This window comes from Patella vulgata, chromosome 5, assembly GCF_932274485.2.
Source record: "Patella vulgata chromosome 5, xgPatVulg1.2, whole genome shotgun sequence".
Taxonomy (NCBI): Eukaryota; Metazoa; Mollusca; class Gastropoda; family Patellidae; genus Patella; species Patella vulgata.
The window spans coordinates 64,273,141-64,395,036 of NC_065883.2; the positions used below are offsets into that span (position 1 = coordinate 64,273,141).

The following is a 121,896-nucleotide window of genomic DNA, read 5'->3' on the forward strand; positions in this document are numbered from 1 at the left end:
ACTGTTTGATAGACACCTAAAGTTAAAAGATCATCTATCAAAGTATAATTCTCAATAATCTACAAATTTATGCCACACGAACAGCTGTAAGTCCATTACATACCTCCAGACTAGATAGTTGTATTGCAAGTCTGATCACCTACGCAAAATATACTCTCCAAAAAATGTAGGGGATATTCAGAAACAATACAAAACGGCTTATCTGACGGCCCCATTTCACTCGCAAAGAGATACACCGTCAAAAGTGGAAATGGACGTTTTTGATTTTTGTCTTAATAATGAGTAATTGGTCTACCAATCCTCAGACATACAGCATTTCATCGTGGCATGCTACTAATCAACCGTCCAATCACGATTTGGGGCAATCTGGCCCACTCCTCTTGCAGTGCCACGGCCAATTCTGGCAGTGTTGTCGGTTGACGTTGACGTCGACGAACACGTCTCCCGATCAAATTAAACGTAACACACTAAAGCAAAGATACGCTAAACAGTAAATCTTATGCAAGAACCGATAGGAAAGCAAACATGGATAGATAAACCAGCACGCGGCAGTTTTCATAAAACTTTCCTTGAAGTGTCAAATTTGGCAATGAACCTCTCCCACGTATGGCGCTATTGCGTGTCGCATGTGCACCTCAGTGGTTCTGTTGGAGGCGATAAGTTCTATATCTGTGAACATATTCTCAAAGCATGTCAAGTGTCCATGATTATTTATCATATGAGTATATAACGCGCATATTACCCCAGTTTTTCTCAAGTTGCACTGGTTGTCAGTTCATATTATCTTGTAATTACAAGATAACCTAAGATAGCGATAGGCTATCTTGTAATTACAGGATACAGAGAAGCCCATGAGTAACTTATTTTAAGGTCGCCATACACCCATTTATCGCGAACAGCTAGGCAAACTTCGTACTTTATTTTGTAATACTATTTGGTAATTTATACGAAATTACATTAGGCGAATATAAGTGCACCAGAGGACATGATATATAAATTGATTCTTTACAAATTATTGATTCTAAGTTCATAACCAAAAATAGAGAAAGTATGCTGGTTATTTTGATAAGTTAACTGAGCTATAGTTTATTAAACATGATGGTTATTTGCATTTTTCAAGGATAAATTGTTATTCTTTGAAATAGACGTGATAGGAAAGTTACCATTTCATATTTGGCAAGAGTGACCAATCACATGATTAATTACATAATAATTAGCCAATAGAATAATTGATGGGTGTAAATCTGAGAATATATAATTACTAGAATGTGCGCTCTAGGGTGGACAGCCATGTAGTTCTCGTAGGGAGAAGATGTAGGAATTTCCATCAGCAGACTCGCCGAGTCTGCATGAGAGCGAGTTAGAGAGAATGACTTTATTATGTTTGTAACTTTGTAACCTTTGTTGCAGTGCTTAATATAATATATAAAAACGAAATGTAGTATTGCTGTTACTGTGTGTAACCATAAACTAAATGGCAGAATAAATACACAATATTTAAAGTGGAGTCCTACAAGAAGAAACTAAGGAACAAACGCGGCCATAGACAATACTAGACGATCATGGGCTGTTCCAGAATATGTAGTAAGAAACGGTGCATGGATCAAACGCCGAAGGTGGCGACCGGTTTGGGATCGCCCGCTCTCCACGTCTGACAGACGACCCATGGTTCTACACAACACCGTACTTTATTTTATGTTACAGAATCAGCACATTCATGTCATGCTACCATAAATACCATTCGTTATTTTCATGCCTCCATTAAAATCATTAAGTTCATACTGTCATTAACTTCATACTCCCGCCAACTTCATATTAATATCAAGATTCATCAGTTTTAATGCTCTCCTTGAAGCAACAGAACGCTATTTATATTTTTCGGAAAACTTCTTTAAAGATACATTATATAAGATTTAGATAAAGAGCTAACAATTTTTGCTATAATAGTTCTAATATAGATAATGTAACATGACTAATTTGAAAATTTCATTCAAATTACTCTATTGCGAGCAAAGATATTAGCTTTTGAAGGCTTGAAAAGACGTGTGCAATAATTTCAACTACCGTACTGGTTGTTCGGGGCTGAGTCTCGCTTTTCCATTTTTAGCTTAAATCAACATATGGCTGAACTGTTCTAATCTATTTAATATCGGAGACATGTGATGCCATCGAGAGTTAATGGCCTGGATAAGTTAATTAATCTCTAATAAATAATTTAGAAAACATTTCTGGCCTAAAGGAAGACCTGCAATAGGCAAATTTAGCTCTTGCACAATGTATGTATAAATTTTGATTTTTGGCTGTTTTGTTTTCCTTTATTTTGACTTTACAAAGTTGTTATTGTCTGCAGAAGTTATCGAGTTTAGAGATTTTTCCGTTTCAACAGAAAATTAAAAACTGTGCGAAGTCAAATCAAACCATTTGTATGGTTAATCATCAACGACCGTTGTAACATTTTGGTCCTTTGGACAATTTTGGTTCTTTGCAAAATGGTTGCTTAACTCTGTCTATAGAGTCAAATCACACGTATTTAATTCACGTGAATATATAGTTTTACATAAAAAAAAACAGTGATATTTTGGTTAAATCATAATCATTGTAAAATATATATTAAATTCTGGCTGTTTATTGACCTATGGTTGGTAGATTAAGGTAATGTCTCCTATATTAGTCGTGTAAAATAAAGAGGTTTATTCCATATATGGGATGGAAATTAACGTCAAGGTTATCGAAGACCTGCAGAAATTAGGGGGTAGAGCGAGTTGGATCAGAGCTCACTCAGAAATTCCTAGCAGCCATTATTATTGAGAACGAGGAACCTGCAAAGCCATTACAGCTTAGCAATAAAGTTGTAAAACTATTTTATTATTATTATTATTATTATTATTATTATTATTACAGCATATTTATAGTGCACCCTTTCATATAACATGTTCAGGGGCACTTTACAAAGTGACAATGTAAATCACACATAAACAAGATTATGGGCATGTTAACGATTGTATACAGAGTCAGTTAAAAGCCTGATTAAATAAATGTGTTTTAAGTTGTTTTTTGAAAGAATATAGAGATATACAACATCTTAAACTAAATGGTAGATTATTCCATAAAACAGGTGCTTGATAACTAAAAGAGCGCTGACCATAAGAGACTAGTTGAACAGTTTTGGGCTTTAAAAGTAGTTTATCTGATGTACGTAATGTTCGGCCAGGTGTATAAAGTTCTAAAAGATCTGAGAGGTAAACCGGAGCTAAATTATTTAAATATTTAAAAGTAAGTAATAAAATCTTAAAATAAATTCGATATTTAACAGGTACCAGTGTAAATTATATAAAACAGGAGTTATGTGGTCACATTTCTTAGTTAAAGTAACAAGTCTAGCCGCAGTATTCTGTACTTTTTGTAATTTATCTATAAGTTTTAAAGGTAAACCAACTAAAAGTGAATTAAAGTTATCTAATCGAGAAGTGGCCAGAGAATTAACAAGCGACTTAGTGGCCTCTACAGTTACACATTTACGTATTTTACCTATATTTCTAATATTAAAATAGCACAATTTACAAATATTATTTACTTGAGCTCCCATAAGCATAAAACTATCAAAGATAGCGCCAATATTACGAGCAGAATAAGATGAAAATATATCACAATTACCAATTACAACAGGGGGGTTATCTTGTGCAGATTTACTTAATTGATGCCTTGAGCCTAATAACAAATATTCGGTTTTATCATCATTCAATTTTAGAAAGTTCTTTGACATCCATTTTCTAATTTCACTAATACAGTTCTCAAGTTGTATTTTTGATAAATTGAAAGAAGATGGACAATTGGGTGTAAATGAAATATATAATTGAGTTTCATCGGCATACAAATGAAAGCTGAGACCATATTTTCTGACAATATCTCCTAATGGTGACGTATAGAGGGTAAATAAAATCGGACCAAGAACAGAACCTTGGGGAACCCCAGATGACAAAACAGATTCAGACGACGATTTGCAATTAACTAAAATACACTGTTTTCTACCCACAAGATAGCTCTCTAAAAGATTTAATGCAGAGCCACAAATACCGAATTTAAATTGAAGTCTACGTAGAAGAATGGAATGGTCCACCGTGTCGAAAGCAGCAGATAAATCTAATAAAATTAAAAATGTACATTTTCTATTATCAATTTCCATTAAAATATCATTTGAAACCCGGGTTAAAGCTGTTTCGGTACTGTGAAATTGTTTATAAGCACTTTGAAATGGTTCATACAAACATTTATCATCTAGATGGGCCTTCATCTGAGAAGCAATACATTTCTTCAATATTTTAGAAATAAAACTAAAGTTAGAGACTGGCCCGTAATTTTTAAAAACATTAGGATCCAGTGTAGACTTTTTAATTAAAGGGGTAACATAAGCTCGTTTGAAAACGTTGGGAATAGTAGCGGATGATATACAAGAATTAATAATATTGGTAAAAACTGGAATAACTTCGTCTAGACAGTCCTTAAGAACAGAAGTCGGAACGGGATCTAATGAACAAGATTTAGGAGCAGACGATTTAATTAGCTTTAAAACAAAAGATTCACTAACCAAGTTAAAATTTTCTAAATAAACAGAATTTTCTAACTTATCAAAATCATGAGCGTTAAAGTCAATAGTTTTATTTAAATCATCAATTTCAGTTCGTATTTTCTGTATTTTTATTTAAAAGAAATCAGAGAATAAATTTGCAAGTTCAGTGTCATTATCATTGTCCGGGAGGATAGTACGCTCAGCATTTTGGTCCAAAAGGGAATTCACAACTTTATACAGGTCTTTTTGTCTGTTTTCGCCATTTTCTATTTTATCAGAGTAAAATTTAATTTTAGCATCTTCAATTAATTTATTCACATTGTTTTTTAAAGATTTATAAATCTGTTTATGGACATGTAGATTTGGTTTTTCGCTGTTGTTTTGTTACGATCACGAAGAAACAAACACAACAAAAAAAAGTCCTATAGTACTACACCGTTGAACAGCAGATGTGATTCAAATCTTGTCTAATTAACAGTTTATATAACATTTAAGGCCTAAAGAAAGATCTGCAATATGCAGCTTTAGCTCTTGCAAAATATATGTTTAAAGGAGCTTAGTCTCTAACTCAATATTTTCCATAATATTTGAAACTAAAAAGACAAATTAGAATTCAGTATTCTAATTGAATATTGTTGTTATCTTGTCGTGAAACTAGAGGATCCTAATATCCAATATTTAAGACACAATTAACATTTTACAACCATAACACGATTAGTGTACCCTATGGTTCCGGGTGCCATTTTGTAATGAACATATAAAAACATATCCTACAACACAATGTGGAAGTAATTAGTAAAGGGTGATTCACAAACCGTTCGCGTAATTCACTGAACATAATTGATTAGAAATTACAGTATATTTTTTCTTTTTCAAAAATTAAATATAAATCACTTTACATATGTTCATATTACATCAATAGGTGCTTTTAGAACCATTTTTGTATATTTCAAGGTTCCAAAAAATAGAGCCATACGTCCTTTAATAAGAACCCACTGACGTATATTTAGGTAAAATTTTATCACATTTTTCACAGTATTATAAGTTTTGGTCGTTTTGGATTAGCGCCGTTTCGTCTATATCCCTGAACTTTTTTCATACGCCTCTGTTTAATTCGCTTGAATCCAAGCCTGCAAATTATCTATCGTTGCGATCTTGATTTTGATTTCTATAATAATTAATTGGAGCACATCCAGGCTTGGATTTTCAAACTTTTCTGAAAAATATAAACGGCATTCCGTTACTTTAAAGATACATTGTGTCGAAAGTATTTATCGGGTGGTATTTGGAATAAAAGTATGGAAAATTTGTATATATGGAAAGTATATACATACACCCAATCTTACTGAAAAACAATACTGGATTACCCGAATAACACCAATGGGATAAGCAATGGGCCAAAATGTCAGGGGATCACTAACTGGCAACCCAACTGTTGTCTGCCAGCTTATTGTGTGCTAGCTTGACTGGGGGAGCGGTTGTTATTTCGTGATCAAATGAATAGGCGGTTTTGGGAACCTGGAGGGGGGTGAACGGAAAAAGGAGTTGACAGAAAATAATTAAGAATTCACTTAGGTCTCAATATGGACGATAAATGGACAGCAAGTAACGAAAAATACATTCTAAAAAATGTACCCTCCCTCAATGAAATGAGCTGACTGACATGGCGTCTAACAACAGTTTATTTATAGCTTGCGGTATCTCCCGACGAATACAAAGTTTTGATAGGGATTTGAAGCAAATGTTTGATAGATCAATTAGTTTGAATACGTTTTAGCCCAAATATATCATCAAATCACACAGTTTATACGCGGGGAAAGTATCTTTAAGGAGAGCATGAAATCAATGTATCACGAATAAATGGTATCAATGAGGTTATGGAGTTGGTGGGACTATTAAGTTAAAGAGAGTAATGAATGGCTTTTAATTGGGGGCACGAAATAACTAATGATATTAATCGGAGCATGACCTGAATGTGCCGATCCCGTAACATAAACAAAGTACTTCGTTGGGCTAGCTATCAGACAAATCAGTCTAGGGCGACCTTGAAATAAACTAGTTAGAACACCTTTTTCACGTGATTGACCCTAACAGGCTTCCCCGTATCTTGTAATTACAAGATAGTTACAAGAAAACTTGTAATTACAAGATAAGCTATATTAGGTTATATAAAACGGTTATCTTGTAATTACAAGATAGCTATCTTGTAATAATAATTTGATTGAACCTAATAATTTGATTGACCCTAATGGTCTTCCGTATATATGATATTTATCACGAATGTTTTAGGATAAACATAGCAACAATATAAATATAAATACATAGCAACAAGTCATATAATTTTCATATCAGCTTGTCTTGTATTCATCTATATATGAAATCGGCATCATCTTGCATTTCCCAAAAAATGAACACAATTTCTTTTGCAGCTGTAAAATTCTTTCTTTCAAACAAAATATATAAATTATTAATTTTTACGACTGAGCGGTTTGAAAGGAGCATACGTGAAGTTGAATGAAATTTTTAAGTTACAATCAAATGGCTGCCAAATTATCATCCATGCGTAACACTACAGATAACAGAAGATCAGCATACTTAATAAGACCTTATATATTAGCAACATGAAATGGACATAATTCGGTAGGAGCTCTATTCCAAGTCTCACTTACTGTCAGTAAACGCCTGCTTATATAGTGTTCAACAATTAGGGAAAATGGACAAGAGTGGTCACCATATATGGTATTGTTTATTTATCAAATTATGATGTCTGTAATTACACTGCATATTTCCTCGGATGTCATTGTCATTTCCTAGTATGGTACACTGGCCACTACTACATTCTCTTTGAAGTTCTGTCTAGTGTTATATCCATATCATGTGTAGCTTGTAAAGGACATATTAAATTAATTGGATGTTTAATAAGATCGTAGGGAGTCCGTGCCTTAACCAAGTTTATACAGAGGTGAAACGTCAATATCATATATTATCAAATCTAGCAGAGTTCATGAAGTTATATGCACCTAAATGATCGTTCAATTTGATGAAAATTATAAAGATCACTTTGTTACACATGTCGTTTATTGCTAAAATTAAATCATGCCGAACGTAAGTGAAACGTATTGAGATTTTATCGCTAATGTTTAATCATGCTGAATGTTGTGAAACTTATTGAGATTTTATGATAACTGAGTATAAAGGATGTTATACTGGTTAAAGATACATTATTTAAAGGCTAAATTTGCGAACTGTTTTGTTGTTCGATATTCACCAGATATGGAATTAGTTCTATACTAAATGAGCTGTTGTAGGCAATACGCCGGGAGTGGGTTTTTATGAGCCTAATTGGATTAGCGAATAGAGAACAACGAGCCAGTTTGTATTCGCTAATAACGAACAACGAGCTGGTTTGTTGTTCGGTATTCGCGAATAGCAAACAACGAGCTGGTTTGTTGTTCGTTATTCACCAGATATGGAATAAGTAATATAATAAAGGAACTTTTGTAAAGAATACGCCGGGTGGGTTTTATGGGCCTCGTGGGATTATAAAACTTCAATGTATTAGGAAATAGATTCGTTGTTTGTTATTCGCGAATACCGAACAACAAACCAGCTCGTTGTTCGGTAATCGCGAATATGGAACAGCTCGTTGTTCGGATATAAAGAGATGTTGTTAGAATAAAGAACAACGAGTTCTTGCATAATGTATGTTTAACTTTATTTTCTTTGAGTATGGTGTAGGCCGTGGTGTTGTCGGTTGCGCTGGTGGTAGTGGTTGTAGTTGTAGTTGTAGTGCAAGAGAAGGGTATGGCGGGCAATAATTTCCATTCCTTACGTTTATTACATTAAAACATATATTTCTTTGAGTTAAATGTAAATGAAATGGGGTTGAACGTCCGACTGGGCTAATGAAGACAGGCATTCGCCATATTGTGTCCTATAGATGAGGGTAATTCTGCCCGGGACCAGCGCTAATCCAATTGCCAAGGATTCTTTTACGTCTCATCCGAATGAATATACGTTGTCCAAGGCCCTCTGTCCTGCACCAGTGGCAGGGCGGGGGAGGGGGAGTGGAATTCGGTGGATTTTTTTAATATGATGTACAGGGAAAGGTCATCTACAAGTTGGTACCAAAAAAACCTTCTAAAGGAATTTGTGGTGGATCTGTCAGTTTTTTGACTAGACTAATACTCAAATTATAGACTATCGCGAGACTAGATTCTCGCATATTACTGTTACAGAAATCTTCCATGTGAGCAATTGCGGGACATTTTGTCGGGTTTTTGGGATGCGGGACTTGAAAGCATTTTGACGGGTGGTCACCTTGCTGATGTCAAACTTGGTGTCAGATGTTAGTTTCCTATCTTATCTGCAGTAGACGCTTTAAAGCATCGCATCATATTCACACACGCAGGAGCCGTGATCCGTAAACAGTCGGATAACTGGTATGCACGGTAGGACTATTGCATGTGTTAATAATTAAAGTATATAAGTCTATAATTCAATATCTTACACGTTGAAAATACGAATTATTTGTCAATTTAAATCAACATTGATGTTGTGATCTTACCAGGAAAGGGTAGGCTTCTGATATCCAATATTTAAGACAAAATAAACATTTTACCAATGGTAGACGAATCGTGTACCATAGTATACGTTTCAGCGTCATTTGTAACAAGTGACCAGAAAGAACGAGGTTAGACATATTCCACAACTCTGACAAACGTTGACGCCATATCTTATCTGGAGGGCGTGCGCAATAGACTGGAATAACCAGACGATAGAAATTGCTATTCAGTTGAGATTCATGCCGTATTTCGGTGTCCAAACGGAAACAATTGAATGAAAATCAGTTTATATACAATCAGATTACATTAATGTATGCGTTGCGACCCATTTGGGTCAAGTTCGAGGTCCCAAATATTAAAAATTTAGCTCCTTTAATAGTTCTAATGTATACGATTAAAAGAAATCGCTAGATATCATTTTGGCCATAATCTTCTTGGATAGAAATGAATGACCAATTAGACTCTAAAGATGGGACAGTGATTAGTATTTAAATCGGTTAATGCGTATAATGATTGATTAATCGCCAATCACCTCTTAATACTCAAACCGGGTATTATAAATCTATATTTGACCATTCGTCTAATTTGTATCCCCTTAAATATATAATCTTAGAAGGGACTGGACAATATGAAATTTTGTCATAGAAAAATATGGCTTTTTATGAATAAGCACCAGGAGGCCTTACTACAATTAAATGTATCGTTAAGCTGGAGTAAGGCGGAAGACATCAATTGTGGAACCATTTCTACAGGAGGCCTACATATATTTATGTATATTTCATCCCAGGGATTGGCTGGGTAGAAGCCAGTGGGTATAGTAGGATCGGGGACTAATAAATTAAAGAGGTTAATGTTCTCACTTAGTGGGGGGGGGGGGGGCCCTTTTTAAACGCACACATTTTCATGTGGACGTATATTATCGTCGCTCCTGTCCACCCGTCCACAATTTGTTTGTGGACACTCTACACGGTTGCAATATTTTATCCGATTGAAATGTAGGTTTGACCCCAAAAGGTCACGGTTTCTTTCGATATTAGCATGTAACGGGCCGTAACTTTATGGATTATGGCCCCTGATGGGTCGACAAATCACGGTTTAGCTTGTTGACACTCCAATCTGAACAATGGACCCACTCTACATGCAGAGAAATGAACGCTATATAGCTACCATTTAATTTTCGTGCGTTAGTTTCATACGATGGACACTCTAGATCTCACAATTTTGATCCGATTTTGATGAAACTTAAAATATATGTTTATATCGCAGAGACCTCGGTTCCTTTCGATATTCGCGCATATCTGACTGTAATTTCTTGGATTATGGTCACAATTTTTATCCGATTTTAAACATCGTTTAAATTTATCCTCATTAGGTTGAGTTCGCATTTCGTAAAAATCGGACTGAAACTTCCAGACAAAATGGCCCTTCCTTGAACACAAATAGTGTAAAAGTATGTAATACCAAGGTTGTGGACCCTCTATCGGACTGTAACTTTCTGGCCCCTTATTCACAAAACAATCGCCCTTTTTTAGCTTGTTCTCTGTCCAGGAATTTTTGCAGGAGGGGGTTTGCCAGGTTCCTGAGACAATGTATCCCCCCCCCCCCCCCCGCATGGTCTCTATCGTCATTTTGCCGTATATACATACACATTGAGCTTTTTAAACAGAGAAATTTTCAACACCTCGTTTGACGTCAATTTTTATTATGAATTAATACAATGACATTGTGATTCAATTTCATGGATGCAAAGCATTAATTGTGATATCACATAAAGGATAAAACACACGGCCGAGAAACTTTTCTCATAAAAAGTGTTGATTTCCAAAAAAAAAATATGTAGCTGAGCAGGGGGGGTGGGGGGTGATCGCTTGATAGTCTTACATGTACATCACTTTTGGTAGATAATTGCAGTCTCAGAAGGATTTTATTCAGGCTACACTCTCGAAAGGACCATTTAGAGTCAGTTTTCTCGCGCCTGTTTCGAGGGAACTCCCCCTGACCTCTCTAGAATGGGGGCTCCCACGGGACAAGGCTCAGGGCGCTACCTCCGACCGCCAGTACGCCCCTACATCGTTCTTTAGACTCTATGTAGTTTAAATTGCCACGAAACCAACTATACATTAAATTCATTGAATATTTTGATACAATTTGTTGCATTCATATATAAAGACGTTTTTGGCGACGATAAAATGACTGTTATAAAACTATTGTTTATTATGCCTTAACACCCCCACCCCCTCTAAAAAAAAAGGGAGAGAGAAATGGAGTTAACGTGCACTCGACATAAACTAGATAGAAGAAAAAAAAAATAATAATGATAATGAATTAAAATAAATGGGGTTAAAGTTCCACCTGGACCCACGGTGGCTAATTGGGTAAGACGCTCGCTCGCTATCCTGGAGGTCGCGTGTTCGATCCCTGCATTGGCCAAGAAATGTCATCGGGATTTTCCGACATGGTCTCCCCATAGTCTGGAGGCTCAGTGCGGTGGGGTGTTCATCAAATGGGCACAAAACCAGACCAACTTTTCTAGAGTAAAATTTTGCGTAGAATACGATTCCGGGTGGTAATCAGTGCTAAAACAGAAAATGTGACGTTTTGACCTCTAAGGTCACAAATTACAAAGGTGAATTTAGCTAGTTTACATTTTTATTGAAAGTGTGATTACTTTTCAGCTTCTTTTCATTATACAAGGATGAACACATTTGACCTTTGACCCCGAATATCTCCAAAACGCCCCAACGGCTGACTGATTGCCACTCGGCATCGTATTCTATGCAAAATTTTACTCTAGTAAAGTTGGTCTATTTTTGTGCCCATTTGATGCCCCCCAGCGGAGCCTCCGGCGTACCATTCCAGTGGTGCTGGACGGAGGACCTGACAAGGACAGCCTCTAGTCGTTCGGATGGGCCGAAAAAACGAGCTCCGTGTACATTGGCGTGCACGTAAAAGATCCCTTGGCAGTTGGAATCCTATATAAGAGTAGGTCATAGTGCCCCTGCCCGGGCAAAATTTCCCTCATAGCACACGGTGTGGCGCATGCCCGTCTTCACTGGACCAGTCGAAGCAGGGATCGAACACGGGACCATAGGCGTACGAGCTGGGGGGCTGGGGGGCCCCCCATTTTGGGCACCAAATGCTGGGAAAATTTGGGCACACAATTGTACTTTGTAAAAGTTGTATAAAATAATATTGCGTTCTTGAATGTGTCCAATTTAACAGCTAATTTATTACTATTATGTAACATACTAAGAACCTAGCTACAATTTTTGGGCACCAACCACCACCGCCCCCCGAGTCAAAAATTTCCCCGTACGCCTATGCACGGGACCTCTGGGTTAGCGAACTAACGTCCTATATAATAAAGGAGCCAGGATAATGAAGATGGACCCAGAAACAAGACGATTGTTCTTTTATTAACATTCAGACATGCAGAGAGTAATGGAACACTGATTCAGTGTATATTAAAAACAGATAGACCGAAGAATTATTATTTTTTGGAATATTAATATTATAAATAAAAACCTCTCACTCGATACGGAAAGTAAAAAAACCAAAATCGACAATTGCTTGTTTTGTACATGCTCTAATGTATATTTGTCTTTGTGGGCTTAATAAATCTGGAATAACATTCTATTAAAACAAATGCTCGATATTAGCGGATATGACAAATGTGTGGGGGGTTTTAATGGACACTTGAATTATGCGCTTGTCTATAATTTTGCACCTGGTTAACATTCATACGTACTGTACGTAGACAATCCCGGTACTTGAATCCCACCCACGACGCCAAGAAGGTAAAATATCAGCATTATTTTATTAACAATTTACGTCAGCAAGTCCTGTGTCAAATTTTATTCAGCCTAGAAAAATAATGAATTTATTACAAGCCCCAGCCATTGGATCGGGTGATAAGTTACGAAATGCTATAAATAGATGTCACGTGAACACAACAATTCAGTTATAAACCCGCAATCATGGCTGTTACAGACGAACCGTTAAACATGATTTTGTCACTACTGAAAGACGAAAAAAGACTATTTTATGTGATTTCTTTAATATATATTGTATGGGGGATTATAATTTTTCTGTCTCTACAATTTGTCACAGCACCTTATGGACGATATACGAGTGGAAGTTGGGGTTTTGGTGTCAATCCGAAGTTTGCCTGGGTTGTTCAAGAAATGCCATCTTTTCTAATACCAATTTATGTTCTGTTCTATACTGACTGCCCACAGATACGTTCTACACCAAATCTTATATTGGTTAGTTTATATCTACTTCACTATTTTCAAAGGTGAGTTTTATTTTATGGCTATCACATATATAATGCATGAAACATGCATCAAAACCACGTGTTTGTGGTACCCCTGTACAAAGTGTACTTTTCTGGCATCCTCTTTAAATGAAATGAAATGAAATGGGGTTTAACGTCCTACTGTTCTGCTCCTAAACTGGGCTAATGAAGACGGGCATAAGCTATACAGTGTGCTATGAATGAAATTTTGCTTGGGCAGCGTCGCTACGGGCTACTCTTACATCAAATTCCAACTGCCAAAGGATCTTTTTTGTGCATGCCAATGTGTACACGGGACCTCGTTTTTTTGTCCCATCCGAATGACTAGACAGCTGTCCTTGTCAGGCCCTCCGTCCTGCATCACTAACAAGGGGAAACCACGCCGAACAATCTGGATGAACTTTCTTGGCCAATGCACCCTCTTTTTTAAGTAGCCTATTGGTAAGAGAGAAATGGGGTTTAACTTCCACTCGACACAAACTAGGTCATTTCGGGACTAACATATGGTTTAATTTTATTTCAATAATTCGCTTGGGCATATGGGTCTTTAAGCAGTGGGAGGAAACCGGAGGACCCGGAGAAAACCCACGAGGTTGGACAGGCGACCCTACTCCTTGTCACGTACAACCAGGGATTCGAAACCACGCCAGTTGACTCAATGACAAGCTTTATGATCAAGCGTGCACGTGTTAACCATTGGGCCATCCACCCCCCCTAGCCGCTTGGTGCAGAAACGTGGAATGTTAAAGCTCATTTTGTTTTGTATTTGTGGCATGTGTTATTTTAAATTGTTTAAAGAAAAACTGCTGGTGGGAGTAGTGTTTAGTATTATTGAGAGAGAGAGAGAGAGAGAAAGAGAGAGAGAGAGAGAGATGTTTAGGGTCCATTTTAGGACTAAAACATGGTACAGTTTTATTTCAATAATTTTCTTGCTCATAGCTAAGGTCTGGAGAAAATACATGAGGTTGTCATGTACAAGCTTCGGGATCTAAACCACACCACTTGACTCGTTTACAAGCCTTATGATCTAAAATGCACATGTTACAGATCACTCGATCACCACTGGGCCCCCATCCTCCTCTCAATGCAACAGTTTTTGTTAAATTAACCCATTGGTATTGAATTAGACTTGACTCTACTTTTTGACTGAATCAGAGTGTTTAATTTAAAAACTTTTTTTTATAAAAATGATTTTATTGCCATAAAATTTTTTATTATAAACAAACACTGAATCATATTATAGTATTTCTATGACTGAAAAACAACACAACATTGTTTATTTTTTGGAGGTCAAAATAGCAAGATAGCAAAAAAAGCATAGTATTAGTAATAGAGGTGCACATCAAAGAATTTAGGTCAAAAATTTCATAGCCTATTAATTTAACAATGTATAGATGACATAGTTTTTATGGTAAAAATAGGTTCTTTTCTTTGGGCTTAATAGAACGCAAAGGTGTTTATACAGGCTACAGACAGGTATGAAATAGATACATGTATATCCACCCCATGTAAGTGGTATCAAATTAACCAGCATAACTCACTGAATGTCTTAGGCCATCGAATTTGGGCCCTGGGCGAATTTGAAAATCTGGTCAAATTCTGGCACTTGGCGAATTGGGCCCCATGGCAAATTTGTGCTGGCATCCTGCTATTTCCTGAATAAAACCTAACTTGTCAAGACATAAACACACTCTGCACTTGTTTTAACACTATTTATAACGGATTTGAACAAGTAGACCCATACATATGTGTCCACTTGTCAATATAGGCCTATTTTTGTGGCGGTATATCATAATTGTTTACCAAGGATTTAAACAGATATTTTCTTATTACTTATATTCTTTTATATAAATGAACATTGAAAAAATAAAATTTAGATGGGAAATTGAAATGGAGTCCTGCTTTTCTAATTTCTGCATAAACTGGGCTAATGAAGATAGTCATTTGCAGTGTTGTGTGATATGACGGAAATTTTGCCAAGGCAGTGGTGTTTTTGCCACCTCTTGATCAAATTCAAACTTTCAAGCTTTCTACGAGGTGCACTAACATACACAAGACCTGAACTTTTGTCCCATCTAAATGACTAAATGCTGTCACTTGCCAAACTCTCCATCCAAAACAAATCAAGAACCTCCTAGTTATATTGCATAAATAATGTTATATTGTTTGAATACTATTATATCTTAGGTTTAATAATTAATATGTTATACATGGTATGATTAATACCGTATGTTATATTGTATGATTAATATGTTATATTGTATGATCAATATGTTATACTGTATAATTAATACAGTACAGTTGTATCGTATGATTAATATGTTATATTGTATGATTAATATGTTATATTGTATGATTAATACCATACCATATGTTATATTGTATAATTAATGTATTAAATATTGTCTTACAGGAGTTTTATATTTCCATTCTTGATTCAAGGAGGAAAAAAAACGCCAGTTATAACCTTTGTAATGGCTGTTATGTTTTGTGGGGTAAATGGTTATCTTCAGGTTGGAGATCTGGCAAAATATGAAGAATATGGGCTAAATTGGCTGTCACCCCGATTCTGTTGTGGTATGCTAGCTATTTATGTTTTTATTTCATCATTTTTTAAAAGTTATAAATGAAATAAAATGTGTTTTAACGTCCTACTGTTCTGCTCCTAAACTGGGCTAATGAAGACGGGCATACGCCATACAGTGTGCTGTGTGGGAAATTTTGCCCAGGCAGCGGCACTATGGCCTACTCTTATATCAAATTCCAACTGCCAAGGGTTTTAAAAGTTTTAAAATAAACTCTTTAAACACTAGACAGTCTGATTTCAGTGATTTTAAAATTGGTTACTGTTACAAACAAAAGTAACTGACTGTGTGGAATTTAATTTCTTTCTCTTCTAATAATTGATAAATAGTGTTTTAAAATCTTATTTTTTTTCAGGTTTAGGGGGGTTGGATGGCCGAATGGTTAGCATGTGCGCGCTGTATCATAATTCTGTCATTGAGTCAACTGGCGTGGTTTCGTTTCCCCAGTTGTATGTGACAAGGAGTAGGCTGGCCTGTCCAACCTCGTGGGTTTCCTCCCACTGTTAAAAAAAAAACCCTCCGCCCATGCGAATTATCGAAATAAAATTGAACCATGTGTTAGTCTCAAAATGACCTAATTTGTGTCGAGTTAAACCTCATTTCTCTCTCTCTATCTTTTTTCAGGTTTGATTCTGTTTTTTATTGGTATGTTTATTAATATTCAGTCTGATGGTATATTAAGAAATCTGAGAAAACCTGGGGAAACTGGATACAAGATACCTAGAGGTTGGAGAATTTTGTAAAAAATCGAATTATTAGTGAATGCTTATATAATTTAATGATAATGCAGTGATTTTCATAACAGACTCATATGATATGGCAACTTAATATTAAATGCAGGAGGACCGCACTACATGCAATACAAAATCTTCAAGATAACCTGCGGACATATAGACATTGCAAGAAATAAACAAATATCAGATCAAGTGAATGAATCCGGGGGCCAGACGTAAGCGTACAGTGTACAGTTCCAGGCTTATAATGGTACAGACTTCACTCAAAATGGAAAAAAAAGAAGTGTTGATTTGTTTTAATTGGTTTGAGAAGTCTCCATTTAAAATTTTATGTGGGGGGGTTGGATGACTGAATGGTTAGCGTGCGCACGCTGTACCATAAAGTCTGTCATTGAGTCGACTGGCGTGGTTTCGAATCCCCGGTTGTACATGACAAGGAGTAGGGTTGCCTGTCCAACCTCGTGGGTTTTCCCCGGGTCCTCCGGTTTCCTCCCACTGCTAAAGACCCCTACGCGCAAGCGAATTATTGAAATAAAATTAAACCATATGTTAGTCCCAAAATGACCTAGTTTGTGTCGAGTGGACGTTAAACCCCATTTCTCTCTCTCTCTCTTAAAATTTTATGTACACAGATAGAGCCAATAACATGTAACTAATTTTTATGTATTATTTGGTACAACAATATTAACTGTGCAGTTTCTTTGGTGTGTAAGAAAATTGTTGAAAAAAAAAATAACATGCCCATCCCTTTAGTACTACCCAGCATTAGTCCACTCTCATATTGTTCTAAATTCTACGTTCATTGGAAATATTTTTGTTGTAGGTGGCATGTTTGACTACGTATCAGGTGCTAATTTTCTAGGAGAAATTATTGAATGGTCTGGTTTTGCCCTAGCTGCATGGTCTCTTCCTTCTTTTGTTTTTGCATTTTTTACAAGTTGTAACATTGGACCAAGAGCTATTCATCACCACAGGTAAAGACTAGAAACTATAGTTTGCTCCTTTCTAGGCATTTCCGATGTGGTTTCCCTTGTCGGTGATGCAGAATGGAGGGGCTGACAAGGACAGCTGTCTAGTCCTTCGGATGAGATGAAAAACTTAGGTCCCGTGTATACATTGGAATGCACGTAAAAGATCCCTTGGATGTTGGAATTTGATATAAGAGTAGGCGATAGTGCCGCTGCCCGGGCAACATTTCCCTCATAGCACACTGTATGGCGTATGCCTGTCTTCATTAGCCCAGTAGGAGCAGAACAGTAGGACGTTAAACCCCATTTCATTTCATTTCATTTCCTTTCTAGGCATATCCCTAGAGCAATGGCAAGAGAAATCCCAAACATGTCGTCCAAAACATGTACATTAACATATTTCAAATTCCTGCTTATCCCAGTTACTAGTAGTTGTAATGCTGTAATGGATAGGTTGTTAATCTGACTGTTAACCAATCATTAACTGGGACAGGAATCATCAGTCAATCCAGCAGTGCTTGAGTGGGATCAGGTCTAATCAAACAAAATACTGAGAGGAGTATGCTTTCTCGGTAGGATCAGATTAACTTTGTGATCTGGCCCTGGGACTTTGGACCTATGGGGGCCCGCATGACATTCCTCCGCTTACTGATGACTGAACAAAATCACAGAGGGGATTATAAGAAATGCTTATAAACGGAAAAACAGTTTAACTGACTAAGGTATATTTTCCCCTGTGTTGTGCTGTGATTTAGCCCTAATGGATGGAACCCCCCCCCCCCCTGCCAATACGCGATCATCCAGTACAATGATTAGACTCCTCAAATCAAGTCTACATTCACTGCATTTTGCATGAATGATATATGTTGTGAAGGGCCTTGAGGCCTTTGCCCCACCCCATGAGGCCCCATTTTCCATCCGGTACTGTTTCTCGGACATACAAGTTAAGTGGTAAAGGCAATAAGGATTTTTGCCGATAAAGGTTTGCTTTTCAAACAATTTTTCTAAATCTGTGACCCGTGTAAAAATGCAGAGCCAAAAAATCAAATATCTCAAGGTCACACAATTTGGCAGTGCCCCTTTTATCAGATGTCTGAAGCATGTCCAATAAAATTAAAACCATAAGTTAGTCCCAAAATGACCTAGTTTGTGTCGAGTGGACGTTAAACCCCATTTCTCTCTCTCTCTCTCTTTTTTTAAAGGAATTAAATTTAATGAATATTTTACTTTTTCCACTCATTTTCAGATGGTATAAAAAGAAGTTTGAGGATTATCCAAGAGATAGAAAAGCTTTAATACCATTCATTTTGTAATATTGTTCATTTTTCTATTTTGAGTATTTATACCATTGCTGCCATTTTATGCAGAGTATTTCAAATGTGATTATGTTTTAGCTTATTTTTTAGAGGAACTTTTTTTTAAAATCAGATTATGCTTTATACATAGTGTATTTTTTTATTATTGTTTTCTACTTAAACGACAGCAATCAGGGGTGTGTTCAGTAAGTAGAGCAGCTGGGGTGTGTTCAGTAAGTAGAGCAGCAGGGGTGTGATCAGAAATTAGAGCAGAAGGGGTGTGTTCAGTAAGTAGAGCAGCAGGGGTGTGTTCAGAAATCAGAGCAGCAGGGGTGTGTTCAGTGAGTAAAGCAATAGGGATAGGTTCAGGATGCATAGGATTAGAGTTGAGTGAGGTCAAAGCAGCAGAAATGCTCTGCATATGTTTGTTTGGGGCATTTTTTCTGGTTATTTGGATCAATTAAGTAGGAGAAAAAAATGCCCCAATCTAATTAAAACACAGATCCAATTTCGTTTCGTTTTTTATAGTTCAAAATTTTGTTTTTACTTGTCTTTACTACATTTGGATCTGAAAGACTTGTTATTTAACTCGTGTTCTGCTTTAAATGAGGGGTCAGCCAATCAAATGGTCTGTCAAATCGAGCGTTTGACCTTTTTTGCGCGGAACTGTGGGTAGACATTACCAGCGATAGAAATCAAAACAAAGCAAAAGTAGATTTTAAAAAGCATGGCGGTCGCTAATTGGTTAATCGAATTACTGACGTTATTGCGTCAAATGTCGCTTGCTTGGTACCTGACGTCATAGAACGTGAACTCCCACTATAACTTGTTAGATCTACATGTAGTGTAGGCCATCGAAAGTATAAAAAACGAAACGAAATATAGATCTATATTTTAATTAGATTGAAAATGCCCTGTACTAAATTTAGTTAATATTATAACACATACTATTTTACTTACTTGACTGTTATTACAATCTTATTAAAGTTACTTATCATTTACCACATAATATCTATTTTTTCATGGACTAATCCAGGTGAAAATGTACTCAAATGAATTATGTAACATTTAAAGATACATTATGGGAGATTCGATAACGAGTTGGCAGTTCTCGGTATAATAGTTAAAAACTAGAAAATGTAAAGGGAATTTGCTGAAAATTTCGATCATCATTACTAAAGTCGGTACGATAAACTGCATAGTCTCGATTATCCATTTAATCGTTAAATCGTGATGGAAAGTTATGCAGTAAAGTACAAGACTTGCAATAGACAGATTTAGCTCTTGCATAATGTATGTTTAATTGAGAAAAGAAACAAAAATCAACTAAAGATATTCTTCTGTCTTGGATTTAATTCGACTGTAGAGAGGCCCATGGACAGATTCCTGCAAAACTTATGTATAGGTGGTGTTGGCTTGTTTATATGGGTTACAGACAAAACAGCCTGTAGTAATTATGTCGGTACAAATATCTATTTTTAGAACAAACAAAACCAACCTGTTGCATTGAGATACTTCAATTTTTATATAGGTCGGTAAATCTTTCCAGCATTTACATGAAAACCAAGCAGCTGCTGAGATACGTGAAAAACTGTAAGTAGAAAATGGCTGTAGGCAGCAGAATGCCCTCCAGACCCCGGGACAAGCACCCCCACCCCCACCCTCACCCTCGAAAATGTTTGAAAGATACATGCTCTCTACTGCGGGTCACTTTAAAATTAGAGAAAATGCGATTTAAAACAAGAACATGTATGCCCACTATGCGTTAGTTTTACTGATGTAATAGTAATCAGGTGTATACGATTTCGACAGTAGCTTTTAAAGGGGCATTATGGCAGAATAGATAAAGAGCTGACAGTTCTCACTATACTAGTTAAAAACTGGATAATGTAAAGGGAATATGCTGAAAATTCCAGTCAAATTGTTCCACTCTGAACCGAGATATTAGTGTTTGAATTTTAGGTCTAGCCTCGATCATCATTACTAAAGTCGGTACGATAAAAACATAGTCTTGATTATCAATTTTTGGATTAAATCACCAATGACCGTTGAGCAGCAAATCGGATTCGAATCCGACACATAAGATGACATCGAGAGTTCATTAAGAGGTCTTTTTGTATTAATAAATGTCAAATTAATAGTGTATATAACATTACAGGTCCAATGAAAGACCGCCAACCGGCAGATTTAGCTCTTGCATAATGTATGTTTAATCACGCAAACAAATAGAAAAACAAAAACTGTGACTATCAGACGCCAAAATCATCACATTCAAAATCATGTTGAACTTGAACTTGGATGTCCGGGCATACGGCTTACAGTTTTTAATTCACCAATTTTTCAAATAAACGTGGACTGACAGAATCCGATTCTAATCGTACCCACGACAATAGGTATCCACATTCAGTAAAGTCACCGGGTTTCGTATACTTTACGATCAAGTATAACAGTGTATTTTCTTTTTATTAATTTAATACCAACATTTTTTTTAAAAAAAAACATTACTCGGCTTACTTCCGGGCTCCACTAGTCCCCGGGTCCCTGGCGTGGACAAGTGCCCCAGAGGGCGGTCCGTTGCTTATAAATGGCGGGAAATGTAATAATGTTGATATAATTGATGATCATCTTACATTAGCAAACGTTAATTTATAGCAAAGTACATCTCTAAAGAGGTGTATATAATGTCCTTGAGCATTTGTTTACTTTCGGGGGTGGGGGTGGGGCAATGCCTAAAATTGGCGGTAAAGTTAATGATGTTGATATCAAAGATATCGTTTTGAAATTAAGGTGCATTGCCGAAAATTGGCGTGAAATTTTATAGGGGTGGGCATGGAATGCCACAATAATTTTATATAGGGTGTGGGTGGGGGGGATCAAAATAAGTTTTTGCGACCACAACCACGTGGTTCGAAATTGGGTACCCTTTAGATTAGTAAAATGTTATTTTCTAGCACTGTGAATCTCTAACATAGGGTATAGGATGCCCTTTGACAAGTGGTTTGCTTTTTTGGGGTGGTGCGGGGGAGAGGTGCCTCAAATTGGCAGAAAATGTGATGATGTTGGTATACATGATGATCATCTTATAGATTCGTAAAGCGTACACTTTATAGCACTGTACTACTCTAAATAAGTGTATGATGTAAACTTGGACAACTACATGTATTTTAGGGACAAAAACAATTTTCACCAATCACAACCTTTCCTTAAACAGGAGTGTATTGAATCCTTTCTGATCAAGGGATTCATTTAAATTATCGAATTCCATCACTGCGTTTGAATTCAAATAAGCGGCTAAAAGTTTCTTAATAAACTAATTATCCTCTTAAATTAAGGCAAAATTGAAGTTTCTTTTGTATTATTACATTCGATAACACATGGTATGACATGTACGTCGTTAAACTGTGAATCTTTACCAAAATAACTCTCACTGTCATGTCTTCCATGTACGATAATCACAAAAACAAAAAATAAATAAATTACATCTTGCCTTATTGTAAGGTGATTTTGCAGGATTATTTTGTGACACGCCCTAGTCACGAACCTCCAGAAAAGGGCCAGTGACACAATGGTTACACTTCTCTAATTAGACTTTCACGTTGTGTATAAAACTTCTACGATCAAATAATTATAAGCTAAATATAAGTTGTGGCACTATCGGCAGGACTTTCACTCCAATGATAAGTTAAGAACGCTTTGTTTTTATAACTATGTTTATATATGAAATACAGGAAACTATAACATCTATAATAGTACATTATGAGTTATTATAATATCTACAATGTGAGTTGAACAAACCTAGAACTCAGACCTAACGACTGAAACACTACATATTGTCTTTATCCCGGCCTTGAACCAGAGGCTGAGAGAACGTTCTCCCAAGAAGGCCCGCATGATGTTTGAATCCCGGCCTCTAAGCCGGTGGCGGCTAATCATCCCTCTAGGGCCGCTCTGTGATGTCTGATTCCTCGGAACACCGAATGATGTCTTATTCCTAGCCTCTAAGCCAAGGAGGCTGCGGGAGCGTCCCCCATGACGCCGGAATGCTGTCTGAATCCCGACCTTAAGCCGATGCGGCTAAACTTTCATCTACGACCGCCCTATGATGTCTCTCTATGAACTTCACATGATGCCTAAAGAAACTTAAATCCCGCTCTTTCTTCTTAGGAGGATAAGTGCATTCAGTCATAGACTGGGCCCCAGGAAAGCGATTAAGTACTTTCTTTATCTGATTGGTTAGCTGCCCTGAAGCTACCCTGCGTAAGAAGAAGGAGCGGATGACGAGTGTCCACTTTTCTAAAGCATGGGATTACCATATTTGGATTACTTATTAGCCCCGTTCTCGCTGTCACCGGTACAAGCTAACAACTTCAATACTTTAAACAGGGCATAATTTAGAGAACTTGACTAACCTCTACAGTATATATAGTTTTATAAAGTTTCCTATAAGAAACACGATCGGGAGGGGGACTGTGGCTATCTGCCCGTAAAATTTTCTTTGTCATACGAATTTTCAGAATGAATCAATCATTGACTAAAACGATTTTTCCACACAGGTGTGGTGGTTGTTTAATTTTAATTAACTATACACAAATACACAACAATATCAATTTACAATATGTTAAACATGCATTATGCAAGAGCTAAATCTGCCTATTGCAGGTCTTTCTTTAGGCCTGAAATGTTTTCTAAATTATTAATTAGACAATAATTAAGTGATCCAGGCCTTAATCAGCTCTCGATGGCATCAGATTTCTCCGATATTAAATAGATTAGAATGGTTTAGCGATACTTTGATTTAATCAAATATGTAGGACCGAGATTTAGCTTCGATCAACCAGTACGATGGTTGAAATTATTGCACACGTCTGTCAAACCTTCAAATATCTTCGCTTGCAATAGAGTAATTTGAATGAAATTTCGAACTATTGTAGCAAGAATGGCTAGTTCTCTATCTAAATCTTACATAATGTATCTTTAAGCAAAAAACAACTTAATGTTCCCCATTCTCTGATGTTTGTGCCCGAAAAATGGAAATACACTGCCCGAAAACTAGACGGTTCACCGAATCAGGGGGGGGGGGGGGGGCGGGGGCGTAGCCTCCCAGTCCCTCCGGTTCCTACGCCTGCCCAAGTAAGTATGGAAAACTTAACAGCCGCAAACGTGTTTTCCTGCTATTCCATCTTGGGTGTGGTTTAATTATAGCCTAACGTAGCTGACCAGAATTACAAACAACCAATCAATTGTTTAGTTCACGGAGCCGCGGTCGGCGAATGGGGAACTTGCCCTCCCCGAGAAAATTTTGAAAACTTTACCGCCGCAGATGCGCTTTTCTGCTATTCTAACCCGTTAGTAAGTTGTCCACTGATTTTGCAACTGAAATCTCACTCTGTGCCGACCTTAATTCCAATCAGACTAATGCAACAACATTCACGATTAATGCCCTAACAATGTAATCCATAATCATTCAGTACAAATTCGCGGTATTCAATTAAAAGAAAGGTAAAACTGGTGCTTTATTAGTTTTCGGGCACTTTATTTTGTCAACTAGATTAAATTTTGCCATGCAAAATGAACGGTGGACGATTGAAGTACAATGTATGTGATATAGCTATGCAGTATATAAAATAAGGTAATAGAACATGTTCTAGGACTCCGACCCCAAGTTCACAAAGCATTCTCAGACTCAGGTTAAGAATTTACTCAACTTTCAATCACTGTTTATGAGAAATAATTTGATTGAAAAACACAAATTGAAGTGCCTTAGGCAGGGTTTTATGACTGATTAATTTTCTGAAATTTCCTTCTTCGACTCCTCCCGCTTGAGGATAGAACTTTTGATTTACGCGGAGAACACGTACGTGTTCAGTGGCAGTAGACCAACACCCCTCACCGTTATGTACAACGCATGTATGGTATCAAGACAAGAGGATCAGGAGGCATTTTTACCATGGATACACCTCTATGATTTTTACTCTGTGGTTTAAACGTTCGGGTTTATACAAAGGGACATAACTGTGTTTTTATTAGAAAAGACAACTCTTATTTCAAAAGTATGGCAATATCAGAGAAGAGTGTAGCGGTTCTGATGGGATTAGCTTTTGCAACTGGGATATTTGTTGGATATAAACTAAAAACAGCACGTGTAAGATATTTGCAGAACAAAAGAAATAGACTGTTAACTAGATTAGATGAAACCCACAAACAAATACGTGCGGCAACAAACATGTAGTCTGTGTAACAAACTTGTGTCGCGGATAACCAGACGGATGAATCGCCGGCCTTCGTCTATTTTTCTCAATCCTACAACTAAACACAAGAACAATTTAAACTTCTCATCATTAATGTATAAGCTTACACATCTCATTCTCTAAAGACTGCGACGAATCAATTCCTTACTGAAAATACAGTGAATCGATGGAAGAATATCCCCAGTGGCAGTAGCCTACAGGACAAGGGTGCCGACAACACTATCTGGATCTCCATGATATAATTCACTAATTAAAGGAAGAGAAAATAATTCTCCAAACTAATCTATATATGGGTGGTAAACCCCAAGCAACAAACCACGGGTTTCGGGTGGGATTAGGCCTACCACCTAAAGATTGTAGGCTATTAATATTATGAAAATATCTCCGTTGTAAATAGCAATGGAGACAAGAAGAAATAATTTACTAGGATCAGATGGATATTGGAATGGAATAACTTTTCAGGACAAGACGGATAGTAGATAAACATTTTGGAACTTAAGACGGACAGTTGGAATAGTATTTGATAATCAGATATTGTAGGGCAACTTTAATTTTAGTTTTGTGCGGGGTTAATGTAGAATTGGAAGTCTGAGATACTGTTAGAGTTATTAATTTATTATTCTACATTAATTTATTTTAGATTAACTATTAACCATATTCAAAATATATTTTAATGGTAAAACGGTTGTTAAATAAATGTATTTTCATTATTTCAATGATTTCATATTCCTAGTAAGGAGCATTTTCAGTTCATTATTCACAGCTACTCTTGCTATGGTAATATTGTGTTTCTGATATAATTATCTTCCCCTTGGTCCTAATGTACTTTGTAGTTTGGAGTGGATTCTTTCCTGTTGCCACGCTTGCCCTCTAACCAGGAGATCTCGGGTTTGTTACCGAGAAAGTCTTTCGGGATTTTTCGGGTGCGGTTTCCTATTTTTAGTGGTACAGAATGGAGGGCCTGAAAAGGACAGTGTCTAGTCGCTTTCATGGGACAAAAAGAAACAAACCCCGTGTACACATTCGCGTGCACGCAAATAAACTCTTGACAGTTGGAATTCGAAATAAGAGTCATTGCAAAATTTCCCTCACAGCACAATAGGGTAAATCCGTCTTCATTAGTCCAGTCGGTGTAGAAAAGTAGGAATTTAAACCCTAGTTGGGCCCGATGACTTTGGTTATAACTAAGAGCTATAGATTCATTATATCATTACCTTGATGAGAATTTTCTGCTTAGGCTAAGGAGCGGTAAGCAACTTGGTTGGTCAAGACTTTGGAACATAACAACTCTGCATTTAATTGAGTTGAGAATGTTTAAACTTGATGTTGATTTTCATTAGGTGAATGTCTTGACTGAGTTCATTGATTAACATTTCCCTGTCAAAGCTAAGCAGAGCTAATCAATGTATTTCGAGATTTCGGCAGGGTGGTGGGGAGAGAGGGGGGGGGGAGAAATGGGGTTTAACGTCGATTCGACACAAACTAGGTCATTCCGGGACTAACAAATAGTTTAATTTTATTTCAATAATTTGCTTACGCGTAAGTGTGTTTAGCAGTAGGAGGAAACCCTTATTATTACAAGGTTATCTTGTTATTACAAGATAGTTATATAAAATGGTTATCTTGTAATTACAAGATAGGCTATCTTGTAATAACGAGATGGCTATCTTGTAATTACAAGATACTCAGAATATTTTTTTTTTATTTGATTGACCCTAATGGTCTTCCGGGAAGAACTGACAACAAGTGCAATTGGAGCAAAACTGAGGTAATATGCGCGTTAAATTTTGCGTATGTGGTCAGACTTGCAATACAACTGTCTAGTCGAGATCTAATATGATATGGATGGAGATCTTATTTGAAATGTGTTGAGATCTAATTATATTCGGAAATAATTTTAGCTTTTACATGTATATCAGATTTAATTGAATCAGGGCTTTAGATTTCAAGATGAGTTTTTGAGATGGTGGAAAGGAATTATAAAAAATATATAATGAAAACTAAACAAATAACTGTTTCCACACAGAGAGAGAGAGAGGGGGGGGGGGGTAACTAGGTCATTTCGTGACTAACATATGATTCGATTTTATTTCATAAATTCGCTTGCGCGTAGGTGTCTTTAGCGACGGGAGGAATCCGGAGAGCTCGGAGAAAATCAACGAAGTTGGACAGGCGACCCTATACTCGTTGTCTTGTACAGCCGGGAGATCGAAAGCAGACCAGTTGACTCAATGACAGTCCTTATGATGCAACGCGCATACGCTAACCATTCTGTCATCTCCATACCCACCCCCCTTCCCCAACTGTTTCCGGACATAATTATTATTTCTATTGGATCAAAGGTCGGATGTCAGTTTACGAATGCTCTTGTTAGTGGATACAGGGTTGTGAAAAGCCCTTCAGGGGTGGGTTAAAAATAAGCACCCCACTCTGCAAAATATCTGGGGTTTTGTTTATTTATCGTGGGCAATAATTCAGAATGTAATTTTCATAATTAGTGTCAATAATATAAGAGTAACAACAAAATATCGTGGGCGATAGTCGAGATGTAATATGTGACCATTTAGTGAAGATGTTTTTGCAGATTGGGATGACAGCTCATAACCTTCAAAACAAATTAAACCTGTTTAACCATTCTGGTACGTTTAATTATTTTGTGTTAATTATAATAAAGAATTGTGGATAACCTACAGGAGCAACTGCAATGTGGGTGTCTGAAATTTGTCTAATACATGTCTTGATTCTTGTTACATGATTAGTTCAATAATAGTTTGTACCCCACCACTAGAAATGTCTGTCAGAGTGTTTTTGTAATACCTGAAGATGTAGGGTACATTGCTGTGCGATTTTCATGTGGTACACTTTTGAGCTGATCTAGACTAGTTGGGGGGCATGGCATTTTGGGCGTGGAATACCACACCCATCACCAGAAACCCGACAGACTTGCATTCTGATGATACCAGCCAGATATACATACATTGATACCATATAGGAGAAAATTGGTACACTTTTCAGCTAGGTTAACCCCCTGGGCTCCCGCTTTATTTACCATAATAAAAGGATTTTAATTGACAAAAGATAAAAGTTTACATAACAGTGGTAACAGTTATTTTTAGTGACCTTCGGACAAATCAGGATAAAGCACAATCAAATAGTACACATTTATAAACGCTTAGAAGGGCAAAATTACCGAACGAATATATCTTACAACTGTTCGTATGGCATACGTTTGTAGATTAATGAGAATTATACATTGATAGATGATCCTTTAACTTTAGGTGTCTATCAAACAGTACACAAATGTTTCTGGTAGCATTTACTGGTTCTACATCAATGTCGCGATAAACAAATGTTTCTAGTAGCATTTACTGGTACAGAATGTCGCCAATAAACAAATCTCTCTGGTGGCATTTACTGGTGGTATACCGAAATGTCGCCGATAAACGATTATTGTTCCTGGCAGCATTTACTGGTACAAAGAAATTTCGCCGATAGAAATATCGATACTATCTCGTATCTTGGACTTTTGGTGAGCTAAATAAATTATATTCTGTTTTATCATAGTTGAGCTTTAAAAAATAAAATTATTTAACAGTCATGGTCGTATTACATCGATACAAGATTCCAAACAATACTTCGTTTAAACAAAGCCGTCATCAATATGTCGTTTGAAAGAATTCTATAGGTTGTATATCGATTATTATTAATCATTTATTTTACCTAAAGGCGAGGTAAGTCAACTGAACAGAATCGGATCCAAAACAAAGCCCTGTGGGATCATTAATTAAGTTTCACAGAGCATGAGAATAACACCATCTTAATGACAATCATTACATTAATATTTTAATACATCTTTCTATTTGATGCCAGTCTAATTAAATACATTTATGTTTACTAGGGTGATATCACAACAACATCGATTGCATTTCATGAAAGGTGATATTTAATTAAGATACAAGTATTCAGTGATTACTAAAAATATTATTAAGCAAAATATAATTTGGTTAGGTGACACCATGTCAGAATATGCCGGACTAGTTGTATTGGGTTTATTTTTTCAAACTTATTGTTTTATGACGGTTGTGGGCGGTGAATCTAGGGAAACGAAATATGTCTTGGAAGAGTATAATGTTTTAGCAAGCAATCCGTCAAATACAACATCTGTAGAAAGTCGATCTGTGTGTGCTTTGGAATGTGAAATTGAACAATTCTGTGTTGCATTTGCCTTTAACGAAGATGGGGGAGCATGTTATCTGTATGATAGAGATATCAATGGTGTGAAGTTTATGATGAAAGTTTGAACACAAATATTTACATAAATAATCAAAGTAAGTATCGCTTAATTCTTGAACACAGAGTCCTGTCAGAAGTAGAAGAACCACCTTGTCGGACTCATTCATGGCTTAAAGCGGCATTAAAGATGATTACATAACTTCTCTCTCGAGCCGAAAAATCCTCATTTCAAAAACATTGTAGCCTTGATTGTCATTGTTACTTTTGTTACAATAATAAACAAAGTCTCCATTTTTATGGTTAATCATCAACACCCGCAGATAGGATACAAATCTGTTGAAAATCGGACCCATCAGATGGCATTGGGGGTTGATTATGGTCTTGTCATGTTAATAAATGTCTAATTAATAGTTTATATAACATTTACGGCCTAAAGAAAGACTTGTAATAGGCAGATTTAGCTCTTGCACAATGCCTGTTTAATTCGCGTTATAATATACTCAAAATGGACATTCAATTATAAGTAATCGAAATGTTAACAGTATAATTCCACGGATTCAATCGGATTAAAATGCCAGGGGTTCTTACCCCCCCCCCCCCCCAACCCTACAATAATTTGGCCGCAAGTACTCCTTTCTCCAGTTTATTACACGCAAGTAACTATTCTATTAAAAACGAAGAGGCCTGATTTTATACTCTTTTCTTGTTTCCCTCATCTATCAAATAATTCACTGCTATCAGTTATGACCAGTTGAAACTAGCGGTTACATGCAAGATACGCGCACATTTTGCAAGAAATGGATATGGAAAAGGTAAAATCAACAGGGCCCATCCTCTCATTCCTTAAAATATTTGTTAAGTATCATCAGAATGGGACAACAATGGTAGCCCTTCTGGAGAGCCTATAAAATTCATACATATTTCAAATTTTGCGTGAAAAGCAGGGGCAATAGCTTTAGAATGTAGTCGAACTTATTCAAGAACTGTTGATCCTTGACACATATCATTTAAGTTTCATCGTAAAAGGTCCACAAACTTCATTTATATTTCACATTTTGTGTATTAGGCAGGGGCAGATACGCACGAAAATTTAACTCACCCAAGAACTAGTGATACTCATTTTAAGTTTCATCTAAATCGGATAAAATTGTGACCTCCAGATGGTCCACAACCTGGGTATTACATGCTTTTATTATAGTTTTCATGAAGGGGAGTGGCTATTTGATCGGACGTTTCGGTCCGATTTTCAGGAAATAAATAATGGGTAACGGTTATATTTGAACAGTTTTGAAAATAAGATTTCGTCAAGGTCACGAGATCAGGGCCTATTTTAATGTGCCTACAGACACGGACGTGTCTCGAAATGAAAAATCCGTGCTTCGAGAATCTAAAATTCATGGTTTGAAAAGATGATATCATGGTATGTTATGTATCCTTGTGAATCTGAAAAGATTGCATGAGGAAATTTAGCAAGTGTGTCATTAACAATCATTGTGATCATCAATCACTGCGTTTGGTTTCGACTCAATTTCGTGGATTGTATGTAAATGTCAGCTGCATGTTACAGTAAAGGTTCGTCTGCTTTTGGGCGTTTCTTTGGACTGCCAATGATACCGATACGCAGCTATAAATACAAATGTCAATCTTTAAGCCTCAATCTTTGCCCGTTTTAGATGTTGAGGATCAAAAGATCTTGGTTGAATTCGATTTTGGTGCATCTGCTTGGATTATGGCCTTGCATACACAAAGCGTAACAAAGTTTGTGAGCTTTATATTGTGAATGAATTGAAAATACGGGAACAAGAATCATATTGATAATCAGCATTCCGCGACCGTCTGTTCCGGAGTTAGGCCCCCTCGAAAACCTTGCGGAAGCGACAGGGGCTTGCCAAAATCCTTGTGAACGCGATAAAGGCTACAGTTTCATATTCGATGTGAGGCATTGGGACAATGAGAGGTTGAGCCCTATCGATTTTCCATGTTCCCTATCCATATCTTACAGAATCTCGGCGTATCGTGTATGCCAACCGCTTGTTTTGTTATAAAAGTGTAAGCGTGGCGATAATTCAGGAAGTTTTTATTTCACTTCTGGTGAGTCTTTGTTTTGGTCACGACTAATTGGTCACGATTTCAGAAGGTTTATTCCAACACATTAGAACTAATAACGGTGATGGAAGAAGCTAAATTGAGCTACCAAGTTCTGTGTGGAAAATCGTGAGTCACGTTTTGGAAATTTTATCGGAAGCCAAAGGGGGGGGGGGACCCAATCAAAAAACTTCCATCTCCGGAAACCGTGCTTCGTCAATAAAACCTTAAAATAGGCCCTGCACGAGATGTAAATAGGATTACGTCATTGCTGAGTATTTTATTAGCCAGAAATCGCTAACCCCCCCCCCCCATCAAGAATTGGTCCCGTCGGCCCTGATCGTGCTGCCAGTCGTATATCTTATATCGAAGAAAATAGTTTAATGAACCATTTCACTACACTGCCTTGACACATGTTTTATTGAGCTTTGGGTATAATCCTGCATCAAGGGGGGTAACGCATAATACGACTTACTATTTCACGTAGCTATACGAAATAAAAACAGTGATTAGTATCTATTCAAATTAATGATTAAAATGGACATTTAACGATTTAATAATAACAGGATGTGGGTCAATACCAACCAGAGCTTATGGATCACCAGAATCAGACCACGCTACATATCATGCTGGTGCTAGAGTTAACTACATATGTATAGCAGGTGCTTATTCCGATGGTTCATCTCAGGCTCATTGCCTTCCATCTGGTGAATGGAAAATTCCAACATTACCATGTAAACTGGGTAAGTTAGAAGAAAATAAAACAAAATAAATAATTGTTATTTTCCATCTCTCTTTCGTGGCTGAAGAGGTTGTTTTTAAATTAATGTCGATTTATTTGCATTGATGGCATTTCGGAATCAAAACCAGATATATTTCAGTGAGTAAAACTTGTTAATTTGGGATGAAAGACCATTAAAAACCTTGTCCTGCAGAACTATTTGAATCTTTGTTGTACTTATTCGAAGTTGTTATTGCTGTTATTGTAGCCAAATCATGCCAGGAAGCTTATGATCTAGGGGTGATAGTTACACCAACAGTTATTATCAGACCTGATCCAAATCAACCAGCTGTGACGGTGTCTTGTGAGATTACAAACAATGGAGTTTATACCATTATAGGTAAATATTATTATTAATTATTACGATTTAATTTACCCCCAAAGCACAGAACTGGGAAGCAACTTAAAAATCGCAGCACTATTTCTTTATAGAAACTGTTTCGTAATGTTCTTACAAACAAAACCATATTATATTTACATGAAATAGTATGTAATGGGTTACATCATTATTTTACTTAATTACTTACCGAGTGTAAACCGGGGGATCACGTGGCTAAGTGGGTAAGACGCTGGTTCGCTAGCCTGGATGGCGGGTGTTCGATCCCTGCATTGGCCGAGAAAGTTCATCCAGATTTTCCGGCGTGATTCCCCCTTGCCCGTGATGCAGGACGGAGGGCCTGACAAGGACAGCTGTCTAAACGGTTCGGATGGGACGAAAAACGGAGGTCCCGTGTGCACATTGGCGTGCACGTAAAAGATCCCTTGACAGTTGGAATTCGATATAAGAGTACGTCGTAGTGCCGCTGTCCGGGCAAAATTTCCCTCATAGCACACTGTATGGCTTATGTCCGTCTTCATTATCCCAGTTCGGAACAGAAAAGTAGGACGTTAAACCCCATTTCATTTCATTTCACCGAGTGTAAATCACTATCCTAACTAAAATTAAGATATCTGCCATAAAAGGTTAATTCGCCCAACTTCGGCTATTACGGTGGCCAGATGTATTGGCACTCGGGATTTTTGGGACTAGATTTTTAATATTTGGTTTAAGGCAACTATTTTAGTGTTATGTTGTGCACAGACGACCTTGACATCAACAGAAAGCAAGAATACGTCTCGCCGAAAGTCCTTGACATTGATAACGTTCGTGATGTCACAGTACCCCCCAAAATGAAATTCACAGACTTGGAGAACAATCGGAATAAAGTGTTTAGTAACGGTTGTGGCCCCCTCTAGCGTCTCGTACTGCCACACAGCGTCTTCTCATGGATCTCAGAACATTAGTAAACACTACCCGAGGAAGACGTCGCCACTGCTCAGCAAGAGCATGTTGAAGGTCCTGCAACGTCAGTGGTGGATTAACTTGCTGACGAACACGTCGACCAAGTTCGTCCCAGATGTGTTCAATAGGATTAAGGTCGGGGCTAAGTGACGGCCAATCCAGGACTTGGACACCGGCATTTCTTAAAAAATTCTGGGTAGCAATTGCTGTATGGGGTCGAGCATTGTCTTGTTGAAACGTTAGTCCAGGCCCATGTCTCTGCATAAACGGAAGAAGAACAGGTTGCAAAATCTGATCTCTGTACTGGACAGCATTTAAGTTCCCTTGGACAACAACAAGAGGAGAACGTCCATGTGCACAAAAAGAACCCCAAACCATGACGCTGCCGCCACGAAATCGGTCAACTTCTCTGACGCATACTTGAGCGTAACGTTCACCTCGTCTGCGGTACACTCGGACCCTGCCATCGGCAAATCTCAAAGTGAATCGAGATTCGTCACTAAAGACAACAGAATTCCACTGTCTTTGAGTAAATCTTATGTGTCTTGTGGCCCACACAAGTCGGTTAAGGCGATGAAGAGGTGTCAATATTGGTCCATTATAGGGCCTCCGAGCTCGAAAACCAGCAGCCTGCAAGCGATTTTGAACAGTTTGTGCAGTTACCCTTCCACCAAACATCTCTCTACTTGTGGAGGTTGCAGTGACAAATCTGTTTCTAAGATGACGTAATCGTATTTCTTGATCTTCCTGGAGTGACGTCACACGTGGCGCTCCCGCACTTGGGCGGTCGGCAATAGTTCCAGTTTGAAGCACTCTCATTCTAAGATTAATTATTGTCTGGCGTGAACAATTAAAGGTTCTTGCAACAGTGACCACAGACTGACCAGCATCGAGCCTACCTATAGCACGTAGACGTTCTACATTTGAAAGGCGCGGCATTTTCTAACAAAGATGAAAATAACAATTTTAATTTGTTTTTCCAGTTCAAGTTACGTGTGCGTGTTCAGTTTATGCAAACTTGCATCGATTGACCTCACGAGTTTGTGTTTGCACGTGTTTTTCAGGTTTTTCATCTTTATATGCTCAAAAATCACGTGATCCACGTGACTTTACAATTTTATGAAATTAAAGGCTTCTTACTACTTACTATCGTTAGAAACACTTAAAAATTTATTTGACTTACCAGAAAAAAAAATTTGTTGAAATTCATCAGTGTCAAGTTTTTAATTTGGCTGAGTATATAAGCGTTGGTAAGGGAACATATCCATGTATTATAGAGAATAACATATTGTAATATACTATTCAAAAAAAGTAGGGGATATTGGATTTTTAAGTGTTATTAAAGTCACCTAATGAAACTGACGAAGAAACAAATGACAAAATGAAATGAAGTTCACATTCATCGATTTATTCCAAATGATCGTTAGACTAAGTAAGGCACAGACTGACCATTATAAGGGTAAAATGATACCCGGGGTCAAACAGCAAAGTTACCACAGCATCACAACCAAGTCAGTAACGGGTAAATCCTCCTCTGTTTGCCAAACAAGCATTGATCCGACGTGGCATACTCCTAATGAGACGTTTAAAATCATTTTGGTCCAGATTGTCCCATTCCTGTTGCAACGCAGCAGCAAGTTCTTGGACATTGGCAGGACGTTGTTGACGTTGACGTAACCTCTGTCCAAGCATGTCCCAGACATGCTCGATGGGGGAGAGGTCGGGACTCAGCGCTGGCCAAGGTAATGTGGTGATGTTCTGTTGTTGGAGGTAACCTGTAACGATCCTGGCCCTGTGACATCTTGCGTTGTCATCCTGGAAGATGAAACGGCGGCCATGACGTCGTGCGAACGGCACAACATGGACTGCCAAGATGTTGTCCCGGTAGTACTGGCCTGTAACACGCCCTGCAACAACATGTAAAGCCGTTCTTCCAGCAACAGTGATGCCTCCCCACACCATAACAGAACCACCCCCAAATCGATCATGTCTGATGACGTTAACGTCTTGGAAGCGCTCGTTTCGACGACGCCACACCCTCCTACGTCTGTCCAAAAAATCAACAGTGAACCTTGACTCATCTGAAAACATCACATTGCTCCAGCGTCGATTATCCCAGTGTTGACGATCCCTACACCAACGACGTCTTGCCTGAATGTGATGATCTCTCAAACAAGGGATCACGCGAGGACGTCGGGCGCGAAGGTGACCCCTATGCAGTCGATTCCGAATCGTCTGGCCACTCACTCTCACACCAGTGTCTGTTTGAAGACGAGCGCTGATCTGATTTGCTGTGATGACACGATTTCTCAAGGCCAAGGTACGGATAAATCGATCCTGGGCTTGAGTTGTCGCCCTTGGTCGACCTGAGCGTGGTCTGTCCTGTACAGATTGTGTATCACGGTATCTGGACCATAGCCTGCTTATGACAGACTGAGAAACATTCATCGTCCGCGCCACAACCGCCTGTGTTGTGCCGATCTGTAGCATGCCAAGGGCACGTAACCTTTCATTTTGGGTAAGCCGACGCATATCAAAATTTGTTTTCTGGTCACTAAAACAATTAAACTGATGTTTCCACCCTGGAATTCAATGCCACAATGACTGTAACATTCAAAGTCAGAGTCGTGCAAATCTTGGGTTGGACCCCCATGATGATCCCAAGCATCACCTGCATTCCATGCGGTAGCTATTGGTGCGTTTGGGCGTCACATGTAACTGGAAATGTTTCTTCTGTTAGGTTCTATAGTGACTTTTTTCGTAGTCATTTGCATATTTTAGTATTATGCCCCCAAAATCAAATATCCCCTACTTTTTTTGAATAGTATATAATTTCTTATATTATAGGTCATGGTGTAGCTAACAGAACTTCTGTAAAGGGTTACGAAGCACCAAGAAGTTATGTTGGAAATATAAGCTACGATATTGGTCTGCAAACAGTCATAAACATAGTTGATGCTTCGGTAGAATGTGAACAATATATTAAATATGAATGTTATAATGCCCATACATCGCATATTGGGTTAAATACACGCAATGGTATCTTAGCAAATTACTTAATTGGGGGCGTCAAAGGTCAGATGGATTGCTCGTGTCATCTTGATAATACATGTGTTGATGGTTTACGATGTAATTGTGAAAGGAATGACTATGTATTAAGATTTGACGAGGGATATATTCGGTATAAAGAAGACCTACCAATTACCGCCATTTTGATTGGTGATACGGGTATGTATGATTGGTTACTGTTAAACTCATGTATATATACAGGGGTAGATCACTAGACCTTGGTTCCCCGTCCCATCGGAAATCTGGGATTTAATCTCTGGGCTACTGGGACTGCTGTCCATGATCGGTTAATGTCATTCTACCAAGGTTTTTTTATACATCTACGTCAATGTATATTCGGGTGGACTTCGGGTTTTCGTACCGACGTGAAGCTGATATTTTTCTATCTCGTGATATCCTAGTGGAAAGTCCGTTGCTCAAACCACCCCACGAACTTTTGTTTATGATTCAGAGAAACTAATGGAGTATTATAATGATAATGGGCCAAATCTATATCAATATTTCAGACAAGGGTCTAAAACATTTGAGACTGTATAAAAAAAGGTCGAAAAATATACCCAGAGAGGATCACTGTACTGGTTTCTTGATGCCAGTCAGATGCGCGTAGATTTTTCATCCAAAGATATGTTACTGGAGCTCGATTGCTTTCTCTTTTAGCTGGGGGGGGGGGGGGGCGGGGTGTGGTGGTGAAATGAAATGAAATGGGGTTTAACGTCCTACTGTTTTGCTCCGAACTGGGCTAATGAAGACGGGCATACGCCATACAGTGTGCTATGAGGGTAATTTTGCCCGGACAGCGGCACTAAGGCCTACTCTTATATCGAATTCCAACTGTCAAGGGATTTTTTACGTGCACGCCAATGTGTACACGGGACCTCGGTTTTTCGTCTCATCCAAATGACTAGACAGCTGTCCTTGTCAGGCCCTCCGTCCTGCATCACTGACAAGGGGGAACCACGCCGGAAAATCTGGATGAACTTTCTCGGCCAATGCACGGATCGAACACCCGACCTCCAGGCTAGCGAGTCAGCGCCTTACCCACTTAGCCACCGTGATCCCCGTGTGGGGGTGAGGTGTGATATTTCAACCTTTGAGAAGCATAGTGACTAATGCGTTAAGCAGCAGACACATTAGCCGAATAATTCGGCCGAATCAATCGGCGCCGAATTTTATTCGGCCAAATGGTTACACAGACTAGCCGAATGCTTCGCCCGATTTACCAGTCGATTGCATCACCTTTCATGTCACATGATTATTTTCATGGCGGCGTCTATGTCTTCAAACTATCACGTGACTTCTCTATATGATTGGTGATTGGCTAATGAATTATAGGTTTGTTCTCACTTTCCCAGCAGATTAACCCTACTAATTAAGCGGATTAGGGATTAGCTATAGATTTGTGAGTTATACTCTGTTTTAATTATTGCATGAACAGTTCAATTTAACCTATGACATGTGTGAACTATAAATCACTGTCTGATTTTTCGTTCATATGTCAGTTTAATTTTAAACTTAATTACGATGAACACTGTGATAAAAGTTTATTAAATAGTCGAAAGTTCAAAGTGTATGTCATTCCAAAATGGCTAATGCACACGTAAACGTTGGGTTCATTATAAACTCGAGAGGTACTCGAAGCCTAGTTTATGATAATTATAAGTTTAGTGTTAAGACAAGAAGAGGAGCCCCCATTAACTGGAGGTGTACTGTTCGTGAATGCCCTGCTACTTGCAATGCCAGGAATGACCTGGTTACTACCTACAGAAACATCCATAACCATCAAGCTGATCCAACAAATTAAAAGTTGACATGTTTTTATCAGCAATGAAAGAATCGGTTAACGCAGATTCTAAGCCAATTCCAGCAGTTTACCAAGAAGACTTTATATGAATATGGAAATTCGATATCACATTTAGTCGGATTTTAAATATACATGTACAATACTAAATTTGTTAACAAAATAACTTGTATATAAAGTAGTTAATATTGATATGAAAAATATATATGTACATGCTAAATTTGTTAATAAAATAACTTTTATGTAAAGTGGTTAATATTGATATGAAAAAGACTATAGTTTTAACACCATTGTTAGTACTGGTCCAATGATTTTACCTGGAAAACAATAGCTGCTAGGAAAGTGAGAACACCCCGAATTATACATTCGGCCGAATGCTTCGGCGAAGCGGACACACCAGGCGAATATAATTCGGCCGAATATATCAAACCTGTTTGATTTGGGCGAATCATTCGGCCGAATGACCGTGGACACACTAGGCGAATTTCGACGCCGATTGATTCGGCCGAATCATTCGGCTAGTGTGTCCACCGCTTTACTGACATTGCCTGCTCAAAAGATTTTCTATTAAATAAAGCATACAATGATGGCTGTGATGACGTTTTCGTTTCCTGGTTAATAGCCTTCGCTCTGCGATATCACAATTAGTGAAAGCGGACAATAAGTCCTACACTGGGAAAAAAGGGAATATATAAACCAGTACTGAACATAGAACAGGTAACTTGATCGCGCTACAATTTGAATATTAAAATACATGTGTAGTAGGCATACGTATCTCTTTACGTAAAGCGGATATTTTTATGTTTTGATAGGAAATGGTGGTGAGTACGCCTATTATACAGTCGGTAATCTCAAGTGTAAAGGGTAAGTAGGCGTAATATAACAAACATAGAAAAAAATAATCTACTTTTTATTCTGCAATGTGTTAGTTTTATTACCAAAGAGACAATTTCGATAAGTTATGTCCTTTTCATTCTCATCTCTGAGCCTAGATATTTTGTCACTGATAGCAGCTTGAAAAAAAGCACACGATCGATATCAAAATTTGCATGCTTTTTCCTTGGACAATTGTGCATGGATTGACAGACTTCGAGTGTTGATATGACGTCAAAATTCCAGATGGATGATGCGATGACAAAATACACAGTTATTGGTCCATAGTAGGTCGCACTTGCTATACTTAAGTAGTGCCAAACTTTTGATGTGAAAATAAAATGATATAAAATAAAAAATCAAATAATGAAAAGTCGGGCTTCCACTTGTTTGTTGCCGGTTGTATGATCATTGTATCAGTTAAAGATGCGTTCCCACATACAAACTGTGTGATCTGATGTTATATTTGGACTGCAAAGCATTCAGACTAATTTTATCTTATGAACAGTTGGCTTTAACAACCCCCCCCCCCCCTCCCCAAAAAAAAAACACAAAAAAAACCAAACAAACAAAAGCAAAAAAAAAATCAAACAAAACAAAAGCAAAACAACTGAAACTATCCAACATTTTGCCCCTGGTCGTCTTTGTCAGGTGACTTTTGATTGGCAAAGAATCAAACTCCGCTCGTATTTGTCGTTACTTGCTGTCTATTTTCGATAAAAATAGCGAAGCCTAAGTAAATTCTTGGATTATCCTCGTTCAACTTCCTTTTCCGCCTTTTAATCACAGAGTCTATCCTGTCTCTCGATGTTTTCAGAACAGGTAGCCATTCTATCAACACATACGAAGCCCTCCTTACGTCAATGGGGCTGACAACATGTCGACAGCTTGATAGTTAATGATACCCCTCCATTTTTGTCCCGTGGGTGAATCCCGTATTTGTTTTAGTAAGATATAGTGTATCTACTTTCCAAACTGTGCGATACTTTTATTGGAAATAACTAGTCTGTAAATACTTTCGTGAGAATGCGTCTTTAATTGTGTTCATTTTGTTTTCTTGCAGGTAGCTATGGAAGATATTTTATTCCGTTCTTTTGAATAACAGGAGATGTTGGATTAAAGGAACAGCACCCCACATTGTTCACAAACATATATATGTAATATATTTGAATAATATTGGACCAACTGATTTATATTAAATTTACCTTTGACTGTGTATGGTCTTATATCATGCTATGCTTTATTTCAGCATTTTGGGATTTGACAACTGTGTTCGTTGACCAAACAATCTGAATTATCGTGTTCTAAAGCATCGAAAAATCAGATTGCTAATTTTGGCTTAGCTTAGCATTGTAGGGGATTGGTAGATTTTTTAATATTAATAATATCTATGGCTAATTATTAGATTCACGCATTGTGTAGAAGTCATATTGTCTCATGCGCACTTAAAGGGACAATCCCGAATATATCTTGGAGAATAAAACTGCTTAATTTTGAGTTAAAGGAACATATGTGATAGAGCTGGTTAAACACATTCCAAAAAATTTTAACACAGAGATCATTGCTACGATAGCTGAGTAATACAGGTTTCCTAAATCGGAAGTGACGAACGCCAAAAGAAAACACGAGTCATCCCTCTATATAACTGACTGATGTGACGAGTGATAACAGATACACGGCCGAATTTCTGCTCACTTATAATTCCTTCGAAGACCAAAAGTTGTTATATGTTTAAATGTTCGTCCACTTTCATGTTAGTCTCTATCATCCAGAAAAATATTCTACGAATATTAGTCTGGACAGGTTGTCAACATTTGAGAAAAATTGGCTAGATAATCCGGTCTTTCACATTATCATAAACAATGTCTAAGGAAGGTAACTCCTCTTAAAACAAGATGTTTACGCCCATGAAATTAATTTAAGAATGTCATTTCAAAAAATCCATTTGATTTGCATGCGAGTTCAATATCTATACAAACACTCTTAATTTTTTATTGTAAAATTTATCTCTTCATGGGCCATATCTTTGCTTTTAAAATTAATCCTAATTCGTCGTCACGATTCATGTTTGTTTATATTAATGCAAGAATTGTTGGATTTATTGTGGGAAGGGGCGCAACTCTTACTTGACTTGGCTAAAGAGACTGGATAATCAACCTCATTAAAAACCAAACTCCCGGTTACGCATGGGCAATGGACTTTACGTCAAATATTGACAACCTTCCCAGACGGACACAGATCACCAAATATTCCTACGCCGTCACCCACGAATCGAAGAAAAGGGTTTGAAAATACATTTTCTGTCAGGTTTTGGTGAATATTCATAATTTTGATGCGGAAGGATACAAGAGTTGAGAGGTTGGTTAGGTTGAAATGTAGGGCCTGAAATTGCATGTTTACTTGTCTCTACTTCCAGCTTGTGTATCTCAAGTTTTTCATGAAGAACCTCATACGTGCTTTTGGGCAAGTGGTTGCCACATGTTGCCCCATCTGTGGTAGAAAGCGTTCTACCCAACGAAAATTTGGGAAAAAGTTAGAGCCGGTCTATGATACGAGAATTAACATTGGAGTCAATGGGGAAATCTTTAGTGATCTTTGGCCTGTCTGTGTGTGATAAGGCTGTCACTGATATGCCTTAGTTTTGAAAATATGAAGATTAAATTCTCAGAAAATATGAATAAAATAGTTTGGCTACAGAAAAAGTAAAAAAAGTTAATTAAAAAAAAAAAAATCAAAGTTTTGAAGAAAAATTGTGATTTTACTGCAAACTGCAAATTTCTCAATTTTCAATTTTTATTGAATTTTTAACAGTAAGTAAAATATTCTAATGCCCAATGTTGGCTTATTCAGTCTCAGAAAGCTCAATTTTGCCACTATTTTACCCAGAATAAGCATTTTTTTTTCTTCTTTGAAACATTAAATTCTTGCATTTCCTTCATGTAGGAAGCAATATCCCAGCCTTTCTAGACATTTTTTACTTCATCATTCTGTTTAGAGAGGCTATAAATGCCCCACCCCACCCTTTTTTATTAATGTGTTTTGAGAGATTTAAATGCATCTGTGTTGACATTTAAATGATCATAATTGGAATTTGTGGTTGAATTACAGCTAAGAATGTTATTTTTCACCCAAAAATATTTTTTGGGTGCATTTCAAGGATTTCTAACCCTTTTTGTTCAGAGTCAAACGTAGAACCCTGAGGCATTTCAGGCCAATGAGACCACACCCAGATATAAAACTGGTGTAGATGTGTAAATGTCAGTTTAATGTTCAATATTTTCTTATCAAAATCCAGCATTTGTGGTGTTTGTTGCTTTTATGTTGCCTATAGAACAATAAAATGTTAATTTTTCTCCTTTTCAGGCCTCTTTTTATGTTGTCAACTCTGTCATGACTACTTTTTTGACTTCATTTTTTCAGGAAATTAATGTAAAGTTCCAGACATCTTGCTTCAGCACAAGGATTGCAATACAAATTTGTAACATGCTTCTGAGGTTTGAGATGTTGGAAACATTGAAATATTCCCAAATTTGTGAAAATTGTGTAATCTGTGACCCTTCTGTTACAGATGGGTGATCATAGACCAAATATGGCATTTTTTTCATTCATCAAGGCCTATTTTTAACCATAATTCATATTTATTGCACCTATTTTAGTTTATATGTGCATATGTTAGCCAGGGATGGTAAAACATAGCTGTTAGACAGATTCCTTTGGTAATGTTAGTTCTGCAACCATAGATTAGATTAATTCAATCAGTGGCATGTTCAGGGGGTAGGCATACATGTTTCAGTATAGATCTCTAATATTACAATCATTGCAACTGGTTTGCATTTTTTCTGTTTGCATATTGTCCACAGATTCTAAAAATATATTTCTTGTCCGTCCGAATGTTTAAAAAAGTGGAAAATTATTGGTATTTTGAGAGATGCTACATGTAAATTTTGTACATTTTTCATCACATGGCAGTAAAAAATTATATTTTTGAAAAAAATTCCAAATTATGAGTGTTTTCTATGTAGTTTCTTTGTAACTTGTCTAATTTTTTCACAGAACTCAGATACTGCCTTTAATAAGAAAGATTTTTAAATTTTAGCACAAAAGGCCTATGGACCTGAGATGCACCAGTGTACATAAAGCAGCATGTGTACTTAAAGGGCCATCATTTTTACAGTTATTCTTTGATTTTGATTTTCTTTCACCGGCATGTTGCCAGAACACATGGGAAGGAAATAAAAAAGGCCTTTTGGTGATACCTGAAGTTTCACCCCTATATATTCCTACGCCGTTACCCACGAAACATTAGGACCAAAGCTATTTTTAGTCTTCCTCTCCCTTTTCCTTTTTCCCCCTTTTGCATGGCGATTTTTGTTGACTTTTTGGTGTAGAATCGAAGAAAAGGGTTTGAAAATACATTTTCTGCCAGGTTTTGGTGAATATTCATAATTTTGATGCGGAAGGATACAAGAGTTGAGAGGTTGGTTAGGTTGAAATGTAGGGCATGAAATTGCATGTTTACTTGTCTCTACTTCCAGCTTGTGTATCTCAAGTTTTTCATAAAGAACCTCATACGTGCTTTTGGGCAAGTGGTTGCCACATGTTGCTCCATCTGTAGTAGAAAGCGTTCTACCCAACGAAAATTTGGGAAAAAGTTAGAGCCGGTCTATGATACGAGAATTAACATTGGAGTCAATGGGGAAATCTTTAGTGATCTGTGGCCAGACCCTCCGTATGTTGAAGACTAGGAGGTTCTGGGTGACCGAGACTACTTTTATGTCTGTTTTGTCAAAATGTCCGTATATAAATGTCTATGTGTGTCTGTCTAAATGTTCGTCCATATTCATGTCTGTTTGTCAATGTCTGTGATTGTCCCTACTAGCACCTCATTACTTTGCACTTGTTATACCATGTCTCGTCCTATAATCTATTGTCTTCTGTACATATATATACAAACCTAACTATCCTTTAATTTTTTCCACTAATCACATTGTAAATATTTTCACTATGTATATATAACATGTTATTGTCTGCGATATCACTTCGGTGGAAGCGGACGTTTAAAGCTATTTCACACACACGCCTTTAAGCTTAGATATACTTGGGTTCTGGAGAGATTACCATCTGATGGAGTGGTTCAGAGATCTATCTGATTGCATCTTCGAGAAATTTTCTGAAGTGAGCAAAGTTTAGTCCCGTGCAACAAATATACGTCACACGAGGTATTTTACAAACATGTATTGGTATATAAAGCCGAGTAAAAAATACACTCATTACGCACTTCGACTTTCGTGTTTATTTAATAGCGAGCTTGAGTAAAAATTTCGGATGCACTCTTTGATTTAATTTAGACTCCATCGGCAGATACTAGTGAAATTAATTTCATAAATAGAGAGACTCGGATGTAGCAATTTCTACAGCGAGTCTGGGTAGTTGGGATTGAGAGAATGATTTTATTGTAAATTATGCATTGTACCCCAGCTAGCTTGATATATACTATTCAAAAAAAGTAGGGGATATTTGATTTTTAAGTGTTATTAAAGTCACCTAATGAAACTGACGAAGAAACAAATGACAAAATGAAATGAAGTTCACATTCATCGATTTATTCCAAATGATCGTTAGACTAAGTAAGGCACAGACTGACCATTATAAGGGTTAAATGATACCCGGGGTCAAACAGTAAAGTTACCACAGCATCACAACCAAGTCAGTAACGGGTAAATCCTCCTCTGTTTACCAAACAAGCATTGATCCGACGTGGCATACTCCTAATGAGACGTCTAAGGTCATTTTGGTCCAGATTGTCCCATTCCTGTTGCAACGCAGCAGCAAGTTCTTGGACTTTGGCAGGACTTTGTTGACGTAGACGTAACCTCTGTCCAAGCATGTCCCAGACATGCTCGATGGGAGAGAGGTCGGGACTCAGTGCTGGCCAAGGTAATGTGGTGATGTTCTGTTGTTGGAGGTAACCTGTAACGATCCTGGCCCTGTGACATCTTGCGTTGTCATCCTGGAAGATGAAACGGCGGCCATGACGTCGTGCGAACGGCACAACATGGACTGCCAAGATGTTGTCCCGGTAGTACTGGCCTGTAACACGCCCTGCAACAACATGTAAAGCCGTTTTTCCAGCAACAGTGATGCCTCCCCACACCATAACAGAACCACCCCCAAATCGATCATGTCTGATGACGTTAACGTCTTGGAAGCGCTCGTTTCGACGACGCCACACCCTCCGACGTCTGTCCAAAAAATCAACAGTGAACCTTGACTCATCTGAAAACATCACATTGCTCCAGTGTCGATTATCCCAGTGTTGACGATCCCTACACCAACGACGTCTTGCCTGAATGTGATGATCTCTCAAACAAGGGATCACGCGAGGACGTCGGGCGCGAAGGTGACCCCTATGCAGTCGATTCCGAATCGTCTGGCCACTCACTCTCACACCAGTGTCTGTTTGAAGACGAGCGCTGATCTGATTTGCTGTGATGACACGATTTCTCAAGGCCAAGGTACGGATAAATCGATCCTGGGCTTGAGTTGTCGCCCTTGGTCGACCTGAGCGTGGTCTGTCCTGTACAGATTGTGTATCACGGTATCTGGACCATAGCCTGCTTATGACAGACTGAGAAACATTCATCGTCCGCGCCACAACCGCCTGTGTTGTGCCGATCTGTAGCATGCCAAGGGCACGTAACCTTTCATTTTGGATAAGCCGACGCATATCAAAATTTGTTTTCTGGTCACTAAAACAATTAAACTGATGTTTCCACCCTGGAATTCAATGCCACAATGACTGTAACATTCAAAGTCAGAGTCGTGCAAATCTTGGGTTGGACCCCCATGATGATCCCAAGCATCACCTGCATTCCATGCGGTAGCTATTGGTGCGTTTGGGCGTCACATGTAACTGGAAATGTTTCTTCTGTTAGGTTCTATAGTGACTTTTTTCGTAGTCATTTGCATATTTTAGTATTATGCCCCCAAAATCAAATATCCCCTACTTTTTTTGAATAGTATATAAAATGTAAAAACGAACTGTTGCATTGTTATTCCTGGTAAGACAAACGTCCTAACTAATGAGAAGATAAACGTCTTAACTTCTGAGATAAGAAGAAGAAAATACACAGAAGATGAGTGAAAATACTAGACGATCATAAGGCTACTAAGATATGTAGTAAGAAAAGAATGCATGGGTCATAGTCGGATGCAGCGACCGAATTTTAACGTGGGTCCACTCTCCATGTCTGACAGACGACCCATGGTGCTACAGCATAAGCAGAAAATATTCATCATCATTAACCAAATAAATATAGTCTACCTCTGAGACTCAATTGTGTGGCGGACATACAAACGGACGACCCCTGTAGCACCATGGGGCTTCTGTCAGACGTGGAGAGCGGGTGACCCTAACCGGTCGCCACATCCTACATACGACCCATGGATCTTTTCTTACTACATATTTTAGTAGCTTTGTGATCGTCTAAAATTTGTCTCTAGCTGTCTTTGCTTCTGCTTCACGTTGTGTATTTACTTCTTACTGTTTCATTATATCAATGATTTCATATTCCTAGGAGCATTTTCAGCTCATTATCCACTGCTACTCTTGCTATGGTAATATTGTATTTCTGATATAATTATCTTCCTCTTGGTCCGAATGTTTGTAGTTTGGGGTGTATTCTTTCCTGTTGCCACGTTTGGCCTCTAGCCAGGAGATCCCGGGTTTGTTTTCTAACCGAGAAAGACCTGGATTTTTCGGGTGCGGTTTCCTAATTTTAGTGGTACAGAATGGATGGCCTGAAAATGACAATGTCTAGTCGCTTTCATGGGACAAAAAGAAACAAATCCCGTGTACAGATTCGCGTGCACGCAAAAGAACTCTTAACAGTTGGAATTTGAAATAAGAGTCAGGGCAAAATTTCCCTCAAAGCACAATAGGGTAAATCCGTCTTCATTAGCCCAGTCGGTGTAGAAAAGAAGGAATTTAAACCCTAGTTCATTTCTGTATTCTTTACCCGACTGTAAAAGATTAGAATATTCCAGTACTAAAAACTGCAAAACTTTATTTTTACATGGAGGTTGTTACAAAAAGTAAAATACATGGCATGTACAGATGATAATTAAATGTCTAATGTCCTTTAAATAATAATGGGTAATGTAGATCTAATGGAATAAAGAAATTGTGAGGCTTGATAACACACACAAACTCTGCATTCTGAACACAATGCCATTTATGGTAGTTGCGTCAAATATTGATCGTATGCAGAAGCTAAACGATGAATATTGTCAGTCTGTATATCTAATATTTTACAAATCAATTATTTGATGAAGATTCATCCATGAATCACTTTCTTGGATTGAAAAGCATTGATATCAACGGGTCTTCTTTCTTTCTCTAAACCTGGAATATAGAAATATGCATTACACACTTATAAGATCCCTAACTGTGCAATCATCAATATGAATAGCTAATGCAGTTTCAGTGCAGTTCCAGGGGTTGGGTGGCCGAATGGTTACCGCGTGCGTGCTGCGTCATAATCTCTGTCAAGGAGTAGGGTCACCTGTCAAGCAACGTAGGTTTTCACCAGGTCCTCCGGTTCCCTCCCACTGCTAAAGACCCATACGCATAAGCGAATTATTGAAGTAAAATTGAACAATATGTTAGTCCCTACCTAGTTTGTGTCGAGTGGACGTTAAACTCCCTCTCTCTCTCTCTCTCTCTCTCTCTCTCTTAGTGTCAGTTTGGGTCCACCAAAACAACGAAACAATAAAATAACGAACGAGAAAAAAAAAGAAAATGGGTTTAATTTTTCGTCATTTTATGGAGATTTTTTGGCGCTTACGTTTACAAATACTGTATATATAAGAGTGGTCCTAGAATTACGATCGCACTGTGAAACTTTACCTGTGCGTCGAATTTGAACTACTGTGTGATCATTCAAATGAACAACCATGCATAAAACTTGATATGGTTTTCGCAAGCACTATACGTTTGCCTTGGATAGATGTTGTTTTCACACTGAGATTCTAACCCAGAATACACACCAGTTCTCGGAGCACGTCTATTGCTCATTACAAATAATAAGAACATTTTAATCATGTAAGTCATGTAGGCCACGCCACATGCTACAAATCTTTCAGAAATTAAGAACATAGGTTACAATAATCTTATAGAGACATTAAGTAGCTGGATAGAGCAATAAACTATAACACATACTTATGGAAGAACAATTATTGATTTATTTAGGCGACGTTTCGAATGGTATTCTTTCAACGTTTTTAAACAAATACCGTAACAAATGTGTAGGGCAATTATATATAGACAAGCAATAACAATAGTTTACATAGGATAGGAAATGAAATGAAATGGGGTTTAACGTCCAACTGTTCTGCTCCTAAACTGGGCTAATGAAGACGGGCATACGCCATACAGTGTGCTATGAGGGAAATTTTGCCCCGGGCAGCGGCACTACGGCCTACTCTTATATCGAATTCCAACTGCCAAGGGATCTTTTACGTGCACGCCAATGTGTACACGGGACTTCGGTTTTTCGTCCCATCCGAACGACTAGACAGCTGTCCTTGTCAGGTCCTCCATCCTGCATCACTGACAAGGGGGAAACCACGCCGGAAAATCTGAATGAACTTTCTCGGCCAATGCAGGGATCGAACACCCGACCTCCAGGCTAGCGAGCCAACGTCTTATCCACTTAGCCACGTGATTCCCCTTACATAGGAAACATATTCAAGAACGTGTTAGAATAAAAATAATGCGTCTTTAACACACATTTACCCGTTTTACATATTTGATTATATGAAATAAATATAGATAGGTCTACCTGTTAAATCTTGAACCACACCACGTTCTAATGACCAGGTTTGGATTTTTTGTCTTTTGGTTTCTGTAATTTGTTTAAAATGAACAATCCAACAATGACAGACACTCCAGCTATTACAACCACTTTAGTTACGCGACCAGCATCCATTCCCAAAATATCGGCCATTTCTGCTTAATAGTTCGGATAGGTGTTTCTGGGCTTTAGGTCTGCTCGGCGTATTAAGAGAAAAGGGCCGAAAAAAGATAGCATAGTACGTGAATTGTGACTTTGGACTGTTCAATCTAATGTTATCAAAGGTTGAAGGGTACACTGTTATCAATCAAATCATCTGATGCAATGTAGATGTAGAAGTCTCATTTATTACGTGTACTAAAAACGACTTAAATTGGAGACGGGTCGGGGGAGCGGGGGTGCAACGTTAATGTGAAGGGCATCGGAAATTGTAAAGCCACTTATATTAAGTGTACTAAAAGCAGATCAAATTTGAAAGGGGTGGGGAGTTGCGAGAAAATCCTAACTTCCTTTGTAGCCTATCTATATCGCCGTTAAAATTAAATAACATTTCAAGGTGAGGTTTTCCTTTGACAATTTTATACGTATTATATCGTCACTAATGTCGGCCCAACGATCTGTCCGCCGTCCATCCACAATTTGCTCGCTGACGCGATAGAAGCTACAGTTTTTAACGGGAGAACAGAGGACCTAAGAAGGAACAGGGTCTAGTTGTTTAGATGGATAAACTGAGGTCCCGTGTACACATTGGCGTGAACGTAAAAGAACCCTTGACAGTTGAAATTCGAAATAAGAGTAGGGTTGACATCTGGAATTCGAAATAAGAGTAGGATTGACATCTGGAATTCGAAATAAGAGTAGACCGTATACGGCACACTATTGCGTATTTCCGTCTTCATTAGCCTAGTTGGACGGACGAGAATAGTATACGTTTCAGATGTGAAACTGTTCTGTTCCATACCCAAGTTAAAACGGATGGCAACCTAAAGAAAAATGTTGGTCGAGAAAGTTGCCAATAGACAGTTTACTCTCAGACCCCGACCCACAACTCATATGCAGTGTCATGGATTCGAAATGGTTTATTGCTTATACATGGCGGATTATTATAGGTCATTCATGAAAAGGCCACTGTCCGACAAACATCGATACAGCCGCTTATCCTTTCACTACGCAAATCTATTGTATATATTTTTCATCCATTTTTTATGTCAGTATTTAATGTGTTTGTTATGCTTCACTTTTCCTATACATAATGGATAACTTTGATAAATCACTTGAACCTCTTGAAGGAGCCAGCTCTGTCCGATATGTGTTTTGAAACATTTAGCTGAAGCCGGCGTTATTACTCATTTTAATTTCCGTTTTGGCATACTGTGTCGAGAGATTCTAACACTGTTGTTAACGTATAATTAACTGTAAGTACCTAGAGTTGGGGGGGGGGGCTGTTCCGTCCTCGTCCCCATCCATCTCCCCCGCCCCAACCAACTACCCAAAAATGCACACGCTGATGAACATGTGACAGAAACTAAGGAGAATTATATCTTCTGTATCCCATTAATTGCTGACTATTCATAAAACTTATCCTCGATTGATGAAATCGATGGCAGAGGATATGGACACATTGGTTTTAAACATGCAGGCGCGGATCCAGGGGGGGGGGGGCTGGGGGCCGTGCCCCCCCTCAGCCCCAGTGAGACTGGTCATTACTGTTCAGACCAGCACCTGCAGCCAGCAATGGGATTTCCAGATTTCAGTTTCTGTTTAATGAGGCCACGACGAAGACTCTGGCGACTACACTAAACCACTAATGCATGATTACCCTTTGCTCCAATGTATGCCCCCCCCCCTCAACAAAATTCTGGATCCGGGCCTGACAAAGAGGCTTCTGTGAGGATTATATTTCAGTTCAAAGGCTCAATACCACTCTTGTTGTAACTGAATAATATGTCCCAATCTTTATTCTGGTCAACAAATTTTACTATTTTACAATATTCCAATTAATTGATGATACAAATTTCATCTTAACACACCTAATTTAAAAAATTGGAAAAATTCAACTAAATGATTTGGAAAGCCTGACGTAAAGTTTTTCAAATGTGACTTGGATTTAAAAATATTTTTGAACCCTCTGGACAAGTAAAATATGATTTAATGGATAATTTACACAACAGGTAGGACACTAACACATCTAGTACTTAGAATAAGGCTATTTTTTATTTTCTGGAGCTGTCAAGCCAGCAAGAGTGTTATTGTCCCTTTAATTAGACTGTTCAACGAAAGTTGATATTTTCGGTTAAATGTTCGTATTGAATCACTAAATTGCGTGCCTTTTGTAACCGCACAATTTGCACACCCTTCAAGCCGGCACTGATCAGAATGCAGAAAATATGTAGAGTTCTTGGATAAAAAAAAAAATGGCGACAATATACAGGTGCCATTTACAATACATTTGGAAATGGATGTTCAATTACGCTTTACAATACATTCTGAATATAGAAACATCTATAAAATAGTAAACTAAATACAAACAACACGATGAAGTGAAAATGTAAATAAAATAAACAATTAAAGGTCTCTTGGAATAGAAGGATTTTAAGTTTTGATTTAAAGGTTGTTAAAGTGATACTATAAGTGCTCTCCGTGACTTTAGCTATCCTGTAATTACAAGATAGCCTAAGGTAGCCTATCTTGTAATTACAAGATACCGAGAAGCCCATGAGTAACTTGTTTTAAGGTCGCCATACACCGATTAATCGCGAACAGCTAGGCAAACTTCATACTTTATTTTATGTTACATAATCGGCACATTCATGTCGTGCTCCCATAAATATCATTCGTTATTTTCATGCCTCCATTAAAATCATAAAGTTCATACTCCCACCAACTTCATACTCCTACCAACTTCATATTAATATCACGATTCATTAACTTTAATGCTCTCCTTGAATCCACAGAACGCTATTTATATTTTTCGGAAAACTTCTTTAAATTTTGATTTTTGCTGTTTTTGTTTTTCTTTTTTTTTTACTTTACACAATTTTTATTGTCTGCAGAAGTTAACGAACGAAAACAAAAAAAAACCCATATGATTTGTCATGTTAATAAATGTCTAGTTAACCATTTCATTTGATTGACCCTAATAGTCTTCTGTACATATGATATTTATCACGAATGGTTTGGGATACGAATACAAACCAAGCTTGGGTGTGAATATTTCATAGCTTGATTGTCTATTGTTGCCATGTCCAAAAGTGAAGTAACTATATCAACATTGTTATGCATAGTTCCTCAGTTTTTAAAAAAAAAGATAATATGCACCGCAACTTATTCAAGCAAAGGTGGTAACCCTAGTCATCAGACAAAATTCTTCTCTTTTTTTTCTCAGCTGCCCATCTTTAATTGGTGGTTCATCTACAAAGAAAAGGATTTGACAACGGAGTCGTCTCCCCTTATTCATCCACGTGAAATAGAATTTATATTCTTGTATTTTTTTCCTTTACAAAAGAGATATGATTTTGAAAAATGTTTATGTTATTATTTTTTAGGCTACATTACCGTCCTTAATTTATTTAACTTTTTATCTCAAGACTATGGGGCTACAAAGTATTGGTACATTTGGAAATTGGCCATAGTCCAAATAAATAATCATATTAATGTACTTACCGATACTTACTTTAGTCTTAGATAAACATGCTAGTAATCTTAAATTAAGAAATCTTCTCAAATCACAACAAGGTAGTTCTTGATAAGTAATACTTGAAATGGATTTAATGAGACAAGTATTAAGCTATTAAAGATATTAATCTGCTATAATCTGAAGATAATCCATGTACAAGAATTGACATATGCAGATTTTACATTCATGTTTAGGCCTAAATTAGTAAACAAGCTTCTTCGTTACTCAGCAATTATTACTATGCAATAGACCAATTAACATCTTAAAGACATCTCAAAATCCACCAAATTAAAACCATGGATTTGTGTAAAATATAAGTGTTGATTTGCTTAGATCGGATAAAATTAATTTTATAAATGCAAAGATAACATTGAATTTGATTCTCTCTCTATAAAACAGATTTCGTCCATACATCCCAGGTTGTGAGAAACTATGGCTAAATGAAAGAGAAACTAAATTATAATGAATTGTTTTTTTTACATAAATCAATGAAATCCTGCTACTTTAAGCACTGATTGATCTCTAACTATACAGTACTGGCTTATGCAATAACCGGTTCAATGTCATTGATAAGCTAGCTATGTATAACACTGACTTTTGCAGTGATAAAACCATTTCAGCTGGCCCCTGCTTGGTTGGTTGCTTGTTTAAGGCTTTACGTCCGCTTCCACCGTGGATTATATCGATGACAGGAGTTGGCCCCTGTACACCATTGTTTTAATGTACTCACACAGCTTTCAATGAACTACTATTAAGTCACTTAGGAGGTAGTAGCCTATCTTGGTTATTTCTACACCAATCAGTCTGTTGGTTCCATATCATTAAACTTTCAACATTAAACATCAAATTTGTTGAATATCCTTCCATGTGTGACCAGCTAGGGCATGTAAGCTTATATGAGCGCTAATGTGGGACATTTAGACCACAGATGTTTTGACCTTCAAGGTTTTTAACCCAAACCCGTACCAGTTAGCTCCTGTTAGCACCGCATACCTTGTATACATGAGGCATATAATATCCATGTAAATATTCCTCAATGGGAAAATTTGCACATGATGAAAAACAATATGCAAAAAAAAATTAAAATATTTATTGTATATATAGGCCTACATTAAAATAATCTGAATCAGTGATAAAATGTATATTACAATGAGTTCACAAGCACAGTTTTTGAGTTCTGATTTCGGAGTTCATAAGGCATTGGCTTTCTGCAGATATCTTTCTCTCCACCATTCATCCAAATCAAATGCTTCAAAGTCTGATAATTTCGGATTTGGTGTTTTCTCTCTATACCACAAAGGTCCACTTTCTTGATCTTTTTTCTTGCTAATTTCACATTCTTTGCAAACTTTGTGCCAATTCTCTGATAAATATTTAGAGATTTCTTCGTGCTGTGGAGACGAAAATTCCACTGGTTCGCTGTTGGATATTGTTATATTATTGACCTTATTGCCATTGAACGTGGGCTTCGGCGAATTCATAAATCTCTTAGAATTCGATTCCGATGAGTCTGTGTTGTCTCTTTGTTTCGGTAGACTTCTCACATTTCTTGCTGCAGTATTAATTTTGGCAGGACCCCTTCCAAATGAATACATTCCGACTCATCAGGCTATGATCTAACTGAATTAAAAGGTCACGTTTTTAGTTTAATACCTCGAACGTAGTTTATTAATTCCTCTTGACCTAAGCGGAGAGTGATGTCCCTTGCCAATGTAAAGTTACAAAGATGGCCGCCGCATTTAGAGAGAAATTCAATGACGATCTAAACACAATGGATTATCCGGATTTGCTTCTTTTGCCACAACATGTAATGATGAAAATATTCTCATATTGTAGTTATGCACAATTAGCTGAACTTAGAAAGGTACTGGTCAAGTTAATAATGATTTATTATGACATTTCTTTGCTTAATTATATTCATTGATTTATTCTTAGCACTTCCGGGAAATACCCAAATGACGTAATCAAAACTAACTATTCTAGTCTTTTTAAAGGGACGTTTTCTAAAAAAAAATGAATTGAAATGGGGCTTGACATCGTTCACAACATCCACCATGCCGATGAAAACGGTCATAATATGTCCTGCAGTAATGTACATGTAGGCTATTATAAGATAAGGCATAAAATGATAAGGTCAAGGGCCTAACCTAAAGGGGATTTTTACCCACCAGATAGTGCCTACTGAGCCCTCCTCCATTTCGATTTCCAATTAGGCTATAAGAGAATCTTCAAGGTTCTATCTAGGCCTACGATATGCACATGACCACTTTTAGTTTTGATTCATCCCAACAAATAAAAAAGTAAACAGTTTGCCTTCTGGTGACATGATATGTCTGCGTGCAATATCATATGAATATCATGCTGGACGGATTAAGAGCAGAGAAATATACCGTTATAGATTTTCATGAAAGTTAAATATAGTACCAAACAAACTAGATCTACATGTAATCTAAACTGGTTAACATTGTAACTATGTAAAAAAGTCCAAATTCATGGGTATAGTTTCAGAAGAGGATCTGATGTGTAGGCCTAACTCGTTTGTTGATCAATTCAATAAAAATATAACCTGACAGACCAGCGTAGATTATAGTAATACCAAACAAGCTAGATCTTCTCAGACCATAAATAGTTCAATGAAAGGCATAGCATGGTGATGATGCTCAGCTTAACAAGTTAACAATGTACATTTTAAACTGAGCGTGGCCGTGAGGGTTAAAACTATTTACAAAAGTGACACTAGTCTGACGAAGTGGATTGCTCTCAAAGGAATGATCTAATCTCTTCTAGGGAGGTGGCTGACTCTACTCTTGCTGGAAACTAGTTCCAGTCTCTAACTGTTTTGGGTAAGAATGAGTTGTTGTAGGTGTCATCTTGGATTCTCTACTGGTAGAATCTGTGTTAGCCTCGGGTGTGAGAGTCACTGTTTCGTAGATACTTCTGGTGAGGTATATCGACTATGCTGTGCTAAATTCTATGCGGCATTGAAAGCATGTTGATCTTTCATCATCTTGGTGACACAACCTAGTGTTCCGCTGGGGTAGTTGGCTCTTGTCCGGGCATCACTCTGTATGAATCATCCTTGAGTTTTCCTTGTAGTGACTGCTGACTGTGGTTTTAAGGTAATTCTCGTCAACAGTAAATTCCTGGTTAAGAGTATAAATCCATTAAAATGTCCAAATAGGCAGGTATAGATTTGGTGGAGGATCTGTGACGTGTAACTCGTTTGTTGATCAATTTAATTAAAAAAAAACAAAAAAAAACGAGATATATTTAGACAAGTTGACAAAATATTGGTTGATGCTTTGGGACATGACTACTTACATGAATCTATTTGAGTGAGAGTGATGAAACTTTGTGTATAGTTTCATTATATCAATACCTTGTCTAAGTACGATAATGAGCATTTTCTGCTGAGGGTAAGCAGAGCGATAAGTAATTTGATTGGTTGAGAAATTGGAGCTTGATTTTGATTCTAATTGAGTGGGATTGGTGAAACTTTGTGTATAGTTTCATTACACCAATACCTTGACTTAGTTCGATGATGAACATTTTCTGCTTAGGTTAAGTAGGTACTTCAATCTGACTAGTCGAGACTTTGAAACACAACAACTCCCCTTCCAAATGAGGTAGAATGTTCAAATTTGGTGTTGGGGTTTATTAGGTGAATGCCTTGACAGTGTTTAATCATGCACATTTCCCCCTAATTTGATTGGTTAAGACTTTGGAACACGATAACTTTGGTTCTAATTGGATGGGAGTGATCAAACCCATTCTATAAATTTGGAACACAATAACTTTGGTTCTAATTGGATGGGAGTGATGAAACCCATTCTATAAATTCATTATACCAACACCTTGACTAAGTTCGATGATGATAATCTTCTGTCTAGGCTAAGTAGCTATAACAATTTGATTGTTCAAGACTTTGGAACATAAGAATTCTGGTTTTAAATGCAGTAGAATTTTTAAACTTGGGGTAGGTGTTCATTAGGTGAATGTCTTGACTGAGTTCAATGATTAACATTTTCTGCTAATCTATTCAATCTCGTAGCTCGATACTTTTCAAAAAGATAAATGTGCAACTAATTAGTATTTGTCATCTATATTTTGGGGATATTGGAGGGGGGCATCAGCTTCACTGTTGGCTTGTTCATCTGAGCAGTTCTTATGCACTGTTGACTTTTTTGGTTTTTATCTCAAATATTAATATGTTGAACTATATTTTATTTGGTTTTTTTTAAAAGGTATGCCAGATGTTCAACTCCTTATGTAAAATGCGTTTAACAGATGGATTCAGGAAAGTTGATCAGTATCATAGTCAAATTCAAAAACAAGTGAAAAGCAAACTTCCTAGACGTGAGTCAGAGAGACACAGTCATCCACTTGCAAGACATGTAAATATTCTATCAGCTGTAGAAACCAGATTATCTCTTTTATCCATGACTTTCACCAAATACATTGATTCCGATCTCTGCTGTTTTATACCAGGAAAGGTAAGAAATATATAAATACTAGAACTCCGAAGGAGTACTGACATGTTTCGGTATGTTTTGTCCTGCCTTGTCATGACAACAATCAAGTTACACCATGAATTATTGAGTATAGTAACATCCAATACTGTACCTATTAAAGTGGAAAAAAACCTGTCATTTTGAACCGGAAGTTATACTTCAAGACCAAACCTTTTGATATTAATTGTTAGTAGACATCAAGGTTATTTGAAATGCATGTGAACATTGACACTGTGTATTTATGAATTTCATACCAATCAGATAACACATCTTGTAACTTTAGACCATAGAGCGTCCACAAGCAATTGTTGCCGACAGACAGGGAAGACAATAATATACACTGGGTCATGAATACAAGGCTTTATTTAATAGATTTCAATTACCTATGTATTATAAGGATGAAGACTTTTATTATACGCCCACATTTTTATGTGGACGTATATTGTCGTCGCCCCTGTCCGTCCGTCCGTCCACAATTGTTTGTGAACAGTCTACAGGTCACAATTGTTATCCGATTTCAATGAAACTTGAAATATAGGTTTATCACCCTAAGATCTCGGTTCCTTTCGATATTGGCATGTATCGGACTGTAACTTCATGGATTATGGCCCCTGATTGTACGAAAAATCACGTTTTTAGCTTGTGAACACTGTAAAAAAGCGTATTATTATATCACCGTTACACCCTAACGATGGTTGAGTTCAATTTCGTGAAAATCGGCCCAAAACTGACAGACAAAATGGCCGCCCCTCGTTCTCAAATAGCGTAAAAATATGGTATATCAAGGTTGTGGACCCTATAGAGGTCACAATTTTTATCCGATTTTGTTGAAGCTTGAAATGTAAGTTTATAACCCCAAAATCTCGGTTCCTTTCGATATTCGCGCATATCGGACCGTAACTTCCTGAATTATGGCCCCTGATTGTACGAAAAATCGCGTTTTTAGCTTGTGGACCCTATAAAGGTCATAATTTTTATTCGATTTAAAAAAACGTATTATAATATCACCGTTACACCATAATCGTGAAAAATTGGCTCAAAACGGACAGACAAAATGGCCGCCCTTCGTTCGCAAATAGCGTAAAAATATGGTATATCAAGGTTGTGGATCCTATGGAGGTCACAATTTTTATCCGATTTTGTTGAAACTTGAAATGTAAGTTTATAACACAAAGATCTCGGTTCCTTTCGATATTTGCGCATATCGAATTGTAATTTCCTGAATTATGGCCCTTGATTGAAGGAAAAATCACTTTCTTTTTAGCTTGTTCTCTATCCATCTCTCGAAAATGTGGGCGTATCCTGCCTGGCAGCTGCTGGTTATTATTATTATTATGATAAACCTTACATTTGATGAATGAATTGGCCATTTTTTTCTTTTGCAGGTTTTAGATGAATTGTTTTGGATCTTGAGAACCTTGCAATGTATAGACAAAAAGCCTCCAAGAGCTCATGAATTTCTACAAGAGCTTCGTGATATATCTTCAATGGCTATGGAACATTTTGATGAATGCATAGTACCTATATTAAAACAACAGTTACCAGGACCTTCTACCAGTTTTGTAGAAGAAGCTTTAGGTTTGTATTTATACCCTAGTCATTCAGAAGGAATGAAAAACCAAGGTTCTGTGTACAATTTAAAGATCCCTTTCTGTTCAGGGGGGTTGGATAGCCGAATGGTTAACACACGCGCGCTGTATCATACGGTCTGTCATTGAGTCAACCGGCGGGGTTTCTATTCCCCGGTTGAACGTGACAAGGAGTAGGGTCGCCTGTCTAACCTTGTGGGTTTTCTCTGGGTCCTCCGGTTTCCTCCCACTGCTAAAGACCCTTGCGCGCAAACAAATTATTGAAATAAAATTGATCCATGTGTTAGTCCCGAAATGACCTAGTTTGTGTCGAGTGGACGTTAAACCCCATTTCTCTCTCTCTCTCCCCCTTTAATATAACGAGACTTCCACAAAAATAATTATTGGTAATTTGTTATGAAGAATGTCGTATTCTGACGTATGTGATTACCACAAAAATAACGACAATTAAGTACACCATTTGAAAATTTTCCATATTTAATTCACGTACCAGCTTTCAAGTTCACGTCAGTAATACTGAATAAATTACTATCTTCGTTTATTCGATGAAACGTTCGTGTTTCATCAGTCGATGATCAAAAATATAAGCATTTTTCTACTATTGCCAGTATCAGAAAATGCTGCAACCAAAATAAACTGATACGGCACCATAGCATTTCTTCATAACACAATTTGTAGGTTTTTGTCTACCACGTAACTAGTCACTATAGTGTATTCCTGTCTTTATTAGCCAAGAAATTGCAGAACAGTAGGACATTAACTAGACCCAGTTTCATTCCATTTATGTATATTTACCTTGGATGCCACACCTTAAAGACCGACCACATAAGATGATAAATCTAGATTTTATGTACTTATAGCCAGTAGTTACTATGTACACATTACAGCAAGTTCACATCAATCTGGTTAAAATTATTCGACATATCAATTTTTAAATATCGGACACTCAAAAATGCTTTTCAATTTTTCAATTACACCCTTAATATGGTTGATTGACAGGTGACGTCACAAGGACTATACATTATCTATACAATATATCACTGTCTATACAATATTGCTGAACTTTTAAAGCTCCAATATGCCAGAATAAAAGTTGAATATATAGTTAAGACCATACACAATCAAGAGTGGCAGAATTACCTTGGCAGACTGACTCCTGGGTCTTAAGATCTAGGCTGCCTCTGGTTTAAGGTGTATAATATTTTTTTTGACAGTCATAGGCCTTTCTTGCATGCACTGCAGTAAAAAAACACTGCCATCACCGTCAGCTTTGCTTGGTTGTGTTTACTTTAAAATACATATTCAACCTCCTCTAGTCATGATGGTTGGGGGATTGGGAGAATAGCCTAGGGCCTCACTTCATCTAAATCAGGCACTGACAATCAGAAACAATTTGATCAAAACAATATTTAAATCAATCAATTACCATATAATGTATGCTCAGTTGTCTTTAAAATACATATTCAACTTCTTCTAGTCTTGAGGGTGTGGAATTGAGAGAATAGCGTAGGGCCTCTCTTTATCTAAATCTGATATTGACAATTCAATCAATTACCATATAACGTAAATTATGGCCATTTAAAGTTTACATTGGTGTCTATTGATTTCAGTTTTCTGCAGGTCATCTGGTTGCCTCCTCCCACAACTAAAAACCCCTATGTGCAATGAATTGTTGAAATAAAAGTGAACCATCTGTTTGTCCCCAAATGACCTAGTTTGTGTCCAGTGGACATTAAACTCAAACTCTCTCATAGAGCCATCTTCATGTGTCTAAGACAAATATAGTAATAATAATCTTTTAATAGAAATAGACTATTCTTCATGAAGGGGTTTTATACTGTAATATACGTAACAATCAAGTCTTAGCTTTGTAGGAAAGATATTTAGAAATTCAGCATCATGAATTTATTTTCAACCTTATTAATTTGAAATATGTTATTGTCACCCGATATTATTGTTTGGGATTTATTGATTTACCATGTCATATAATTATTTTTACCGAGTCCATTTCAACGAGTTCAAGCCCGTTATTGTCAACCGATATTATTGTTTTGGGATGTATTGATTTACCTTGCCATATAATTATTTTTACAGAGTCCATTTCAACGAGTTCAAGCCCGGGTCAGATTCGCTGGGTTCACAGTCCACGAACCCCAGATGCTGTATTTCCACCTTTCCAACCTCTAAACACCATGATAAAGACTTTAAAGAAGGGATTAAGGCAATCGAAGACCAAAGTAAATGAACAGCGTAAATTAATAATGGAACAAGATAAGAAATTAGCTGAATTAACATCTCGACTTAATCGACAGGATACCAAAATAGCCGATATGACTCAAAAAATGTTGTTATGCGATAAAAAATTTACAGATATCTTCTCTGCTATACCTAAATTAAAATCTTGGACAGAAACCACGATGTCGGGAATTGATTTTGGAATTGATACCAGTGCTACTGCTGTCGCCATACCATTATCTGTATCAAAGAAACCTGTTAGAACTTCAAAGAGGAAGGTTAGCAATGATACTAAAGATGATGAACCGTCTTCATCCTATGTCAAGTTACGGAAAAGAGCCAAGAAATAACTTATATATATAATTTGTCAGAATCTTGCTTGCTTCACAAAACAGCTTGAAGAATCCTGTAAAAATACTGCAATATGCTAACCTCAAATCATGTTATATTTATCAGTAGTTTTATGTGTTTCTGCATCTGGTTGGTTCAGCCTTGAAGAATCCTATTAGAATACTGTAGTATGATAACTTCAAATCATGTTGTATTTCTAAGTATTCACAAGTTTCTGCATTAAGTCGGTAACAGTTTTTGGGGTGTGAAAAGAAAAGTGAGCTTTTCCCCCCATTTCCAGCATAACTGATTAAACCACAGTGAATTCCAGTTCTCCATCTCCTGCGATTAGTAAAACAATATTAAAAATTATGTCAGATATCCAATTATTTGCCTCTGTTGACAACAAAGGCACAACCATGAATATTCTATAATTGCAAGAAATAATTTGTGATAACCATCAGTATGGGAGGATACAATTGGTGATTACCATCAGGAAAACCCATGATTGATGATTACGAAGAGTATGGCACACAATTACCATCGGGATAACACATGGTGATTACTACCATAAATATGACACATGATTGTTGATTACCATCAATATAGGACACATTGATTATTACCATTAGTAGGCCTATGGCTGCTACACTATGGCACATCATTGCCATTGGGATAACACATAGTGATTACAAGAAGGATGGTACATAGTCAGTATAACACATGTTTGGTGATTATCAGCAGTATGGCATACAATAGCCATTAGGATAACACGTGGTGATTACCATGAGTATGGCACATGGTCGGTGATTACCATCAGTGACACATTATTGGTAGCGATTACCTTCAGTATAAAAGGTGATTGCCATCAGTATGACACACGATTGGTGATTACCATCATTAAACACACGATTGGTGAATACCATAAGGTCGGAACATGATTAGTGATTACCATAAGGCCGGAACGTGATTGGTGATTACCATCAGTATGGCACATGATTGGTGCTTACCATCAGTAAAACACATAATTGGTGTTTACCATGGGGATAACACACAATTAGTGATTACCATCAGTATAATACATGATTGGTAAGGCACATGTTGTTAAGTTTTATTTTCTGCATGAGAAGTTAGTGAAATTTGATTTCCGTTTTATTTTATATACTAACAATGATATAAATGTAACTGTTTATAGTGTGTCAGCCAGATAAATAAATAAATCCATTCTATTTTGTACAACAGCTTTTCTAAACAGTGCAAGAATACCAGACAACAGAGAAAAAACACAAAGCAATGCATAAGTGCCAACACTAATTCCAAATGTCATGGTGAATTGATAGTGGTTGGCAATCGGTTAAGAGTATTTGATATCAAAGAAGTGACATACACACAAAACAATGCCTCATAAAATTTTGCAAAAACAATTCAGCAATTTTAGTTGCAATAAAATGCCTGTTCCTCTACCCCTCGCCTTTTATTTATGAAATCTTTTGATTGGCTGATAATAATAGCACAATTATCAAGGACAGAGATTTTACTATGTGTCTCTCCCCCCCCCACCCCCCTTGAATGGACCCTGGTGTTAATGGAGTAGAACAGAAAAATACCACATTGCACACAGAGGATGTTTGGTTTCTAGGTGTATGAATTTACAGAAGGTTTGAAATTTGAAGTACAGTAAACTTCACATAAGTTGGATCTTCACTCAACTCGGATAAAATCGTTTGGACCCTTTGATCCTGCACATTTTTCTTATTAAATTTCTGTGCGTAAGTCGGTTCAAAATGTTCAGTCCATTTGATCTAATTCTGGCTTTTTTCCTTCGCCGAAGTCGGATAGGTAGAATGTTCAGAATTTGACTAAGTCAGTTTCGTCTAAAACGAGGTTAGGTATTCCATGCACAGAGCCCCAAAATACTTTCCCCTATCATTTTGACTCAAGTCAGCCTATTTGACGCGACGCAATAATAGAATTTTCCTGGAAAATTTGAAACTCGCTGTCTGCTGTATGAGATACTTTCCAGAAAAATTTAGGACATTTTACAAAAGACGGCGACAAAACGGAAGTTATCTACTCGTACATACGAACAAAAGCTTGAAATGTGCCTTTGAATCATTTATTATCCGACTCTTGCAGTTTATTTCTAATCGAGCTAAGATTGAATTTCGGTCTTCGGCTAACTCGGATCTTCACTTAACTCGGATAAAACTGGTCAGTCCACTTAGATCCGACTTATGCAAAGTTTACTGTACCTATTATAAACACTGGTGGTAATTAGAAGCAGAGTGTTTGTGTTTCAAAATGTGTTTCAAAATGTGTTCCAGTATATCTGGATCATTTATATTACCTACACAAAATTGTTTGAGTGGGGGGGGATTGGGATGCCATATGAACGAACATGTCAAATGGTGTGGTTTTGATTCCCAGTTTGTAACTGACAAGTAGAGTCACCTGTCCACTCATATGTCCAGTCCAGTTCTGGTTTTTCAGTCGGTTTTGATTTTTGACAACAGTCATGTTCCAATATTGTTCCTCTTTTCTCCGGGTGCTCAGGTTTCCTCCCACCTGTATGCACAAGCAATTATTAAAATATAATTGAACCATATGTTAGTCCCGAAGTGATCGAGATTGGGATAAGCATTTTCTGCAGAGGTAAGCAAACTTGATTTGTCAATGCTTTGGAAGGAACACAATGAAACTTGGTGTATAGGTTCATTACATAAACAATACCTTCACTAATTTGATACGAGCATTTTCTGTTTAGGTTAAGCGGAGTGATAAAAAAAATTTATAAAAAGATATTTATGTAAGTAAGTAATGAGTGCTTTATTCATTTTAGGATTAAGGAGATACTGTTTGCTTCTTACTTTCTGTTCTCTGGCCAGGAAAATTTTCATCCACAAAGTCACTATATTGTTTAATTTTACCTTAAAGAGTTATTTCCCCTTATGAATCCTTTACATAACACTGACAAATCTGTGTAGAATTCTTTACTTCATCCAATTTATATACATTTATCACAGCAACATTCAAATTATGTTTGATTACTTCAGATCAGTAAAGGGATAAACTTGCATAAAATACTGCTTATATCATATTAAACTGGAGAAATAATAACTAGTTATTACACATTAGTGTCTTTAAGACATTAGATACACTGTGTCATTAGTTGACTGCTAATGCATTAACAATTATACATAAGTTGTAGTACTCTAACCAAGCAGTTTAAATCTCTGGATGTGATTTTTCACAGAGTTATTAAAGCACAGTCTTCAGTTCTAGTCCTTCCAAGAGATAATTTATACAAGACTCATTATCAAAGTTTAACTGAGAATGAGGCCCCACAAGAACATCCTTGTTCTGCTTTAGGATTGCTCACAACCTGAAATGCTGATCGTATTAATTCTTGATGAAAATCTATTGTCGATCCTTTGACATATTCTAATGATTCTACATCAACTACAACTTTAGCTCCATCTTCTTCAAATATTCTGTAAATAAAATATAAGTCTAAAGTAATGCACTGATAATAAATATTACCCATACTGTAGAAGAAATTCACAAGACAATATTTTTAATTATAATAACACAAAGTTGATTTTTTTATGAAAATACAACATTGTCTTTTTTAGGGGCTATACTATATACCGGAAAACACTGGAAAAACACTAAATACCGGAAAACACACTAAATACCGGAAAACACCCTAAATAGGTAACCCGGAGGGGCTATGCTATAAACCTAATCCTAACCCAGGCACACAGAGGACCAGGCTCCGGGTTACCTATTTAGGGTGCCAGTCTTCATGTTACCTATTTAGGGTATTTTCCGGTATTTAGTGTGTTTAGTGTTTTTCCGGTGTTTTCCGGTATTCAGTATAAAATGGTGTTTTCCGGTGTTTTCCAGTATATAGTATTGCCGTTTTTTAAGATTTATAGTTTTTAGGATGAGCCGTATATCTATAAAACACTTTTCTATTGGTTTAGACATATAAGAACTAGATGAAGAGATGTTTCAGAAATTGCTAATTCTGAAGAAGCAAAACAATAACATGAATTTCATAGAATATGACCGTTTGAACATTTTGTTCCAAATGCAAATTTTACTTCCATCCCTAAGTTCTTTTAATATACCTAAACCTGTTTAGCAATGAACATATCCTAAATTCTAAATAATATACTGAGATATAGATAATTGACAGGAAAAATGACTGGAGGTTTTTTTTTCTATTTTGATTATTTTTTTGTTCCAAATCCAAATCATATCTTCATCCCTTATAGTGGTGTACTTGATGTCACAGGATTATTTAAAAAATACCTAATTACCTGTCGTCATCGTTTAACTGATCATCCAGATCAAATTGATACTGAAAACTCCTACGTGCAAGCGAGTTATTGAAATAAATTGAATGATGTTGGTCCTGAAATTACCTAGTTGGTGTCTAGTTTCTCTCTCTTTCTGTCAAGACTCATTTCTTCAACATCTATATTATTTGACTTCCTAATGAATTTTGTTTTACATGTCATCATTTAACTGATCGACCAGGTCAAATTTATACTGAAAACCTGAAATTACTGGTCCTCATCATTTAGGCCAAGCAAAAAAAAATATTCAGGTTCTCAAGACAATTCTTACCAAAAATTTGATGTGGGAGGGAGATTTTTATTTTTGTGCATTTTTTTTGGTTTTTTTTGTCAAAAGATTGCTACTTGACTTCTATATATCATATTGTTGTTTATAGAACTGTATCATTAATGATTGCCATTAAAGGCTTAATACCACTCTTGTTGTAACTGAATAATATGTCCCAATCTTTATTCTGGTCAACAAATTGTACTATTTTACAATATTCCAATTAATTGATGATACAAATTTCATCTTAACACACTTAATTTAAAAAATTGGAAAAATTCAACTAAATGATTTGAAAAGCCTGACGTAAAGCTTTTCAAATGTGACTTGGATTTAAAAATATTTTTGAACCCTTTGGACAAGTAAAATAGGATTTAATGGATAATTAACACATCAGAAAAGACACTAACACATCTAGTACTTAGAATTAGGCTATTTTTTTATTTTCTGGAGCTGTCAAGCCAGCAAGAGTGTTATTGTCCCTTTAACATTTATCAGGGTTGTGTACTTGATAAATGAGTCTATGGATTCATTCAAATTTTTTTATGGATTTACTTCTTGTAACCAGGTTAAAATATTTATGTGCTGTAATTAATGACCCTGTAATTATTTTTTGAAATAAAAACAGGTCATGTGCTCCTTTTGAAGTGACACAGGATTATCTAAGAACTAGAATATTTCTTTTTATATGGCCTTATCTGATCATCCAGATAAAACTTGCACTAAAAACCTGAAATTACCTGTCATCATCATTTAACGTATCATCCAGATCAAATTTATACTGAAAACCTGAACAACCTCCACCTTCTACTTGTATACGTAAAAATTTGCTACCACCGGAAATTTCCTGGAGCCTCTGTAAAACAAAAATAGGTCCACATCCTCATCTTAATTATCATCAGGTCAATTACAAATTTTCTCCAATTAAAATCAAGTTTTTTTATTTTGTTTTCTCAAACATGCATTATGCAAGAGCTAAATCTGCCTATTGCAGGTTTTTCTTTAGGCCTGAAATGTTACCTAAATTATTAATTAGACATTAATTGACTTATCCAGACCATAATCAACCCTCTATGTCATCACTAGCCTGCAATATTTACTGGATTAGGATCTGATTTGCTGCTCAACTTTCATTTATGATTTAATCATGAAATGGATAATTTAGACTATGTTTTTTTATCGTACCAACGTTAGTAATGATGATCGAGGCTAGGACAAAAATTCAATCACTAAATTCTCGGTTCAGAGTGGATCAATTTGACTGAAATTTTCACCATATTCCGTTTACATTATCTAGTTTTTAACTATTATAGTGAGAACTGCCAGCTCTTTATCTAATCTCCCATAATGTATCTTTAATTAAATGTTAAATAATCAATCTGAGAACATTGTATTTGTATTAGTGTGGATTAAGCCTCGAGAAATTTAATGTTTTGCAAAAACGGCAAATCACGCACCATTACTAAATCGCTAATATTTGGGACCTAGAAATTGACCCAAATGGGTCGCAACGCCTATAATAATGTAATCTGATTGAATGTAAACTGATTTACATTCAATTGTTTCCTTTTTGACTCTATTTTTAAATCAGTTATGTCCAGCGAAATATGGCACGAGTCTCAACTGAATAGCAATTTCTAGCATCTGGTTATTCCAGTCTATTGTGCATGCTTTCCAGATAAGATATGGTGTCACTGTTTGACATGATTAATTGAATATGTCTAGCCTCACTCTTTCTGGTCACTTGGTACATGATTTGTGTACCAATGGTAACCTGTTTATTTTGTCTTAAATATTGGATATCAGAAGCCTGCCTTTTCCTGGTAAGATCACAACATCAATGTTGATTTGAATTGACAAATAATTTGTATTTACAACATGTAAGACTTTAGATGATATTGAGTTAGAGACTTAGCTACTTTAAATGTATAAGCTAACTGTAACTTACTTTGATGCAGTTTTTGCTAAGATGGAGAACATCTGTAGATGTTTGTTTCTCTGGTACCTGTGAACTAAATCTCATCTGCTGAGAGGGCATCAAAATTAATGGTCTCATTGCTCGTATACTGCTATATCCGATTTTAAAAAAAAAAAAAAATTAAAAAATATATTAAAGATACATTATGTAAGATTTAGATAAAGAACTAGCCATTCTTGCTATAATAGTTCGAAAGTGGATGATGTAAAATAAATAATTTGAAAATTTCATTCAAATTACTCTATTGCAAGTGAAGATATTAGCCTTTGAAGGTTTGACAGACGTGTGCAATAATTTCAACCACCGTACTGGTTGATCGAAGCTAAGTCTCGGACCTCCATATTTGATTAAATCAAAGTCGCTGAACCATTCTAATCTATTTAATATCGGAGAAATCTGATGCCATCGAGAGTTGATTAAGGCCTCGATCAGTTAATTAATGTCTAATTAATACTTTAGAAAACATTTCAGGCCTAAAGAAAGACCTGCAATAGGCAGATTTAGCTCTTGCATAATGCATGTTTAACTGAGTATTCAGAGATATTTAAATTTAACTGTATAGATCTACCTTAGAATGTGAAATCTCTGGCAAATCAGGTCAGATATTAACATTTTAATATTCATTAAATGTTGTAGTAAATACTGTACAAGGACTTAAGCAGAGGCCAGTGGATTTTCAAAAATTATGTGGCCCTAAGTTTAACTAAATAACTTCTTCAATAGTCTAATCTAACCATGGACCTTATAATAATATAAGGGCCATGGTCTAACCTAGCTACAATTAAATGTATTTTTAAACTGTGTTTAACACTACAATTGATACAGTCTAAGAATCTTTACGCGAATTCAAATAGGTTCATACGCACAATTGTCAACACATATCATTACAGTTTGTATTGAAATAAGTAATTCTATCACAAATAGTGATGACAGGACCACAAAAATAGTTACCAAACAGTTTTTCTTTGTGGTAATGCCTTCTACATTTTCAAAGCCATGTTTCTTATAATGTGAAAGCCGCCATGATACCGCCCAGTTGAAATAAGTTCGGTAGGCGAGAAATTTCACGTACCGGGTACATATCATTATATGCGGTAATTAGGCTTTACCTTTATTTCAATGGAATTGGTTTATTATGTTAAGCTATGCACAGTACAGTTTTGGTCAGTTTATGTGTAAATTAAGGAAGCTATAGGCCAGTAACCTTTCTGTAGTGATTTGACGAAAAAAACTTGTTCAAAGGAATGAGCCACTACTGTGGCTGGAGTAAGGCGGAAGACATCAGTAGTAACCAGAACCATTTCTAGGTCTCTAACCAAGAGACATTTTGATAAATGAATTACAATAACCTAAATTGCTTTTTTGTTCAAAGTGCAATGGATGCTTCTAGAATTAATTCGACACTTTTACTTTTCAGCTTGGTCGAAAAGATAATATCTTTTAATTTAAAAAAAAACCCAAAACATTATGAAATTCAATGATGAAATCTGCTAAATCTTAAAAACGATGCTCAGATTTTTGCATGTAAAGCCGTTGACGCCTAATTTGCAAACCTTTTTGACAGCTGTATATGTCGTAACATTCGAAAACCTGCTTTTAGAGACATCTTAGGGCTACATAAATTCAAAACATAAGCTGCGTCGTGTGATAAAATTATGTAAAACAAATCTAGTCAACACAGGTAACTTCAATCTTGTCTGCTACGTCTTTCTTGCCGGAAGTTTAGAAATGGGAGATAACTGGGTTGAGCTTAGTTTTTTAGTCGCGTTTAACTGGCTGTGGGTTTACTGATGAAATCCGAGAGCAGGGAAGGGCTCATAGATTATTTGTCCATCACATGTCATAATCTGTTGCATATTTACCACGCCCATAGACCCATTTGATGTATAAATAGAACTAAGACCCGTCTCTCTGCCATTTGGTGGTCAATTTATCACTCCCGTTTCTTCTGAAGAGTCAAAGGAAAAATTATATAACTCAGTCCCAATCTATTGGCTGTGAAAGATGAAATAGGAGAATGATCAAAGGAAAGAAGTATTAAAGAAAGCCAGTATGTCCAATAAACACGCCCCTCCTTAATTAATACGCTGGAAAGCTGGAAAGTCTAATAAGGTTGAAATGTTGAAATAGTCGTAAATATAATTTGTGGACATACGTTACCCAGAAAAGTATTAGAAATAAATATATTATAGCCTACACACAGATTGAATACCTCTTTAAAAATTATATTGCACCTCTGATTTAAATTTGAAAATGTTTAATTTCTCATTCCGTAAGTCCGAAGAACTTGGCGCTGAAATTATATTGAAGCTTAGCAGACTGGTCAAATTTCACTTCCTTGTCAGAAATTCACATATTATTCCTTTTTACCACTGGGGCTAATTTGAAACAACCTAGTGTTGTTTTATTGATAGATGCGTCAAATTATCTAGGTAGATTATATAAAAGCAATTTAACCAATATTTCGGCTTTATCTCTCAGTTAATGTTATGAACGCGACACAGTAAAAAAAAAAATCTTGATGCATATTTTAAAAGCTTGTGGGATTGTCTTCTGGGCGTACAAAGAAACTATAATATACAAATTGATCAAATTCGGAAATTTTCGATGGTATATCTCAAAGTTATCCCCTCGTTTGCGTTCAAATACAGGTTGTGACATTGTTTATTTGAGCATAAGGACGAGCTTGTAGTTGGTAGGCGTATCGGGGGTATGACACGCCCACTTTTTATATTACTCTATGGACGTTTCGAAACAGTATCGAGCTTGTATCAAACGGGCAGGCACTGCGGCATGGCCATTTCTTTATACATTTCAACAAAAAAACAACCTTTAATCATTTTTCAAAAGTTGTATTGCAATGCACACACGACAAATAAACTGCTCTGTGTCTAAGAACACAGCCCGACAAACGGTACATTCAACCAGGTCCGTAGAACATAGCCCGACAAACGGTACATTCAACCAGGCCATTAGCAATGGGGGTTAATGGGGGGGGGGGGAGCTTAAGGGCCAGCCTTACTTCGACACTGATAAAAAAAAGGGAAACTAAAAAGCGCAAACCAATGATTGAAATGTCAATAATTCGCTTACGCGCAGGTGTCTTTAAAAAAGAGAGGTAAGTGGGGGAACCTGAGGAAACGCGCAAGGTTAGGCTTGTGACCATAGTCCTTATAACATACAATGATTGTGGGGTCGAAATAACTGACTTTATGATCTAAAGCGCGGGCGTTATAGACGGATCGGCCATCCAACTCTCGGAACTATGAGAATCATGTATAGTAACACAGCAATAGCACAAAGTATGACGAAAAGTGAAATTAAATGGGGCTTAACGTCCTACTTTTCTGCACCGACTGCAGAATTAATGGTCACCGTTATACGCCAAGCAGTGTGCTATGAGAAGAGGTTTGCCCTGACAGCGGCGCTATGGCCTATTTTTATTTCGAATTCCAGTTGTCAAGTTTACTTTTCAGTGCTCGCCCATCCGTTCGGCTAGACACTGCTCTTGTCAGCCTCATCCCCACCACCACCACGTCCTGCACCACTGACATGGGGAAATCCATCCAAAACTTAGGCTGCCTGTCTACAGCTAGCTCCGCCTGAGAACATTATCTCGAAGTATGACGTAGATGGATCGCTGCGTGCAGTTTGGGGGGAATCAGGCCGGAAAATCTCGAGGAACGAACCCGAGAGTGAGCGGGTGGAGTGACATAATAAATCACTCGGATATACCGAATTTTACCTTAATAGAAATGTGGTATTTTAAATAAGCAAATGGAATTTGAGTTGACTTCGTTTGTTCGTTCGTTCCTAGAGTTTTACGTCCACTTCCACCTAGGTGACATCGTAGAAAATATTGACTTCGATCTTCGATGGCTATATAATCTACTATGAACAACGGGATCCTTAGCTTTATAGCTCAAATATGAGAAGCTATATCTTTAAAAATGATGCGTAGCGATCGACAGATAACCTTTTTTTTTTTTAAAAAAAAGGATATTTCAATACTGGATAACATATTTACATGTACAACTCTACATATGAAAGTCATTGTGGTTAGATATAGTAACGTCTATCTAGAGCTGCTCCCCCTAGGTCTCAGACGACCTAATCTCAGCTGTCCCCCCCCCCCCCCCCCGAGGCCTGAGAGCAGACCTCATTTTCCCGGGGTCCGAGGGCAGACCCTCTTTTTTTTTAAATAATACATGTATTTACAATGCAATTGTATATCGACAGATAACCAAACATTTCGTCATATCTTCGACCTCTATAGCAACTTCATCTATTTATTTATTTGTATTGTTGACAGTAAAACATAACACCTCTAATGTACATAGACCCCCGCACCCCAATGTACTTTATGTATTTAAAAACATCATACTCCACTGTTATAACAGAATCTATTTTACACCCCTAGTATACACTCGCCTACGCAGACTCTATATAATACACATAAGCTCTGTGATATACTTTATACCTCTAATACACATGTATTATACTTTACACCGCTAATACAAAATCCGTGTGATACACTATACACCGCTAATACACACAGGCTATGTGATACACTATACACCGCTAATACACACAGGATATGTGATATTAACCCGGCTAATACACACAGGCTATGTGATACACTATACACCGCTAATACACACAGGCTATGTGATATTAAACCGGCTAATACACACAGGCTATGTGATATACTTAACACGGCTAATACACACAGGCTATGTGACATACTTTACGCAGCTAATACATACAGGCTATGTGATATACTTTACGGGGGTTGGGTGGTCGAATGGTTAACACGTGCGCGTTGTATCATAAGATCTGTCATTGAGTCAACTGGCGTGGGTTCTGTCCCCCGATGGTGCGTCAAGGACTGGGGTCGCCTGTCCAACCTCGCGGGTTTTCTCTGGGTCCTCCTACGCACACGAGATTTATGTAATTAAATAGAACCATATTTTAGTCCCGAAATTACCTAGTTGTGTCGAGTGGACGTTAAACCCCATTTCTCTCTCGCTTCACACATCTGATACACATAGGCTATGTTATATGCTTTACATACATAGGCTGTGTATTAGCGCTTTAAATTATATAACCCACATCGGCTGTGTGATAAACTTTACAATAGGCTGTGTAACATACCTTACACATCGAATACACATGTGATATACTAATACACACACACACAGAGGCTATGTAACATACTTTACACAGCTTATACACACAAGGGCTTTTTGAGATTATTCACCCATCTAAAATGCATAAAGGATCTGTAATATACTTTACACCGATAATACACATAGGCTATGTAATATACTTTACACATCTAATATACATATGATATATTCTACACCTCTACTATACATATGATATACTTTACACAGCTGATACACATAGGCTATGTGATATACTTTACACATCTAATACATAGGCTATGTGATATACTTTACACGTCTAATACACAGGCTATGTGATACACTTCACACATCTAATACACAAAGACTATGTGATATACTTCACACATCTAATACACAGGCTATGTGTTATACTTTACACATCTAATACACAGGCTATGTGATACACTTCACACGTCTAATACACATAGACTATGTGATATACTTTACACATCTAATACACAGGCTATGTGATACACTTCACACATCTAATACACATAGACTATGTGATACACTTCACACATCTAATACACATAGACTATGTGATATATTTTACACATCTAATACACATAGGATTTATAAAATGCTTCCCACTTTTAATATGGTGTCCTACTAATCACCGACAGTTTTGCAAAAAGTGGACAAAAATATGTTATAGATATGCATATCCAAAATTTAAATGAGTTCATAAAACATGGACACAGAACAATGTTTCTCGGCATTTAAAGTCCGACGCCCCACTTCGATTTTTAAAAAAATGTGCACCCTACCATGATCTGAAACCACGATCAATAAAACATGGTAACTTGAAGTTTACAATTGTTTATATTGATTACACGCCGCCTTCTTTATGCGACTGTAATCGTTTGATCTATACCAATGTCCAAAAGAAAGTATATATACACACTAAAAATATGACTAAGTTTTGTTTGAATCAAAACTACACTGATAAAACTACATTGAACATGTCTCGTGCGTCCAAACTCAATATTTCTAGGCAAATAAATAGCAAAACAAATTGACATCGTACCCAAATACCACATACAGTGGAAAAACGACTTTGTTTGAAGCAGGACGAAATGAAATGTACAGTGAATACTTTCTTTTGGACATTAGTATATACGCTAACATCCAGGTAAAGGGATTATCTGATCTATAAATGAAATGAAATGGAGTTTAACGTCCTACTTATCTGATCTATAAACTGCCCATGTTGCTTCATTAAACATACATTATGCAAGAGCTATAATAAATCTGCCAATTGCTGGTCTTTCTTTATGCCCGAAATATTATCTAAATTATTAATTAGACATTAATTAACTTATCCCGACCATAATCAACTCTCGATGGCATCGCTAGCCTGCGATATTTACTGGATTAGAACACGATCTGCTGCTTCTGATTAAATAAAAAAATGGATAATCGAGACTATGTTTTTTTAAATGAAATGAAATGAAATGGGATTTAATGTCCTACTGTTATGCTCCTAAACTGGGCTAATGAAGACGGTCATACGTCATACAGTGTGCTATGAGGGAAATTTTACCCGGGCAGCGGCGCTACGGCCTACTCTTATATCGAATTCCAACTGCCAAGGGATCTTTTACGTGCACGCCAATATGTACACGGGACCTCGGTTTTTCGTCCCATCCGAACGACTAGACAGCTGTCCTTGTCAGGCCCTCCGGACTATGTTTTTAATCGAACCGACTTTAGTAATGATGATCAATGCTTGGCCCAAAATTCAATCGCTAAAGACTCAGTTTTTTAACTATTATAGTGAGAACTGCCAGCTCTTTATTAAATCTCCCATAATGTATCTTTAACTGCCATTTAGTGGATGACAATGATACCATTCTCTTTTTTTAATTAATTTATTTATTCAAAGCAATGATTCAACGACGAATGTATGTCGTTTTTACGAAAATCGTCGAAAATCGAATATCTTTAAAAAAAATATATCATTTCATACAATCGGTGACGATGAGTGTTTCCATAAAATCCGAAAAAAAAAAAACCAATTGGTAAAAATGAAATGAAACTTGTTTTTTACGTCCTACTATCCTATACCAACCGGGCAAAGAAGTGTCCGTTTACTCTTCAACGAATTCCGACAAGCAAAGGTCATTCAACGTGCAAAAAATTTATACGGGACATGGGTTTACCATCCCACCCTAATGACTAGACCTGGGGCAGATCCCGAGGGGGTGTAAAACAACACTTTTTATGAGAAAAGTGTAAGGGTGCTTTCCCTTTATCGTCAGGTGGTGGGATGGGATGGGCATTCAAAGCGGAAGATAACGATAGACATGTGTGATATCACAATTAAAGCTTTGCATCAATGAAAATGAATCACAATGTGACCCTATTAATTCATTATAAAAAATGACGTCAAACGGAGTGTTGGATTTCTATCTTTAAAGGACAATATTGGTGCCAGTCATTATCACATATGTGATAGAGCTGGTTAAAAAAAATTCCAAATATAATTTTAACACAGAGAGCATTGCTACGATAGCTGAGTAATACAGGTTTCCTGAATCGGAAGTGACGAACGCCAAAGGAAAACACGAGTCATCTCTCTATATAACTGACTGATGTGGCGAGTGATAACAGATACACGGCCGAATTTCTGCTCACTAATAATTCCTTCCAAGACCAAAAGTTGTTATATGGGGCTGTAAGAGGATACCTGACAATTCAATAAAGTAATTGAATGTCATTAGATAAGAGAACACGAGAAAAATAGAAATAGTCCGTACATTCCCTTGTTTTATATTCATTCTATACCTTATAAAAACATGGTAATGCACGGACTTTTTCTGTTTTTCTTTCGTGTTCTCTTATCTAGTGGCAGTCAATTCTTTTTATGAATGGTCAGATATCCTCTCGCAGTCTCACACAACAACTTTTGGTCTTGGAAGGAATTATTAGTGAGCAGAAATTCGCCCATGTATCTGTTATCACTCGTCACTTCAGTCACTTATATAGAGGAATGTTTTCCTTTGGCGTTCGTCACTTCCGATTCAGGAAACCTGAATTACTCAGCTAACGTAGCAATGATCTCTGTGTTAAAATTATATTTGGAACGTGTTTAATTAGTTCTATCACATATATGATAATGACTGACACCAATATTGTCCTTTAAAAAGCTCACTGTGTATGTATGCCTACGTAATTTGGAGACTATGATGGCATCATGCATTGTCAACTGTCATATTTCCTTAACATGAACCTGACAAACGCCCTCCTGCAAAAAAAAATCTTGGATCCGACCCGGGACATGTCGCTGTTCCTTGCCAGTCCCTCATCCTTCCCGACGAATCCGGACCTCATGGTTAGTGAATCAGCGCATTACTCACTGAGCGACCGTTGGCCTCTTGGAGAAAAACGACTGAATATTACAAATTGGACTAAGTAGTGCTGTCATCTATGTAATGTAAACCATCAAATACATTCGGTTATCAGCTCTCTCTTGTTTATTATCTTAGAGGTGATTTTCCGTTATTCACTGTACATCTACAACAAAAAAAGTTACCCGGAGCACCCCACAATACCTTAATCTGTATAAAATAAACCGTGTCGAGATAACTCAATTCCCGCTATATCAATATTTTCAAATCGATTACAAATCACAGGGAACTTTGTTCCAGCAGGAGTTTTTATTATCAATCTTTAAGATTTGAATTAAAAAAATGTTTCATAAATTCAGAATGCTCACTTTAAAAATATTTATATTCCCCGAAGAAAGCAGTGATGCCTGGGTCATTATGTGCAATAACGCCCGCTCAATCGACGCGTGTCTGCAATAATGCACGTTTAACGGTCATATATCACGGAAATTACGCGGAACCCAGTAAAGAATGTTACGGGAAGAATGCTGTTGGTGAAACGAAGTTGAATTTACAAACTACAAAGGCAATAATTATGTGTATAAAGCCATAATTTATTGTCATTAAACAGCTTTTTATCATATTAATTGTTGAATATGTATTGGCCTATTAATTTTGAAATTCTAACAATTGAAGTTCCGGTATCTGCAATATTCTCAAGTAGTACCCACTGTTCATCTCTCTGTAACGTTAATTTGGTAGCCAACCAATTTAATAATTAGAGTTTTCGAACGTTATTTTAGAGAAATAATATAATAATGGAGTTTTCTGAGAATCAAAAAGTATGTAGATGACCAATTTCATAGTACGTGTTGACTGGACGTGATTGTTTTGCTCTTTAAAAATGAATTAATAAAAGGTACAAAAATGAAATCGGATTTAATGTTCTGCGCCGACTGGACTAATGAAGGCGGGCGTACGCCATGTAATGTGCTATGAGGGAAATTTTGCCGGGACAGATGCACTACTCACAGTCCAAAAACTTACTAAATTCCCTTTTGCTTCCAAGATGTGTTTAAAGGTTCAGTCAACAACTTGGAATCAAAAAGGAATTTAGTACGTTTTTAATAAAACCAAGACAACTCTATATAATTCTGATACAAATTGCAAATTGTTTTAAATTTCGGCTATTCTCATCCCATATTCAATCTAGCTAATTCTAAAACTGCGAGGCGAGTTAAAGAAATTATCTCATTAAATATTCTTAACAATAACAAAGCGAATACAAAATGAAAACAAAGCAAAGAAAGTACTAAATGAATACTAAATTTATAACAAATGAATATAACTATATTGTTGTGAAATTGGATAAAAATCCTAGTCATTTATGTTTAAAGAGGTGTTTCCCTGTATACCATATAAATATAAATGTAATATCCTATTTATAGCGCATCTCATATTCTGTGAAATCGTTACAATATGATCTATATACATGAGATGAATCAATAATTGTTTCGGAAAATAATAATTATTACAGGATTATTATTGGATATATTTTTAATTATCACCCAAAGCCAAAACCCCTTTTTTAGCGAATGTTCTTATGTATTCACAATTTTCTCAGTTTTCAGCAAATCGAAGGGACAAAGGTCACAGACTGATTACGCGCATGCGCACAGGGTACTGCATTTCCTACACAGGTCTGCTGCAGATTTCGCATTACAACTTCCGTAATATTTTTCATGGTAGCTAGTCGAGAATCGCTGTAATTTGTGATTTTTACGGGATTTAGATGTCAGCCAAACGGAAATATACTGTGAGAGTGGATGGTTAGCCACCCCATTAGGGGGTTTATGTGTGGATATAGGCAAAATGGTGTATTTTAACGGTTCTATAAAGATCAGGGTTTGCGAAGCGGTGGATCTAAAACCCACCGACTTCGCAACCCGCCATCAAATGGGTCCGAATAAGGCGGCCCAGCAAATAGATCCGTACGTATCTATTGATATTGATGAAGTTTATGTGGCCAGAACGACTTCTAAACCTCGAACTTTGACGCCGAGGTGGAAGGAGGATATAATCACCGAGATACATAATGGCCAAAATCTTGGAATAACTGTCTTTCACGACGCAGCCATTCCTCCCGACGAGTTCGTGGCCAATGTAACGATACCGTTTGACGAATTAAAACAGTCTTCGGAAATGTGGGTAAGTTAACGAGCTTGTAAAAACATCTAATAAGATAGTGTTGATTAAATCTTATCTTTAAGAGGATTATAGGGCGACCTTGAATGTCGCTAGAATCACACTGGTCAGACGGCTTACATCAATACTGCCGGAATATTATCATTTTATTTTATTTTCTCATGATCATAAATATTAATATTTCACGAGCCGAATCGGCTACAATGATGATTAAACAATAATATATCGCTCAGAACGTATTTAATATCAATTATTTGTCTATATTTTACATAGGTTGATCTCGAGCCGAGTGGAAAGGTCCGCATCATAGTAGAACTAAATGGATCGTTCTCGGACGGTAAGCCAACAGCACAATATCATTAACATATACTTGTCTCAATAGCAACATATATTTCCTTCCAGTTTGTAAATAATAACTCATTATCAGCTTTCAGCTTAATATCATGTTCATTTCTAATCAATATTCCCATGAAAGCATAATAAAGAAACCTCCTAATGAGCAGTGCTAAGTGTCTGTATGACGTCGTGAGTGTTTGGTTGTGATCTTCGCTGTTTATGTTAATGAGAGATTGTGACCGAGATATTGATACCAAGGGAAAATGCACATACTGCATCATTTCAGTGATGAGGATAAGCAAGCAGGTGCTCTCTACACACTGCATAGTAACTAATGACTACATCACTAAAAAATATGACCTATATAAAGATAACTGGAAAGTACAATTGTAAAACCTATATTTAGGTCATGATAGTCTTGTCATTATGATAACTGTTGCATTTCTACAGCTAAATAGTACTGGCATTCTCATGGCTAGTATGGAATAACTGAAAACACTAGCCACATTTTCATGATTAGTTGTAATGTCCCACCCACCCCAGCCGTTATTTCCCATATACACCGGTCTGTATTCTATAAGGTATATTTTGATATGCAGGATGAAATTAATATTGGGAATAACAATTATGTAAGGCCAGATATGGTAATACAATGGTTATAATGTTATGAACTTTGTGTATAGTCATTGGTGAAATGCCCAATTATATAGAATATATAGAATATAGTCCATATTAGGAATATTTAGTTTCCAGAAATTATATGTATGTGTATCAAGAATTTCAGTTATGCTGTTTACATGTGACAATAAAAACCAGTTATATTTTAATTTAAAAAATGTATGGGTGAATTTCTTGGTTGACTTCTACTTTGTAAGAAATATATTCACTGGGAATAATCACTTCCTTAGTGGTACATGTATATATCAAAATACTCCAGTTATATTTTTGAAAGAACAATTATATAATGCATTATATCTGTACCCTTCAGTATATTTGATATGCATTAAATGCAGATGCTATAGAATATCAATTATTTAATATTAGTTATCAGTTACATTTTTGTGAATTAGTCTTCACATGGATATTACATCCAATAAACTTTAACCCATATATTGTTTGTTGGGTATTCATTGAATATATTCACTGATGAATATCATTTGTGTAACAGTAGATATGACAATGTTTACACTAATAACCTCGGTATATTGATAATAATATAGGTAAAGGTATATACACATACACACTCAAGTGGGGGGTTGGGGAGGGGGGAGGTAATATAATAATAATACACTGTATAAATATTAACATATCAAACTATGTTATATAACAAATATAACAGGCTAATCCCCTAATAAAATAAAAGACAAGAAGATAAGTAAACAGATGATTTGATAAGAGTCTATTGTTATTCACGTGTTCTGTTGGCTTTTTTTTTTTCATATAAATAATTACAAAATTATATCCAATTTTTTTTATAATTTAAACAATATTTTATTCACGGGACACCCAAACAAGCCAATAGGTTATAAAAATCGGCTTCCCAATCCATTTGTTACATCATTATAAATAGATTATTGTTGTTCATGTTGTAAAGTCTTGTGTTTACAAATATTGTTAGATTGTCATCCCATGTTCATAGGTTAATTTACAACAGGTACATGTATCTGTTTAAAAAATAAATACTATTTAACTAACAAAGAGACAATAGCACACACACAATAGTGTCATAAAGACAGTTATTTCACCCTACTTCCCGTTTTTAAAAATTGCACGACAATTTTGACACATTCACAAAAGGAATTTAAATGATTTAAATATATCATTTCTATATGTAAGTTATATTGAGGACACTTACTGTTATAAATATAAATTGTATTTTGAAAAAAAGAAGAAAAGAAAAGTATTATAGTTTCCTTGTAAAGAAAGACTGTGTATTTATGTACATTTAGTGGGTTCCTGCCGTGTTTTATTGTTAGCTTTGCAAATTTAGTTTTAATTACAAACATGGCTATATCATTCATGATATATAAGTAAATTTATTTCCATAGTACACATATTTATAAAAGAAACATGAACAATGATGCATAGATGGTTAAATTTGAAATTAGACAAACAGAAATATATTAAATGGAATAATAGCCAGACTTTATTATGCATTAAATGTAAACATTTAAACATAAACATTTCTTTTGTAAATGATAACAGTGCTCACATCGAATGATAATTTTACAATTTGAATATTATAAGTTATTATTCGAATTCTATTTGATTATTCAATTCATTTGAAATGATTAAATTTTTGGTCACTTTCTAGTGCATTTCTGATTTGTAGAAACTATTAATCCTTCAAATCAATATATGTCCCACTATCTTTTTGTTTATTTTGTTATATAAAATTTATTTAATGAGTTAATATTTACAAATTGCCCTCAGGAGACCAGGGCTGACACTTTCGGTTGCCAAAATCTCAATTTGCAATTAAAAAGAAATGAAAGTAGCAATTAAAATTTGATTTTGACGATAATTTTTGTTATAACGTTTTGGTATATTAGCTGTTCTGTTTGAGAAGTGGCCGAAAAGAAAATCTTAAGTTTCTAATCGTATTCTAAATTAATAACCTAGCTGATAATCCATAACATGTCCATGAGAAATGCTATTCAGTTTTTTTTGATTGACGATTTCAGTTGATTGATAATTGATAATGAGACAAAACCTGATCAAATTGTGTTATTTTTAATTGATATCGAAAAACGAATACTAAAATTCAGTTGGAATAGTCTTAAAAAACTATTTCTATTCAAATATTCGTATATTTGTGTGAGCTCTGGTTGACATGTATACTTGAATATTTTACCTATGTTTTTGACATAAATTTACAAGCAGTGACAGATTAGTGAATATTTACGGTTTTATATGTCTGTGCTATTTCTCCCACATTCCTCTTGGTACAGTGTATGTCTACCCTACCTTCCATCAGCAGAGATTGTATTGTTTCATTTTGCACAAGATCAGAGTAGTTTTTGTTGTTGTTGTCCCTCCTCTTGGTACAGTACCCTACATTTTTCCCAGCAGAGATTGATATAATTATCCGGTTTCATTTTTCCCAATTTCAGGGTAATTTTTCATTATTGACATTATAGGATCAGCATGACATTATAGTCATTCTACAATACCCATAAACACTTTAAGCTCTGTGATAGGATCAGCATGATTATAATAAATATTCTCTTGACCTATCTAGTTAGAGGGAGCCACGGTGACTGAGGGAGCCACAAGGCTAAGTGAGTGAGACACTGGCTCGCTAGCCTGGAGGTCATGGGTTTGCTCCCGGTGTTGGCCAAGAAAGTTCATCAGGATTTTCCGGCATGGTTTCCCCTTGTCGGTGGTGCAGGACAGAGTGCCTGACAAGGACGGCTGTATAGTCATTTAGATGGGATGAAAAACAAAGGCCCTGCTGCACATTGGCATGCACGTAAAAGATCCCTTGGCGGTTGGAATACGATATAAGAGTAGGCCGTAGCACCGCTTGTCTGGGCAAAATTTGTCCTCATAGCATACTGCATAGCATACATGTATGCACATTTTCATTAGCCCAGTCAGAGTAGAACAGTAGGATGTTAAACCCCATTTCATTTCATTTTCTCATTTAGTTAGAGTCAAACTCCTAAGCTTCATGTATATGGATGACATTTCATTCCTGTACAACAAGTCTTTTTGTTCTTTTTCTTTTCACCACATGCTCGACCCTGGAACGAAATGTGAGAAAAAAACAAATCTATGTCATAAAATTTATAGGCTCCATAGCAATTTGAAAAACAGAGGCTTCTTTCCAGGGAGTTTTTAATATCCCACTTTATCAACTAGGTTTTATTGTCTCACTTTATCAAGGAGGTTTTATTGTCTCACTTTATTAAGGGGGTTTCCCAGTCTCTCTTTACCAATGAGGTTCCATTGTCTTCCTTTATCAAGGAGGTTTCATTGGCTCACTTTATCAGAGAGGTTTACTTGTCTCACTTTATCAGACAGGTTGACTAGAAGTAGTTGCAGTAGAACATGTCCCAATAAGAGAACCATATTGGACAGTGGTTCAGTTACTTGCAGTGTGGTAGTGGGTCATTGTCAATCTGTTTCACAGAGTATTACGAAAATCTAATATCTCTGTAAAAGATGACTGCCTTCAACACATGACGTCACATCATGCGGCGTCAATCATTGGCTCAATGGCGCATGCATTGTTTACATAAGACATTACTGATTCAAGCAGAATGGCGTCTTTTACTCATTTTAATACCCACTTACACTAAAATAGGAAATAATTTTTACTTACATATACTTCAAACGTCTTTATTTATTTTTCTAATAAATAAATTTAGAATTTAATTTGTCGGAGGAAAAAAGTTAATATTTGAGACTCATTAAGTCGCATCCATGTCATCCTTATCAGTGATTGTCGAATATTCACTGCTGATCAGTGTGGGTCATTGTAGGGAGCAGAGGGCATTCTACTCTCCCAATGTCATTGAGAACACGTATCTCATTTCAGTTATTTATGCAGTCTTATCCGTTCCTAATCCATCCTGGTAGATCCTGTGCGTGCTGGTCACTGAGTTAGTTACGTGGCATGGTTTCCATTCCCCGCTTGAATGTGACCAGGAGTACCTTCTCCTGTTCAACCTTCTGGGTCCTCGGATTTCTATCCACTGCTAAAGACTGCTACACAGAAGCAAATTATTGAATTAAAGTTGTCTCTCTCTCTCTTGTTATTGTTTCCTACTAGATGTACATTATACTTTCAATCATTCCTTTACCACATATTTGAAAATGTCTTAATGTAGTGTTTGATTATCAGATTTTAATAATTAAACAAGATTAACATCCAAATATTTTTATAAATTGCGTCAAGATGTTTTCAAATTAAAAAATGGTTTTAGGGTCCAATATGTGGCCTAATTAAGCTTGAAGAATAACACTTTAAGATCCAAGGCCTAAAATTTTTTACACTTTTATAAAAAGATGTATTCGAATTAAAAAAAAGTTTTTGTGGTACAATAGATGGCATAATTATTGAAGAATAAAACTTTAAGATGTAAATAAAGGATGTGTTTGACTATGGTGATGATGATGATGGGGATGTTTTGTATTGGGGATTATTGGCTAGTACTGGTAGAAGGAATTCAAGTGTTGGAATGTTGATAGCAATTAGTGAAATACCTGTGAACTTAGATAAACATTATGCTCTCTCATAGATTAGTTTGAAAGCTGGCTTATTCTCTGATTTGATTGGAAACCTGGGGTGAAAGATCAAGCCTTTATGGAATGTTGGATTGGTGTCTGAATTATATAGTAAATGAAATACCAAGATTAGATCATAAATACTTAATGTGTATATAAAGCTTTATTACCAGATTAATTTCTACTGAGTCAGGCATGCATTATACATGTATACAATATTTATTACATCTTGTCAACTTATGACATGTTTTAAGGAGTTCACCTGAATAAATTTATTGCCTTAATGTGTACAAGTACCTGTATGATGTCATTAATCATAAATCTATTTATAGCATCATTCCTTCTTCTTTCTATTCTTAGTTAATTTTGGCCTCTGTAACCCAAATATCTAAATGATAGCCCCAGGTACCTGTAATTAGTGAAAGGTGGAATGCACAAGTCAGTGTGTGCACAACCTTTCTGGAACAGCGAGTAAGACGTTACCTAGCTAACCTGGAGGTCCTATTGTCAATCCCTGTGTTGGCTGAGAAATTCCATCAGGATTTTCCGGCATGGTTCCCCTATGTCATTGGTGCAGAACGGAAGATCTGGCGAGGGACAATGTATAGTTATTCAGATGGGATGAAAACCAAGGTCCTGTGTCCACATTGGTGTGCACGTAAAAGAACCCTTGACAGTTGGAATTCTATATAAGAGTGGGCCTTAGTGTCACTGTCCGGGTAAAACTTTCCTCATATCAGTTGGTGGAGAACAGTAGGACTTTAAATCCCATTTCCTTTCATTTCCAACACAGGGGGCACTAGCCTATCGATTAGAATGTTCCAGGTTTGAATCCTGGCTGGGCAGATAAGCTTGGTTTCTAATTGTCAGGGATAGTGCAACACTTGGCATCAGAGGTTACCTGGTCGACCTATGGAATGCTCTTTAAAAAAAATGATGACAGTTGGAATTTGATGACCATGGGGGAAAATGCCACTGTCTTGGCAAATATCTTTTCCCTATACATGTGACCATAGGAAAAAAATAATCACATGTTTGTCTCAAAATGACCCAAGATATTGTTTTGATGAGATTTGAATTGCTGGGAGTGCGGTGGCTCAGTGAGTAAGATTTTGGCCTGCTAACCCAGAGGTCCAGCGTTTTCGATCTGGGTGTTGGCCAAGAAAGTTCATCAGGATTTTCCAACATGTCAGTGGTGCAAGACGGATTGCCCGACAAGGGACAACGTATACTTGTTCAGATGAGATGAAAAACCGATGTCCTGTGTCCACATTGGCATTCACATTAAAGATCCCTTGGCTGTTGGAATTCGATATAAGAGTAGACGTAGCACTGCTGTCTAGGCAAATTTTACCTCATAGCACACAGCATGGCATATGCCTGTTTGCACCAGTCTGTGCAGCAAAATAGGATGTTAAACCCCATTTCAATTCTTTTCCTTAGTATTTTAATGCATGGTTCTGTATAATGTTAAAAATGTCATGTACGACCACATTGTACTTCCGGGTCTGATGCTGTGTATATATGTACGTTTATGAAATGGTGATATATTGAAAAAGATCATTCATACATGAACATGTTCGTGATGGGTGTGGCGATTAATGCTCAGGTGATTATACTAGGATGTGAAGTAATATTTGAATTTGAATTGAAATCAGTGTTTGTAGGTCATATACAGATTAATATCATATTTGCATAGTTAGTATCTATAAATTTGAATTTTTTCCGCCTTTCTTGTGGGGGCAGGGTTTTGTGTTTTAGGTCAAGCTTGTACATGTTAGAGGATCTTCTAGTTTCCTCCTACTGCTAAATTACAAGTGAATTATTAATATTAAAAAGTCATGTTAGACCCAAAGTTACCAAATTTGTGTTGAATGGATGTTGAACGCCATTTATGTTGAGTGGATCGTTCAAGCTGGACCACAAACCTTAGTGACCATCTGATAAGAATTAAAGATACATTATGGGAGATTAGATAAAGAGCTGGCAGTTCTCACTATAATAGTTAAAAACTAGATAATGCAAAGGCATGAACCAAGAATTAAGCGATTGAAATTTCGGCCTAGCCTCGATCATCATTACTATAGTCGGTGCGACAAAAAACATAGTCTCGATTATCCATTTCATGAATAAATCATGAATGAAAGTTGAGCAGCAAATCGGATCATAATCCAATAAATATCGCAGGCTAGCTTTGACATTGAGAGTTGATTATGGTCGGGATAAGTTAATTAATTTCAGGCCTAAAGTAAAACCTGCAATAGGCAGATTTAGCTGTTGCATAATGTATGATTAATTAATACCAAATATGTAGTTAATCACTTCAAATCGAAATACCAAAAAAAAAAAACAGCATCTGTCTTAAGTTGTTTTATTTCATCCCGAAATAAAATATATGCTATAAATAAATTTAAATGATGAATGAAAATTTATTTCCAGACTTATTTCTTTTTTAATTTTTTCCTTGAATAGATATGCATAACATTGCATTGTTGGTAGAGCGGTTTATACATTTATTTATGCTTATAAGCTATGCATATTGGCTTTTAAAGGTTGTGTAGACCTGAATAATAATAAATCATGTCAAGATGATGTAGACAGTATGATACAATAAATATCTAGTAAAGAAAAATCTACAATCGTATGCCTTTCTCCAAACGTAATTTCTTTTATCTTTTGACAAATGTAATAAAAAGTGTCAGACCTTTGAGGTTAGTGTCCTCTTGATTCTGACTTGTCAGCGGTAAATGTGAATGTCATCATATTTGACATATAGAGCACAAGCTATCCGAATGTCTGATCATTTTGATAGGACCCTATGTTATTCCAAGAATTTAAGGGGTTTTTAAACTTGTGATACATATTTTCGATAAATCGCAATCTTTTTTATGAAAAGGGCTTTTGTTCCCACAGGCAGAACAGATTTGGTACGTGTACATTTATATACAAGTACCAGTATCAGCAATGTGCTTTTGAGTTTGATCCTGGGAATCACGTGGCTATGTGGGTTAGACGCTGGCTCGCTAGCCTGGAGGTCGGGTGTTCGATCACTGCATTGGCTGAGAAAGTTCATCCCGATTTTCCGACGTGGTTTCCCCATGTCAGGGATGCAGGACGGAGGTCCTGACAAGGACAGCTGTCTAGTCGTTTGGATGGGACGAAAAACCGAGGTCCCGTGTACACATTCGAGTGCACGTAAAAGATGCCTTTGCAGTTGGAATTCAATATAAGAGTAGGCCGTAGCGCCGCTGCCCGGGCAAAATTTCCCTCATAGCACACTGTATGGCGTATGCCCGTCTTCATTAGCCCAGGTTAGGAGCAGAACAGTAGGACGTTAAACCCCATTTCATTTCATTTCATTTTGAGTTTGATCCTGCATATGTCTTAACTGTTGGCTCTCCATTTTTCTGTGACAGCAGCGCGATGGTGTGCTGTTATTTTTAATTCCAACTGTACGTGCATGCCAATGTGTAAACACAGACCTCAGGTTTTTTGTTCCATCCGAATGACTAGATGCTATTCATTGATAGGCCCTCCGACCTACACCAGGGGATAATACCATGTTAGAAACTCATAAGGAACTTTCTTGGCTAACACAGGACATCCAGGTTAGTGAGTCAGCATCATACTCACTACGTGTATCAGCAACAATATTAGGATTATGCTTCTTATAGCATTTGTTTATTACAGTTATTAAATATATTTCATTTTATAGCTATATTTCTTCCTTTATTACGAAGTTCAGCAAAATTTAGCAAATTAGGCTGAAATTATGACTATAATTTGTGTCTTTTTCCATGACATTAGACACGGCGCTGGATTAGGTTCAAGTTTGCTTCAAACTTGGTCATCTTTCAGGTTATGAGCTAGACTTTGACTGGTTCAAGTCTGCTATCAAGCTAGAAATCATCTGATAGTGTTTTTCATTTCTGTGCAGATCCATTTCCAAAATTTCATTTTTGTGGGTAGGGAGAGGAGGTGTAGGATAATCCTTTGTTTTGTTTTTCATTTTGATTAAAGCCTGTATCATTACAGGCCCAGGACTGGACAGCGTAGTGGACGCTTACGATTAGCCCAGGATCCATTCACTTGATTTATTGTTTATTGCTTGCAATGTGTGTGTAGTTTGTGTCTTGTCCACAGTTTCATCATTTTGATTGTGTGTGGTGTGGTCCCCCTGCATTACTATTAGAGACATTTGTGTAGGAATTTGTTTGGTTTTTTTAAATCTGATGAAATCAAGTAAACAACTGTATAATGAATGTGTTCTGTAATAAGTCAATCCTTCAGTACCTATTGATATTGAACAGTCATCTTGTTATTTTGAATCTGTGGTTGGGTGTAATAGATGTCTTAAAATAGGATCTGATTAAAGTCATCGGGTATAAAAATAGAAAAGTAATTTAAGGGTGATAGTTGTAAGATATTCTCTAATGGGTAGGGCTGATGAAGAGGTCAGGGGTCAAGAACATAAGGGCAACAATATAGTCTGGTATTAACTACACCTATATAAGCACTTATTGTATTTTATTAATAAAGCTAAAGATGACCTTTCTATGAAGTTATTATATATAGTATACCACAGTTCGTATACCACAGTTGCTATAGTGTATTGATGCATTTCCTGAAAACTTACTTACAATTACGTTGAATTTTAACCTTAGATTGGCTCCAATTTCTATGACATCAGTTTGGTTACGACATAATATGACGTACGTGTAATTTTGCAAATATCAAATATCGGAGGTGGGAGGGTCACCCTAATTATGTGGTTGAAGAACTACATCTCAATTACTCTACTATAACACGATCATGTTTATCAATAGCATGGCAGATACATATCGAAAAGAAAAAAAAAGACGACTGTCATGGGCGTAATGGGTTTTATTTGGTGGGGGATGAACAAATTCAAAGGACATCCTCCTACATATTTTGTTGTAAATGTTGCATTTACATTTACATGGTATTGTATCCAACTATTTGACTGTTTTCTCTGGATCCTCTCCGGTTTCCTTCCACTGCTAAAGGCTCCTATGTGCAAGCGAATTATTGAAATAAAATTTAACCATATGTTAGTCCTGAAATGACCAAGTTTGTGCCGAGTGGACATTAATCCCAATGCTCTCTCTATCCATCTATTTGGAAAATTTGGCATGTCTTTAAATGAACCCATGGCAGTTGCAATTTGAGGAGTAAATCCAACTGCCTCGGCAAAAAAGTTCACCACCTCGAATTGCACACTTAACCACTGAAATAAAATTGACCATATGTAAGGAAATGATGCTGCCTGGGCAAATTTCTCCTCAAATTTCACACGTAACCCATATATTTGTCTCAAAATTGCATTTATTGTGTTGACGAGACCTTAAAAACAACTCTATCCAATTTCATTTCAAGTGGAATGTATTATTCATTGTACATGTACATGCAGACAAGAAAAAAATCACAGTCAAGTTAAATGACATTCTTCTGATTAAAGAAAACGTCTTGATGGATGTTTTATTCTTGTCTTCGTTGTCATTAGTTTAGGATATAGATATGACAGACATTGACAGTGTATACTGGAAGGACAAATTTGGTTGTATCGTCATTATTTATGTGTAGTAAATGACAGTTTATACTGAAAGGACAAATTTGGTTATATCGTCATCATTTATGTGTAGTAAAATAAAATATATGAGAACAGATCCAATATTGATATTAGTCATCGAATGATCAAATAAAATTATTATTATTCGTTAGATAGTTGTGGGAACTGTGTGTCATCTAATTTACATTAGAGAAAACCTTGTCATTATGAATTCCATAAAATATTGTTTTATCATTTGTTCTTGATTACGTTAAAGGGACAATAACACTCTTGCTGACTTGACAGCTCCAAAAAAAAAATAGCCTTATTCTAAGTACTAGATGTGTTAGTGTCTTACCTGTTGTGTAAATTATCCATTAAATCCTATTTTACTTGTCCAGAGGGTTCAAAAATATTTTTAAACCCAAATCACGTAAAGCTTTTCAAATCATTTAGTTGAATTTTTCCAATTTTTTAAATTAGGTGTGTTAAGATGAAATTTGTATCATCAATTAATTGGAATATTGTAAAATAGTACAATTTGTTGACCAGAATAAAGATTGGGACATATTATTCAGTTACAACAAGAGTGGTATTGAGCCTTTAACATGTGCACTATATTGGTGACCAATACGCCAATTATTATGTTTTCATTCCATTATACCTCTTGAATATTCAAATCTCAAAAATCAGTATCCATATGAGCACTATATGTACTAATTATTTTATCATTAAGAATTTCAACTATTAGGAAACCCAAGTAGGAAGTTAGTGACATTTGTCAAGTCATTCATTTAGCTTCAAGGCAAAGTTATATTTACTTAAACTAAAGATAAGATTAATTTCATTTCAATCCAATTAAGACATAAAGAATTTGTCCATATTCATTGATATAAATATTATATAAAGATTTGCTATGGTATAAAAGATTTTCACCAACTTGCTACAATATCAAAAGAATGTTTTCTGTGAAAGATATTAAAGGTCTATTTGATTTTCTCTTACAACACAAGATTTCTCTGAATTACAGAATCACAACCAATAGTCTTCTTGTTAACTTTTGAAGGCTTTGTCATTATTTAGCCCATATTCTCGTAATAATTGTGAGACTCATAGTAGAAGGCATAATGCCATTTAGAGGCACAATGTTCCAGAACAAGTGGAAATAGAAACTTTTAAACCTTCTAGAATAAAACATAGTCTTGTCAATCCAAAGATTCCCTGTTTATATGTTACAAGGAGTAGGGTCACCTGTCTAACCTCATCGATTTTCTCTGGGTCCTCCAGTTTTCTCCCACTGCTAAAGACCCCTACACAATAGCAAATTATTGAAATAAAATTGAACCATATGTTAGTCCCGAAATGAACAAGTTTGTGTGGAGTGGACTCTCTCTCTCTCTCTCTCTCTCTCACTCTCTCTCATATAAGGATTTGTATATAAGGATCTGTACAAATCACTGGGTTAGAATATTGTAGCTAATAAAGTGAAGAAGAATTGGTTTGGTCATGATTCAACATGTTCCCTCTTGCACGTATCCTTGATATCACGTTTCAGCCTACATGATTTTTATTACCTACATTAATATAATCCCATTCCCACACCCTAAACACCAAGGACTATTCAAGAAATAAATTACGTGTGTGTATTCAAGGATGTGTGGTATTTACTAACAGGACTATGGTCATGGTCTGATTCTACGACTCCCTAAAGTACGACAATATTAATTATACCCGCCCACTTTCCCACCCAACTCACTTTCAGTTTCTGACACATCCTTGATAGACACCCTTTACACAAATAAAGAATACGATTTATAATATGGGCTGTACTTATTCCTGTTCTATTGGTTTACCTTGCAAGACTTGACAAATACTTTAACATTATAAAAAATTGACAACTATGAAGTTTGAAAATCCGATAGAATATATTTTGATTTCATTGAGAAATATTAGTTAAAAAAAAAAAAAAAAATTTTATTCTACAATTGCCTAATACATGTATGTGTACAATAGGTGTCCCCATGCTTGAAATTCCCCCCATTGGAAAAAAAACAAGAGTACAGTACAACATGAGTTATCTTTAAGAAGCTGATTTTTCATAGGGTGGATGGCCGACTGGTCAGCACGTGCGCATTGTATCATAAGGTCTGTGACAAGGAGTAGTGTTGCCTGTCCAACCTCGTGGGTTTTCTCCGGGTCCTCCGGTTTCCCCCCACTACTAAAGACCCCTACACCAAAGCGAATTATTGAAATAAAATTGAACCATGTGTTAGTCTCTCTCTCTGATTTTTCATGACATCTTATCATAATTCAATCATTTACGGGTAGTCTTTCAGACTGATACCCAGTGAATATTCACTAGGCCGCGACAATCACTGATAAGGATGACATCGATGCGACTTAATAAGCCCCAAATATTAACTTTTTTCCGCAGACAAATTAAATTCTAAAACGTTTTTTTTATGTTCTCGAAAAATAAAGACGTTTGAAGTATTTGTAGGTAAAAGTTATTTCCTATTTTAGTGTTAATGGGTATTAAAATGAGTAAAAGGCGCCATTCTGCTCAAATCAGTAAACAATGCATGCGCCATTGAGCCAATGGTTGACGCTGCGTGATATGACGTCATGTGTCGAAGGCAGTCATCTTTTACAGAGATATTAGAAGACTTTCGAATACTCTGTGAAACAGATTGGTAGTCCTTTTATCATTACTTTTACATTTTTCTTTTTCTTAATTTCTGTTTTTATTCTGAATGTGTTGTTTCTTAGAATAATAAATACATACCAAAATAAATAAATAAATACTTAGTCTAAAAACCTGATAGAATTTACTATGATTTCAATTACAAATATTGGTAAAACAAGGTTGTTTTTTTTTTATCCTATCTTTGCCTTTGTGTTACATGTTTATACTTGGTTTGTTGACTGCGTAATATTTTGGCATGAATCAATAAAATATGTGACCCACACTTGACAATCCCTTAAAAATCTAAAATAATTTATGGCCAGTAGTTTAAAAATCTGAAATAATTTATGGCCGGTAGTTTACAAATATGGAATAATTTATGGTATTTCAATAAATATTGATAGTTAAAAAGAAGTTTTTGATCCCATGTTTCCTATTATAATATTACTATAATTTTGATTGTGTTATTAAGTTGTCAACTTGGCAGTATTTTGATACAACTTAATTAATATGTCCCATTGTTATTACCTTAAAAGTGACAAGTAATAATCACTTAGAATGCTATTTCAATATTTGATTGAATTTGAATGATAAATTTACGGCTGTTTTTTTTTAATTTTGTTTGTTTATTTTTGAGATATTATTTGATTTCCTTAAATGACCGTAGTAAATATCTCATAGAGTACCAAAACATTATTTCAAATAGCTTTGAAAATCTTTTCATACTTTGAATATTTGTGTGAGCACTACATTTTGCAAGGGTTCACCCATGTTACGTACATGTAATTGGATTTAGTAATTCAGTTTAGAAATATTCTAAATTTGGGGTCTCATAATTGTTATGCTGCCCATAAATTTCCACATGTAATAAAGTAGTACAAATGAAGGCTGATAAACATCTTAAAGTAATAAGTAATTATTAACTCTTCATGGGGTTTTTGTTTTGTTAACTGTAAGGATTAAAAAAACTGAACGACGTCATGAATTGGATGTCATATATCGTCACTTGTCGTCAGTGGTATTGGATATCTTACAGCCTATTGATGTCAAGCGATTACCAGTTGTGTACAACTTATTGATGTCAGTTGACAGTGTCGTGTCGATAATTGCCTGTGGCACATTCTGACCGCCAAGATTATTGACTGAATTCTAATGCGGTAAGAAGCAGAAAGGATATGATGTACATACCTCACTAAATTCAAAAATAGCCATTATCCAAAAATCTGAAAATGGGAAAAAGGGCCAAAATAGCATCACTGTATTTGGGGTGAATTAAATTTGGAAATGAATATTATCTAGAGTTATATCGGTCTTATCTTTTGGCTTTGTTGCTAAAATCATCTGTTGCCTTAATAAAACATGAATTTTTAGATGAAGTATTTATACATTGAACTTATTATTTTAACATGGACTTGACCTTCATGTTTTTAATTATAAATTTTAGGATGAATCAATCTTAGTCTTAAAGTCTTAAAGGAAAATACAGTTTAGTACTAGTCCTCTGGTCACAGATAGTGACAGCTCTAGACGGGAGGTGTGGGGAGGGGGGGGGGTGATCGTAGGGGGGGGTGAGTGGGCAGTAAGTTCATGAATATAATGAGGTTCCACATGCTCAGCTGTTTAAAATAATTCTATAATGGAAAAGGGTCACCATGTCAAGGGCGATTTCTAAATGACCTGTAAGACTATACATAGATCTAACCAGTCTGACATCCCAATTACCTGTCAGGGATAATACTCAGAACTGAACATACAACATCCACTGGCAAGAAGGGATGCTGACTGGATTAATCAGGGGCGTGTTCTGGAATTTGGGTAGGAGGGGGACAAGGGTAGAGAATGTCAAGTTTGGCGAGAGGTTTGGGAGATTAACCACGAATCTGATAAAATCAGCTTTGAGACTATATTTCTGCTCATTTAGATGCATACATGTATAGGATTATTGTGGAGTTGTGCCAGAACGACATTATTTGACATCTTTTCAATGTTCTGTGCGAGCAGGGTAAGGTCTTGACGCCCCCTAGGGAAACTGTTAATGTACATCCTCAAATATCAATATTAGTTAAAAATGTTGTACCTACATATACTGGTTGATAGACCAGATCTGGAGGGAGAAAAAGTTAAAAGTTACATAAAACAACAGACTCCATAATCCAAAAGTATTGAAGCTGAGCTTCATTGAGATCTCATGAGAAAAGTTTGTAAATGTGAGATTTAATAATATTAAGTATTTGGAGTTACTGCCCTTGTCATTCTGACATCGCAATTTTTCATTAATGTGGTAGAGGCTAGAATTTTGACATGTTTTTCAAATTTGACTTGAATCATTGGGGTTGTGAGAAGATAAACCCTATTGATTTTCAGTGCTCCGAGAACTGTCGTTTCTGAGTTATTCCCCTTTTCCCAAAATCCTTGTATACACGATAGAGGCTTAGTACAGTTAATAACAGATTTTTTTTCCAATTTAGTTTGAAGAGTTGGGGCATGATGAGAGGACAAATCCTATCGATCCTTGCATTCCGGAGTTATCCCTCTGCCCCCACCCCCTTTATCCACAAACCTTGTTAACATGATAATTGATACAGTTTTGAACAGATTTTTTCCCAATTTTTTTCAAGCATTGGGGTCATAGAGGACGAACCCTATCGACACTCAGCATTCTACGACCTCCTTCTCAGAAAAATTGTTCATGCGTTAGAGGATACAGTTTTTAATGGATTTCTTTCATTTTTGGTGTAAGTATTGGGGCCATGAGAGGATGAACCCTATTCCGTGTTCCACAATCTTCAGTTCTGGAGTTAACGCCCCTTAAACGAAATCTTGTTTATGTGATGGAGGCTTCAGTTTGGAATGGATTCTGTTTTCGAATTTGTTGTGAACTTTATCTTTATTCAGCCTTCAGCAATACTCTGTTCTGGACTAGAGAAGTTTAGTAGAAATATGAATAAACAGTACTTGTACACCACAGAATTGCGGCCTTGATCATTTCTAATAATTTTTCTGGTTATATAAAGCTACATTGTTATAATTATCATGAAGCTGACCAATTATAACTTAATGAGGTATTAATAATGGAGTTATCTAATGGAGTTATCTATGGTGTATTTATCAATCTTGAATTACTGTTGATAGTATGTATCGGAGGAGTAGTAATAAACTAATTAAGATACAAAAGATTTAATTATTTATCTTCAACAACGAATTGGAAACTTTGAGGATGCCGGAACTGTTGAGAACAAAGCTAGGAGTGGACAAAAGTCAGCCATGAACGACTCATATTACCCATTGGTCGTAATGAAAAATGAAGCTTTGCTCAATGTCCAATAATTTCATAATACATATTTTTAGTGTAACTACTGTCACAAAATTGCAGAAGATGCATTTCCCAGCTTCTAGAAATAAGAAATTCCTGGGAGAGCATGCCCCCAACCAAACACCCATAAAAAAACTCACTCATTGGCACTCCGTCTATGCTCATATTAGTTAGATTTCTTTATTGCTCAAATCATGCTCAGAGATATTAGATAATAAAATTAGTATAATTGTGACCAATCATCCTTTATTCGAGAAAAAACCCTTTATATTATTTCAGAGCAACCTAAAGAAAAAGCGTTTAAAGAAAAGGACATGGTTATTCGACGGAGAGGGGCTATGCGAAGGCGTGTACATCAGGTGCACGGACACAAATTCATGGCCACGTTTCTCCGGCAGCCAACATTTTGCTCATTATGTAAAGATTTTATTTGGTAAGTTGAAATATATTGATGATATAGATATGAATCATGTATGTATTATTAATTGAATGATGTTAATTGATGTAATTAAGAGGGTGTGACTGACATTAAAATACCCAGACACATTTATCGCATTTGTTAGTAACCGATTTATTTACCTGTAATATTCTTTCATCCATAATATCTCTATAGCAGTTAAGAATCCATATAGCTAAATTTGTTGAGAAGCAACCCCTATAACCAGTGAAGATTAGACAAAATCCTTGGTAGTGATAAACAAATTTATTATTGTAATTGTTTCGGACAAGTGAAGAAGGACGCCACTTGTCCAAAACATTTACAATAATAAATTTGTTTATCACTACCAAAGTGTTCGTCTAATCTTCACTGGTTATAGGGGTTGCTTCTCACGATATTACGTCGTCTTCCTGAACCCCTTATGTATCGCCGAGATCCCAGTTTAGATGTCCTCCTAGTCTCCAGCTACATAAAACTACTTTACGAGAGTTGGCGTTGTTTTCCACTGCTTGCAATAGCTAAATTTATTGACTGATACCTTGAGTCGTTCCTTATATTTACCAATAAGAACCCACGAGAGCACCCAAAGTATTTCAAAAATTGACTGACAAGAAAAGATGTTTAGATATGCATGTTCTACACATCATATCCAAACCAGTATGTGCGTGATATTGTAACGTTATATCAAGAATCATAGTCTGTCAATCTATGCACAATTGTCTCAAAGGAACTAGAATGCCAGGTTTCATGTCAATTGTACTTGAAATGGCGAAGCTATAGGCTTTTTTATACTCTCACATGGAAATGTGGTTGTATATTGCCATCGCCCCTGATCTGTATGAAATTTATATGCATCATTTAAATTAGTGAAACAAAGAAACTTGTTGAATTTCAGCAATTTTCGTTAATTACTTTTAGAATTGCAAAACCTTGTGAACCCTCAAACGACGAAAATTATAATCTGATCTGTATGAAATTGTCTTGTAAGGGCCCCCCCCCCCCCCTATGACCTACAAAAGAATAAATATGCGACAACCCTTGTTGACCACTCGGACCATTTACCTGTTGTTGGCATATGTTTCATTGCTTGGCAACCTGTCTTTTGAATCGCCCCCAAGAAGAACAAGAATTAATCAATGTTCTGCACATTCATCCGCAGATTAGTGGTAGAGTATTAGTCACTTTTTGTTTGCAAATCATGAAATTTTGTAATTATATAAATAAGTTTTGTTTTTAAAATTTGTGAGTGTCCATTGCTCCAGAAATTATCAACTATGACAAATATTAGTCTGTATGAAATAGTGCCAAATTTGTATACAGTGGCATGGATTGAGACAAATCTTCATATCCAATTTGGCATATTCAAGGTTGGATGTTTGCCAATCCATATCTATCCCTTGTTTAAACTAATATATTCGTTGTAGGCGAAATAAAGACAATTTAGGCAGGAGTGAATGAGACTAAGAATTTGTCTGAATGCGTATCTTGATCTTATAGACTGAAATACTGAGTTTACAGACAACACACGACTACATCCTATTTCATCCATGAATACTTCCTGGAAAATACTAAAGTCTTTAAACAAACTTCACTTTATAATGTATTTGCCAGTCTGAATGGTCTTATCTACAGTGTAAAACAATGTACATTACTTATTCTCAATGTTTTCATTTTTCAGGGGGCTGGGTAAGCAAGGCTACCAATGTCAAGGTAAGTTAAAATCAATATGATTTTAATAATGATATGTAGATAGGATCGTTTTGTCTCCTGTCTACTGACAGATTTACATAATTATTGTTCATATCAACAAATGATATTTTAAAAATCTCAATGATGAAAAGATTGCTATTTTAAAAAATCACAATCATTTATTTGTCAATATAGTAAAAGATAAAAATTAAGAGCCATTTATGTCTTGGCTATTATTTGGCAAGAAATTGTGACAGGGCTTGTAAATCAACTTACCAGTCATATATAAACAAGTTTATTGCAGATGTTATCTACTGAAATCAATTTCTTGATCCAAAAATACCAAACATTTTATAAACATCTTTCATTACAAAAGCGACATAACCAAAGACCATTAAATGTCATTATTTAAAATAAAGAGAGAAAGAAATGGGGCTTTATTGTCCATCCAACACACACTATCTCATTTTGGGACTAACATAAGTACACTTTTATTTCAATGATTTAATTGTGTGTTAGGGTCTGGGTTAGGCAGACAACCCTACTCATTGTCAGATATAAGTTTAAACAAAGGCTGAATAAGGGTTACTAAGTTAGTAATGTAGATTATTAAATCAGAAATTGAAGGTTAAATAATGTCATAGCCTTGATGTAGGTTATTAAATCAGAAATTGAAGGTTAGATAATGTCATGGCCTTGATGTTACCAGATAAAAATCAAATATAGTCACATGATGGTGTGAAATCAATAGAAAATAATGTAAACTTTAAGTGGCCATAACTTACACTGAGAATTATGGGTTTGAATAAGTTTTAGAAATATGAATATTTGCCTGTTACGGCCTAATGATAGCTTTAAAATAAAAAGAACTCCTTCATATGGGTCCAAAATGAAATTGTCGACTTCCTTGGATTTTATACATTGATTTGTTTAGTGGATTCTGACTTTGTTGAAACTTTTACATCTATAGATAAAGCCAGTGTTTAGATATAGCCTATCTTTTGTTAAACAGTGTAAATTAAAATTGAAAATAATAATAGTAAACAAATTGACTTAATCATTTGTGACAAAAATTTAATCAAATGATCAATTTAAAACTTCCCCCCCCCCTTTTTTTTCTATCTAAATCAGATGTTTAACTCCTTTAAATCCGATTCTAATATTTTAACTCCTTTAAATCCGATTCTAATATTTAAACTCTGTTAAATCCGATTCTAATATTTAACTCCTTTAAATCACATTCTAATATTTTAACTCCTTTAAATCACATTCTAATATTAAACTCCTTTAAAGCCCATTCTAATATTTTAACTCCTTTAAATCACTTCTAATATTAAACTCCTTTAAAACCCATTCTAATATTTAACTTCTTTTAAATCACATTCTAATATTTTAACTCCTTCAAATCCGATTCTAATATTTAAACTCTTTTAAATCCCATTCTAATATTTAACTCCTTTAAATCCCATTCTAATATTAAACTCCTTTAAATCACATTCTAATATTTTAACTCCTCTAAATCCGATTCTAATATTTAAACTCTGTTAAATCCGATTCTAATATTTAACTCCTTTAAATCCCATTCTAATATTAAACTCCTTTAAATCCCATTCTAATATTTAACTCCTTTAAATCACATTCTAATATTTAACTCCTTTAAATCACATTCTAATATTTAACTCCTTTAAATCACATTTTAATATTTAACTCTTTTAAATCACATTCTAATATTTAATTCCTTTAAATCACATTCTAATATTTCAACTCCTTTAAATCACATTCTAATATTTAACTCCTTTAAATCACATTTTAATATTTCAACTCCTTTAAATCACATTCTAATATTTGGGAAAGTTGACATGATTATTTATTTGTTGTATTTCTGTTTATAGTATGTACTTGTGTAGTGCATAAACGATGTCATCAACATGCTGTCACAAAATGTCCTGGTTCGAAGGACAACCCCACAGATGAGGTCAGTAATGTAAGTAGTCCCCTTTCATTTATATTTTTTATCAAATTATCTATATTCTTTTGCCTTTCTTGCAATAGAAAATATACTAATGTCCAAAAGAAAGTATACACTATGCATTTTGTCCTGCTTCAAACAAAGTCGTTTTTCCATTGTATGCGGTATTTGGGTACAATGTCCATTTGTTTTGCTATTTATTTGCTTACAAATATTGAGTTTGGACACACGAGACATGTTCAGTGTAGTTTTATCACATTTTTTTTATTCAAACAAAACTTAATCATATTTTTAGTGTGTATACTTTCTTTTGGACACTAGTATATTTTCATTTAGATCCAGTAATTGTCTTTTGAAAATAAATATCTATTATATTTTTCAACATTATCTAAAATAAAAAAGGTTTCAGACTGTTACTCCAGGAAGAGAAAACTTCTGATTTCTTCCGAGAGCAACAGTTTTTATTCAAACTATTTGAATGTACTATTAGGCAGACTCAAATATTTTAACAGTTTTTTGGAGTCAACCCAGTTATTATGCATCTATAATGAAGAATATGATTATTATGTTGAAAGTTAGCTATATTTATTTTATTGTTTAACAGATAACTATGTTAATGGGCTGCTATCATTTTATTTTACAGGCTGTTGCAATTGGTACAAGATTTAACATAAATATTCCTCATCGGTTTAACTGCCACAATTACAAACGACCCACATTTTGTGATCATTGTGGTTCTTTATTATATGGAATAATAAGACAAGGTCTTCAATGTGAAGGTAGGTTGTAAAATATAACAAAAATTTGTATACATATATCTAGGGTATAAAATAAGTGGGAAAAGGCTTTAAATGGTGTGTTAATATTGTTGCTCTCGTCAATGGCTCCGATCAATTGCTCCCGGTGTTGGGCCGAGAAAATTCCTCAGGATTTTGCTGCATGGCTTCTTGTCAGCGGTGCACTGGTGCAGACTGAAGGGCCTGACAGTGTCTGGTCGATCATATGTCCATCTTTATTAGCCCATTAGGTCCAGAAAAGTATGGCATTAGACCCCAACTACATTTATCTTCTGATCTTATGGAAATTTATATATGTTGTTCACATTAGTGAGGCAAAGAAGCCCAAATGATGAGCGCTTCTGAAGTCGCACTTGATCACTTTGTGAAATCTTTAGCATACTGTAAGGACAAAAGATAACATTGTTCAGATTAGTAAAAAACAAAAAATACCTACTGACTTTCAGTTGATTATTTCTAAAGGTATTGCATTTGCTCAAATTGATATATGCATTGTTCAGTTGGATGATTAGAAAGCTTTTTCACTGTAGTACCACAAACAAGATACGGATGGGGGAACGGAACAGTCCGATAGAATAGTTTCAAAAGATTTTCAGATAATCAAAATTTCCAGAATTGAAATTGTTTGTTGTAAGGTTAATTTCGTTTGTTTGTTAAAAGGAAAATTTCTGTTCTGCTATAGACACTTTGTGTTTTTATATGCAGTACTTCTTCATGTATACTTTTCTTTTGCAGTATGTAAAATGAATATACATAAGCGATGTCAAAAAAATATACCTAATAATTGTGGGATCAACATGCGGGATATGGCCCAAGCGTTACAATCTATGGGAATCTCGGGAGATAAGCTCAGTAGGAAGCCGAAAAAGGTAAGTTAGACTTTCATCAGCATTTTCCAGACATCTAATTTTGAACAGCTTAATCAACCCCGAAATTGATTATTTAACATTTAATTAAGAAATGAAAACTGAAATGTCAAGGGTAGATAATCTCACGGCTTGGATTCAATTCGATTTTAAAGAAGCAAATCAAAAGTTTTTATCCAACATTTATAGTGGCCATTGTCTTGCTTATGTCATCTGCAGAGAATACTGAATGCGTCGAAATTTTCAATTCATCAATTCTTTGTGATTACTGATCTGAATTGAACCATCTGTGGCCTGATATTTCTTTAAAAGGTTCTGCTTGTCAAACATGACATCAGTCTTAACATTATTGTTTATTAGTGCCACCAGATGTATTTTAGATAGGGATCTGCGGTGGCTCACTAACTAGGTGAACCGGGGTTCGATCCCAGTAATTCCCCTTGTCTGTAGGTGCTGAACAGAGTCTGGCAAGGATAGTATCTAGTCGTTCGGATGGGACGGAAAACTGAGGTCCTGCATACACATTGGCTTGCACATAAAAGACCCCTTGACAGTTGGAATTCAAAATAGGAGTAGGACGTAGTGCCTCTGTCTGGGCAAAATTTCCCTCATAGCACATTGTATGGCATATGGCATTCACCCATTTTCATTAGCCAAGTCTGGGCAGAAAAGTAGGATGTTAAACCCTATTTCTTTTCATTTCGTTTGTATTATAAGTAAATAACATACAGTTTGAAAATCCATGGCACCAAGGATAGTAATGATTTGTTACAGACCATAGTTGATCTGCTAACTGAAAACAGCTTCACAGCTAGATATTGACCTTTAATAATTTAAGATTTATGAAATGTAGATAAAGGGAGATAATTTGATATTGTAATAATTATTTCAGGCATCAATTAGTGAATCACCCAATAGAAGTGCAAGTAATTTACATGAGAGATCATTATCATCACCTATACCTATGATGCCCTGTAAGTTGACAGTTTACATCATGATATTAATAATAAAAAACACAACACAATTTATATGGAAAACAATCACTGTTTTGTATACATACAGCAGAATGTTATCATTGTGGTTGATAATGATAAGAGAACATATAGGCATAGCCTGTTCCCCAATTCAATTTCAGATTTACTGAATAAAAATATTGTTTATAAAATAAAAAAATGTGTACAAACCAGTGATTGTCTTCCATATAAATGGTGTTGTGTTTGTTTATCTAGCTCAATGCCACTCAATGATCATATTACTATGGTTGGGTATTAGACTGACACTTACAGCATCTCAGATTTGACTACAGCATTACTGGGGTTTTTAAACACCGTTCTTTGTTATCCTAGTTAATGCCCTGCAGTTTTATGGATGGAATTGGTTAGTCCTTTGTAGTTCTTTTGGACTGCCTGTTAAGATTGTTTCCTATTTCTTTTAAAAAAAAATTATTAAATGGTCACTCTTAAAAAGTTCATTCTTGCCAATTTGACCAAATAAACTATCTGAAATGTATTCATGGTGTTATATGAATTGTCTTTGTAGCTAATGACCAGCACAGTTCACAAACACGGAGTCCCTCAGCAGAACGGGGTCGTAGCAAACCAAGACATAAGCTAACAGATTTCCACTTTATCAAAGTTTTAGGAAAAGGAAGTTTTGGAAAGGTAAGTGGATTAATTCAAAAAATCTTTTTGTTGGTTGAGGGATAAAATCTCACTGTAAATTTGAGAGGTCTTAATCAATGAAAAGGCAGTAAAAGTTTTATTTTAAGTTTTTCATGAATAAGTATTGAAACGGTTCATGAAATAAACTAAAAAATATTAAATACATAAAGTTGTGTTTTTATGAAGGAAGAGGTTATTCGTAACCACAGTTTTAGGGCGTTAGTTTAGAGTTACAAGAACTTTTTATTTGAATACTCTGTATAATGAACAAGCACAAGGAGTGCTTGGTAACTTCATTGAACTATTGTTGGGTCATCAATGTTTCAAAAGTAATTACAAAATAATCTTTATTCATAAGTACAGTATTTTAGAGGTATGGTAATCTATATTCGTTACGCTGGTATGAAAAACCTTGTCCTTTTATTACAGTTATAACTCTACATTTATTTGTCGGTTATAATAATGCTGTAGATTATGTATATAAGGCTATTATGATAATGATGTATATAAGGTCATGTTAAGGATATTATGATACTAATAATGTTGTATATTATTACTATGTACGTTGTATATGAGATTATGTTAAGGACATTATAATAATATTTCATATTAATATGTATATTAGGTTAAGAACATTATAATAATGTTGTATATTAATATTAGGTATTCTAGGTTAAGGATATTATAATAATATTATTATTATGTATATAGGTTATGTTAAAGATATTATAATAATGTTGCATATTAATATTATGTTAAGGATATTATAATAATACTATATATCATTAGTGCATACATAATGTTATGTTATGGATATAATAATGTTGTATATTATTTTGTATATTAGGTTATGTTAGCAGAAAGAAAGGGTACAGATGAAGTATATGCTATAAAGGTATTAAAAAAAGATGTGATAATACAAGATGATGATGTAGAATGCACCATGACAGAGAAGAGAATATTAGCTCTGTCAGCCAAACACCCTTTTCTTACAGCTCTTCATTCCTGCTTCCAAACAGAGGTAAGACAACACAAACACATTTGAATTGTAATTTCATCATGATTCCACTGTCATATTCATTATTTATGATCTTAGTCATTTGCGTGCAGTCATCATTTAGTCTATTTGTATTGTACAATATCCATACATGAGCATGCTCCAAATGAAGTCCAAAAACAATCACAACTGTCACAAAGAGGATCAATATGATTAAAACACAGAACCTATTTCATTTTGTTTTTTATAGTTCAAAATTTTGTTTTAATTGTCTTTACTACACTAGGATCTGGCATTACTGGCATTCTGGTTGAAGTGAGGGATTAGCCAATGAAACAGTCTGTTACGATGCACGGAACTGTGGGTGAAGCACTAGAAACATCAATGCCGATTGATTAATCAATGTCTGACGTCATAGGATCATAAGCCGCTCGTACGACCCCTGATGCGACATTCTAGTACAACCTGTCAGATCTTCATGTAGTGTGGGCCATCAAAAGTATATGTGCACTATGCGACCCTTTAATTCCGTTCGGTAGATGATTCCACTATCAAATTCATTATTCATCTAAAATTTTTAGAAATAGCCTAATTGCCTTCTGTAAAAATTTCAGCTCAAGTTTATGTAACATCAAGAGCAAGTTACACAGACACGGCATAGTTACCCAATTTTCCCTTCCAATAAGAATTTCTGATATTTCAGGAGCGGTTATTTTTTGTTATGGAATATGTAAATGGTGGAGACTTGATGTTTCAAATTCAGCGAGCACGCAAGTTTGATGAACCTCGAGCTCGATTCTATGCGGCTGAAGTGACGCTTGCACTTATGTTTCTTCATCGACATGGAATAATATACAGGTAAGAAGATTGTTTACATTTAGCAAGACTGGTTAAAAACTGTCTGCAACCAGACGCAAAAGTAGAAGATGTCTGACTCACTGGATTGTCAAACACTAGTTTTAGATGCATTTCAGATGGCCCAATTAAAACTAGTTTTTACTTGTTGTGAGAGCACTGGCAGATTAAGGGTTGTCAAATTTTGGCAATGACTAATACATTTATAGGAAATAATTTCTTCTTTTGACTGTAGATTTTGAAGTTGAACAAATGAATTCCCATTATTATATTTCCATAAAATTACAATAATATTAACAGACACTTGTAATCAGTTCGATAGATGGGGTCCTGTTTGAATTACAGATAAGGGACCCATGTAAGCTTAATCCGGCTGTGCATAAGGTCGGCATATGCCCACATATCCCAAATCAAACATACATTATGCAAGAGCTAAATCTGCCTATTGCAAGTCTTGATTTAGGCTTCATATGTTATAGAAATTATTAATTAGACCTTTATTTACACAACAAGCTCAAAATCAACTCTGTATAGCCATGGATGGCTTGGATACAGTTTGGATTTAAACAATCGTCCATTTAAAATTAAATCAATAAATGTTGGACCAAGCTAAATGTTTACCGTTAGTCGCTGATGTCACTACCGGAAGCTGGTGATTAAAGGCCTGCCAAGCGAGGCTACCATAGCCATAGAGCATGTTACTTGATAATCGAGAATATGTGGGTGGAGTTATCGTCTGTCAATCAAACGATCGTCAAACCTCATAGATGGTGCAGACACAATTGCTGCCTATTTCTAGTCAAGACTTCCAGCAGTGACAATTCCGTTCAGAACAAAGTAATTTGACTGAAATTTTCAACATTTTCTTTTTTTATCATCTATTTTTGAATTATTATAGCAAGAATGTATCTTTAAGGATTGTAATTGAATGTTATTATTTATATGTCTATATGACAGAGATTTGAAATTAGATAATATATTATTTTTTATATTCCTATATTACAGAGATTTGAAATTAGATAATATATTATTGGATGCAGAAGGTCATTGTAAAATAGCAGATTTTGGTATGTGTAAAGAAGGCATGTTTGAAGGTAAAACAACACAAACATTTTGTGGAACACCAGATTACATAGCACCAGAGGTAAGAACTGTTACAATACCAGATTATCCTCTTTCATTTATTTGGGGAAAGTGGGTTACATGGCTGAATGGTCTAACATATGTGCTTTAAATCATAAGGTCTGTCATTGAGTAAAGTGGTGTGGTTTAGATTCCTAGCTTGTACGTGGGATTTCTCCGGGTCCTCAGGTTTCTTCCCACTGCTAAAGGCCTGAATGCACAAGCAAAATATTGAAATTAAATTGAACCATGTTAGTCCTGAAATTACCTTGTGTCAAATGGATCTCTCTCTCTCTCTCTCTCTCTCTCTCTCTCTCTCTCTCTCTCTCTCCAAACCAAAATGATCTAGAAACCTAATATTATTCTTTCTATGTTATTAGATTCTCCAAGAATTAGAATATGATGCATCTGTAGACTGGTGGGCTTTAGGTGTTTTAATGTATGAAATGATGGCTGGACAACCTCCGTTTGAAGCTGATAATGAAGATGATTTATTTGAATCTATTCTTCATGATGATGTTCTCTATCCGGTCTGGCTTAGTAAAGAAGCTGTATCTATTCTCAAAGGAGTGAGTTAAATGTCTTATTTAATGTGCAATATACCATTTTTATGCATCGTAATTCTAATCAGATATTATATATGTCTATATGGTCGAGAAACTTCCTCACGATTTTCCGTCTGCTTTCCCCTTGTCAGTGGTACAGGACGTAATACCTCGTAATTTTAATCAAATATTGTCTTGCTATATGGTCCAGAAATTTTTTTACGATTTTCCACCTGCGTTCCTCGTGTTAATGGTGCAGGACGAAGTACCTGGCAAGGAAAAGTGTCCAGATGTTTGGATGGTACAAAACACGGAGGCTGGTAAATACCATTGGCAGCACATTAGAGATCCCATGACAGTTGGAAATTGAAATAAGACTAGACTATAGCTAGTCATCATTAGTAACGTTGGTGAGGAACAGCAAGACGTTAAAGCCAAGGTCATGATTAATTTCTGGTACAACTGGAATGACAATAATGTTGTTTAGTTGCCCGGCATCTTATGTTATGTACAAGTTACTTGATATTAAAGGTATTAGTTGTGGCAAAGAAATCAGCATACATTTTCAACCTGGTAAATACTTTTCAAAACGATCATGGCAGGACAATATAAAACATCTGACATCTTTGTTCTCTGACATTCTGTACTATCATTGAAAATTGTGCATGTGGTAATTTTTTTTTCTTCAGTTTATGACAAAGAATCCATCAAAGCGTTTAGGCTGTGTTAAAATCCAAGGTCAGGAGAAGGCAATATGTTTGCATCCCTTTTTCAATGATAAGATTGATTGGGAATTATTAGAACAGCGCAAAGTAAAACCACCTTTTAAACCAAAAATAGTAAGTTATTTACTTTTTATAGAGAACAGCTTATGTTGATACTTGTATCATAATACCTAATAAATATTCAAAGCTAAAACTGTCAAGAGGGTTCATCTTCCATATTTGAACCCCAACCTCATGGGTTTTCCCCTAGTACTCCGGTGTCCTCCCACTTATAAAGACACCTACTCTCAAAGTTAATTATTGAAATTAAATTGAATCGTCTGGTTTGTGTCAAGTGGACATTAAACCCTGTTTCTTTCTCTCTCCATATTTGACCAAACTGTTGAGACTATGAGTATGCTCAGGTGAAATCTTCCAGTTCTTGTTTAATGACAATTTAGTAGACAAGAGGATGGGCACAGAGCATAAGCAAATTGAAAATATCTCTACCAATCAGCTGAATTGATACATGCTTCATAAGTGTCATGGTGCTATTCATTTTTATTCACTCACAATGAAATATATGCACTTTAACCTAAATCCACTCCTGAACATAGGGAATATACAACCGGTATGATGTAATATAATCATCTATTGGCACTTTTTAACTAGGGGTGGGGAGATGGGTTAATCCCAAAATGACCTAGTTTGTGTCAAGTAATCATTAAAACCCATACACAGACCATACAGGATTTAATTGTCTGGTAATGCTAGCAATATACAGAGTCTAATCACCCTGCACTATATTGGGTTTAATTGTCATGTTATTCTAGCACCATACATTGTCTAATCATCCTGTGAATCTAGCACCATACATTGTCTAATCACCCTGTGAACCTAGCACCATATTCGGTTTAATTGTCATGTTATTCTAGCACCATACATTGTCTAATCACCCTGTGAATCTAGCACCATACATTGTCTAATCACCCTGTGAACCTAGCACCATACATTGTCTAATCACCCTGTGAATCTAGCACCATACTGGGTCTAATTGTCATGTTATTCTAGCACCATACATTGTCTCATCGCCCTGTGATTCTAGCACCGTACTGGGTCTAATTGTCATGTTATGCTAGGACCATACTGGGTCTAATTGCCCTATGATGCTAGATCCATACTGGGTTAAATCGCAGCTTATGTTCTCTTCTTGTGGACAGTTCATTTGTGACCTGAATAAGGCGTTCATGACATAAAGACGGCGAAAAATAGATGGAAACCCTGGGGTTCTAGACGGATTTGAACTTATTATTTTTCTTTTAACATACCCCATGCCAACTTTGAACACAAAATATCTTTTCTGTGTTTTTTTTTTGCAGAAATCAAAGACTGACGCCAATAACTTTGACAAGGACTTCACTTCTGAGGAACCAGCCCTTACTCCAGTGGAGCCTGAAGAACTACGCGCAATTAATCAAGATGAATTTAGAGGATTCTCATTTATTAATGAAGATTATGGGAAGTTAGAGCTGGAATTAGCCACCCCAACACCACCTCCCACCCATTGATCATTCGCTTTTAGGCAATTTCATAATTTATACTACATCTATATATACAGTGTATGTATATATAAGATAAAGTCAATATATATATGTATGTGTATGTATGAGGTCCAGTGAGTGTCGATACCCTAGCCTTGATTATAAGATTACAACCAGTACCAAATCAAAATACTTTACACAAACTGACCTGGTTACAAGTTCTTGTTGAAAACCTCTTGTTTTAAGTTGTTTTATAAATAACCAAAACATTTGGGTTATTCGCTAAGAATTCATACTGGGAAACTTGTCACCGTGTCGACGCCCACCACGGTCAGGTTATCGCGACGTGTTTTAACACAGTCTAGAATATATAGATGTAGATTCTTTATTATATATTAATATATATTATATATATTTACGGTACCGTGACTTTCTCTAGTCTTTTATTTATTTACATGCAAAAATAATGTACGTAACTAATTATTCCAAAGTTGTAGTTTGTTATTAGCAATGACTCTAGTTGAAGCATAGATCTAAGTTCTTTATAAACATTGTTTTGATTATAATGCTTATAATAAGGGATGACGTAAAGTAACTGGGTTAAATAAGGATTCAGACTTTCCATCAGTGGGTTAGGAGTTTAACTCTCAACCAATGAAATGAATGAATCCTTAAACTATTTTTACTCTCAACCAATGGAATGACTGAATCCATCAACTGTTTTAGATTAAGTTTTCATGAAAGAGGCCATTAGGCTCTTACTTGTCCGGTTTTGCCAGTATGTAAATCTACCATCAGTCCATTTTAAAAGCTAAATACAAATTACAATAGAAATATAGGAAAAGGTAGATTTTTAGATTCAAATTTCTTACATTCGTAAAAATGTCCTACTGAGAAAATGAAAAGGCAGATTTTTCCATTTAAATTTCATAATTATTACATTCGTAAAAACGTCCTACTGAGAAAATGATAAGGCAGATTTTTACATTTAAATTTCATAATTGTTACATTCGTAAAAACGTCAGACTGGCAAAATGCTTAAGTAAGGACTCGGGTTTGTTGAATGATAAAACTTTTTTAAATACTTGTACTTAAAAACAAAATTTGATTTGATGTGAAGCAATTGTGGTAATAATAAATATCTCAATAAAAATCATGCAATCAAAGCTCAGAATAGATTCATTTCTTAAATGCCGCTAAGCTATGCAGATAATAAAACATAAAATTTTATTTGATTAAAATGACCATACTATTATTTTTTCTCCCATTTTGTTTGATGCTCATGACTGCAACTTCTACTTTACCATAAATGTTGATAAAGAAATTTTGGATGTTATTGTTTGGGATATCTTAAACAGTTTAAGATACCTTAAACAGGTTAAGATCTATCAAGATTTATGAAACAGTTTAAGATTTATGAAACAGTTTAAGATTTATTAAACAGTTTTAAGATTTATTAAACAGTTCAAGATTTATAAAACAGATTAAGGTACATTAAACAGTTTAAGATATATTAAACAGTTTAAGGTATATTAAACAGTTTAAGATTTATTAAACAGTTTAAGATTTATTAAACAGTTTAAGATTTATTAAACAGTTTAAGGTATATTAAACAGTTTAAGATTTATTAAACAGTTTAAGATTTATTAAACAGTTTAAGATTTATTAAACAGTTTAAGATTTATTAAACAGTTTAAGATTTATTAAACAGTTTAAGATTTATTAAACAGTTTAAGATTTATTAAACAGATTAAGGTAAATTAAACAGATAAAGGTATATTAAACAGTTTAAGGTATATTAAACAGTTTAAGGTTATTAAACAGTTTAACATATATTAAACAGATTAACGTATATTAAACAGTTTAACGTATATTAAACAGTTTACGGTATATTAAACAGTTTACGGTATATTAAACAGTTCAGGATTTATTAAACAGATTAAGGTATATTAAACAGTTTAAGGTATATTAAACAGTTTAAGGTATATTAAACAGTTTAAGGTATATTAAACAGTTTAAGGTATATTAAACAGTTTAACGTATATTAAACAGTTTAACGTATATTAAACAGTTTAACGTATATTAAACAGTTTAACGTATATTAAACAGTTCAAGATTTATTAAACAGTTTAAGGTATATTAAACAGATTAAGGTATATTAAACAGATTAAGGTATATTAAACAGTTTAACGTATATTAAACAGTTTAACGTATATTAAACAGTTTAACGTATATTAAACAGTTTAACGTATATTAAACAGGCTTACAAGTTTTATGGCAGTTTATGCTTTATTTCAGCATAATGTTTTGTGATATTATAAAAATAGTTTATGCCATTGTTTGGGGAAGTACTTTACAATTTTTTTATGAAACTGCAATTATTGTGCAAGTTATTTTGCCAGTTTTAATTAATTATTGGGAAGTGACATGAATTTATATGGCAATATTATATACTATAGGATTTCTAGATCCATGGATATATTTTATTATCCAGACTTTATAATGGCAAGATGATTTCAATAATTATGCCATCTTTGAACTAAATTATTACTTGCACCAATACTTTCATTAATGTCAGTTGAAAAATATGTCAGGACAAAATTTTTCACCCTCAATTGCATCGATTTATTAAGTACTACTGAATGTATTTTAGTTGGAACCAGCAGAGCACCGGTGCATGAAGCTCACATAAAACTTATGAACAAATAATTTGAATATTTTATTCTATTAAACTTGCACGTATGTGAATCATTAGGTAAGCTTCATACATCAGAATCCTGATCTCCATTCACTTAGAGCTGCTGATTGTCATTTGAGGGATTTATGTATCCCCAGCCCACTACAATGTTATGAATGTTGAATCTCTAAAGTCCAAAGATTTGAATCCAAACTGAGAGTTTATATTGTACTAATATATGGTTTAGTTTCCTAATTAATTGTAAAAGAATCATCTTGAGTACATTTTAGCATGGATTTAGTGGTAAAAAAAGTTAGATATTGTCCGAAAAAAGCAAACCAAAATCAGTAGCTTTAATAAAATGGCGTATTTCTTACATAACTTAACTCATTGAAGTAACTTAAAACCAAAAAACAAACCAGGGGTTCAGTTCGGTTTGATATAATTTGAGTGCATTAGTATTCAAAAATGTATTTATCATAAAAGTTATTGAAATTCTTTTTCAAGAGTAAGATACTTGTGCCTATTGGTTGATCCCTCATCCCTTCAGCATGAATAATAGTTGTTAAGAGCTTAAAGCTTTTCGAATCTCAACTTGGACTACATAGTTTGACTGTTGTTGATGTCATAATGAATATATTTAAGATAAATTATTTAATAATAGTTATTTAATAAGTTAATGTTATGCAGAAAGTGCTTGTTAATTGGGGTGTTTTTGTTTTTTTTAAAAAAGAGAAGTTTTAATTAATCTGAACGAGATTTTAAAAGATGACTAACTTAGTCTGAAAGATGACTAACTTAGTCTGAAAGATGACTAACTTAGTCTGAAAGATGACTAACTTAATCTGAAATATGACTAACTTAATCTGAAAGAGTTAAACCCAGTGGTTATTTGGGCAAATTGGCTTCAGTTTCACAAAATGGATTACCAAAAACTTTTAAAAGAACTGACTAGCAAAATGGCTGAATTTTTAAATTATGTTTTGTGAAACGATGAACCCTGGAAGACGAATGTTGATTTATTTTCATGTCCCCATGTGCAATGATATATATTATATTATATGTAATATTAGAGAATTTGTATTCGACAAGAGATATATTTATTACAGTTATTTGGAAATCGTAAAAACTTCTTACTTGCCATTTTATTGTCTGTCAGTTAAAGTGGCTATTTTTTACCCTGTTACATCATGTCCCACATATATGTCACAATGTCTTGTCACCAGGATGGTATACCAGTGATGATAATGTTGTATAATTTATCTTGTTTTAAAAGCTCAATAACTTCTAGTATTCTTTCTCTTTTAATCACTCATATTTTTATGATCTTGTTTGTCTAGGTTTAGCAAATTAACTCTCATCACAAATCAAATGTTATTTAATTAAAGGTAATCAGAATCATTAAATACTGCCATGAGTGTATGGTAATAAATTTATACTGCTAGTGTCACCAGTGTATTATAATAAATTTATACTGCTAGTGTCACTAGTGTATAATAATAAATTTATACTGCTAGTGGCACCAGTGTATTATAATAAATTTATACTGCTAGTGTCACTTGTGTATAATAATAAATTTATACTGCTAGTGTCACTAGTGTATAGTAATAAATTTATACTGCTAGTGTTCCCAGTGTATTGTATAGTAATAAATTTATACTGCTAGTGTCACAAGTGTATTATAATAAATCTATACTGTTAGTGTCACAAGTGTATAGTAATAAATTTATATGCTTGTGTCACCAGTTTATTATAATAAATTTATACTACTAGTGTATAGTAATAAATTTATACTGCTAGTGTCACCAGTGTATGGTAATAAATTTATACTGTTATATCATCATCAATACCAGGGTATGTCAACAAATTCATCTGAATATTTGTAAAAATAACAGGGCAGGTATCTGGACTCAAAGTGTGGGATTTAAAGGGCTATTCTGCTTTTTTGAAATCCCCCTGAAAATAAGCATTGACTCATCCAGTCTGTTAACAGTAGAAATATATTCTTATGCTGCAATTATAAATTCTATGTCATTTCATTAAAAATCAAACAATTTTGAATGATGATCTGAACTATGAGGAGGAATACATCTCAAACCTGATCTTTTGGCAAGACTAAGAAAGCAGACTGTCCCTTTAAATCACAAACTTTGTTTAGCTGATTAAAAGATATCATTATAAACCTATAAATCATAATGTGAAAACCAGGGTTTAACAACATTTTGGGATAGTATCCCCCAACCCCATCTACAGACATTATCTCAAGAGTAGAAGAAAGTAATAATCAGTCATATGTCTGAATGACAAGACTGTCATATCTTTCAATCTGTTAAATATCGTACAAGATTAGGATTAAGTAATTAAAATATACTAAAAATAAACACTATTACACACATGTAGTTGATGCACAATCACAGTATTATATGAATATTACTTATGTTATGTGAATTACCTCCCTTTAGGCACATTCACAATGGGAAAATGTTGTTTTATTTTATTTTTTGCTTGGAACTGTTTTGTCAATATGATATTATTTAAATTTCTCTTGTTTTTTGTAAGCATTATATGAAAGAAGATAAGAAGTTGTTATATTATAGAATTAGGCAGTTTACCTTAGGTTACATTATGTTTTTAGTCCCAACAATATGATCAAAAAGTGTGAATTTCAAATATAGGTATCTATAATAAGGAAAAGAAGAATAAATAAAGAATGAAAAATTAATAAATGATTATAGATATATTATGTTATCTATCTATATCAGATACGATAACGTTACGATAATAATAATAATATATTAGAATGTGTTTTTACCTTAATAACTGGTAAGTCTTTCATATATAAACATGTTCCGTGAAGTCATGTTATCATTTAATGGATCATTCTAAACGGAAGATTTCTGCATGTGTTTAAATGTATAGTGAAAAGTATTTCTCATTTTTTATTAATATGAATCTCACGTATCTGTTTACAGTATGTTTAAATAAGTGTACGTATGTTGTCTTTTATTCTAAGTTTGATTTTTGTGACTGTGTTATGGTAGAGAGAGCGAGAGTGATGTCCGAAAATATGGTTTATTTATTATTATCTCGACTTCTTTTTTTTCTTCTTTTTAATTTTTTTTTTTTTAAATGGCAATGTAAAATGCAATAAGAATAAATTATGTGAGTTAAGATGTAAAGAATTGCTTTAAGTAGATTATTACGATAAATATATGTTAGTTATAATCTCACCATCGCCTCTATTAAATCCTCCCTTGTATAGTTTATATAATAAATAATATGCTAATTCTTAGTTAAGGTAACTAGTATTGAATTACTTATGTGTTTTCATGCAAAAAACTAAAAAAAAAAAAAACCAAACCACTTAACGTTAGTCCTGCTCAAAATAACTTAAATCTGCTATTTTATAATATTATGAAAAATAATTGCGGTTTACAAATTTCAATCAATGTGCAATTTTCCTTCTCTTTCCTCTTTTTCTGTCTCCAAAAATTCCATTAATTGTTCTAAGCAATTCATTTATTAGTAAATTGAACCGATTAAATAGACTAAGAATTGGCATTCTGAATTATTTGATGAATAATATTAGTTATAGAGTTACTTAAAATTAATGTGCAGAACAGATTTTGTCAAATACAATATAGAAGCTTTAAATTTCATGTTAATATTTTAAACCTAGTCTGTGTCAACATGAAAACATCCAATCAAAACTAAATCATTCAAATTTAAAACGCACAATCGCCATAAACTTTCATATCAAATTATCTGGAAGGATTGTAGGTTTTTGTGTTTGAGTTTAAAGCCATTAAAACAATTTCGATAATGTCTATGTTCAATTTATTTCTTGTATTTTAAAATACTCTTTAGTGGGGCTAATGTGGGTCAGTATCATCTGTATTATTATTAAGTGGGAAAATACTGTGATAAATTAACCCCTGACTGAAAGTGAAAGGTTTTACATCATAGACTGATAATTTATAATCTACACATCATAGACAAATCTTAATTTTGATTCCATGCTAAAACTACAAACCATTTGATTTTTATTTAATCAAAAATTGTATATACGTTCTCTTCCTATCAAGCATAATAAAATTTCTTTAAAATCCTGTATCCACAAAAAAAAAAAAGTTACCTCGCGTGGTTTTGGTGCCAATTTCATGCCATTCTTGCTTGAAATTTGGCCCAATTTTTTTATATCTTTTTCTGTTGATGTACTATTTGAAGAAAACTTTTAGTATGATGAATGGGGAATAAATTTAAATACAGAATTTGAATAATAAAGATCTGTGGTTTTTAGAGCACAAGCTAAATTTGTGATTTGTAGTCCATTCCATGGGTTGACGACTCTAGTGACTAGATAAGTCTTTAAGATTCAATCAGACAAACTGCTTTATTAAAATCAAGTGTCAATGCATCACAGTATTTTTCTCCATTGATAATGTAAAGGCTTATCTATTAAATACTATTCACTATATATCTTACTTACAAACTCAATAAAATATACAAACTCTTGAGTAATAAATCAAAAATTAAATAAAAAATAAACTACCTTGCATAATGATAAAACTTATAAATAGGAATAATATGTATCTTATATTTTTATATTTCTCCATACTCACTTTCATTAATCTTATTTCCTCCCCCCAAAGAAAATACTTGTAAGTAAGCTAGGTATATTCAATATTAGAATGTAAAAACTTAAGAAAACATTATGTATTTAAGATGTTCAGAATGTATTATATGTATCTTCTACAAAATGAATATTGAAGATACATATTATTGTTTTGATAATATGATGCTAATATTTATTTATGTGAGATTTTTGATTTTGGACTATTGTACATCCTTTTTAAATGTGTTGTCTCATCTCATTTCATTATATAACCATACACAACCACCATTTTCACCTTTTAACATTTTATTTCATTTTATATATGGCATATACATACAAGGTTGAAAATATTCTATTCAAATCAGTGTATACTCTCATTAACTTAATTAAGGTTTTTTTTGTTTGTTTTTTTTTTTTTTTTTTTTTTTTTTTTAAACTATTGACTCTTTGAGTAGACATTAAGAGATACAATGTATTGTGTACAATTATCATTTTTTAACTGTTAAAGAGAAAGAGCTGAGTATTTATTGGACATTATTATTATTATTATTATTTTTTGTTATAGATTGAAAAATCAGAACATTATGTAGAAGTTAAGATCTACCTAAGACATATTTAATTATTTCATTACCAAAGTTGTTTTTTTTTAAATTTGTTAAGAGAGTTGATATTATTTACTTTCATGTGTTGAATTATTTCCCACTGAATCTAGAAATCTCGTCGGTCTTTTGTTACATCACAGATTTTTATTTAAGATTTTATGTTAAGAATCGGAAGATTAGATTTTTCGCCTAGTCAGCAATTCATAGTTTGTTTAAAAAAAATTTAAAAGAGACAAATTTATTTATTTCAAACCGTTTACCATCTAACTTTTTGCTTATGTGTAAGGTTGTATGTAGGTGTTTTTGCACTAACTATTGTACGTGGCAAAATGATCATTTTTGACAACCAAAAAAAAATAATGATGACTTAATTGGTGCATAAAATGTATTCCCCCATTTCCCCCCCTTCACTTGATTTATTTTCAATAGTTATTCCCCTAAACAGATGTGTCTCAAAGTAGAAGAACTTGAACTTCTTACGTAGCAATATGTTGAGAAAAAAAATATATTTGCAATTTTTAAAACTTGGCTCTCAGTTGTTTCTTGGATTCTATTATTTTTCTTTATGGTGTCTTAATTGTATACAATGTTCCCTCTGTGATGTTTTCGTAAGCCTCCTAGTAACACATGTGAGTGTATTACTACACTGTCAAATATAGATACAGTTTAGGATCATGTGTTTACAGGCTAGTTCAACAATAAATGCTTTTGAAATAAAAATAGTTGTTTTAGTTTTATTTTGTTGGATAAACATTAAACAGGCATTAAGCATGAACTAAATCTGCTTATTGCCGATTATATGTATTGTTAAATGGTCGAGAGCGAGACATTAAGTAATATATTGTAACAACAAGAGGGCAGTAAGCCCGAGTGTTTTTACAATATATTACGCAATGTCTTAAGTTCATGACCATTAAACGACTTAAAATACAGAAACTGCACACATGCTTTTACATTGAAATACGTCACGAGAGTCCAATATTTCACTAGTATAAATAATGTACGATTGGCAAATTGCCCGCACAATTATTTGAAATAATAGTACGCCAACATCAAAGGGTGACGTCACATCTGTATTTTAAAAGTTATTAATTAACTTATCAAGACCATAATCAACTCTTGATGCAGTTGGATTTAAATACGTTTTGTTGTCGATGATGCGGTTACAGATAATCAAGACTTTATTATCGCAACAACCCTAGTAATGACAAATGAGGCTAGACTAGAAATGTATCACAGATATCTAGACTCAGAGTGAAGTAATTTGATTAAAATTATTGAAATAAACTTGAACCATGGTAGTCCCAAAATGACCTAGTGGGTGTATCCCCCCCTCTCTCTCTCTCTCTCTCTCTCTCTCTCTTATAGTCTGTGACCCCCACCCAACTTCCAGGAAGAATTGCTCATATTGCATACAGCTGGTGAAATACCACATGGAAGAGAAAAGGTCTTCGATCTTTAAATTGAGCTAGTTATCATTATTTTCTGCATGGTGCATGCTAATCTTTATTAACCCAGTTGGTGCAGAAAAGTAGGACATTAAACCTCATTTTGGTGTTGAATCAGCTTTATCAAAAAATACCGGTAATTTGTTCAGTAATATATTATGATGATGAACTGTCAATAAAGGATAAACTCGGAGTGATTGACAGTGATATTTACATATTAATGTTATGAAGTCACGTGGGTCGTCATAGTGAAATTATCAATCAATACTTTCCTTGAAATAAATATTTACATTAAATACTATTCACCTGTTGTCACTGACAGGTATTGAGACAGTTATGTTGTCACAACCCGCGTTTGTTCGATTTGAGGGTTATATATAGTGGACATCATGGCTAAAGCGAGCAAATTAAAAGATTCTCGCGTTTGCAGAATTTTTTTCTCGTCTCCATTTGGAGGGATGGAAGATGATAGAGAAATATTAACAAGAAAATATTTTCCACAAATTCATCATTTGTGTAATTCACGTGGTGTACAATTTGTAGCAGTTGATATGAGATGGGGTATAACTAAAGAAGCCGGTGAAAATGCTCAGGTTATAAATATCTGTTTACGTGAACTGGACAGATCAGATATGTTTGTTGGTTTCTTTGGACAGGTAAACAAATATATGATGGAGGGATATTTTCATTTTGGAGGGACTGTCAACCATGATTTGTCCAGTGTCCACAATATTGATCAGTTTTCAGGGGAAAATGGGGTCGCCCGATTTACCCAAATCTACCCATATCAACAATCTATAAGTTAAGTTTCACATACAGTATAGTTCTATGGGTGATTTCACATCCACCAGTGTTTGTAGCTTAAATTGAAATCATGATACAAGAATAATTACTTGAATATATGTCTAATAAAGTGCAAATAAACATATAAAATCCAAAATATAAAAATTAATCCCAAAGCACATCACAACATAAAAATTAAGATTATGATGTACAGAGTTCCAGCATTAATGCAATATGGTAAGCTATGCAAACTGTCCATAGCAGAACATCTCTCCCTGATGGGTCTAGTGACGTTGGCACAAGGCTTTCCAGAAAGTAAGCATAATCTGCCTGCATGAAATGTGCATAGAAAATTGAAATTATCACCAGCAATCTAACAACTTAACAAGTATTTAAAACTTCTATAGCTTACCCCTATATGTTATAATACACATATATTACACAGATAATACAATAAGAAGAACTTACACCAATCTTAAAGGGGAAATTCCAGTATTCATCAGGTCTACCAAATGCAGGTGGGTTAAGTATGCAAATAAAACGTCAGAAAGTTTCAGCTAAAAATATTGAACGAATTGGGAAACGATCCCCCAAAAAGTTATGTAACTCTCGGCTCTTGCTTCACATGTTAGTTTTTTCGACTTTCTTTCGATGCCCTGCCCCCCCCCTCTTTTTCATTTAAAAGTATATTACTATTATCTATGATTATATATTATAGAGGTATGGTTGGCATGGTGATAAAGTGTATTAATATTATTATATGATTGTATATTATAGAGGTATAGTTGGCATGGTGAGATATTGTATTAATAATGTATATTATGATTATATATTATAGAGGTATGGTTGGAATGGTGATATATTGTATTAATAATGTATATTATGATTATATATTATAGTGGTATGGTTGGAATGGTGATATATTGTATTAATAATATATATTATGATTATATATTATAGAGGTATGGTTGGCATGGTGGTAAAGATGAATTATTACAACAGAATTTTGATAATGCTGTATCTAGATATACCTGGTTGGATAAAGTTAGAGATAAAAGTGTCACAGAATTAGAATTTTTACACGGACATCTTAACTCACCAGGCTCTTTGCCAGCTTGTATTTATTTTAGAGATAAGGTTAGTCACAAATTGTTTCTCTGACAAATAGGGGGTGGTTGAGTGGTCTAATACATGCCATGGTTTCGATTCCCAGCTTGTAGGTGATAAGAGTAGGGGCGCCTGTCAAACCTCATGCCTATCGGTTTCCTCCCACAGCTAAAGAAATAGAATTGAACTATGAGTTTGTTCTGAAACGACCTATTTTGTGTTGAGTGGAGGTTAAACCCCATTTAGATCTCTCGCTCTGTTTCGTATGTCATGTTTGTTGTAAAGGTTTGATTGAATACATTTATTTGTTTGTTATGATCAGAATAACAAAAGTTTCCTGCTTGTAATTCGTACATTTGTTACTAGGCATATGATGATAAAATACGAGATGAAGCGATGAATAAAGGTGATAAAAAAGGTGTGTTTAAATATTCAGCAGAAAGTGAATTATCAGCATCATTGATGGAAGATTTAAAGAAGAGAGTTAAATCAACTGAAGATAAGGTAAAATTAAAGGAGCTAAGTCGCTAATATTTGGGACCTAGAAATTGACACAAAAGGGTCGCAACGCATACAATAATGTAATATGAATGTATATAAATTGATTTACATTCAATCGTTTCTTTTTTACTGTAATTTCTAATCAGTTAGGTTCGGCGACATACGCCAGTATTCTCGATCGAATTTCAATCTCTAGCTTCTGGTTATTCCAGTCTACGCCGATAGTATTTATTGGGCATGCTCTCCAGATAAGAATATAGCGTCACCATTTGACATGACTTGTGGAATATGCCTAGCACTGAAACGCATTATGGTACACGATTTGTGTACCAATTGTAAAATGTTTATTTTGTCTTAAATATTGGATATCAGAAGCCCATGTTTTCCCGGTAAGATCACAACATCAATGTTGATTTAAACCGACAAATAAATTGTGTTTTCAATGTCGAAGATTTTGGATGATATTGAGTTAGAGACTTAGCTACTTTAAATTTGAAATATAACAGTTTTCATTCATGTAGGGAACCGTTTTGGAGATGTTTTTTTAACAGAAAAAGATGATTATTAGAAAATCTACAGTGATAAGCAATCAAATACATTGCACAGTGTTAAGCGGCCCATACATACACAAACTTTTTCATCAGTAGTATTGACAGTTTGACATTTGCCATACATGCTCATATTGTGCAATATGGATGGACCAACTGTGTTGGCTTTTGCGCTAGCTTGATTGATGGTTTGTGCAAAAAATATCTATCTAGAACAGCTCCATCAATATATTGACATCAATACTTTAAGGCTGTCAATATTGCTCATAAACAATCAAAAACATGTCGCATAATTTGACGTCAATAAAAAAAGTTTGTGCATGTATGGACTGCTGATTGTCATTTGAAGGATTTTGAATCCAATGTAAACTACACTTTTGTGAAAG

The 121,896-nt window shown here is 35.4% G+C and overlaps 3 protein-coding genes and 1 long non-coding RNA gene across 5 annotated transcripts; 3 read left to right on the forward strand and 1 right to left on the reverse strand.

The window, feature by feature from the left end:
- The first annotated feature begins 13,078 nt into the window (after positions 1–13,078).
- On the forward strand, positions 13,079–20,012 carry LOC126820325 (3-oxo-5-alpha-steroid 4-dehydrogenase 1). The gene is made up of 5 exons (XM_050548191.1): positions 13,079–13,429; positions 15,843–16,006; positions 16,639–16,740; positions 17,572–17,722; positions 18,963–20,012. Exons 1-5 carry the CDS (start codon positions 13,110–13,112, stop codon positions 19,027–19,029), a joined length of 804 nt encoding a protein of 267 aa, XP_050404148.1. The 5' UTR covers positions 13,079–13,109; the 3' UTR covers positions 19,030–20,012.
- Positions 20,013–54,607: 34,595 nt separating this feature from the next.
- LOC126820317 (F-box only protein 28) lies at positions 54,608–62,804 on the forward strand. The gene is made up of 4 exons (XM_050548182.2): positions 54,608–54,774; positions 57,155–57,403; positions 58,807–58,999; positions 61,105–62,804. The coding sequence occupies exons 1-4, from the start codon at positions 54,637–54,639 to the stop codon at positions 61,593–61,595; spliced, it is 1,071 nt and encodes a 356-aa protein (XP_050404139.1). The 5' UTR covers positions 54,608–54,636; the 3' UTR covers positions 61,596–62,804.
- Positions 62,805–66,947: 4,143 nt separating this feature from the next.
- On the reverse strand, positions 66,948–69,903 carry LOC126820328 (uncharacterized). Of its 2 annotated transcripts, none has more exons than XR_007679919.2 (3): positions 69,739–69,903; positions 68,156–68,273; positions 66,948–67,063 (listed from the first exon to the last, which is right to left on the reverse strand). It is a non-coding gene; the product is annotated as an uncharacterized LOC126820328 (long non-coding RNA). The 2 variants fall into 2 exon arrangements; XR_007679920.2 differs by having other exon boundaries at positions 68,156–68,276.
- Positions 69,904–78,413: 8,510 nt separating this feature from the next.
- Positions 78,414–110,513, forward strand: LOC126820304 (calcium-independent protein kinase C). The gene is made up of 15 exons (XM_050548157.2): positions 78,414–78,911; positions 79,182–79,245; positions 96,324–96,477; positions 98,162–98,193; positions 100,065–100,156; positions 100,785–100,920; positions 101,674–101,807; positions 102,697–102,778; positions 103,344–103,465; positions 104,313–104,486; positions 105,166–105,320; positions 106,323–106,461; positions 106,820–107,008; positions 107,674–107,823; positions 109,068–110,513. The coding sequence occupies exons 1-15, from the start codon at positions 78,576–78,578 to the stop codon at positions 109,254–109,256; spliced, it is 2,148 nt and encodes a 715-aa protein (XP_050404114.1). The 5' UTR covers positions 78,414–78,575; the 3' UTR covers positions 109,257–110,513.
- The last annotated feature ends 11,383 nt before the right edge of the window (positions 110,514–121,896 follow it).

Bases quoted from the DNA above. Each gene is read 5' to 3' on its own strand.
- LOC126820325 (XM_050548191.1), top strand. From the start codon at position 13,110: ATGGCTGTTACAGACGAACCGTTAAACATGATTTTGTCACTACTGAAA. The intron at 13,430-15,842 runs GTGAGTTTTATT...ATTGTCTTACAG, and splicing joins CTACTTCACTATTTTCAAAG to GAGTTTTATATTTCCATTCT. The intron at 17,723-18,962 runs GTAAAGACTAGA...ACTCATTTTCAG, and splicing joins AGAGCTATTCATCACCACAG to ATGGTATAAAAAGAAGTTTG.
- LOC126820317 (XM_050548182.2), top strand. From the start codon at position 54,637: ATGGCCGCCGCATTTAGAGAGAAATTCAATGACGATCTAAACACAATG. The intron at 54,775-57,154 runs GTACTGGTCAAG...TTTTTTTAAAAG, and splicing joins AATTAGCTGAACTTAGAAAG to GTATGCCAGATGTTCAACTC. The intron at 57,404-58,806 runs GTAAGAAATATA...TTTCTTTTGCAG, and splicing joins GCTGTTTTATACCAGGAAAG to GTTTTAGATGAATTGTTTTG.
- LOC126820304 (XM_050548157.2), top strand. From the start codon at position 78,576: ATGGTGTATTTTAACGGTTCTATAAAGATCAGGGTTTGCGAAGCGGTG. The intron at 100,921-101,673 runs GTAGGTTGTAAA...TTTCTTTTGCAG, and splicing joins ACAAGGTCTTCAATGTGAAG to TATGTAAAATGAATATACAT. The intron at 101,808-102,696 runs GTAAGTTAGACT...TAATTATTTCAG, and splicing joins TCAGTAGGAAGCCGAAAAAG to GCATCAATTAGTGAATCACC.